The sequence below is a fragment of the Manis pentadactyla genome, chromosome 5 (assembly GCF_030020395.1).
Source record: "Manis pentadactyla isolate mManPen7 chromosome 5, mManPen7.hap1, whole genome shotgun sequence".
NCBI lineage: Eukaryota > Metazoa > Chordata > Mammalia > Pholidota > Manidae > Manis > Manis pentadactyla.
The window spans coordinates 45,455,810-45,599,988 of NC_080023.1; the positions used below are offsets into that span (position 1 = coordinate 45,455,810).

The 144,179-nt window shown below is 38.3% G+C and overlaps 2 protein-coding genes across 2 annotated transcripts; one reads left to right on the forward strand and one right to left on the reverse strand.

The window, feature by feature from the left end:
* Window positions 1-2,984: 2,984 nt before the first annotated feature.
* On the forward strand, window positions 2,985-107,598 carry SPMAP2L (sperm microtubule associated protein 2 like). Its single transcript, XM_057503241.1, is given in 10 exon segments — window positions 2,985-3,449; window positions 7,847-7,873; window positions 9,019-9,050; window positions 55,802-55,816; window positions 63,650-63,715; window positions 68,154-68,282; window positions 70,335-70,472; window positions 84,816-84,837; window positions 97,162-97,251; window positions 107,590-107,598. Coding segments are annotated over 10 exon segments (993 nt in total).
* On the reverse strand, window positions 107,589-108,252 carry LOC130683786 (prefoldin subunit 4). Its single transcript, XM_057502254.1, has one exon. The coding sequence runs from the start codon at window positions 108,250-108,252 to the stop codon at window positions 107,848-107,850; it is 405 nt and encodes a 134-aa protein (XP_057358237.1). The 3' UTR covers window positions 107,589-107,847.
* Window positions 108,253-144,179: the final 35,927 nt, after the last annotated feature.

A 144,179-nucleotide genomic window follows, 5' to 3' on the forward strand; every position in this document is an offset into this window, starting at 1 on the left:
CTTACCACAATCTGGCATCAGGTGTCATTAGCACACTAAGTGTGGATCTGTCTTTTCACTAACTCACTTAGTCAACACCTACTGAACACCAATGATGTGCCAGAACTCTTTCCATTAAAAATGATGGAAACTCAAATCTGTGTGTGTCAGAAAAGGGGCCTTTTTTGGTTCACCATATTGAGAAATCTGGGCATGGGTTAATTCAGGGGTTCAAAGATGACAAGGCTGTCTCTTCATCTCTTGGCTCTGCTAAAGTCTGCTTGGCTTCCTTCTCAGATTTCCCCTGCAAGGGACTGCTAGCTATCAATACCAAGCCTACAACATTCACATATCTCATGATCCCAGAGTAAAATGGACCCTCTCTTTTAAAGCAGCCATCCAGCACTTCTCATAGAGGGTCACTGACAGGCTCTGCTGGGGTCACATATTTATCCCTGAACCAATCAGCCATATTGCCCAAACCTAATGGGGGCAGCAGGATTAACCTCCTCAAGAGGCATGGAATGTGTTCTCCACAGAAAGGAGGAGTCCTATTTTTGGAAGAAAAGGGAAAGGATGCTAGGTAGGCAAACAACCTAAATAATAACTATCTACATTCATTCATTCTGCTCAGTGCTGGGCAAACACCAGCCACCAGAACAGAATGTTCCTGTTGTTAAGAAGCTTACATTCTAACTAGGGAGGCCTATGCAATAATTATAAATTGTGTTGAAGCAAGAATCTGAGATAGCAAATAATGGCAGGAACATTTTTTGAGTTACTGTGGGCTAGAAAGACCTCTTTGAGTGGGTAATATTTAAGCTGAATCCTAAAGGATAGAAAAGAGCTAGTGTGTGAAGAGGGGGAGAAGTGGGCTTTAGGAAGCGGGGTCAGGTATAGGAAGAGGCTGAAATAGGAAAGAGCTTGACATGTTGGAGAAGAATAGGGAAACTGGAATGTAGTCAGTTAGGGAGAAATAGCACATACTGTAGTTGGAGAGAGAAATAAGGACCAGATACCAAGGAAAAGCTTGGCATTTATTCTAAACAGTTTGGAGTGTCATAACTGGAGGTAGGCCAAGTCACACCACCAGTTGGGAGGGCATTGCAAAGTGCAGAGATAATGGTGTCCGGGACTGTCATGGTGACAGGAGATGGAAAGGAAATGATGGATTAAAGACCTATGTGAAGAATGAATAGGAGTTGCTGATATATTGGAATTGTGGAGTGGGGTGAGGGAAAGAGGATCAAGATTGATTCCTAAATTTCTCCCAAGAAAGACATAAGTCAGATTCATGAGGTTGGTGTACAAAATCAAAATGCGAATATATTACTATGATGTGGTCCAGAATTCATTCTATATGATTCTAATCTCTCTTGGTAAACAAACTCCCTGGGAAGCTGGGTCATATCAGAAAGTTGCCTGGTGAATATGGATCTGTTATTGCATAGTGCTATTAGGCCACACGCCATCTCAAGATAACTGGCTGTTCATCCTGAAGAACTGGTTGTACCATTTGCAGTCTGTTAGCTTTGGTCTGTCTCCTTACTATAGTTTTTGAACCAGCATAGCCACTAGGATGTACAGATGTACAGAATGGATTTCTTTCTGTATATCCATTGTGGGCAGAAGCTCCTCTTACCATTGACATTCTTTGGGTATTTGAAGGCATTCCATTTAATGGTGGACTAGACTAGTTGTACTGATTTATGGTCATCCTGCCTCTTTGAATTGAATTTACGTAACTTTTCCCTGATGTTTCATTGAGTTAAAACTCCCCGAGGATAGCTTTATTTCTCCTTTTCCCACAGGTCTGTATCATAAATGTGTCTGAAGGAGCAGATTTCCTGATTTATATATGTCAATCTCTTCTCTTTCCATTCCAGATGACATCCACGATCCAGTTTTTCTCTTTTAAGTTTTCATATCTATGAGACAAAGTATATGCAAGGTGTTCTACAATGTACAAAAAGTGTACTTGGGTTTACCATGTACTTGGACAGATGACTTATTCTTAACGCCTCTATTCCTTAACACTTTATTGAAAAGTAAACATACAGCTGAAACTCTACTACTTCTTTTCTCTATAATACCATAATGGCCATGAAAATTAGCTGAAAGCATTCCTCAGGGATTGAGAAAGGTCCAAGGCCACTTAACCTTTTTTAAATTTCTTGGTACAATGAGAAAAAAAGAGAGGGGGTTGCAAAAGACAGAGTTATACAAATTCTGGTGTATTCTATTCAAACGATATCAGATTTAACCAATTAATGCTATGAATACACACACACAAATACATTGAACTGAAAGTTGTGCTGTTTACAACTACTGGATTTATAAAAATATAGTGCACTTCAGTAGACAGTGTGCCCTGTAATGAGACACAAGTTGTAGATCAATATATTTCTCTTTTAATCCCGTCAGTGTTTCTTTGTGATTGTAGAATTTCATGTGGAGATTGAGTAAAAATTCTCAATTTAAAACTTTTCTTGAATGTTAATCTTGGACCAAGTGATTTCCTGGTGTCACCTCCTCCCACACCCAGTCCTATCCTACCTGTGCATTTACTAGAAGGTGATGCAAACTGTCAGTTGCGGCATCCCCTCCCAGCATGATTAGGGGACAAAGGCCTATGGCAGCCTGTGTCAGAGAACCTCTGAAACCTAACGGAGACTTGGTCTGCTGAGCGGTGCTGTAACTAGAGCGGAAGCTGACAGGTTGGTCCCCGGGATCTCGGCAGGCAAAGAACTCACAGCTGCGGCGGGAGCCCAGGAACTACTGCTCGGGAGACCGGCGCGCTCCGCGGACGCGCCTGCGGCCTTTCCCCGAGGTGGAGGCCCGAGCTGCGCGGCGCGTCTCCTTAGTAACCGGAGAACGTGGGTGGGCGGGGCTCGGGGGCTCCGGGCGGGGGAGCGCTGGGCGGCCGCGGGTGGCCCCCTCTGCCTGCAGTCGCGCAGGAGGCAAACGGCGCCCGAACGGCCAGCGCGGCGGGAGCTTCTCCGCCGATGGAGAACCAGGAGTTTCCGGGCCCTTACGCGCTGTCCGACTGGTGTGACACGGCAGATATAACTGCTCACTACGAAGCCCGCCGGAAGCCCTTGGTACTCAGGCTCTTCGACGTCCTCAAGCCTGAGGAGTGTGAGGAACCCGAGGAGCCGGGGGAGCCGGAGGAGCCAGGCCTGCAAGACGGCGACGAGGAGTCTGAGTCCTGTGAGACACCGGAGCTCCGCAGAGCTTACGAACCCCACGAACCGTATACTCCCGAAGAGTCCGACGAGCCCTCTGTGCCCCAGGGGCCCGACGTGCTCCAGGAGCCCAACGAGCCCCATGCGCCTCCCGAGTCCCACACGCTCCACCAACCCCATAAGGCCCCGGGGCCGCATGTTCCCCGCAAGCCCCACCACAAGCCCCACGAAGCCGAGTTGCTTCGCAGAGCCGCTGTGATGGTCGCCCCATCTCTGGTGACCAGATTCCTGCAATGGATTCCGATGTCTTCCCAGAGCGGTAGGTGGTGGGGCTCCGGAGGCAATGAGCAACCCCATCTAGAAGTGGGAGCATAGTGTGAAGGTCTGCATGCTCATTTGTTTTAAAGGAAGATAACTGTTATTTTCCTTTCACTTTGCAGTCGTCTATCTTTGGACCTCACACACACACACACACAATAGGAAATTGAGACTGGTAATGAGAGAAAATGAATCTCTTTACTCTGTCCTTTTGATCTAATGACCTTCTAGCTCTTCTTAATTCTCTTCTACAGTTAGTTATTGCATTTATCTGGGCTGCCACTTTGAACATTACTAAAGGGAGGGAGCCTTGAAGGGAGGATATTTTTGTCAGTGGCGCATGGTGGCACTCAATAAATAATAGCTTGTACATTATTAAAACTGTAGTAATGGAACACTGATTGAGCAAGAATACAAGGAGTCCATTTACTGAAAGTGTTCACTATATGCTCAGTCCTCACCAGTTCACAGGCTGTAACAGGGCTGATGAGAATTGGGTATAAACATCCTTTGCTCTGACTACAACTCACTTATGACCCCTCATTAATGACCTAACCCAAAACAATCCTTTGTCCGCATTGGGCTTCCAGTCCCTTGGCTGACCACTTTAAATCTCATGCTCTTATGACTCCTTTTTCAGTCTCCATTCTATGGTCTATCATTTCAGTTACATCTTCCATCATCCCATTGGCTTTTTGGCTATCTGCCATACTTCTGGCAAAACCCAAACCCTGGTTAAACCCAGCCACCCACCCTCTGCCTACACCTGGGCAGCTTACTTTTGCTGTACAAAGTCACACAATCATATTAACTTCTTTTATTTAAATTTCATGATCACAAATCTCAGTTGGTCACTTGGCACTGCCTAGAAAGCCCACTTTATTCATCCAGTAAGTTCTCCCAATCTCTGAGAAGAAGTCTAAATGCCTTCTTTATTCTCCTCCAGCCTTCACACCTTTGACACCCAAACAGCTGAGGACTTTACCTCACACATTTTTGAGGCAATTTATTGATTCCACTCTACCAAACTTCTCTAGTTGCTGCCTTTCTCCCACTGCCAACCTTGTCAGCATGCCTGGAGATTTCAATATCCATATGGATGATCCACTAGGCTTCTTACTTTGAGTAATGGGGTCCTTTACCCCATGTTGGGTACCCACTACCCTAGCCTTTGATAATATCAATTGCTGCATCATTTCCAAAATCTCTATTTCAAACACTCTAATCTCTGACCGTGTCCTATCTTTCCAGCTCACTCACTCCTTGCACCTTCCTCTATCAATTCTTCAGCTTCTAAGGGATCTCCACCCAATCAATGCTATTAATCTTTAATTACGTATCACTGCCCTATGTCCTCTGTCTCTCCTTATTTTATGTCCGCGGTCCACTCATAGAATCACTCCCTTGCAAATGTCCTTAACACTCTTGCTTCTCCCTCTATCATTCTTACCTAGTAAAACACAGTATTTGTATGCCCTTGAAAAACAGATGATGACAAGAGAAAAACAACCATGCTGACTGATCTTTAAATTCATGACTTTGAACTTCAAGTGGGCTCTCAGGGCTATTTGGCAATCATATGACATTTCCCCAATCAATTCATTTTCCAATATGGAATCTACCAAACTATCAGCAGCTGTAAGCATACATATATATACCCTATCCTTTCTTCTGTTAATAATGGATGAACTGTCATTGTTCTTATTAAAGGCCATTCTCTCAACCTGAGTGTTGCATACCATCCCATATAACTTTCAAGCTTTCCTCCTAAAATTATTCCCCCTTTCTCCTGCATCATTTTATTCCACTCTCCACTGAGTCATTCACATGAGCACATGAACATGCAGCAATAGGTCCATATCTTAAAAAAAACCACAAACCTTCCTTTAACCCCATGTGCCATAAGTACCACTCCTGTTTCTCTCCTCTTTAGAGAAAAATTCCTCAAAATAGTTGTCTGTAAGTCATCTCCATATCCTATCTACCTGTTTTTTTTGAGAACCCACTTGAGCTTTCATTTTCTCTACTTAGCTGAAGTTGTTCTTGTTGAGGTCACAATGACCTCTGCCTTGCCAGTGTCTTGCCAATGGGTTTCAGCCCCCGTCAAGATCACTGTGGATTCAGTGTGACCAAAGAAATGACAGTAGAACATTTCTTTGGGGTGAAAGGGTTTATTACCCGGCTTGTTCTCCTGGCAGTAGGTCAAGCACTAGGGTCTCTGCCTCCACCCAGAGCACTGGGCCGAGCTCTCTCTATATAGTGTAATAATAGCTTATTGCCTACGGGTGTGGAAGCATAGCCTAGCAACAGGCCAGTTACATCATCAAGTGGTTTAAGTTCAGTGAGGGTCCTGGCCATAGGAACCCCAACTTCCCCACAGCCAGATTCAACAGTTAATTCTTTGTCTTTGTCTTACTCACTTGACACATTCACTCACTCTTTCTTGTAAGTCTTTACTTGACTTCTGGGATACCACTGCCTTCATTGTCATCCTACTGTACTGATTTTTCTTGACTCATTCCCTTTGCTAGATCCTCCCTTTCTTCCCAGCCTCAGGATTAAAGTAATGATGGCTCAGTTCTCTCAGATTCTTTAGAACACTCTTTGTTTCCTGGGTGATATTATCAGTTCCATGGCTTCAATTGTATACTGGTAACTTCTCAAATTATCTCCAGCTTCAAATTCTCCCTTGAGTTCCAGGGTTTTATAACCAATTGTCTATTTAACATCCTTACTTGAATATCTATCGGGCAGGTAAATTTTAGTATGTCCATGCTGAACTCTTACTTCCACATTCAGACTTGCTCTTCCGCCATTGATCCACATTTCAGCGAATGGCATTCATTCATACGGGTGCTCAGGTCAAAAACCTTGGAGTCATTCTTGACACCCGTTTTTCTTTACACCCTGCCTCCAAACCATTAGCAGACTCTAATTTTGAAATATAACATGGCTGTGACCATTTCTTACATCTAAACTTCCATCATCTTTTTAAGCCACTATCATCTCTTGTTTGGTCCTCTGCAGTAGCTTCTGCCTTTTCTCTTGTTTCTACTCTTGCCTGCTCCCTCTCCCCCGCAGTTTATTGTTCATATAGTGGTCACAGGGATCCCTTAGAACACAAATTATATGCAATTCTCCTGCTCACAACCTCTCCAGAAGGGGTTCTTATCCCACGTAGTTTGTAATCTAAATCCTTAGCAGGCCTACCAGGCCCCACATGGTCTGGCTGCTGCCTGCCTTCCCAGCTTCATGTCCTGCCACTCTACCCACTGTCTGTGCTTTTTAGCCACATGGGCTTCCTTGCTCCCACCTCACAATCATTTCTCTTGCTTTTTGCTCTGCCAGCACACTCTACCCTGAAGAATTTGTCACCTCCTTATAAAGTTATTCTAGATCACTCTGTCAAAAAGAACACACTTTGGCCAGCTCATTTTCTTTAAATTATTTATCTGACTATTGTACACATCTGCTTGTTTACAATATATATTAAGTTCTCAGGAAGCAGAACCTTTGTATTCTCCACTGTTTCATCCTCAGTGTCTCAGACAGTGCCTGGAATAAGTCAAGACTTAGCAGTTATTGTTCAATGAAAGATTTCTTCATTCAACCTCTGTACCACCACATTCAGTGGTCCCTTCTCTCTCCTTAGGGTGTTAAGATTAAATAAATTAATACCTGTACACCATTTAGTTTGTGGTACATGATAAGTGCTCAGTAGATATTAGCCCTTAGTAGTAGTAGTATAAGCGTTATCTCATTTGACCTCTTGACAGCATTTAATACAATTGACAACTCCCTTCTTGAAACATATACCTCCTTCTCTTGGCCTCTAGGATGCCACAGTCTCCCAGTTTATCATCTACTTGACTGCTTGCTTTTTTTTGGGGCTTATTTGCTGAACTCTCCTTGTTTTCCAGAACTCTAAAGGGCTTTATTCTGACCCGTTTTCTCTTCACTTATGCTATTCCCCTAGGTGGTAATATCTAATCTTATGGCTTTATATAGCATCTCTATGCTGCTGCCTCCTAAATTTATATATTCTAGTCCTACTCTCTCTCGAGTCCCATACTAATGTATTCGACTGCCCACTGGACATCTCTATTTGGATATCATAGGCATCTCTAATGTAAGGTACTTTGAAGCAGAAGCCTTGATTTTCCTTCCAATCTTGTTCCTTCCTGTCTTGCTTGATGTTTCCAGAAAATAGAATCTAGTATCTCAAACCCAAAAACAAACAAAGAAAAAAAAAACCTATAGGCATACCTCATTTTTAAAAATTGAAGTATAGTTGATATACAATCTTATATTAGTTTCAAGTATACAAGACAGTGATTCAACAGTTAACCCACATTATTAAATCCTCACCCCCACTAGTGCAGTTACTATTTGTCAACATAGAAAGATGTTACAGAATCATTGGCTATATTCTCCATGCTGTGCTACTATCCCTGTGACCAAGTTATATTATGATTGAGAATTTTTGTGCCCCTTCCCCTGACCCTCCATACCCACCTATCCCAAACTCTCCCCCAGGTAACCACCAGTCACTTCTCAGTGTCTATGATTCTACTGCTATTTTGTTCATTCTGTTTTGCTTTGTATTTATATTCCACAAATAAGTGAAATCATGTGGTATTTGTCTCTCTCCACCTGGATTATTTCCCTAAGCATAGTACTCTCTAGATCCATCAATTGTTGCAAATGAGGATTTCTTTTTTTTAATGGCTGAATAATATTCTTTTGTATATATGTACCACAGCTTCTTTACCTTCATCTATTGATGGACATTTAGGTTGCTTCCATATCTTGGCTATTGTAAATAATGTAGCAATAAACATAGGAGTGCATATATCTTTTTGAATCAGGGATTTTGTTCTCTTTGGGTAAATTCCTAGAAGTGAAATTACTGGGTCATATGGTATTTCTATTTTTAGTTTTTGAGGAACATCTGTACTGCTTTCCACAGTGGGTGCACCAACTGACTTTCCCAAAAAGTGTGTAGGAGGGTTCCCATTTCTCCACATCCTCACCCACACTTATATATTATTTCTTTTGGATAGTGGCCATTCTCATTGATGTGAGGTAATATATTATTGTGATTTTGATTTGCATTTTCCTGATGATTAGTGATGTGAAACATCTTTTAATATGCCTGTTGGCCATCTGTATTTCTTTTTTGGAGAAATGTCTATTCATGTCCTCTGTGCATTTTTAAATCAGGTTATTTGTTTTTTTCCTCCTTGGTGTTGAAGTGTATGAGTTCTCTGTGTTTTGGGTGTTAATCCCTTATTGGATAAATCATTTATGAATATATTCTCCCATACTGTAGGTTGCCTTTTTGTGCTGCTGATGGGGTCCTTGCTGTACAGAAGCCTTTTAGTTTTATTTGGTTCCTGGAGATGTGTCCAGGAAAAAATTGTTCATACTTATGTTCAAGAGATTTTTGCCTATGTTTTCTTCTAAGAGTTTTATAGTTTCATGTCTTAACATTCAGGCCTTTGATCCATTTCAAGTTTAATTTTGTGTATGGAAGTTAGGCAGTAATCCAGTTTCATTCTCTTGCATGTAGCTGTCCAGTTTTCCCAACATCAGTTCTTGAAGAGACTGTCTTTGCTCCACTGTATATTCATGGCTTCTTTATCATTTATTATTTGACTGTATATGCATGGATTTATATCTTGGCTCTCTATTCTGTTCCATTGATGTTCTTGTGTCAGTACCATACTGTTTTGATTACTGTAGCATTGTAGTATAGCTTGAAGTCAGGGAGCATAATACTCCCCGAGCTTTGTTGTTCTTTCTCAGGATTGTTTTGGCTGTTTAGGGTCTTTTGTTATTCCATATGAATTTTAGAACTATTTGTTCTATTCTTTGAAAAATGCTGTTGGAATTTTGATTGGGATTATATTGAATCTGTAAATTGCTTTGGGCAGGATGGCCATTTTGACAATATTAATTCTTTGAATCCATGAGCATGGCATAGATTTCCATTTATTGGTGTCTTCTGTAATTTTGCTGTCTTATAGTTTTCAGAGTAAAGGTCTTTTACCTCCTTGGTTAGGTTTGTTCCTATATATTTTATTCTTTTTGATGCAATTATAAATGGAGTTGTTTTCCTGATTTTTCTTTCTGCTAGTTCATCGTTAGTATATAAGAATGCAACATATTTCTGTGTATTAATTTTGTATCCTGCAACTTTTCTGAATCCTGTTATTAGTTTTAATAATCTTTTGATGGAGTCATTAGGGTTTTCTATGTATCTGCAAATAGTGACAGTTTAATTCTTCCTTACCAATTTGGATTCCTTTTATCTCGTTGTTTTGTCTGATTGCCATGACTTGGACTTCAGGTACTATGTTGAATAAAAGTGTTGAGAATAGACATCTTGTATTGTTCTGGTCTTAGAGGAAAAGCTTTAAGCTTTTCATGATTGAGTATGATGTTAGCTTTTGATTTGTCATATATGGCCTTAACTATGTTGAGGTATGTACTTTCTGTGCCCATTTTGTTGAGAGTTTTTATCATGAATGGATGTTGAATTTTGTCAAATCCTTTTTCAGCATCTTTTGAGATGCTCATATGGTTTTTATCCTTCTTTTTGTTAATGTGGTGTGGCACATTGATTTATGAATATTGTACCATCCTTGCATCTCTGGAATAAATCCCACTTGGTCATGATGAATGATCCTTTTGATGTATTTTTAAATTCATTTTGCTGATATTTTGTTAAGTGGTTTTTGCATCTATGTTCACTAGGTATATTGATCTATAATTTTCTTTTTTTGTACTGTCTTTGCCTAGTTTTGGCATGTGAGTGATGCTGTCCTCACAGAATGAGTTTGGAAGTATTCCCTCCTCTTCTACTTTTTGGAATACTTTAAAAAGGATGGATATTAGCTCTTTGAATGTTTGGTAGAATTCAGCTGTGAATCCATCTGGTCCTGGAGTTTTTTTTTGTTGGGAGTTTTTGATTACCAATTCCATTTTGTAACTGGTAATTGATCTGTTCATATTTTCTGCATTTCCTGGGTCAAGCTTGGAGGGCTGTACATTTCTAGGAATTTGTCCATTTCTCTAGGTTGTCCAATTTATTGTCATGTAATTTTTCATAGAATTCTCTAATAATTATTTGTATTTTTGTGGTGTCAGTTGTAACTATTCCTTTTCTGTTTCTGATTTTGTTTATTTGTGTCCTCTCTTTTTTTCTTAGTAAGTCTGGCTAGGGGTTTGTCTATTTTGTTTAACTTCTCAAAGAACCAGCTCCTGGTTTCACTGCTTTTTTTTCTATTGTTTTATTCTTCTCTATATTATTTATTTCTGCTCTGATCTTTATGTTCTTCCTTCTACTAACTTTGGGTTTCATTTGTTCTTTTTCTGGTTTTGTTGCAAGTTTAGACTGTTCATGTAGTATTGTCCTTATTTCTTGATGTAGGCCTGTATTGCTATATACTTCCCTCTTAGAACCACTTTTCTGGCATCCCACATATTCTGAACTCTCATAATTTTGTTTTAATTTGTCTTCATATATTACTTGATTTCTTCTTTGATTTGTTCATTGATCCATTGGTTATTTAGAAGCATGTTTAGTCTCCATGTGTTTGTGAGTTCTTAAATTTTCTTTATGTAATTTATTACTACTTTCATACCATTATGATCTGAAAAGATGCTTGATACAATTTCAATCTTTAAAAAATCTATTGTGTCTCTTTTTTGTGTCCTATAATATGATCTGTTCTGAAGAATGTTCCATGTACACATGAGAAAAATGTGTTTCCTGCTTCTTTTGGATGGAATGGTCTCTATATGTCTGTTGAGTCCATCTGATCTAGTGTGTTGTTCAGGGCCTCTGTTTCCTTATTTTCTTTCTGGTTGTTCTGTCTATTGATGTGAGTGGTGCGTTAAAGTTTCCTACAATGATGTGTTGTAATCTATTTCCCTCTTTTATTCTGTTAGTATTCGTTTTACATATCTAGGTACTCCTGTGTTGTGCATAGATATTTATAATGGTTATGTACTCTTGTTGGACTTATCCCTTTATCATTATGTAATGTGTTTCTTTGTCTCTTGTTATTGTCTTTGTTTTTAAATCTGTTTAGTCTGATATAAGTAGTGCTATTCCTGTTTTTCCCCTCTCTATTGTTTGCATGAAACTACCTCCTTCTATCCCTTCACTTTTAGTCTGTATATGTCTTTGAGTCTTAAATGAGTCTCCTGTAGGCAGCATACAGATGAGTCTTGTTTCTTTATCCATTCTGCCACTCTGTGTCTTTTGATTGGTGCATTCAGCCCATTTACATTTCAGGTAATTATTGATAGGTATGTACTTATTGCCATTTTATTAATTGTTTTCTGGTTGTTTTTGTAGTTCCTCTCTGATCCTTTCTTCCTCTCTTACACTCTTCTCTTGTTATTTGATGGTTTTCTTTAGCATCGGGATTGGATTTCTCCTTTAAAAATTTTTTTTTGTGTATCTGTTATAGGCTTTAGGTTTGTGATCACCATAAGGTTCATTGATAGTTTCCTAAATATATAATAGTCTCTATTAAGTTGATTGTTGCTCTATTTTGAACACAATCTAAAAAACTTTGCTCTTTTTCCTCCTCCACACTTTATGTGTTAGATATCATAATCTGCATTTTTTGTGTATGCCTTGACTGATTTTGTGTTTAGTTGATTTTACTACTTTTGGGTTTTTTTCTTTTTTTTTTTTACTTCATACTTTATTAGGAATTCGTCTACTACATTTACTGTAGGTTTATTTTCACTGATGAAAAATATTTGGGCTTAAGAAATTTCCATCTACAGAAGTTCCTTTAACATATCCTGTAAGTCTAGTTTAGTGGTGGTGAATTCTTTTGACTTTGTTTATCTGGAAAACTGTTAATCTCTCCTTCAATTCTGAATGATAACTTTTCTGGGTAGAGTCATCTTGCTTGAAAGTCCCTCTGTTTCAATATGTATTTCATGCCACTCCCCTCTAGCCTGTAAAGTTTCTGCTGGGAAATCTGCTGATATCCCTGTGGGGTTGCTTTTATAAGTAGTTTTTTTTGCCTTTTTCTAGCTGCTTTCAATATCTCTCTTTAACCTTAATCTTTGCCATTTTAATTATTATATGTCTTGCTGTTGTCTTCCTGGGGTTCCCTTTGTTAGGGATTCTCTGTGCTTCCAGGATCTAGGTGTCTATTTCCTTGCCCAGAATGGAAAAATTTTCAGAAATTATTTCTTCAAAGAGATCTGTTACTCCTTTGTCTTTCTCTTTTCCTTCTGGTACCCCTATTATCCAAATCTTGTTTCATTTGGAGCTATCACACAGCTTTCTTACTATCCTCTTGTTTCTGGAGATTATTTTTTTCTCTCTGTTCCCCAGCTTCATTGTTTCCTTGTTCTCTAATTTCCACTTCATTGATTGTCTGCTCTACTTGCAGTAACCTATTATTCGTTCCCTCCATTGTATTTCTCATTTCGGTTACTGTATTCTTCAGCTCTGACTGGCTCTTTTTCAACTCTTATATCTCTTTATTGAAGTTCTCCCTGAGGTAATCTATTCTTTTCCACAGGTCGGGAGCATATTTACTACTGTTACTTTGAAATCTTTATCAAGAAGTTGGTGGTCTCTGTTTCCTTTAGCCCTCTTTCTGGTGTCTTCTCCTGTAGTTTTTGCCTCCTCATTTTGTTGGGTGTCTGTTTATTCATTTGTATTAGATATATTGGCTATGTCTCCTGATCTAAAGAGTAATGGCTTTATGAAGAAGGTGTCCTGTGGTGCCCAGAAGCTCAAGACTTTGCTCACCTCTGCCTGGTTGCCCTTTGTGGTAGAGCCACTGTTGCTGTTGGTGGGATTTCTACCTATCTACTGTCAGTGGTTGGTCTCTGCAAGCTGAGGCTGTTTGTGAGCCATGCAGAGGTGCTTCTGCTGGGATCATTGTGGGTTGGGGCTACCTTTCTGCCTGTCTTCCAGCAGTGGCTTATCTCAGTCTGTTGTGTCTGGCAGCTGCCTCTGCTGTCCCTTTGTGAGCAGTGCTTCTGCTGGGATCATTGTGGGTGGGGCCACTCTCTGCCTGCCTAGCAGCAATGGCAAAGCTGCCGGGCTGCTGGGGTGGATAGGATGGTTTTCAGGGAGTGCAGTGCGGGGCTAAGCTGCTAATGAGGAGGAAGGAGCTTTTGGAGCTGGCTCCTGCAAGTTCCTCCCCAGTTGGGCTGAGAGAGTGCAAGAAAAGCTGGGAAAGCTTCCCTCTGCCTTCCAGGTAGCATAGTCTGACCACTGCTGAGCCAAGGTGGGGGCACAGGGAAACTCCTCCTGGCTGAGCCACCAGTAAGGGGGATGGAGCATTTGGAGCTGACTCCTGCAAGTACTTGACCAATTAGGGTAAGTGAGGGCTGAAGAAGTCTCATCGACCTGCCCTTTCTCCTCTGGACAGAGCTCCATCAAAACCCCACCCCTCTGGCACCTTTCCTGCTGCTGGTAAATCTTTCAAACTGCTGTTTCTGTGTTGGCTCTCAGCAGGACCAAAAGAACATGTGTGTCCTCTACTAGCAATGGGAGTCTCAGCCTCCCAGATTGCTATGACTCCAAAGCCCAATGAAATGTCAAATTGTCTTCCCAGAGCAGAGGGAAGGGCCAGGTGTGCAGAGGGCCAGGTGTGCAGAATTCCTGCCTGCTTATCCCCTCCCTGCTCCATTCCTCTCCTTCTTGCTTGTGAGCTCAGATTTGGGAGAGGCTTGGGTCCCACTTGATTCTGGCTCTGCCACTTTACCCTTCTCTATGTGGTCTTATCTTCCTTTTCAGGTGTAGATGGTCTGTCCTGCAGTCTTCACTTCATTCTCAGGGTTAGTTATATTTGCTGTATTTGCTTCCTTGGTGTGTATGTGGGAAGAAGTTTCTGCCTTGCCTTCCAACTCCACCATCTTTTTCGTGATCTCTGTGGCATAATTTGTTTTATTGAGCTTTACAGATATCATTTTTTGTAAATTAAAGATTTGTGACAACCCTTCATCCAGCAAATCTATTCGAGTCTCTTTTCCAACAGGATTTGCTCACTTCGTATCTCTCTGTCATATTTTGGTAATTCTTGAAATATTTTATGCTTTTTCATTGTCATTATATTTGTATGGCAATCTGTGATCAATGATCTTTGATTTTACTATTGTAATTGTTTTGGGGTGCAATGAACCACACTCATATAAGATAGTGAACTTAATTGATAAATGTTGTATGTGTTCTGACTGCTCCATCAACCTGCCGTTCCCCATTCTCTGTCTCCTCAGGCCTTCCTATTCCCTGAGATATGACAGTTTTGAAATTAGGTCAATTAATCATCCTACAATGGCCTCTGAAGTGAAGGGAAGAGTTGCTTGTCTCCCACTTTTAATCACAAGCTAGAAATGATCAAGCTTAGTGAGGAAGGCATGTTGAAAACCAAGACAGGCTGAAAGCTAGGCTTCTTGAACCAAATAGTTGGCCAAATTGTGAATGCAAAGGAAAAGTTCTTGAAGGAAATTAAAAGTGCTACTCCACTGAACACATGAATCATAAAGCAAAACAGTTTTATTGCTGTTATGGAGGAAGTTTGAGTAGTCAGGATAGAAGCTCAAACAAAACACAACATTCCCTTAAGTCAAAGCCTAATTCAGAGCAAGGCCCTAAGTCTCTTCAATTCTATGAAAGGTGAGAGAGGTGAGGAAGCTACAGAAGAAAAGTTTGTTGCTGGCAGAGGGGGTGGTTCAGGAAGTTTAAGTAAAGAAGCTATCTCCAGAACATAAAAGGTGAAGCAGCAAGTGCTGATATAGAAGCTGCAGCAAGTTATCCAGAAGATAACTAGCTAAGATAATGAAAGTGGCTACACTAAACAACAGGTTTTTCAGTGTAGATGAAACAGCCTTATTTTGGAAAAAGATGCCATCTAGGACTTTAATAGCTAGAGAGGAGAAAACAATGCCTGGCTTCAAGCTTCAAGGAAACAGCTGACTCTCTTGTTAGGGACTAATGAAGCTGGTGGCTTTAACTTGAAGCCAGTGCTCATTTACAATCCCCCAAATCTTAAGGCCCTTAAGAATTATGCTAAATCTAGTGTGCCTCTGTTATATAAATGGAACAACAAATCCTGGATGACAGCATATCTGTTTACAACATGATTACTGACTATTTTATGCCTACTGTTGAGACTCACTCCTCAGACAAAAAAGGATTCCTTTCAAAATATTCCTGCTCATTGACAATGCACCTGGTCACCCAAAAGCTCTAATGGAGATGGACAATGAAATTAATGCTCTTTTCATGCCTGCTATTGTAATTGTTTTGGGGTGCAATGAACTACACTCATATGAGATAGTGAACTTAATTGATAAATGTTTCATGCTTGCTAATACAACATCCGTTCTTCAGCCCATGCATTAATCAAGGAGTAATTTCAACTTTCAAATCTTGCTTAAGAGATACATTTGTAAACTATATACAGCTACTATGGATAGTGATTCCTCTGCTGAATCTGAGCAAAGTAAATTGAAGATTAACCATTCTAGGTCCCATTAAGAGCATTCATGATTCTTGGGAAGAAGTCAGAATACCAACATTCACAGGAGTTTAGAAGGGGTTGATTCCTACCCTTATGGGTAACTTTTGAGGGGTTCCAGACGTCAGTGGAAGAAGTTATTGCAGATGTGGTGGAAATAGCAATAAAACTAGAATGGAAGTGGAGCCTGAAGATGTGGCTAAATTCCTGCAATCTTGTGATAAAACTTGAATGCTTGAGTAGTTGCTTGCTATGGATTAGCTATTAAAAAAGTGGTTTGTTGAAGTAGAATCTACTGGTGAAGATGCTGTGAAGATTGTTGAAGTAACAGCAAAGGATTTAAAGTATTACATAAACATAGTCGATAAAGCAGCATCAGGGTTTGAGAGGACTGACTTCAATTTTGAAAGTTCTACTGTGGACAAAATGCTGTCAAAGAACATTACATGATACAGAGAAATTTTTCATGCAAGGAAGAGTTAATTGATGTGGCAAACTTTATTGTTGTCTTATTTTAAGAAATTGCTTTAGTCACCCCAACCTTCAGCAACTACCACCCTAATCAGTCAACAGCCATCGACATGCAGGTGAGACTCTCCAACAGCAAAAACATTACTACTTGCTGAAAGCTTAGATGATGCTTAACATTTTTTAGCAATAAAGCATTTTAAAATTAAGATATGTAATTGTTTTTTTTAAACATGATGCTATTGCATACTTAATAGGCTACAGAATAGTGTAAACATAGCTTTTTAAAAATGAATTTTGACAGATACATACACTCACATAATCATTGCTCAAATCAAAGTATCAAACATTCTCACCAATTTTTCCCCCTTCACCTATTCCACCTTTCCCTACATCCCTCCCCTATGGCAACCACCAGTCTTTCTTCTGTGACTATGAGTCTATTTTGGTCGGTTGTTTTGTTTTTTAGACTCCACATATAAGTGAAATCATATGGTATTTATCTTTGGCTTATTTCATTTAGCATAATACCCTCTGGGTCCATCTATATTGTCACACATGGCAAGATTTCATTCTTTTTATGGCTGAGTAATATTCCATTGTGTGTGAGTATGATCTTTACTCATTGACTGATAAATATTTAGGTTGTCACTATCTTGACTATTGTAAATAATGCTGGGATAAACATAGGAGTACATGTATCTTTTCAAATTAGTGATTTTGTTTTCTTTGGGTAAATTGCCAGAAGTGAAATGGCTGAGTCATATGGTATTCCTATTTTTAGTTTTTTGAGAAAACTCCATACTGCTTGCAAACACCAGTTTGAAATCCTACAAGCAGTGTACAAGGATTCCCTTCTCTTCACATACTCACCAACACTTGTTATTTCTTTCTTGTTGATATTAGACATTCTGACTGGTGTGAGATGATATCTCATTCGTGGTTTTGATTTGCATTTCCCTAATGCTTAGTGATGCTGAACATTTTATTATGTGTCTTTTGGCTATCAGTATGTCTTCTTTGAAAAATTCCAATAAGTCTTTATCTTAATTCCCTTAGTGAACCTCAATAAGCATCATGCACTTTATACAAAATTTATGTATAATAGTGTAAATATTAGACAATATGTGGTAAGCATGTCACCATGCCTCTGTTCACGTAATCCAACAAACATTTTCTGAACATCTGCTAAGACACTGTTCTGCGTTGTATGGAGATGTAAAGATGACTGAAACACAGCAGTTTGGTTGTGTGAAAATATTAAAAATTTATGTATAGAATAGGTTCCATCATTCTGTCAACTTAGTAATGTATTATCACCTCATCATCACTATCTCTTTTAATCTTTTTTTTAAGTCCTTATGAGGGTCAGGGGGTAGGCACTGAGCCATAGATGAATAAGATATGTATGACATATATTTTCAGTTTGTTGGTGATCTCTTTGTCTTTATGTTTTTGGTTTTGCCATAAAAACATTTTTATGGTAAAATTTATTGATCATTTCTTTATGGCTTCTTTATTGAATCATGATAGAAAGGGCTTTTTATACTTCTAGGTTATGAAGGAATTCACCCATGTGTTTTCTTTCATTAGTCTCTTTCTTTTAACATTTAAACCTTTGATCCATTTGGATTTATCCTGGTGTATAATCCACCTTAGTGGCTGAATTTGGGTGAAAATGAACATGAAAAATAGGTTTGAAATTAGGGGGGAAAGTCACAAAAGTGCAGACTTCAGGGTATGAGAGGAAGCACAGCTTAAACAGCTGGATTTCGGATGTGATATTTTTGAGCTCTAATTTGCAAAAAAGTCCTAATTTTTTGTTTTTGTTTAACTGGGCAGAAAGGTTGCTATTTTCCTGCCTCTGTCTTCTTGCCCTCAAGCAAGACTCTTTCCCTTGCTTTCCCATCTCTTGCCCAAATGACCCTGAGCTAAGGCAATGGGGAGCACAGTGCAAGAGAGTGGTGACTAGGAGAGGAGCAAGGAACAGTAATAATGGGTCATAGTGCTTAATATGTCCTGTCAAAGAATATCCCAGTGTTTGTTACAGTCATACCCAGTATAGAACTGGACTGCTTTAAGACCAGTCTTCAAAACAACAATGCACCTAAAACAAGCACAAAATTTACTTCAGAATGCTTAAAAAATCAAGTAGGTCTTACTGAAGTATCTTAAAGGGAGTTATACCATATAATGCAAAGAAAAACCTGCTAAAATGTTCTTGAGGCATTCCTCTTCTCAGATCCCTGTTGTCATGATAGCTAAGCCCCACAAATACCTATCCTGTATCTCTCAAGCTCCAGCTTGCCTCTCTCTTACCCTATCCTGATCCCCCTAGATCTGTTCTGAGAGGTGCTGCCTGCCTTTTTTTTTTTGCAGATGTTACAACCAAGATACCGACAAGGACTAGAGACTGAGCAGCTCAAGCATGGGCTCTTAGGAGGCAGGGTGGGAGCAAGGTGGAGAACAGTTATACTTTGGTACTTCAACCTTATCATTTTATGAAATGCTTAACTTCTACTTGCAGTGAGACTCCCAGTGTAGAAATGCCTCACCATCAGGGAACAGCTTTTTAATTGTGCTTTCTCCCAGCAGATGGCAGTGTTCTCTGTCAGATAGCTTGGAACACAGGCGGAATCCTCAAATTTGTTAGCTAGAGATGGCAACATGAACAATGTGGTGTCTGTGCTGCAGAATAAAATACAAACATTTCAAGGGCATACGACAGCCATAGTAGTCTGTTTATCTCTTAAAGGGAGATGCTGTTCATCAGCTTGCTCAAAATCCTTTAGGGTCTTCTTCCTGTTGGCCTTAGAATAAAAGCCAAACTCCCCCAGGGCTCATTGTAATCTGGCATGACCACAAATTCTGCCTCTCCTTTCCCTTGCTCCCTTCCCTCTCCAGCCACCCTGACCAACTGTCTTGGTGTGCCTTTTGCTTTATTCCACTTCAGGGCCTTTTCACTTGCCACTTCCTCTGTCTGAAATGCTCTCCTTCACTTATTCCTCCTGCTCCCCTCAGATCATATATCTGGCATCTTTTGGTCTTTCTTTCCACAGTTAACCATCATTTCCTCTGAAATCCACTTCCCTGACTACATAAACTAGGTGCCCCCTTCCTTCAGCCTTATCAGCCATGTCATGTTAATTTATTTTCTTCCTAGCACTACCCACTGTTTGAAATTATTTACTTGCTTATTGTCGATCTATCCACCTGAAAGGCAAGCTGCATAAGCATAGGACAGGGATTTTATTTTGACTTTTCTCTAGCCTAATATTTAGAATGAATATTTATATGGGCATCCTGAGCATTTTCTAGATTTATTCAATAGTTATTGAGCTCACAGTAGCTTATATTCATTGAGTGTTCCATATATTTAGCATCATCTCATTTTATCTTTTTTTTTTGTGAAAGGGCATCTCATATTTATTGATCAAATGGTTGTTAACAACAATATAATTCTGTATAGGGGACTCAATGCACAATCATTAATCAACCCCAAGCCTAATTCTCAACAGTCTCCAATATTCTGAAGCATAATGAACAAGTTCTTACATGGTGAACAAATTCTTACATAGTGAATGAGTTCTTACATGGTGAACAGTGCAAGGGCAGTCATATCACAGAAACTTTCGGTTTTGATCACGCATCATGAACTATAAACAACCAAGTCAGATATGATTATTCGTTTGATTTTTACACTTGATTTATATGTGAATCCCACATTTCTCCCTTATTATTATTATTATTATTATTATTATTATTTTAAATAAAATACTGAAGTGGTAGGTAGATGCAAGATAAAGGTAGAAAACGTAATTTAGTGCTCTAAGAGGGCAAATGTAGGTGATGAGGTGTGTACCTATAGACTAAGTATTAATCCAAGCTAGACAAGGGCAACAAAACATCCACGGATGCAGAAGATTTCTCTCAAAACAGGGGGGATGAGGTTCTAAGCCTCACCTCTGTTGATCCCCAATTTCTCACCTGACGGCCCCCCTGCGACTGTGCCTGTCTTAGGTTGTTCCTCCCTTGAGGAATCTTACCCGTCTCTGGCTAACCAGTCATCTTCCGGGGCCATACAGGGAAATGTAAAGTTGGTAAGTGAGAGAGAAGCAATATTCTTTGAAAAGGTTAGCTTTTTACTTCTTTGCAGATTTATGCCCTGTGGCTTCTATGCCCAGCATTTGTCTTCAGGTATCTTTACCACTTGGAAGAATTATGATACTCGGTAATTTTCGATATGAGGCACGAATTCTACTAAAGGGTTGTGATTAGGAAGGAAGAAGAAAAGCTATAGAAGTAGCAGGCGGAAGAAACGTGGGAAGATTGATTATTTCTTCGACATATCTTCTTGTAGAGTAACATAAGCATGTATAGGTTTTAACAAACTACTAATTAAATTGTGTACACACATTAACATAATAGGAATACAGCTACATAACAAAAGCAGACCTACAATTACCAGCCATATCCAGTGAAACCAAGAAAACCAGTTAGGTACCCTAGGCATCTGTGAAAACTTATCAATGATATGATGGATATTGTCTAACTGAATTTGAATAGTTTGAGAAAAATCAGACAAATTAAAACAACACATTCCTGGGAACTGTTCACATCCTATATGTTCTTTTAACAGTAGATAGTCTATAGTCACATGATTTTGGAGCACTGCAACTTGCACTTCTCCTAATTCTTGGTTGAGTTCCGACAATATAGATCCAGTCAAATTTGTTGTTTTACTGTATGCACAGGCCAGCTTAGATATCTCCTTCTTCATTCCAATGGCAAGTCCAGGAACCGGTGGGATGAATGTAGCTACAACTGCAGCAGTGCCAGGATCTTTGTTGAAGTTTTTTGATGATCATCTTCTGGAATGACTCTTCCAGAGGACATTGATGTTGGAAGTTTTTCTTCATATCGTATCTTAATTCATTTTCTGTGTAGCCAATTAGGCTTTGATCCTCTGTTAGTCCATTCTTGGGTTCTGTGATTCTGCTGCTGTTTTGTTCTTTCAGTTTTTCCTTTGTTCTTATACTCCACAGATGAGTGAAATCATTTGGTATTTGTCTTTCTCTGCTTGGCTTATTTCACTGAACATAATACCCTTTAGCTCCATCCATGTTGTTGCAAATAGTAGGATTTGTTTTCTTCTTATGGCTGAATAATATTCCATTGTGTATATGTACCACATCTTCTTTATCCATTCATCTACTGATGGACACGTAGGTTGCTTCCAATTCTTGGCTATTGTAAATAGTGCTGCGATAAACATAGGAGTGCATCTGTCTTTTTCAAACTGGAGTGCTGCATTCTTAGGGTAAATTCCTAGAAGTGGAATTCCTGGGTCAAATGTTAAGTCTATTTTGAGCATTTTGAGGAACCTCCATACTGCTTTCCACAATGGTTGAACTAATTTACATTCCCACCAGCAGTGTAGGAGGGTTCCCCTTTCTCCACAACCTCGCCAACATTTGTTGTTGTTTGTCTTTTGGATGGTAGCCATCCTTACTGGTGTGAGGTGATATCTCATTGTGGTTTTAATTTGCATTTCTCTGATAACTAGCGATGTGGAGCATCTTTTCATGTGTCTGTTGGCCATCTGAATTTCTTTTTTGGAGAACTGTCTGTACAGTTCCTCTGCCCATTTTTTAATTGGATTATTTATTTTTTGTTTGTTGAGGTGGGTGAGCTCTTTATATATTTTGGACGTCAAGCCTTTATCGGATCTGTCATTTACAAATATATTCTCCAATACTGCAGGGTACCTTTTTGTTCTATTGATGGTCTCCTTTGCTGTACAGAAGCTTTTCAGCTTAATATAGTCCCACTTGTTCATTTTTGCTTTTGTTTTCCTTGCCCGGGGAGATATGTTCAAGAAGAGGTTACTCATGTTTATGTCTAAGAGATTTTTGCCTATGTGTTTTTCTACGAGTTTTATGGTTTCATGACTTACATTCAGGTCTTTGATCCATTTCGAATTTGCTTTTGTGTATGGGGTTAGACAATGGTCCAGTTTCATTCTCTTACATGTAGCTGTCCAGTTTTGCCAGCACCATCTGTTGAAGAGACTGTCATTTCCCCATTGTATGTCCATGGCTCCTTTATCAAATATTAATTGACCATATATGTTTGGGTTAATGTCTGGAGTCTCTAATGTGTTCCACTGGTCTGTGGCTCTGTTCTTGTGCCAGTACCAAATTGTCTTGATTACTGTGGCTTTGTAGTAGAGCTTGAAGCTGGGGAGTGAGATCCCCCCACTTTATTCTTCTTTCTCAGGATTGCTTTGGTTATTTGGGGTCTTTGGTGTTTCCATATGAATTTTTGAACTATTTGTTCCAGTTCATTGAAGAATGTTGCTGGTAATTTGATAGGGATTGCATCAAATCTGTATATTGCCTTGGGCAGGATGGCCATTTTGACTATATTAATTCTTCCTGGCCAAAAGCATGGGATGGGTTTCCATTTGTTAGTGTCTCCTTTAATTTCTCTTAAGAGTGTCTTGTAGTTTTCAGGGTATAGGTCTTTCACTTCTTTGGTTAGGTTTATTCCTAGGTATTTTATTCTTTTTGATGCTCTTGTGAATGGAATTGTCTTCCTGATTTCTCTTTCTATTGGTTGATTGTTAGTGTATAGGAAAGCCACAGATTTCTGTGTGTTAATTTTGTATTCTGCAACTTTGCTGAATTCTGATAGTAGCTCTAGTAGTTTAGGAGTGGAGTCTTTAGGGTTTTTTATGTACAATATCATGTCATCTGCAAATAGTGACAGTTTGACTTCTTCTTTACCAATCTGGATTCCTTGTATTTCTTTGTTTTGTCTAATTGCCATGGCTAGGACCTCCAGTACTATGTTGAATAACAGTGGAGAGAGTGGGCATCCCTGTCTTGTTCCCGATCGCAGAGGAAAAGCTTTCAGCTTCTGACTTTCAGTATGATGTTGGCTGTGGGTTTATCATATATGGCCTTTATTATGTTGAGGTACTTGCCCTCTATACCCATTTTGCTGAGAGTTTTTATCATGAATGGATGTTGAATTTTGTCGAATGCTTTTTCAGCATCTATGGAGATGATCATGTGGTTTTTGTCCTTTTTGTTGATGTGGTGGATAATGTTGATGGATTTTCGAGTGTTGTACCATCCTTATATCCCTGGGATGAATCCCACTTGGTCATGGTATATGATCCTTTTGATATATTTTTTGAATTCGGTTTGCTAATATTTTATTGAGTATTTTTGCATCTACATTTATCAGGGATATTGGTCTGTAATTTTCTTTTTTGGTGGGGTCTTTGCCTGGTTTTGATATTAGGGTGATGTTGGCTTCATAGAATGAGTTTGGGAGTATTCCCTCCTCTTCTATTTTTTGGAAAACTTTAAGGAGAATGGGTATTACGTCTTCTCTGTGTGTCTGATAAAATTCCGAGGTAAATCCGTCCGGCCCGGGGGTTTTGTTCTTGGGTATTTTTTTGATTACCGTTTCAATTTCTTTGCTCGTAATTGGTTTGTTTAACTTTTGTGTTTCTTCCTTGGTCAGTCTTGGAAGGTTGTATTTTTCTAGGAAGTTGTCCATTTCTTCTAGGTTTTCCAGCTTGTTATCATATAGGTTTTTATAGTAGTCTTTAATAATTCTTTGTATTTCTGTGGCGTCTGTCGTGATTTTTCCATTTTCATTTCTGATTCTGCTGATGTGTGTTGATTCTATTTTTCTCTTAAGAAGTTTGGCTAGAGGCTTATCTATTTTGTTTATTTTCTCAAAGAACCAGCTCTTGGTGTCATTGATTTTTTCTATTGTATTATTCTTCTCAATTTTGTTTGTTTATTCTCTGATCTTTATTATGTCCCTCCTTCTGCTGACTTTAGGCCTCATTTGTTCTTCTTTTTCCAGTTTCGATAATTGTGATGTTAGACTATTAATTCGGGATTGTTCTTCCTTCTTTAAGTGTGCCTGGATTGCTATATACTTTCCTCTTACGACTGCTTTCACTGCGTCCCACAGAAGTTGGGGCTTTGTGTTGTTGTTGTCATTTGTTTCCATATATTCCTTGATCTCTATTTTGATTTGTTCATTGATCCATTGATTATTTAGGAGCATGTTGTTAAGCCTCCATGTGTTTGTGAGCCTTTCTGTTTTCTTTGTAGAATTTATTTCTAGCTTTGTACCTTTGTGTTCTGAGAAGTTCATTGGTAGAATTTCAATCTTTTGGAATTTACTGAGACTCTTTTTGTGACCTAGTATTTGGTCTATTCTGGAGAATCTTCCATGTGCACTTGAGAAGAATGTATATCCTGTTGCTTTTGGATGTAGAGTTCTATAGATGTCTATTAGGTCCATCTTTTCTAGTGTATTGTTCAGTGCCTCCGTGTCCTTACTTATTTTCTGTCCAGTGGATCTATCCTTTGGGGTGAGTGGCGTGTTGAAGTCTCCTAAAATGAATGCATTGCATTCTATTTCCCCCTTTAGTTCTGTTAGTATTTGTTTCACGTATGCTGGGGCTCCTGTGTTGGGTGCATATATATTTAGAATGGTTATATCCTCTTGTAGGACTGATCCCTTTATCACTATGTAATGTCCTTCTTTATCTCTTGTTACTTTCTTTGTTTTGAAGTCTATTTTGTCTGATACTAGTACTGCAACCCCTGCTTTCTTCTCTCTGTTGTTTGCCTGAAATATGTTTTTCCATCCCTTGACTTTTAGTCTGTGCATGTCTTTAGGTTTGAGGTGAGTTTCTTGTAAGCAGCATATAGATGGGTCTTGCTTTTTTATCCATTCTGTTATTCTGTGTCTTTTGATTGGTGTATTCAGTCCATTTACATTTAGGGTGACTATTGAAAGATATGTACTTTTTGCCATTGCAGGCTTTAGATTCTTGGTTACCAAAGGTTCAAGGTTAGCTTCTTTAGTGTTTTACTGCCTAACTTAGCTCGCTTATTGAGCTGTTATATACACTGTCTGGAGATTCTTTTCTTCTCTCCCTTCTTATTCCTCCTCCTCCATTGTTTATATGTTGGTTGTTTTATTCTGTGCTCTTTCGTGTTTCCTTTAACTGCTTTTCGTGGGTAGTTGATTTTATTTTTTGCCTTTAGTTAGTATTTGGTTGGTGTGCTTTCTTTGCTGTGATTTTATTTTGTCTGGTGAGATCTGTTTAGTCTTAGGAGTGCTCCCTTCTAGAATAGTCCTTCTAGAACACCCTGTAGAGGTGTTTGTGGGAGGGAAATTCCCTCAACTTTTGCATGTCTGGGAATTGTTTAATCCCTCCTTCATATTTAAATGATAGTCATGCTGGATACAGTATCCTTGGTTCAATGCCCTTCTGTTTCATTGCATTAAATATATCATGCCATTCTCTTCTGGCCTGTAAGGTTTCTGTTGAGAAGTCTGATGATAGCCTGATGGGTTTTCTTTATAGGTGACCTTTTCCTCTCTAGCTGCCTTTAAAACTCTGTCCTTGTCCTTGATCTTTGCCATTTTAATTATTATGTGTCTTGGTGTTGTCCTCCTTGGGTCCTTTCTGTTGGGAGTTCTGTGTATTTCCATGGTCTGTTTGATTTCCTCCCCCAGTTTGGGTAAGTTTTCAGGAATTATTTCTTCAAAGACACTTTCTATCCCTTTTTCTCTCTCTTCTTCTTCTGGTACCCCTATAATACGAATATTGTTCCTTTTGGATTGGTCACACAGTTCTCTTAATATTGTTTCATTCCTGGAGATCCTTTTATCTCTCTCTGTGTCAGCTTCTATGTTTTCCTGTTCTCTTTTTTGTATTCCATCAATGGCCTCTTGCATCTTATCCATTCTGCTTATAAATCCTTCCAGAGTTTGTTTCACTTCTGTAATTGCCTTCCGGACATCTGTAATCTCCCTCTGGACATCTGTAATCTCCCTCTGGACTTCATCCCTTAGCTCTTGTATATTTCTGTGCATCTCCGTCAGCATGTTTATGATTTTTATTTTGAATTCTTTTTCAGGAAGACTGGTTAGGTCTGTCTCCTTCTCAGGTGTTGTCTCTGTAATCTTTGTCTGCCTCAAATTTTGCCTTTTCATGGAGCTAGAGATAGTTTGCGGAGCTGGCACGAGTGACGGCTGGGAGAATGTCCCTTATTGGTCTGTGACTTTCCTCTCCTGGGAGAACAGCGACCTCTAATGACTTGTGCTGGGCAGCTGCGCGCAGATGGGGCTTCTGATTCTTGCCCGGTGGCTATGGAGTTTATCTCTGCTGTTGCTGTGGGTGTGGCCTGCCTCGGGCAGCTGCTCTGATATGGTGGAGCCGTGTTGGAGGGGCAACGGCCAGGAGGCTGTTTATCTCTGTGAGGGGCCTCTGAGCTGCTCTGCTATCCAGGGGTTTAGGGTGCCCGGAGTTCCCTGCTGCTGAACTAAGTGTCCCAGGATGCTTCTGTCCAGCTGTGGGGTCCCTGTCCCTTTAAGAATTCCAAAAAGCACTCGCTTTTCTTTGTTCCTGGGGTGCTGGCTGCAGGGACCTGCTCACAGGTCTTACTGTCCTGTTTCCCTAGTATCCAGGACCCCACGCATGCACTGTGTTTGCACTCTGGTGCGAATGGCTAGGGCTGGCTATTTAGTGGTCCTGGGCTCCCTCTCCCTCCCTGCTCTGACTCCTCTCCTCCCGCCCGGAGCTGGGGTGTGGGGCGCTCGGGTCCCGCTGGCTGGGGCTTGTATCTTACCCCTTTCGTGAGGTGCTGGGTTCTCGCAGGTGTGGATGTGGTCTGGATGTTGTCCTGTGTCTTCTGGTGTCTCTTTTAGGAAGATTTGTCTTTGTTGTATTTTCAAAAATATATGTGGTTTTTGGAGGAGATTTCCGCTGCTCTACTCATGCTGTCATCTTGGCTCCACCTCTGTCTTTTTGTCTTTAAAGCAACCCTTTGTAGTAAGTAATTCATGTCCCCATGCCTCAGATAAGAAAACTGAGGCACATAGGAGTTAAGCAACTTGCCAAAGGCCGTACACACACAGTAACAGAGCACAGATTGAACCTAGGTAGTCAGATCACAACCTTGCTCCCCTTCATTGCCATGCTGTTCTACCTGTGCTAAGTGTTATGGGGTATTGGAGAAGGGAAAGTGAGGTAATGAAGGGAATGAGCTCAGTGCAGTGTTTGGCAAATTGTAAGTGCTCAAATAATATCATAGTATTTAGTAAATAGTACCTAGTATTCCTATTAGAGTTGGGGAAATAAAACATCTATTCAGCTATGTACACTATTTGTTTTGAGGAATATACAATAAAGCAGAGTCTTTCCTCAAAAGTTTACAAGCTAAGGGAAATAATAATAATGTAGACATAAATATAACAAAATCTATATTCAGAGTCCATATGAGCTCAGCCCAACCATAACCAGACACTTTACATATAATTATCCATTATCTCTCATTCTTGAGTTGCCCTGCAAAGTATTTTTGTCCCCAGTTTACAAATGAGGAATCTGAGACTTAGCACTTTATCTGAGGGCTTGTAGTGGTGGGACCACCATTCAAAGGCATATCAATTTTATCTAAAGCTTGTGAAATGTTACAATGACTTGATAAGTGGTTCACTGGGAGAAAAGAACAGAGAAGAGGAGAGAGTAGTACTGATGTTACTCTCTACAGAAAAAGGAGCGGGACATATTTTAAGGGGGGGTAGTTATACTACAATTGTGCTCCTGGAAGATCTGCCAATAAGGATGGGTTGGATGTGTGAAATCCTCCCCCCAGGCACAAAGATGTGAGTGCTTGAACACTGCTGTGCCTAGGAGTCATCATATCTCCAGCCACATGCTGGGGATCTCAGGTTGAGTGCACTTAGTAGAAGAGGAAGTTTGATACTATTTGCAAGAGCATTGAGCTAGGAGGCAGGAGACTTGGATTTGCTTTTGGTTTTGTTATAGCTGCATGTCTGTTTCCTTTCTAGCAAAATGGGGTGGGTAGACTAGCCACTTTTATAAACACTTAAAAATACTAAGTGTCTGGGATTCAAGATGGCGGCATGAGAGGTGAGATTGAGAATTCCTCCCCAAACCACAGATAGTATGAAAATGTAGTTAATTGATACAAATAACCCTAAAACAACAAGAAGAAAGAAGGCTGAACCAGACTGCACACAGACCTCACAAGCAGAGCAGACCTCACGAAACAGGGTAATGTACAAATGCCTTAATCAGGCAGGACCCAAGTCCTTCCCCAACCCCAGCTCACCAGCGGGAGGAAAAGAAATGGAGTGGGGGAGGGGATGGAATCCTGGGATTGCTGAACACCCAGCCCTGGAGGTCTGCTTTGGGAGCAGAGACCTACACTGTGTGGTGCTCTGAACGTTGGGGAGCTCAGACAGGTGGAGTGCTTGAGAGACAGATTCCGGCCATTTATGGAGGTGGGGATCCACACCCAGCCGCTATGGAAGAAGGGAAAGGCAGGTGATCTGAGAGGCATCGTAGTAGCAAGAAGGCTGCTGAAGGAGAGGGGTTGGCATGGAGCTTGCTGAGTGAGGGAGGAGAGAGCTGGACAAGGTTGTCTGGGTGTGCTCTGCCCAGCAGGTTGGGAACTTTTGAGGAGCTTCAGGTGCCCCATCCCCCTGGCTGCCTACTCAGCTCTGAGGCCCCCCACTGTGACAGCCTGCTGTGCCTTCCTCCTAGCCTGCCAACACTGGTTCACAAACCTGCAGTCACTGTGTGAGCATCAGGCCAGCCAGAGGGAGGCCCCACCTACAACAGCTAGAGACGCAAAGCACAGAGGTTTACACCTGTGTGTGTGGCCCACTGGCTCTGACACTAGAGACAGGCACTGCAGATGGGAATCAGGAAACATCTCTTTCCTCACCTCAGGCACCAGCTCTGCTCCCCTATGATCCCAAACCTCACTCAAGGGGCTGAGCAGCTCCAGAGACTGGAGCTTCTGGGCACTAGTGGGCACCACACTGAAATATGAAATGTCAAAAGAACATGGTTCAGACTAAAATCTCATCAACCCTGGAAAAAGAGTCAAATGAAACTGAACTCACCAATCTCCCTGAAAGACAGTTCAAAATAAAAATCATAAACATGCTTGTGGAGGTACAGAAAAATATTCAAGAACTCAGGAACACATTTAAGTCAGAGATTTAATCATTAAGAAATTCCATATCTGAACTGAAACATACAATGGAGGGATTTAAAATCAGATTAGACATAATAGAAGAGACAGTAAATGGAATAGAAATTAGAGAAGAGGAATACAAAGAAGCTGAGGCACAGAGAGAAAAAGAATCTCTAAGAATGAAAGAATACTGAGAGAATTGTGTGATGAATCCAAATGGAACAATATTCATATTCTAGGGGTATCAGAAGAAGAAGAGAGAGAAAAAGTGATAGAAAGTGCCTTTAAGGAGGTAATTGCTGAAAACTTCTCCAATCTGGGGAGGGAGATAGACTCTCAAGCCATTGAGGTGCACACATCTCCCAGCACAAGGGACCCAAGGAAGACAACATCAAGACATATAATAATTAAAATGGCAAAGATCAAGGATAAAGACAGACTTTTAAAAGCAGCTAGACACAGAAAAAAGATCACATATAAAGGAAAACCGATCAGTCTATCATCATATTTTTCAAAGAAATCTTATAGGCCAGAAGGGAGTGGCAAGATATATTTAATGCAATGAAACAGAAGGGCCTTGAACCAAGAATACTATACTTGGCAAGGTTATCATTTAAATTTGAAGGAGGGATTAAAGAATTTTCAGAGAAGAAAAAGTTGAGAGAACTTACCTCCCACAAACCACCTCTACAGTGCATTTTGGAGGGACTCCTATAGATGGAAGTGTTCCTAAGGCTAAATAGATGTCACCCAAGGGATAGACAAAGAGCACAGAATATGATTCATAACATACAAAGAATGGAGGAGGAAGAAAAAGGAGGGAAAAAAACCCAGAGAGAACCTTTAGGTTGTGTTTGTAATAGCACACAAAGTGAGTTAAATTAGACTGTTAGATAGTAAGGGAATTACCCTTCAGCCTTTGGTAACCACGAATCTAAAGCCTGCAATGGCAATAAGTACATACCTATTGATAATCACCCTAAATGTAAATGGTCTGAAAGCACCAATCAAAAGACACAGAGTCACTGAATGGATTAAAAAACAAAACCCATCTGTATGCTGCCTACAAGAGACTCACTTCAAAGCCAAAGACATACCCAGACTGAAAGTAAAGGGATGGAAAAAGATATTTCATGCAACTAACAGGGAGAAAAAAGCAGGAGTTGCAGTACTTGTCAGACAAAATAGACTTCAAAACAAAGAAAGTCATAAGAGATAAAGAAGGACATTGCAAGTCCAACAAGAGGATATAAGTATTATAACAATCTATGCACCCAACACAGAATCACCTACATATGTAAACAAATACTAACAGAATTAAAGGGGGAAATAGAATGCACTGCATTCATTTCAGGAGACTTCAACACACCACTCACTCCAAAGGACAGATCAACCAGACAGAAAATAAGTAAAGAAAAGACAGAGGCACTGAACAATGTATTAGAACAGATGGACCTAACGGACATCTACAGAACACTCCATCCAAAAGCAACAGCATACACATTCTTCTCAAGTGCACATGGAGCATTTCCAAGAATAGATCATATACTAGGCCACAAAAAGAACCTCAGTAAATTCAAAAAGATTTAAATTGTACCAACCAGCTTCTCAGATCACAAAGGTATGAAACTAGAAATAAATTACACAAAGAAAATGAAAAAGCCCACAAAAACATGGAGGCTTAATTACATGCTCCTAAATAATCAATGAATCTATGACTAAATTAAAACAGAGATCAGGCAATATATGGAGACAAATTACAACAATGATTCAACAATCCAAATCTGTAGGATGCAGCAAAGGCATGGTAAGAGGAAAATATATTGCAATACAGGCCTACCTCAGGAAAGAACAATCCCAAATGAACAGTCTAAACTCACAATTAATGACACTTGAAAAAGAAGAACAAATGAGGCCCAAAGTCAATAGAAGGAGAGACATAATAAAGATTAAAGCAGAAATAAATGAAATTAAGAAGAATAAAACAATAGAAAGAATTAATGAAAGCAGAAGCTGGCTCTTTGAGAAAATAAACAAAATAGATAAACCCCTAGCCAGACTTATCAAGAAAAAAAGAGAGTCTACACACATAAACATAATGAGAAATGAGAAAGGATGCATGACTACAGACACCACAGAAATACGAAGAATTATGAGAGAATACTATGAAAAATTATGTTAACAAACTGGATAACCTAGAAGAAATGGACAACTTTATAGAAAAATACAACCTTCCAAGGCTGACTCAGAAAGAAACAGAAAATCTGAATAGACCAATTAGCAAAGAAATTGAACTGGTATTCAGAAAACTATCTAAGAACAAAACCCCTCAACTGGATGGTTTCACTGATGAATTTTATCAAACATTTAGTGAAGACCTAATACTCATCCTCCTTAAAGTTTTTCAAAAAGTAGAGGAGGAGCGAATACTCCCAAAGTCATTCTACAAGGCCAACATCACTCTAATACCAAAACCAGGCTAAGACACCACATAAAAAAGAAAATTACAGACCAATGTCCCTGATGAACATAGATACAAAAATACTCAACAAAATATTAGCAAACTGAGTTCAAAAATACATCAAAAAGATCATCCATCATGATCACATAGGATTCATCTGAGGGATGCAAAGATGGTACAACATTAGAAAATCCATCAACATCATCCACTACATCAACAAAAAGAAGGACAAAAACCTCATGATCATCTCCATAGATGCTGAAAAAGCATTTGAAAAAAGACAACATCCAGGAGGATCCAAGATGGTGGCATGAGTAGGACACCAGAAATCTCCTCCCAAAACCGTAAATATTTCTGAAAATACAGCAAATACAACTACACGTAAAAGAGAGACTAGAGGATACAGTACAATAGCTAGGCTACATCTATATCTGCGAGAACTGAGCATCTCATGAAGGGGGTAAGAAACAAGCCATGGCTCGGCAGGACCCGAGCACTCCCCCCACCCCAGCACACCAGCGGGAGGAGAGGAGTCTGAGTGGGGAGGGAGTGGAAGCACAGGACTCCTAAATACCCAGCCCTAGTAATCTGCACTGGGAGTGCAGACACACATTGCATGGTGTGCTGGATATTAGGGAAGCAGAAAAGTAAAATCTGCGAGTGGGTTCCCACAGTTGGATCCCCTGGGACAAAAGAAAAGCAAGTACTTTTTGAAAGTCTTAAAGGGACAGGGGCTTCACAGCTGGATAGAATCATCCTGGCACACTCAGCCCAGCAGGCTGGGAATTCTGAGGAGCTTTGGGTGCCCCAGTCCCCTGGGTGGCAATGCAACCCTGAAGCCACTTACGGTGATAAACAGCCTACCATTCATTCCCCCTCTGGCGCGGCCCTGCCACAGTGACTGAGCAGCCTGAGAGCAGATGTGCCCACAGCAGCCACACAGTCTCCTCCTAGCATGCTGCCACCCAGTCCAGGCCCAGGGGCCACTGCTGGCAAGTGGCTACCTGGCGCAGGCAGAGGAAGCCGAGACATGGCATGGAGGGGCACTGTTCTTGCAGGAGAGCACACCCAGTGCAACTGCCACTCCCCACAGGGTTCTGGGCTACCCCAAGTGTTGCTCCCAGTGAGCGGGTAACCAACACAGGCAGTGGGGAGGGGCAGGGTGACAAGCAAGCAGAAGGGGACTTTGTTCTCTCAGCTGACACATGCGCCACCTGCCTATGACTACCTCTATTGCCATGAAAATGTAGAAGAATTTGGTCCAGTATAGAATCACCCAGGCAACCCTTGAGAGAGGGCTGGGGAGACAGATAGAACCAATCTTCCTGGAAAAGAATTCAAATAAAAGGTCATAGCCATGCTGACGGACCAGCAGAGAAATATGCAAGAGCTAAATGATCAAGTTAGGAGGGAGAATATAGAAATAAAACAATCTCTGGAAGGGCTAAAGGGCAGACTAGATGAGGTGCAAGAGAGCATTAATGGAATAGAAATCAGAGAACAGGAATACAGAGAAGCTGAGTCAGAGAGAGATAAAAGGATCTCCAGGAATGAAAGAATATTAAGAGAAAACTGTGTGACAAATCCAAACGGAATAATATTCACATTATAGGGGTACCAGAAGAAGAAGAGAAAGAAAAAGATATAGAAAGTGTCTTTGAAGAAATAATTGCTGAGAACTTCCCCAAACTGGGGGAGAAAATAGTTGCTCAGACTACGGAAGCACACAGAACTCCTGAGAGATGGGCCCCAAAGAGGACAACACCAAGACACATAATAATTAAAATGGCAAAGATCAAGGACAAGGACAGAGTATTAAAGGCAGCCAGAGAGAGAAAAAAGGTCACCTACAAAGGAAAACCCATCAGGCTATCACCAGACTTCCCAACAGAAACCTTACAGGCCAGAAGAGAATGGCATGATATATTTAATGCAATGAAACAGAAGGACCTTGAATCAAGAATACTGTATCCAGCATGATTATCATTTAAATATGAAGGAGGGATTAAACAATTCCCAGACAAGCAAAAGTTAGGGAATTTGCCTCCCAAAAACCACCTATACAGGATAGTTTAAAGGAACTGCTCTAGATGGAAGCACTCCTAAGGCTAAATAGATGTCACCAGAGAAAATAAAATCACCCCAAAGAAATCAGTCCAATCAAATACTAACTTAAGACAAAAAATAAAATCAACTATTCACAAAAGCAGTCAAAGGAAACAAAAAGGAGTACATTATAAAACACCTAACATATAAAGAATAGAGAAGGAGAAATAAGGGAGAGAAATAAAGAATCATCAGACTGTATTTATAATAGCTTAATAAGTGAGTTAATTTACACAGTCAGATAGTAAAGAGGCTACCCTTGAACCCTTGGTAACCACAAATCTAAAGCCTGCAATGGCGATAAGTACATATCTTTCAATAATCACCCTAAATGTAAATGGACTGAATGCACCAATCAAAAGACACAGAGTAATAGAATGGATAAAAAAGCAAAACCCATCTATATGCTGCTTACAAGAGACTAACCTCAAACCCAAAGACATGCACAGATTAAAAGTCAAGGGATGAAAAAAGATATTTCATGCAAACAACAGGGAGAAAAAAGCAGGTGTTGCAGTACTAGTATCAGACAAACTAGACTTCAAAACAAAGAAAGTAACAAGAGATAAAGAAGGACATTACATAACGATAAAGGGGTTCGTCAAATGAGAGGATATAACCATTATAAATATATATGCACCCAATACAGGAGCACCAACATATGTAAAACAAATACTAACAGAATTAAAGGAGGAAATAGAATGCAATGCGTTCATTCTAGGAGCCTTCAACACACCACTCACTACAAAGGACAGATCCACCAGACAGAAAATAAGTAAGGACACAGAGGCACTGAACAACACACTAGAACAGATGGACCTAACAGACATCTACAGAACTCTACACCCCAAAGCAGCAGAATACACATTCTTCTCAAGTGCACATGGAACATTTCCAAGAATAGATCATATACTAGGCCACAAAAAGAACCTCAGTAAATTCAGAAAGATTGAAATTCTACCAACGAACTTCTCAGACCACAAAGGAATAACACTGGAAATAAATTGTACAAAGAAAACAAAAAGGCTCACAAACACATGGAGGCTTAACAACATACTCCTAAATAATCAATGGAACAATGACCAAATTAAAATAGAGATCAAGCAATATATGGAAACAAACGACAACTATAACACAAAGCCCAACTTCTGTGGGATGCAGCGAAAGCAGTTTTAAGAGGAAAGTATATAGCAATCCAGGCCTATTTAAAGAAGGAAGAACAATCTAAAATGAATAATCTAAAATCACAATTATTCAATTGGAAAAAAGAATAAATGAGGCCCAAAAGCAGCAAAAGGAGGGACATAAAAAAGATCAGAGAAGAAATAAATAAATTTGAGAAGAATAAAACAATAGAAAAAATCAATGAAACCAAGAGCTGGTTCTTTGTGAAAATAAACAAAATAGATGAGCCCCTAGCCAGACTTATTAAGAGAAAAAGAGAATCTAAACACATCAACAGAATCAGAAATGAGAAAGGAAAAATCACAACAGACACCACAGAAATTCATAGAATTATTAGAGAATACTATGAGACTCTATATGCTAACAAGCTGGAAAACTAGAAGAAATGGACAACTTCCTAGAAAAATACAACCTTCCAAGACTGACCAAGGAAGAAACAGAAAATCTAAACAGACCAATGATCAACAATGAAATTGAATCAGTAATCAAAAAACTACCCAAGAACAAAATCCCGGACCAGATGGATTCACAGCTGAATTTTATCAGACATATAGAGAAGACATAATACCCTTTCTCCTTAAAGATTTCCAAAAAATGGAAGAGGAGGGAATACTTCCAAACTCGTTCTATGAAGCCAGCATCACTCTAATACCAAAACCAGGCAATGACCCCACCAAAAAAGAAAATTACAGATCAATATCCCTGATGAACATAGATGAAAAACACTCAACAAAATATTAGCAAACCGAACTCAAACACACATCATGAGGATCATACACCATGCTCAAATGGGATTCATCTCAGAGATGCAAGGATGATTCAACATTCAAAAATCCATCAACATCATCCACATCAACAAAAAGGACAAAAAGCACATGATCATCTCCATAGATGCTGAAAAAGAATTCAACAGAATTCAACATCCGTTCATGATAAAAATTCTCAACAAAATGGGTATAGAAGGCAAGTACCTCAACATAATAAAGGCCATATGTGACAAACTCACAGCCAACATCATACTTAACAGCAAGAAGCTGAAAGCTTTTTCCCCTAAGATCGGGAACAAGACAAAGATGCCCACTGTACTCGCTTTTATTCAACATAGTCCTGGAGGTCTTAGCCATGGCAATCAGACAACACAAAGAAAAACAAGGCACCCAGATTGGTAAAGAAGAAGTCAAACTGTCGCTATTTGCAGATGACATGGTATTGTACATAAAAAAACCATAAAGAATTGACTCCAAAACTACTAGAACAAATATCTGAATTCAGCAAAGTTGCAGGATACAAAATTAATACACAGAAATCTGTTGCTTTCCTATACACTAATGATGAACCAGCAGAAAGAGAAAGGAAAACAATTCCATTCACAATTGCATCCAAAAGAATAAAATACCTAGGAATAAACCTAACCAAGGAAGTGAAAGACCTATATCCTGAAAACTACAAGAAACTCTCAAGAAAAATTAAAGAGGACAATAACAAATGGAAACTCATCCCATGCTCTTGGTTAGGAAGAATTAGTATTGTCAAAATGGCCATCCTGTCTAAAGCAATGTACAGATTCAGGGCAATCCTTATCAAAATACCAACAGCATTCTTCAACGAACTGGATCAAATAGTTAAAAAATTTATATGGAACCACAAAAGACTCCAAATAGCCAAAGCAGTTCTGAGAAGGAAGAATATAGATGGGGGTATCTCGCTTCCAAACTTCAAGCTCTACCACAAAGCCACAGTTATTAAGACAATTTGCTACTGGCACAAGAAGAGACTCATAGACCAGTGGAACAGAATAGAGACTCCAGATATTAATCCAAACATATATGGTCAATTAATATATGATAAAGGAGCCATGGACATACAATGAGGAAATGACAACCTCTTCAACAGCTGGTATTGGCAAAACTGGACAGCTACATGTAAGAGAATGGAACTGGATTATTATCTAACCCCATACACAAAAGTAAACTCAAAATCGTTCAAAGACCTGAATGTAAGTCATGAAACTATAAAACTCTTAGAAAAAAACATAGGTAAAAATCTCTTGGAAGTAAACACGAGCAACTTCTTCATGAACATATGTCCCTGGGCAAGGGAAGTAAAATATGAACAAGTAAAATGAATAAGTGGGGCTATATCAAGCTGAAAAGCTGCTGTACATCAAAGGACAGCACCAAAAGAACAAAAAGGCATCCTACAGTATGGGAGAATATATTCATAAATAACATGTCCGATAAAGGGTTAACATCCACAATACAGAAAGAGCTCACACACCTCAACAAACAAAAAGCAAATAATCCAATTAAAAAATGGGCAGAAGAGCTGAAAAGACAGTTCTCGAAGAAGAAAATCAAACGGCCAACAGACACATGAAAAGATGCTCCACATCGCTAGTCATCAGAGAAATGCAAATTAAAACCACAATGAGATATCACCTCACACCTGTAAGGATCGCTGCCATCCAAAAGACAAACAACAACAAATGTTGGTGAGGTTGTGAAGAAAGGGGAACCCTCCTACACAGCTGGTGGGAATGTAAATTAGTTCAACCATTGTGGAAAGCAGTATGGAGGTTCCTCAAAATCTAAAAATAGGAATACCATTTGACCCAGTAATTACACTCCTAGGAATTTACTCTAAGAATGCAGCATCCCAGTTTGAAAAAGACAGATGCACCCTTATGTTTATCACAGCACTATTTACAATAGCCAAGAAATGGAAGCAACCAAAGTATCCATCAGGAGATGAATGGATAAAGAAGATGTGGTACATATGCACAATGGAATATTATTCAGCCATAAGAAGAAAATAATTCCTACCATTTACAACAACATGGATGGAATTAGAGGGTATTATGCTCATTGAAATAAGCCAGGCAGAGAAACACAAGTACCAAATGATTTCACTCATCTGTGGAGTATAAGAACCAAGAGAAAAACTGAAGGAACAACACAGCAGCAGACTCACAGAACCCAAGAATGGACTAACAGTTAACAAAGAGAAAGGGACTGGGGAGGATGAGTGGGAAGGGGGGATAAGTGGTGGGACAAAATAAAGGGGACATTATGATTAGCATGTATAATGTGTGTGTGTGTGTGGCACAGGGAGGGCTGTACAACACAGAGAACACAAGTAGTGATTCTACAGCATCTTACTGTGCTGATGGACAGTGACTGTAATGGGGTATGTGGGGGGACTTGGTGATGGGGGGGATTCTAGTAAGCATAATGTTCCTCAAGTACTTGTAGATTAATGATATAAAAAAAATCAACATCCATTCATGATAAAAACTCAACAAAATTGGTACAGAAGGCAACTACCTCAACATAATAAAGGCCATATATGACAAACCCACAGCCAAAATTATATTTAACAGTGAGAAGCTGAAAGCTATGCATTTAAAATTGGTAACAAGGCAAGGATGCCCACATTCCCCACTTTTATTCAACATAGTTTTGGAGGTCCTAGCCATGGCAATCAGACAACACAAATAAATAAAAGGCATCCAGATAGGCAAAGAAGAAGTCAAATTGTCCCTGTTTGCAGATGGCATGATATTTTTTTTTTATTTTTTTTTATTGAAGGGTAGTTGACAACAGCATTGCATTACATTAGTTTCAGGTGTACAACACAGCGACTCAACATTTATATACATGATATTTCTAGGTACCAGGTATCACCATACCAAGTTGTTACAATATTTTGACTATATTCCTTATGCTATACATTACATCCCGGTTACTTATTTATTTTACAATTGGAAGTGTGTTTATATATATATATATATATATATAGTGAGGGCATCTCTCATATTTATTGATCAAATAGTTGTTAACCACAACAAATCTCTGTATAGGGGGGTCAATACTCAATGCACAATCATTAATCCACCCCAAGCCCAATTTTCGTCAGTCTCCAATCTTCTGATGCATAACGAACAAATTCTTACATGGAGTACAAATTCTTACATAGTGAATAAGTTACATGGTGAACAGTGCAAGGGCAGTCATCACAGAAGCTTTCGGTTTTGTTAATGCATTATGAACTATACAGTCAGTTCAAATATGAATATTCATTTGATTTTTAAACCTGATTTATATGTGGATACCACATTTCTCTATTATTATTATTTTTAATAAAATGCTGAAGTGGTAGGTAGATACGAGATAAAGGTAGAAAACAGAGTTTAGTGTTGTAAGAGAGCAAATGTAGATGATCAGGTGTGTGCCTGTAGACTATGTGTTGATCCGCGCTAGACGAGGGCAATAAACATCCATGTATGCAGAAGATTTCTCTCAGAACATGAGGGGGGAGGTTCTAAGCCTCACCTCTGCTGCTCCCCATTTTCTCAGCAGATGGCCCCCTGCGACTGTGCCTGTCTTAGGTTGTTCCTCCCTTGAGGAATCTTACCCGTCTCTGGCTAACCAGTCATCTTCCGGGGCCATACAGGGAAATGTGAAGTTGGTAAGTGAGAGAGAAGCCTTATCGTTTGAAAAGGTTAGCTTTTTACTTCTTTGCATATTTATGCCCTGTGGCTTATATGCCCAGCATTTGTCTTGAGGTGTCTTTACCACTTGGAAGAATTATGATACTCAGTAAATTCGACCTGTGGCACGAGTTCTATTTAAAGGTTGTGATTAGGTAGGAAGAAGAAAAGCTACAGAAGTAGCAGGCAGAAGAAAACCTGGGAAGATTGATTATTTCTTTGACATATCTTCTTGTAGAGTAACTTCAGCATGGATAGGTTTTAAACGACTAATTAAATTGTGCACACACATTAACATAATAGGAATATAGTTACCTAACCAAAGCATACCTGTAATTACCAGCCATCTCCAGTGAAACCAAGAAAACCAGTTAGGCACCTTAGGCATTTGTGAAAACTTATCTATGATATGGTGGATATTGTCCGACTGAACTTAAACAGTCTGAGAGAATTCAGATAAACTAGAACACCCCATTCCTGGGGACTGTTCATATCCCATATGTTCTTTTAACGATAAATAGTCTGTGGTTGTAAGATTTTGGAGTGCTACAATTTGCACTTCTCCTAATTCTTGGTTGAGTTCCAACAGTATAGATCCAGTCCAATTTTTGTTTTACTGCATGCACAGGCCAGCTTAGATATCTCCTTCATCTTTCCCATGGCAAGTCCAGGAACTGGTGGGATGAGTGCATCTACACCTGTGACAGTGCGTGGATCTTTGTTGAAGTTTTTTTTTTTTTTTTTTCCTTTTTTTTCTGATCATCTTCTGTCATGAGTCTTCCCGAGAGTGCTGATGTTGGAAGTTCTTTTTCATATCATATCTTAGTTCATTTTCGGGGTAGCCAAATTAGGCTTTGATCCTCTGTATAAACACAAACAGACCCTTTGCCTACACTTTTATATGCCCTTTATATCATTGTGTAGAACTCATTAGAGGTCACCACATAGGAACTGCATTTTTTTTTTAATCATTAATCTACACTTACATGACGAATACTTTGTTTACTAGGCTCTCCCCTATACCAGGTCCCCCCTATATACTCCTTTACAGTCACTGTCCATCAGCGTAGCAAACTGTTGTAGAAACACTACTTGTCTTCTCTGTGTTGTACAGCCCTCCCCTTTCTCCCACCCCGCTATGGATGCTAATCTTAATACCCCTCTTTTTCTGCCCCCCCTTATCCCTCCCTACCCACCCATCCTCCCCAGTCCCTTTCCCTTTGGTACCTGTTAGTCCATTCTTGAGTTCTGTGATTCTGCTGCTGTTTTGTTCCTTCAGTTTTTCCTTTGTTCTTATATTCCACAGATGAGTGAAATCATTTGGTATTTCTCTTTCTCTGCTTGGCTTGTTTCACTGAGCAAAATACCCTCCAGCTCCATCCATGTTGCTGCAAATGGTTGGATTTGCCCTTTTCTTATGGCTGAGTTGTATTCCATTGTGTATATGTACCACATCTTCTTTATCCATTCATCTATCGATGGACATTTAGGTTGCTTCCAATTCTTGGCTATTGTAAATAGTGCTGCGATAAACATAGGGGTACATTGGTCTTTCTCATACTTGATTGCTGCATTCTTAGGGTAAATTCCTAGGAGTGCAATTCCTGGGTCAAATGGTATGTCTGTTTTGAGCATTTTGATGTACCTCCATACTGCTTTCCACAATGGTTGAACAAGTTTACATTCCCACCAGCAGTGTAGGAGGGTTCCCCTTTCTCCACAGCCTCGCCAACATTTGTTGTTGTTTGTCTTTTGGATGGCAGCCATCCTTACTGGTGTGAGGGGATACCTCATTGTAGTTTTAATTTGCATTTCTCTGATAATTAGCGATATGGAGCATCTTTTCATGTGTCTGTTGGCCATCTGTATTTCTTTTTTGGAGAACCGTCTGTTCAGTTCCTTTGCCCATTTTTTAATTGGGTTATTTGTTTTTTGTTTGTTGAGGCATGTGAGCTCTTTATATATTCTGGACGTCAAGCCTTTATCGGATGTGTCATTTTCAAAGATATTCTCCCATACTGTAGGGTTCCTTTTTGTTCTATTGATGGTGTCTTTTGCTGTACAGAAGCTTTTCAGCTTAATATAGTCCCACTTGTTCATTTTTGCTGTTGTTTTCCTTGCCCGGGGAGATATGTTCAAGAAGAGGTCACTCATGTTTATGTCTAAGAGGTTTGTGCCTATGTTTTCTTCCAAGAGTTTAATGGTTTCATGACTTACATTCAGGTCTTTGATCCATTTTGAGTTTACTTTTGTATATGGGGTTAGACGATGGTCCAGTTTCATTCTCCTACATGTAGCTGTCCAGTTTTGCCAGCACCATCTGTTGAAGAGACTGTCATTTCGCCATTGTATGTCCATGGCTCCTTTATCAAATATTAATTGACCATATATGTCTGAGTTAATGTCTGGATTGTCTAGTCTGTTCCATTGGTCTGTGGCTCTGTTCTTGTGCCAGTACCAAATTGTCTTGATTACTATGGCTTTATAATAGAGCTTGAAGTTGGGGAGTGAGATCCCCCCTACTTTATTCTTCTTTCTCAGGATTGCTTTGGCTATTCGGGGTCTTTGGTGGTTCCATATGAATTTTTGAATTATTTGTTCCAGTTCATTGAAGAATGTTGCTGGTAGTTTCATAGGGATTGCATCAAATCTGTATATTGCTTTGGGCAGGATGGCCATTTTGACGATATTAATTCTTCCTAGCCATGAGCATGGGATGCGTTTCCATCTGTTAGTGTCCCCTTTAATTTCTTTTAAGAGTGACTTGTAGTTTTCAGAATATAAGTCTTTCACTTCTTTGGTTAGGTTTATTCCTAGGTATTTTATTTTTTTTGATGCAATTGTGAATGGAGTTGTTTTCCTGATTTCTCTTTCTGTTGGTTCATTGTTGGTATATAGGAAAGCCACAGATTTCTGTGTGTTGATTTTGTATCCTGCAACTTTGCTGTATTCCGATATCAGTTCTAGTAGTTCTGGGGTGGAGTCTTTAGGGTTTTTTATGTACAGTATCATGTCATCTGCAAATAGTGACAGTTTGACTTCTTCTTTGCCAATCTGGATTCCTTGTATTTTTTTGTTTTGTCTGATTGCCGTGGCTAGGACCTCTAGTACAATGTTAAATAACAGTGGGGAGAGTGGGCATCCCTGTCTGGTTCCCGATCTCAGCGGAAATGCTTTCAGCTTCTCGCTATTCAATATAATGTTGGCTGTGGGTTTTTCATAGATGGCCTTTATTATGTTGAGGTACTTGCCCTCTATTCCCATTTTGCTGAGAGTTTTTATCATGAATGGATGTTGAACTTTGTCAAATGCTTTTTCAGCATCTATGGAGATGATCATGTGGTTTTTGTCTTTCTTTTTGTTGATGTGGTGGATGATATTGATGGACTTTCGAATGTTGTGCCATCCTTGCATCCCTGGGATGAATCCCACTTGGTCATGGTGTACGATGGTTTTGATGTATTTTTGAATTCGGTTTGCTAAAATTTTGTTGAGTATTTTTGCGTCTACGTTCATCAGGGATATTGGTCTGTAGTTTTCTTTTTTGGTGGTGTCTTTGCCTGGTTTTGGTATTAGGGTGATGTTAGCTTCATAGAATGAGTTTGGGAGTATCCCCTCCTCTTCTATTTCTTGGAAAACTCTAAGGAGAATGGGTATTATGTCTTCCCTGTATGTCTGATAAAATTCCGAGGTAAATCCATCTGGCCCGGGGGTTTTGTTCTTTGGTAGTTTTTTGATTACCGCTTCAATTTCGTTGCTGGTAATTGGTCTGTTTAGATTTTCTGTTTCTTTTTGGGTCAGTCTTGGAAGGTTGTATTTTTCTAGGAAGTTGTCCATTTCTCCTAGGTTTCCCAGCTTGTTAGCATATAGGTTTTCATAGTAGTCTCTAATAATTCTTTGTATTTCTGCGGGATCTGGGGATCTGTTGTGATTTTTCCTTTCTCATTTCTGATACTGTTGATTTGTGTTGACTCTCTTTTCCTCTTAATAAGTCTGGCTAGAGGCTTATCTATTTTGTTTATTTTCTCGAAGAACCAGCTCTTGGTTTCATTGATTTTTGCTATTGTTTTATTCTTCTCAATTTTATTTATTTCTTCTCTGATCTTTATTATGTCCCTCCTTCTGCTGACCTTAGGCCTCATTTGTTCTTCTTTTTCCAATTTTGATAGTTGTGACATTAGACCGTTCATTTGGGATTGCTCTTCCTTTTTTAAATATGCTTGGAGTGCTATATACTTTCCTCTTAAGACTGCTTTTGCTGCGTCCCACAGAAGTTGGGGCTTAGTGTTGTTGTTGTCATTTGTTTCCATATATTGCTGGATCTCCATTTTGATTTGGTCATTGATCCATTGATTATTTAGGAGCGTGTTGTTTAGCCTCCATGTGTTTGTGAGCCTTTTTGCTTTCTTTGAACTGTTTATTTCTAGTTTAATGCCTTTGTGGTCTGAAAAGTTGGTTGGTAGGATTTCAATCTTTTGGAATTTACTGAGGCTCTTTTTGTGTCCTAGTATGTGGTCTATTCTGGAGAATGTTCCATGTGCACTTGAGAAGAACGTGTATCCTGTTGCTTTTGGATGTAGAGTTCTGTAGATGTCTATTAGGTCCATCTGTTCTAGTGTGTTGTTCAGTGCCTCTGTGTCCTTACTTATTTTCTGTCTGGTGGATCTGTCCTTTGGAGTGAGTGGTGTGTTGAAGTCTCCTAGAATGAATGCATTGCATTCTATTTCCTCCTTTAGTTCTGTTAATATTTGTTTCAGGTATGTTGGTGCTCCTGTATTGGGTGCATATATATTTATAATGGTTATATCCTCTTGATGGACTGAGCCCTTTATCATTATGTAATGTCCTTCTTTGTCTTTTGTTACTTTCTTTATTTTGAAGTCTGTTTTGTCTGATACCAGAATTGCAACACCTGCTTTCTTCTCTCTGTTGTTTGCTTGAAATATCTTTTTCCATCCCTTGAGTTTAAGTCTGTGCGCGTCTTTGGGTTTGAGGTGAGTCTCTTGTAAGCAGCATATGGATGGATCTTGCTTTTTTATCCATTCTATTACTCTGTGTCTTTTGATTGGTGCATTCAGTCCATTTACATTTAGGGTGATTATTGAAAGGTATGAATTTATTGCCATTGCAGGCTTTAAGTTTGTGGTTACCAAAGGTTTAGGGTTAGCTTCTTTACTGTCTTACTGTCTAACTTAACTCGCTTGTTGAGCTATTATAAACACAATCTGATGATTCTTTATTTCTCTCCCTTCTTATTCCTCCTCCTCCCTTCTTCATATGTTGGGTGTTTTGTTGTGTGCTCTTTTTAGGAGTGCTCCCATCTAGAGCAGTCCCTGTAGGATGCCCTGTAGAGGTGGTTTGTGGGAGGCAAATTCCCTCAACTTTTGCTTGTCTGGGAATTGTTTAATCCCTCCTTCATATTTAAATGATATTCGTGCTGGATACAGTAGTCTTGGTTCGAGGCCCTTCTGTTTCATTGCATTAAGTATATCATGCCATTCTCTTCTGGCCTGTAGGGTTTCTGTTGAGAAGTCTGATGATAGCCTGATGGGTTTTCCTTTGTAGGTAACCTTTTTTTTCTCTCTGGCTGCTTGTAATACTTTGTCCTTGTCTTTGATCTTTGCCATTTTAATTATTATGTGTCTTGGTGTTGCCCTCCTTGGATCCCTTGTCATGGGAGTTCTGTGTACCTCTGTCGTCTGAGAGGCCATTTCTTCCCCTAGTTTGGGGAAATTTTCAGCAATTATTTCTTCAAAGACATTTTCTATCCCCTTTTCTCTCTCTACTTTTTCTGGAATACCTATGATTCTTATATTATTCCTTTTAGATTGATCACTCAGCTCTCTTAAAATTCTTTCATTCCTGGAGATCCTTTTATCTCTCTCTGCATCAGCTTCTCTGCATTCCTGTTCTCTGTTTTCTAGTCCATTAATGGTCTCTTGCATCTCGTCCATTCTGTTTTGAAGTCCTTCCAGAGCTTGTTTTATTTCTGAATTCTCCTTCCTTAGTTCTTGCATATTTCTCTGCAAGTCCATCAGCATGGTTATGACTTTTGTTTTGAATTCTTTTTCAGGTAGACTGGCTAAATCTATCTCCCCAGATTCCTTCTCAGGGGAAGATGTTGCAGATGCCGAAGCTGTCTGGGTTAGTCTTGTCTGGATCATATTTTTTTGCCTTTTCATGTTGACAGGTGCTATTGACTGTCAGCTGGGAGGGCCAAAATTTTCACTTGCTACTGGCCTTTCTTTACTGGGACAACTGCGACCCCTAGTGGCTTGTGTTGGGTAATTGCGTGTAGACTGGGTCTTTGTGTCTTGCCTGGCCGGGAGGGAGAAATTTCCCTTTCTGTGGGCGGAATTTGTCTCAGGCTGCTTCTCTGCTTTCGCAGCGCCCGGTGGGGTAATGGATGGGGGAGCTGCTTGACTGTTTGCCTCCGTGAGGGGTCTCAGAGCTGTTGCCCAGGGGGTTAGTGCACCCGGTTTTCCCTGTAATTTCCAGCTGCTGTACTGTGACCTGGGTTGTTTCCGTCAAGCTTTTAAGTCCCTGTCCCTTTAAGACTTTCAAAAAGCCCCCGCTTTTCTTTGTCACAGGGGCATCAGCTTCAGCACCCACTCAGAGGTCTTATTCCCTGTTCCCCCAGTATCCAGGGCCCCCTGGGCATGTACTGTGTCTGCGCTCTGGCCCGGATGGCTGGGGCTGGGTGTTCGGCAGTCCTGGGCTCCGTCTCCCTCCCGCTCTGCCTATTGTTCTCCCGCCGGGAGCTGGGGGGAGGGGCGCTCGGGTCCCGCCGGGCCGGGGCTTGTATCTTACCCCTTTCACCAGTCGCTGGGTTCTCGCTGGTGTAGCTGCAGTCTGGCCACTGTCCTGCGTCTTCTGGTCTCTCTTTTAGGGCTAGTTGTGTTTGTTGTATTTTCAAAAGTATATATGTTTTTGGGAGGAGATTCCCACTGTCCTACTCACGCCGCCATGTTGGCTCCGCCTCCCAGATGGCATGATATTGTACATAAAAAGCATAAGGAATCCACTCCCAAACTACTAGATCTAATATCTGAATTCAGCAAACTTGTGGGATCCCCCAAAATTAATATACAGAAATCTGTTGCATTCCTATACACTAATGATGAAGTGGCAAAAAGTGAAAACAGGAAAACAGTTACATTTACAATTGTATCAAAAAGAATAATCCCTAGTTAATCCCTAGGCATAAACCTAACCAAGGAAGTGAAAGACCTATACCCTGAAAACTACAGGACACTCTTAAGAGAAATTAAAGAAAACACAAATAAATGGAAATTTATCCCATGCTCTTGGGTAGGAAGAATTAATATTGTCAAAATGGCCATCCTGCCTAAATCAATCTACAGATTCAATACAATCCCTATCAAAATATCTACAGCATTCTTCAATGATCTAGAGCAAATAGTTCTAAAATTCATATGGAATATCAAAATACCCCGAATAGTCAAAGTGATCCTGAGAAGGAAGAATAAGGCAGGTGGAATTTCACTCCCTGACTTCAAGCTCTACTAGAAAGCCACAGTAATTAAGACAACTTGGTACTGGCACAAGAACATATCCATAGACCAGTGGAACAGAATAGAGAGCCTAGATATAAACCCAAGTATATATGGTCAATTAATATAAGATAAAGGAGCCATGGATATACAATGGAGAAATGACAGCCTCTTCAACAGCTGCTGTTGGCAAAACTGGACAGCTACATATAAGAGAATGAAACAGGATTATTGTCTAACCCCATACACAAAAGTAAACTCAAAATGGACCAAAGACCTGAATGTAAGTCATGAAACCATAAAACTCTTAGACAAAAATACAGGCAAAAATCTTATGGACATAAACATGAGCAACTTCTTTATGAACATATCTTCCCAGGCAAGGGAAACAAAAGCAAAAATGAACAAGTGGGAGTATATCAAACTAAAAAGCTTCTGTACAGCAAAGGACACCATCAGTAGAACAAAAAGACATTGTACAGTGTGGGAGAATATATTCATAAATGACATATCTGATAATGGTTGACATCCAAATTATATAAAGAGCTCACTCACTTCAGCAAACAAAAAGCCAATAATCCAACTAAGAAATGGGCAGAGGAGCTGAACCGATACTTCTCCAAAGAAGAAATTCAGATGATGCTCCACGTTGCTAATCATCACAGAAATGCAAATTAAAACCACAATGAGATATCACCTCACACCAGTTAGGATGGTCACCATCCAAAAGACAAACAATAACAAATGTTGGCAAGGATGTGGAGAAAGGGGAACCCTCCTACACTGCTGGTGGGAATGTAAATTAGTTCCACCATTGTAGAAAGCAGTATGGAGGTTCCTCAAAAAAATAAAAATAGAAATACCATTTGACCCATGAATTCCACTCCTAGGAATTTACCCTAATAATGCAACAGCCCAGTTTGGAAAAGACATATGTACTCCTGTGTTTATCGCAGCACTATTTATAATAACCAAGAAATGGAAGCAACCTAAGTGTCCATCAGTAGATGAATGGATAAAGAAGATGTGGTACATATACACAATGGAATTTTATTCAGCCATAAGAAGAAAACAATTCCTACCATTTGCAACAACGTGAATGGAGCTAGAGCATATTATGCTCAGTGAAATAAGCCAGGCATAGAAAGACAAGTACCAAATAATTTCACTCATCTGTGGAGTATAACAACAAAGAAAAAACTGAAGGAACAAAACCTCAGCAGACTCACAGAACCCAATAATGGACTAACAGTTACCAAGGGGAAAGGGACTGGGGAAGATAGGTGGGAATGAGGGATAAGGGGGAAATGTGGCATTACGATTAGCACACATAATGTAGGAGGCGGACACGGGAAAGGCAGTATATACAGAGAATACAAGTAATGATTCTATGGCATCTTACTACGCTGATGGACAGTGACTGTAATGGGGTATGTGGGGGAGACTTGATAATAGGGGAAGTCTAGTAACCATAATGTTGTTCAAGTAATTGTACATTAATGATACCAAAAAATAATACTAAGTGTCTGTATTTCAGTAAAGCTGCTTAATTTGATAAAACAGGATGGTGTCAGTCAGATTACTGTATTTTCTTGAATATAAGGAAATTAAAAAAAATTCTGGCCTATTTGCATAGGTAAACTTTCAGCTCTTAAGACAGAATTGACAAATGTGTATTTATAATTGTTTATTTATACATACAATATTTTAAAAACATTAAATTATATAATTTAGGAAGTGATTTTTATTTCCAATGTCATATTTCATGAAAAAAGCTTTAATTTTTCACATGCATATTCAACATCATTAGAGTCACCTTTTGAGTAATTTAACCTACTTTTTCAGGGAATATAGTTTTTATTTGTAAGTTAACATAGAAAATTTTAGAAGAGTTTTATTATAGAAACTTTCAGACACACATAAAATAGAGAATGTTATAGTGAACTCCATCACCAAGTTTCAATAATTAATAGTTTGCTTGTGTCATCTAGGCATTCTTCCACCCCCTCCCACCCACCACATACACATTTTTTGGGGGATCCTATAAGACAAATTATTTTAAAATAGCAGACACCATGTCACCTCACCCATCAATACTCCAGTATGTTTTTCTAATTGCTAAAGGCTTTTTACGAAACCATGATAAGCATGTTGTTGTTATAATGAGCAAAATTTATGATTATTCTTTAACACTATCTAATACCCACTAAATATTAAAGCTTTCCTAATTATCTCAAAATGTACTTTTATGGTTGATTCCTTTAGTTAGGTAGCAAACAAGGTCCACCCATTGCATTTGAGAATTATGTCTTTTCTCTGTTATCTGTCACTAACCCTTATCATCTTTTCTTTTTGCTATCATTAATGTACAATTACATGAACAACATTATGGTTACTAGACTCCCCCTATTATCAAGTCCCCACCACATACCCCATTACATTCACTGTCCATCAGTGTAGTAAGATGCTATAGAGTCACTACTTGTCTTCTCTGTGTTATTCTGCCTTCCCCGTGTCCCACCCGCTACATTATACATGCTAATTGTAATGACCCTCTTTCTGCCTTATCCCTCCCTTCCCACCCATCCTCCCCAATCCCTTTCCCTTTGGTAACTGTTAGTGCATTCTTGGGTTCTGTGAGTTTGCTGATATTTTGTTCCTTCAGTTTTTTCTTTGTTGTTATACTCCACAGATGAGTGAAATAATTTGATACTTGTCTTTCTCCGCCTGGCTTATTTCACTGAACATAATACCCTCTAGCTCCATCCATGTTGTTGCAAATGGTAGGATTTGTTTTCTTCTTATGGCTGAATAATATTCCATTGTGTATATGTACCACATCTTCTTTATTCATTTATCTACTGATGGACACTTAGGTTGCTTCCATTTCTTGGGTATTGTAAATAGTGCTGTAGTAAACATAGGGGTGCATACATCTTTTTGGAACTGAGCTCCTGCATTCTTAGGATAACTTTCTAGGAGTGGAATTCCTGGGTCAAATGGTATTTCTATTTTTAATTTTTTGAGGAACCTCCATACGGCTTTCCACAATGGTTGAACTAGTTTACATTCCCACCAGCAGTGTGGGAGGGTTCCCCTTTCTCCACATCCTTTCCAACATTTGTTGTTTGTCTTTTGGATGTTGGCCATCCTAACTGGTGTGAGGTGATATCTCATTGTGGTTTTAATTTGCATTTCTCTGATTATTAACGATGTGGAGCATCTTTTCATGTGCCTGTTGACCATCTGAATTTCTTCTTTGGAGAAGTGTCTGTTCAGCTCCTCTGCCCATTTTTTAATTGGCTTATTTGCTTTTTGTTTGTTGAGGTGCATGAGCTCTTTGTAAAATTTGGATGTCAATCCCTTATTGGATATGTCATTTATGAATATATTCTCCCACACTGTACAATGTCTTTTTGTTCTACTGACGGTGTCCTTTGCTGTACAGAAGCTTTTTAATTTGATATACTCCCACTTGTTCATTTTTGCTTTTGTTTCCCTTGCCCGGGGAGATATGTTCATCAAGAAGTTGCTCATATTTATGTTCAAGAGATTTTTGTCTGTATTTTTGTCTAAGAGTTTTATGGTTTCATGACTTACATTCAGGTCTTTGGTCCATTTTGAGTTTACTTTTGTGTATGGGGCTAGACAATAATCCTGTTTCATTCTCTTACATGTAGCTGTCCAGTTTTGCCAACAGCAGCTGTTGAAGAGGCTGTCATTTCCCCATTTTATATCCATGGCTCCTTTATTGTATATTAATTGACCATATATGCTTGGGTTTATATCTAGGCTCTCTATTCTGTTCCACTGGTGTATGTGTTTGTTCTTGTGCCAGTACCAAATTGTCCCTTATCATCTTTTTAAAACACCATTTATTTGTTAGAAAAATCAAATAATATATCCCATATTATGAATTTGATTTGTTCTTTGTGATGCCTTTAATTTGCTTATGTAGCTCCCCTATTTCTTGCAAACCATGCATATTAAGAAGTTGCTTAGATTCAGAATAAATTGTTTTGGGCAAGAAGTTTTCATAGGTTGTGCTAATGTACTTCTTGCATAATGCTTTGAGGCACACAGTTTGTGCCTCTCCATTTTGTTGTGGTTTTCAAGTTGATGAGTGGGTTTGGGTGAGGTCAGCTGATCTGTCCATTGTAAAGCTCCCATCCATCTGAGAACCAATGGTGTTAGCAAGCAGTCTCGTTCACTGGCTTCATTCCGTTATTTTATTAAGGGTACAATAGGGCCTCTTTTGGATCTATGTTTGATGCTATCACTGAAAATTATGTTGTAAGCCATCAGAACCTATTCATGTAATGTAATAGTAAGAAATTTTTTTTTCATTCATGCTGTAAGTGTACTTTTATCTCCATAATACGGTTACTAGACTCTGTGTTTTGTATTTCTACTTTGTTTTTTAAAATGATGTTTAAATTTTGTTTTTAACATCATCCTTATATGACAGAGCCACATACAACACTTAGGATTGTAAGATCATGTTCTCAAGAATAATTACTGAATCTGTTTTCCATTTCTTCACCTCTCCCCTCTTTTTATTTTATTTTATTAAACATTTTAATTGAAATACAGTTTATATACACTGTTACATTAGTTTTAGATGAACAACTTAGTAATTCATCAGTTAAATACATTATGAAATGCTAATTATGATAAGTGTGGTTATCATCTTTCACCAGAGATTTTACAATATGAGCTATATTCCCTATGTTATACTTCCATCCCTGTGACTAAGTTGTCTTATAATTTGAAGTTTATCCCCTTCACCTTTTTCATATACTCCCCCACCCTCCCACCTCCCTTGGTAACCAGCCATCCATTCTCTGTTTGAGTCTATTTCTATTTTGTTGTTTTTTTGTTTTGTTTTTCAGATTCCACATATGAGTGAAGCCATATGGTATTTGTCTTCCTCTGACTTGCTTATTTGACTTAGCATAACACCCTCTAGGTCCATCCATATTGTTGCAAATGGCAAGATTTCTTTCTTTTTTATGGCTGAATAATATTACATTGTATATATGTACTATGTCTTCTTTATCCATTCATCTATTGATGGATACTTTGGTTGCTTCCATATCTTGGCTACTGTAAATAATGCTGCAGTAAACATAGAGGTGCATATATCTTCTCAAATTAATGATTTTGTTTTCTTTGGGTGGTTTCCCAGAAGTGGAATTGTTGGATCATTCTCCCCTCTTTGTAAATACTAATTTTTGTAGGGAAGGCTCTATACTTTCTCCATTCTATCATCAATTGAAGTTGTTTCAGGATGATACATTTTCTTTGATTAGTTCTTTGTTCGGGAAATAAAGTAGTTGAGTAAGTATCATATGAGATGAGTTCTTGCAAAAACTTATGTATAATGTAATATCCTATTCACTAAGGAATAAATTTTGGGAAAATACCTTGCCTCATATTCAGTTATATATAGTACTTTACTGGAAGCTTTTTGTCTTAATTTAACTTGGTTTCATGAAATATATGTATAAAGAGTAAAAAGTTTGAAGAAGGATGAAAAATAGGATTCTCTTCACTTTTCATTATTAAGTCTAATTTATTTTGTGTCTGTATAACACCAGTGAGACCTCACAAGAGAAATTTCTTTCAGATTTCAATATTAGGAAAAATTGGTGTTTTTTGCTTTCAATAATAGAATGCTTAGATACAACTGTACTAGGCTTTATTATACATTCTTCTTTGGTTTCAGTTTTCTTTTCCCATCTCCCTCCACTATCTACCTGTCTCCTCGAATTTTCATCTTAAAACAGATAATGTCCTACTATAGTATGTTTATTTAAACAACCTTAAGTCCTTATAGAGATATCCCTTTTAGAGATAGGGATAAATATATAAATAAAGAAACCAATGCAAATACATGTTAGTACATATTCACAATTAGGTTCTCATTTCTGTAAGATTAATTTTGATAGTTGGAACCCTTAAAAGTAAATTATTTAAACTTATGGATTAAGCTTGACAGTTATTTGAATTTTTTATTCATTCAGAGAAATTTGAGCAAAATCTTAATTAAAAAATTTTGAGGATTAATAATAGCTACCATTTTTTATGCCTTTACTATGTTTTAGAAACTATGCAAAGTGCTTTACCTGTATTACCTTATTTTACTTTCACACAACAGTCTTTTGAGGTAAAAACCCACTTCACACAGGAGAAAACTAAAGTACAGAGAGCGTAAGTACACTTGTCCAAAATCAGAGGTTAGTTTTGTTTCCAATCAGTCTAATTGCAGAGCCAGGAGTCTTACTCAACAATACTGCAGTAGTCCCTAAACTTGTCTGCTTCAAAAAATATCCATGCCTGTGTCCTACCCCTGGAGACTGTTTCTTTAATTGGTCTGGGATGTGTCTTGGGAGGTGCAATTTTAGAGATCCCTTGGTGATTCTAATGTGCTGATAAGTTTAGAAACCACTGTAATACTACTTTGCTTGGGATATTTGCTACCAATGCCACCCGAGAGTTATTCCATCCTCCAGTTGGTGAGATAACATAAAAAATGTGTTTCCTGAAATAAAAAGTAAAAGCTCTAATTGTGGGAGAAATTACAGCTTGAAAGGGTAATAGGAAAGAATTTTTTCATCTATATTACCAGTATTTGTAGTTTCTTTTTTTTAGGATTAAGTCAGTAAAAATACTGACTGTGTATATAAAGCTGGACACCAAGCTCAGTAATACATAAAAAGTCCACAGAACAAGTGCTGCATCGTTCATGGGTAACAGAATGACTGGGCATCAGGGCATTTTTGTAGCTTACTCTCCTCTTTTCCTAAGTTCTGAGTCAGTTTAGCCTTAAAAAGTAGTGAAATAGAAAATAGCTGAATACAAAAATTCTGTTTCCTTTTTTTTTTTAAGTCATAGCCTATCTCCTAGTAGGCTGTAAATGCCTTGAAAGGAGAAACCTTACTCCTTTTTGTTCTCTCAGCACTGGTACCATGCTGCACATAGAAGCTCAGTCAGTATTTGATTGCTATGTCCCGACAGTGCTCCTACACTGATACACTAAAGTTGTAACAAACAGTTCTAATTACCATTCATCTGTATCTGCATCTACTGCGTGCAAGGTGCTTCACATACATGTCACTAGTCTTTACACAGACCTACCTATTATCCTCTCATCTGAGAAGGGAAACTGAGTCTCAGAGATGTTAAGTGATTTGTCTAAGATTGTAAAAGCTGGTAAGTAACAAAACTGAGGTTAGAGCTATGTCTGTTTGATGCCAGAGTGTCCCTACTCTCCTTTTCCCAAAACACTCCAAAGGGTAGAAAATGTTATTTCAGAACTCTTAGATGTGTTTAAAGACTTCCCAGAAGAAACTGTGGAACAGTCTGTCATTATGAGGCCTATTGTAATAGACCTTTGGATAACTTGGCTTGTAGATATCCTACATTTTCCCACATTAAAAACAAAACAAAACAAAACTCCTAAACATGATCTTATTTTGCTTAGCCATTATTCTGTTTTGGACATTTCAGGTGTATCCTGTTTTCCACTATTAAAGATTCTGCAGTGAACACTTTTGTGCATAAATCTTTGTCCATACTTGGAATTATTTCTTAGAGTACCTTTTAGGCATAGAATTGGATTAAAGGATCTAAGCATTGTACAACACAGAGAAGACAAGTAGTGATTCTATAGCATCTTACTACGCTGATGGACAGTGACTGTAATGGGGTATGTGGTGGGGACTTGATGATGGGGGAAGTCTAGTAATCATAATGTTGCTCATGTAATTGTAGATTTATGATACCAAAAAAAAAAGAATCTAAGCATTGCTAACTCATGACACAGAATTATTTTTCATAAAGTGTACTGATGTAAATTTCCACCAGCAGTACACAGGAGTCTTATCTCATCTTGCCCTTCCAGTATCATTATACTCTGCAAAAAATTTTTGCTAATTTGATAGTTTAAAAAAATCTTATATTTACATTTTGATTACAAGCAAGTTCGAACTTTTTCTTATGTTTATTAATCCTTTATATATCTTCATATATATGAATTCAGTTCCTATCCTTTATTCATTTAACTTTTGACATCTACCTTAGTGTTTTTTTTATTCATCTACACTTGTATACTCTTCAAATATTAAAACTATTAAGCCTCTATCTTATTTTTTGCCAAATATTTCTTGATTTTTATTTCCTCTTCAAGTTTTAATTTTGACACACAAAAGTTTTAAATTTTAAATATTTAATCTGTGATTTTCTTCTATATCTTTTGTCACCTTTAGCTCAGATAAGGTCCAGTAATGAAGTAGAGATTCTCTTATATTTGCACTAATTCAGTTCTTTAAAAAATATGCAACTACTTGATTTACCTGTGGTCTATTTTGGTACATGGTGTGACATTTAATTTGGCCATTGCCCTACATATTTTTCCTAGCTCCTTTCTCTATTAATTTATGATGCTATCTTTATCGTATCTTTGCTTCTAAATGAATCTAATTTTGCTTTTATCTTTTTTTTTGCAGATCCTGGTCCCTGGAGCTTTGTAAGGAAATGGTAAGATTTCAGTTAATAGTATTGTTCTCCCAGAGCTTAACTGTTGAGCCAAGGCTAGCTGGATGGGGCAGACTCAATCTGGGTTATTTGAAGTAAAAGCCTTTCTCTTGGGGTTTCAATAAGGTTCCTGTGCTTTCCTTTTGTCATAAGGCCCTTTTCTAATGACAATTCCTGTGAGAAAAGGAAAGAGGAGAGCTAACTTGATTAAGAAATGAAGTAGAGAAAAAGATTGAGATGTAGGAGAATTCTCCTTATACTCACTCAGTGTTTTACTTGTTTGCTAAATACTAGGTGCATTACATACTAGGCCTGAATCTTTAAGAGATCTGGGATTCTGCCATGACAATCTCATGTCATAGATTTTGCTCTAGGTCAGTGTATCCCAATTTCTCCTTGCTTCTAATTCAAGTACAGTAGCTAATGAAATTTCAAGAAACTGCCTTCTATGAAAAGAAATGTGTGTGTGTGAGCATACAATATACAAAGTAGATATCTCTTGAAAATATGTGCTTATTCTTGGTTTGGCTAAGATGTAGCTAGAAGTAACAGAATAGAATCTTACAGAGAAATACCAAGAGATCATATCTATTGTTCATATGTATATGAGAAGTAAATGATACCAGATTTTATTTTTATCTACTCTTTTCATAAGTGGGTTAAAACTGCTCATGTTTATTGCTATTGTTTAACATCTATATCTATTATTATTTAGAGTTATTTTACATTTTCTATTTACTACGCTTTCTAGTTTTTTTTCTTTAACTCCTTTTAGTATTTACTGGTACCTTATATTTATGTAATCCTTTGCAGTTAAATTTTTTTTCCTCCCATGAGTCTTGAGAAGTCAGTAGAGCAGATAAAATCAACTAGATTTTACTGAGAGAAAGTGAAATTCAGAGAAATTGTTACTTTCCTAAGACGCAATGGTGGCTAAGTAAAAGAGCTGGTAGAACTAACATACTTAGTGTCACTGAATGCCCACTTAGAACATCCCACTTAGATTGAAGAATATCACTTCAAACACATGTATGCCAAATGAGCAAACTCTCCTGTAGCTAAATAAACAGTGAAACAGTTTATACCCGATAAGTTTTTACACTTAAAAAATAGACTGTGGATCATCATGGGAAGATGGTGGCATGAGTAGTTCAGAGGAAATCTCCTCCCCAAAACATATATATTTATGAAAATACAATAAATACAACTATTCCTAAAAGAGACACCAGCAGATGCAGTACAACAGCCAGGATACATCTACATCTGTGAGAACTCAACATCACACAAAGGGGATAAGATACAACCCGCGGCCAGGTGGGACCCAAATGCTGCCCCACCCCAGAACCTGGCGGGAAGAAAGGAGTCAGAACGGGGAGGGAGTGAAAGCCCAGGATTGCTAAACAACCAGCTCTAGAAATCTGCACCTGGAGCGCAGAAAAAAGGTGCACAGGGTGCTGGATATTAGAGAAATGGAAAAGCAAAACCTGTGGGCAGGTCCCCGCAACCGGTGCCCCCGAGACAAAAGAAAAGCGAGTGCTTTCTGCAAGTCTTAAAGAGACAGGGACCCCATAGCTGGATGAAGTCATCTCGGCAAACTTAGCCAGCAGCTGGGAATTCTGGGGAACCTTAGGCGCCCTAAACCCCAGGGAGGCAGCACAGCTCTGAAGACCCTCATGGCACTAAGCAGCCTTCCAGTCTATCCTCCAACTGGCGCGGACCCCGACACACTGGCCCAGTAGTGGGAGAGTGGTAGCGCGTGCCAGGGGCGGCTGCGCCGGCACCAGAGGAAACCAGGGGAGGCTTGTGCGAGCCCGCAGCGGCAGCAACCAAACAGCCCTGGTACGGCTCACGCGCACCGGAGGCAGTGGAGCCAGAGGAGCCCAGTAGAGGCCCACACGGGAGAGCCCTATGCACACCTGCAGCAGAGCCAGAGGGAGCAGGTGCGCTTCTAGCAGCCGACCAGAATCCCAGCCCAATACACAGCTGCCCGGGCCAGACCTAAAGGCTGCTGCTGGCACACAGCTGCCCAGCAGGGGCACCGCCATCATGGAGAAGCACACCTAGTGTGCCTGCCACTCCCTGCAGAGCTCCACACTGCTCTGATGGAGACCACGCCCACATCTGCTTAGGGGACTGACTGGGTGGCTGCTTCAGGAGTGTATCGGTAACTGACACAGGCAGTGGAGAAGGGTAAGGCATCCAGCAAGCAGGAAAGGACTTTATTCTCCCAGCTGATACACCCGCAACCTGCCTACAGCCACCACTATCACCATAAAAAGGCAAAAAAGTTTAGTCCAGTCAAAGATAGTTCAGACAACACCTGAGAGAGGATCTGCAGACACAGAACTAACCAGTCTCCCTGGAAAAGAATTCAAAATAAAAATCATAAACATGCTGACAGAGCTGCAGAGAAATATGCAAGAGCTAAGGGATGAAGTCCAGAGGGAGATTACAGACATCCGGAGGGAGATTACAAAAGTGAAACAAACTCTGGAAGGATTTATAAGCAGAATGGATAAAATGCAAGAGGCCATTGATGGAATAGAAACCAGAGAAGAGGAATGCACAGAAGCTGATGCAGAGAGAGATAAAAGGATCTCCAGGAATGAAACAATATTAAGAGAACTGTGTGACCAATCCAAAAGGAACAATATCCGCATTAAAGGGGTACCAGAAGAAGAAGAGAGAGAAAAAGGGAAAGAAAGTGTTTTTGAAGAAATAATTGCTGAGAACTTCCCCAAACAGGTGAGGAAATAGTGGCTCAGACTACGGAGGCACACAGAACTCCCAAGAGATGGGACCCAAAGAGGATAACACCAAGACACGTAATAATAAAAATGGCAAAGATCAAGGACAAGGACAGAGTCCTAAAGGCAGCCAGAGAGAGAAAAAAGGTCACCTACAAAGGAAAACCCATCAGGCTATCATTAGACTTCTCAACAGAAACCTTACAGGCCAGAAGAGAATGGCATGATATATTTGATGCAATGAAACAGAAGGGCCTTGAACCAAGGATACTGTATCCAGCACGATTATCATTTCAATATGAAGGAGGGATTAAACAATTCCCAGACAAGCAAAAGTTGAGGGAATTTGCCTCCCACAAACCATCTCTACAGGGTATCTTAGAGGGACTGCTCTAGATGGGAGCACTCCTAAAAGGAGCACAGAACAAAAGACCCAAAAATGAAGAATGGAGGAGGAATTAGAAGGGAGAGAAATAATCATCAGACTGTGTTTATAATAGCTCAATAAGCGAGTTAAGTTAGACAGTAAGGTAGTAAACAAGCTAACCTTGAACCTTTGGTGACCATGAATCTAAAGCCTGCAATGGCAATAAGTACATATCTTTCAATAATCACCCTAAATGTAAATGGACTGAATGCACCAATCAAAAGACACAGAGTAATAGAATGGATAAAGAAGCAAGACCCATCTATATGCTGCTTACAAGAGACTCACCTCAAACCCAAAGACATGTACAGATTAAAAGTCAAGGGATGGAAAAGATATTTCATGCAAACAACAGAGAGAAAAAAGCAGCTGTTGCAGTACTAGTATCAGACAAAATAGACTTCAAAATAAAGAAAGTAACAAAAGATAAAGAAGGACATTACATAATGATAAAGGGCTCAGTCCAACAAGAGGATATAACCATTATAAATATATATGTGCCCAATACAGGAGCACCAATATATGTGAAACAAATACTAACAGAATTAAAGGAGGAAATAGAATACAATGCATTCATTTTGGGAGACTTTAACACACCACTCACTCCAAGGGACAGATCCACCAGGCAGAAAATAAGTAAGGACACAGAGGTACTGAACAACACACTAGAAAAGATGGACCTAATAGACATCTACAGAACTCTACATCCAAAAGCAACAGGATACACATTCTTCTTAAGTGCACATGGAACATTCTTCAGAATAGACCACATACTAGGCCACAAAAAGAGCCTCAGTAAATTCCAAAAGATTGAAATCCTACTAACCAACTTTTCAGACCACAAAGGTATAAAACTAGAGATAAATTGTACAAAGAAAGCAGTAAGGCTCACAAACACATGGAGGCTTAACAACATGCTCCTAAATAATCAATGGATCAACGACCAAATTAAAATGGAGATCCAGCAATATATGGAAACAAATAACAACAACAGAAAGCCCCAACTACTGTGGGATACAGCAAAAGCAGTCTTAAGAGGAAAGTATATAGCAATCCAGGCATATGTAAAGAAGGAAGAACAATCCCAAATGAATGGTCTAATGTCACAATTATCAAAATTGGGAAAAGAAGAACAAATGAGTCCTAAGGTCAGCAGAAGGAGGGACATAATAAAGATCAGGCAAGAAATAAATAAAATTGAGAAGAATAAAACAATAGCATAAATCAATGAAACCAAGAGCTGGATCTTCGAGAAAATAAGCAAAATAGATAAGCCTCTAGCCAGACTTATTAAGAGGAAAAGAGAGTCAACACCCATCAACAGAATCAGAAACGAGAAAGGAAAAATCACGACGGACCCCACAGAAATACAAAGAATAATTAGAGAGTACTATGAAAACCTATATGCTAACAAGCTGGGAAACCTAGGAGAAATGGACAACTTCCTAGAAAAATACAACCTTCCAAGACTGACCCAGAAAGAAACAGAAAATCTAAACAGACCAATTACCAGTAACGAAATTGAAGCGGTAATCAAAAAACTACCAAAGAACAAAACCCCCGGGCCAGATGGATTTACCTCGGAATTTTATCAGACATACAGAGAAGACATAATACCCATTCTCCTTAAAGTTTTCCAAGAAATAGAAGAGGAGGGAATACTCCCAAACTCATTCTATGAAGCCAACATCACCCTAATACCAAAACCAGGCAAAGACCCCACCAAAATAAGAAAACTACAGACCAATATCCCTAATGAACGTAGATGCAAAAATACTCAATAAAATATTAGCAAACCGATTTCAAAATACATCAAAAGGATCATACACCATGACCAAGTGGGACTCATCCCAGGGATGCAAGGATGGTACAACATTCGAAAATCCATCAACATCATCCACCACATCAACAAAAAGAAAGACAAAAACCACATGATTATCTCCATAGATGCTGAAAAAGCATTCAACAAAATTCAACATCCATTCACGATAAAAACTCTCGACAAAATGGGTATAGAGGGCAAGTACCTCAACATAATAAAGGCCATATATGATAAACCCACAGCCAACATCATACTGAAAGTCAGAAGCTGAAAGCTTTTCCTCTGCGATCGGGAACAAGACAGGGATGCCCACTCTCTCCACTGTTATTCAACATAGTACTGGAGGTCCTAGCCATGGCAATTAGACAAAACAAAGAAATACAAGGAATCCAGATTGGTAAAGAAGAAGTCAAACTGTCACTATTTGCAGATGACATGATATTGTACATAAAAAACCCTAAAGACTCCACTCCTAAACTACTAGAGCTACTATCAGAATTCAGCAAAGTTGCAGAATACAAAATTAACACACAGAAATCTGTGGCTTTCCTATACACTAACAATAAACTAATAGAAAGAGAAATCAGGAAAACAATTCCATTCACAATAGCATCAAAAAGAATAAAATACCTAGGAATATACCTAACCAAGGAAGTGAAAGACCTATACCCTGAAAACTATAAGACACTCTTAAGAGAAACTGAAGAGGTCACTAACAAATGGAAACTCATCCCATGCTCCTGGCTAGGAAGAATTAATATAGTCAAAATGGCCATCCTGCCCAAAGCAATATATATATATACAGATTCGATGCAATCCCTATCAAATTACCAACAGCATTCTTCAATGAACTGGAACAAATAGTTCAAAAATTCATATGGAAATACCAAAGACCCTGAATAGGTAAAGCAATCCTGAGAAGGAAGATTAAAGTGAGGGGAATCTCACTCCCCAATTTCAAGCTCTACTACAAAGCCAAAGCCAAAGTAATCAAGACAATTTGATACTGGCACAAGAATAGAGCCACAGACGAATGGAACAGAATAGAGACTCCAAACATTAACCCAAACATATATGGTCAACTAATATTCAATAAAGGGGCCATGGACATACAATGGGGAAATGACAGTCTCTTCAACAGATGGTGCTGGCAAAACTGGACAGCTACATGTAAGAGAATGAAACTGGATCACTGTCTAACCCCATACACAAAAGTAAATTTGAAATGGATCAAAGACTTGAATGTAAGTCATGAAACCATAAAACTCTTAGAAAGAAACATAGGCAAAAATCTCTTAGACATAAACATGAGTGACCTCTTCTTGAATATATCTCCCCGGGCAAGGGAAACAAAAGCAAAAATGTACAAATGGGACTATATCAAGCTGAAAAGCTTCTGTACAGCAAAGGACACCATCAATAGAACAAAAAGGTCTCCTACAGTATGGGAGAATATATTCATAAATGACAGATCAGATAAAGGGTTGACATCCAAAATACATAAAGAGCTCACACACCTCAACAAACAAAAAGCAAATAATCCAATTAAAAAATGGGCAAAGGAGCTGAATAGACAGTTCTCTAAAGAAGAAATTCAGATGGGCAACAGACACATGAAAAGATGCTCCACATCGCTTGTCATCAGAGAAATGCAAAGTAAAACCACAATGATATAACATCTCACACCAGTAAGGATGGCTACCATCCAAAAGACAAACAACAACAAATGTTGGTGAGGTTGTGGAGAAAGGGGAACCCTCCTACACTGCTGGTGGGAATGTAAATTAGTTCAACCATTGTGGAAAGCAGTATGGAGGTTCCTCAAAATGCTCAAAATAGAAATACCATTTTACCCGGGAATTCCACTTCTGGGAATTTACCCTAAGAATGCAGCACTCCAGTTTGAAAAAGACAAATGCACCCCTATGTTTATCGCTGCACTATTTACAATAGCCAAGATATGGAAGCAACCTAAATGTCCATCAGTAGATGAATGGATAAAGAAGATGTGGTACATATACACAATGGAATATTACTCAGCTATAAGAAAAAAACAGATCCTACCGTTTGCAACAACATGGATGGAGCTAGAGGGTATTATGCTCAGTGAAATAAGCCAGGCAGAGAAAGACAAGTACCAAATGATTTCACTCATATGTAGAGTATAAGAACCAAGGAAAACTGAAGGAACAAAGCAGCAGTGGAATCACAGAACCCAGGAATGGACTAACAGTTACCAAAGGGAAAGGGACTGGGGAGGATGGGTGGGAAGGGAGGGATAAGGGTGGGGAAAAAGAGGGCATTACAATTAGCATGTATAGTGCGTAGGGGGCACGGGGAGGGCTGTGCAACACAGAGAAGGCTTGTAGTAATTTTACAGCATCTTACTATGCAGATGGACAGTGACTGTGAAAGGGTATGTGAGGGGGACTTGGTGAAGGGGGGAGCCTAGTAAACATAATGTTCTTCATGTAATTGTAGATTAATGATACCAAAAAAAATAGACTGTGAACAGAATGTTTCAATAAATCATTGCTTTTGCTATTTTCTTTTTGCCTTTGTTTGACTGGTTAATTTGGTTTGATTCTGAGGAGATTGTGCTTTCCCTATTGTCTGTCCCTTTCCCCATCCTTGTTGAACATATGTGCTGTGCCTAATTGTTATGAAAGAAGATATTTTCTGTATACAAGCAAAATTGTTAAATGTAATAGAGCATTTTGACTGAGAGAAGTATTTGTATTATTCCATCAATTCAGACCTGAAGTCATTTCCATAACTGTTGCTAGGGAAACCATATCTATTAAGCATTCTCTCTGAATTAATTTGCTGGTATTTGTTAGTTTTTTTTCTAGGAAGAGAATCCAAGATCTTTCTAAGCCTAAAAAACAATGGGGAGCTCCGGATAGGTAAGGTAATATTATATAGTCTTGTTTGTGATGATTGTGTTCCTTTTATTAAATAGACCTGCCCACTATTACATTACCTGCCCAATAATCCTGCATCCCAGGTCTATTCACCTCTCTGTTCAACTGCATCCACTGAATCAACTTTGTCCCCTCAGCTGAGTCAACACAGGAAGGCTAACCCTAGGTAGGCAGTTCTTAAATTTGTACATTGGAATCATATGGGGACCTTTAAAACTGATGAATGCCTTGGTTCCATCCCTAGAAATCCTCATGTACTTGGTCTGGGGTTTGGGAGTGTTAATAGTACCCCAGATGGTTCTAAAAGGCAGACAGACTTGGAAGTCATGTTGAAACTCTTATGTCCATCCTCCAGGTACAACCTTGCTGCTTCTAACATCTGGTCCTGCTGACTAAGCCACTGCCTAGAGAATCTCTAGCAGGCTAGGCCAGCAGTTCTTCCACTCTTGGCCCCAGGACTTCCCTTTTCTTCTTTGGCTCCTGAGGAAAGCCTCAATTTTTTCCTTTTTTTCTGATCTATTGCTTTTTTTATTAATAGGCTTTATTTTTTAAAAGTTTCAGGTTTACAGTAAAACTAAGCAGAAATATGGAGAGAGTCTTATATTACCACTCACTCCCCTAATTCCCTCTATTATTAATATTTGCATTAGTGTGGTACATTTGTTAAAATTAATGAAGAAATACTGATACATTATTAACTAAAATCTCTAGTTTATAATAGGGTTCACTTCTATGGGTTTTGACAAAGTCATAGTGTTATGTATCCACCATTACAATATGCTGAATAGTTTCTCTGCCATAAAGATTACCTGTGCTCTATCTATTCATGTCTTTCCCTTTGTACCCTCTTTCCAAATCCATGGAAACCACTGATCTTTTTACTGTATCTATAGTTTTACCTTTTCCAGAATGTTATATGGTTGAAATTGTACAATACATAATCTTTTCAGACGGTTTCTTTCACTTAACAATATGCATTTAAGCTTCCTCCATGCTTTTTATTGCTTGATAGCTCATTTCTTTTTAGCCTGATTAATATTCTATTGTCTGGTCATACTACAGTCTTTCCATTCACATACTGAAGGGCACATTGGTTGCTTCCCAATTTTGGGCAATTATGAATAAAGCTATGAATAAAGCTGCTATAAGCATTCACGTCCAGCTTTTTGTATAGATAAAAGTTTACAACTCATTTGGGTAAATACCAAGGAATACAGTTACTGGATCATATGAGAAGAATATGTTTAGCTCTGTAAAAAACTGCTAAACTGTCTTCCAAAGTGCCTGTGCTAATCCCACCAGCAATGAATGATAGTTCCTGTCATTCCATATCCTCACTAGCATGTGCTAAACACCAGCATTTGGTGTTTTGTCTTTTAGTTATTCTAATAGGAATGTAGTGGTATCTTACTGTTTTACTTTGTAGTTCTCCAATGCTATGATATCCAGCATATTTTATCTGCTTACTTGCTGTCTGTATATATCTTCTTTTGTCCACTTTTTAATTGGCTTTTCTTATTGTTGAATTTTAAGAGGTTGCTTATATATTTTGAATACCAGTCCTTTATCAGATGATATAGACTGACATTTAGTCCCCCCAAAATGCATATCTTGAAATCTAATCCCCAATATGATGGTATTTGGAGGTAGAGTCTTTGGAAGGTGCTTAAGTCATGAGGGTAGAGCACTCATGAGTGGGATTAGTGCCCTTATAAAGGAGATGTCACAGAGCCCCCCACCCCTTCTGCAATGTGAGAACACAACAAGAAGACACGTGCTGTGAACCAGGAAGCAGGTTCTCACCAGACAACAAATCTGCTGACACTTTGACCTTGGGGTAAGCAGCCTTTAGAACTGTGAGAAATAAATTTCTGTTGTAAGCTACCCCATCTATGGTATTGTTATAGCAGCCTGCATGTACTAAGATATCAGATATGTATGTTTTGCAAATATTCTCTTCTATTCCGTGGCTTGTCTTTTCATTCTCTTAGCAGTGTCTTTTGCAGAGCAAAAGTTTTTAATTTTAATTTTAATGAGTTCCAGTCAATTTTTTCATTCATGGATCATGATTTTGGTGTCTTATATTTAAAAATTCATTGCTAAATCCAAGATCACTTAGATTTTCTTTTATGTTACCTTCTAGAACTTTCACAGTTTTGCATTTACATTTATACCTGGATACATTTCAAGTTAATTTTTGTGAAAGGTGTAAAGGCTGTCTCTAGATTCATTTTTTTTGCATGTGAATGTTCACTTTTTCTAGAACCATTTGTTGAAAAGACTATTCTTTCTCTGTTGGATTTCCTTACTCCTTTGTAAAACATCAATTGATGTTTGTGTGGATCTATTTCTAGGGTCTGTATCCTGTCCCATTGATCTATATGTCTATGCTTTCACCAATACCACTCTGTCTGGATTACTGTAGCTTTATAATAAGTCTTCCAGTCAGGTTGTGTCGATTCTCTGATTTTGTTCTTCTTCAATATTGTGTTGACTATTCTGGGTCTTTTGATGTTCCATATAAACTTGAGAATCAGTTTGTCAATATCCACAAAGTAACTTGACGGGATTTTGATCGGGATTGCATTGGCTCTATAAAACAACTGACATCTTGATGATATTGAGTCTTCCTATCTATGAAAATAGACTGTCTCTCCATTCATTTAGTTTTTCTTTGATTTCTTTCATCAGAGTTTTTTAGTTTTATTCATATAGATTTTGTACACATGTTGGTACATATATACCTCTGTATTAAATTTTTTGGTGCTAATGTAAATGGTGTTACACTTTTATTTTCAGATTCCAATTGTTTATGCTGGTGTATAAGAAATCAGAATTTGGATATTAACATTGTATCTTGCAAATTTGCTAAAAACTGAATTTTTAAAAGGCTTGTTTTCAAACATTTAAATATATGCTTTAAGTTATTTTTCATGGCTGGATACATATACATATACATGGATGAGAGTATATGTATACAATAATAAGATATGTGTTAATTAATATTGCTTGAACTGTCAATAATCTTAGAACACTCCCCTCTACCCCATTTGAAGCCAGTTGAAAATCTGAAGAATTGCTAAATGCAAGGTCATCAAACCATGATTGGGCACTTATTGTGTACAGCACTAAACTATGTAAGGGGGAAATCCCCAAAAGATTAAGGTATAATTCCTCCCCTGGAAGGCCATAATAGGCTGGAGAAGTAGGTGCTCTTTATCAAAATTGTGGAGGGCCTTGTAAGCCACAGTAAGGAGTTGGAACTTTATTTTAAAAACCAATGGAAACCTTTGAAGTGTCTTACACAAGGCGGTGACTAGATCAGACTGGTGTTTAGAGAGATCACTCTGGCAATGGCGTGGAGAAAGGAGTGGGGAGAATGGGAACTGGACAACAGAAGTACCAACAGGAATGAGGAGAAATGGACAGATTTGAACCATACTTAGGAAATGGGATCAACAAAATATAGAAGGTGGGGATATTAATTAATATTTAACTGATTAATTTAATATTTTAATAGTGACTGGACGAAGCTTAGAGAAAGAAACATGATATATGAAAGTATAGACAAAGTAAAAAATAATCCCTGGGGCCTTTTAAAGGGATAAGCTCAGTTAGCTGGCAAATTTAGATATGAGCAAAATCAGGTTACATTTTTCTGACTCCTTGGCTGGGCCTTCAAGGCCTCCTTCCTTCCCCACCCATTCCAGCAGTGCTACTTAATTACTTCCTGACATGGCTTTATACTCCTGCCCAAACATGCCTTGTCCAACACTTGTTTATTTCCATTTCTTATGGATACCTCAACAAGGAATGTGCCTCATTTCTGGCAGTCTTTTATTTTCTTCCATGAAGCTGTTTCAGGTGAATTCTGGCCTGATTCTCCTTTTCTCCCCCCAACCCCCCCACCCCCACCCAACAGTCATGCATATTTCAGGGACTGTTGATACTAAAAGATCTGATGTCTGTAAAGACAGTCCAATACCTGGCCCATAGAAAGTATTCCACAAATTGAGGCTATTAATATTACCCTGATATTATTTTATTTTCTGACCACCTGGAACAGGGCTTCATCCACAGTAGGGAGCACAATGTAGATAGGTGGCATGCCCATTTTGTGTTGGCCTGATTATAAGTGACAATGTTAATTACATGAGGGAAGAAACAGAACTCTTTTTAATAGGTCCACTTTTGGCCACCATGTTTTAAGATAGTAGGTAAGACAATCTTGTTTTATTCTTATTTTAACTTCCATAAGTAGTTTATCTGTTTCTCATGCCTGGAAACTTTAAAATTCTGTAATTGAGATAGTTCTGGAAGTTAAGTAAAATCAGTTTTTACTTTTTAGAAGCTGACAACAGCTAGTCTAAGATGTCCATTAGTGAATTCCTTACCATTTTATTTTTCTGCTTTTTAACAGAAAACTGATTTGGGGGAATCAAGATCCTATATACCCAGTTTCTCAGAGTGCTTTGTAGGCCCAGCTTACTAAAAGACTAGAGAACCTTGCCCAGCCCAGGGAAGTTTCCCACCAATATGTACCTAACAAGTTAGTGCTTGTGTGTTACCAGTTTACTTTATCAGAATTCTCTAGGGAAAATGAACACAGAACCCGGCCCTTTTATCTAAAAGCCATAAATTGTCCAATATATAATAAAAAGTTTTTGAGAATTAGAGATTCTATATCTCTTTCCATTCTGATGCTACAGTAAAGCTTTTCCAGAGCAAGATCTAGTGTTCAGCTATTGCAGACTTGTATTATATATTACTATGTTTTGATTTATCAGGATTTTAAAAAATAAGGTAAAGGTATTATGCAAGGTTTTATACCATATATAACAATGTTGTGGATGAACTTATTTGTGCATGAAACTTTTCATGAATTTTATATAACATCCATAGGCTTGATTACCTTGAGTTAATTACTGCATCTAATGGTAAGAATGTTATTAAGGTTTTTGATGCCTACTGTCAAGTTGCTTTTAGTGCATATTCGTTGAATGCTAGGCTTTCTGCTGGTTGGCTTTTTGAGGAAAATCTCTGGTGGGAGGGGATGGGTGCAAGTAAAAGGTGAATATGCTATTATTTATCTGAAGTTTGGTTTCCAAGATAATTGAGGTGGCCATTTCTACAACTTTAGAAACAAGAAAAAGGTGAATATGCTATTATTTATCTGAACTTTGGTTTCCAAGATAATTGAGGTGGCCATTTCTACAACTTTAGCAAAAAGTCAGAAAGCTTTTTCTGAAGGAGTCAAATGGTACAGTTGGCCATGAAGTTGCAATTACCAAACTCTGCTACTGTAGCAGGAAAGCAGCCATAGACATTATGTAAACTGAACATGTCGGGGTTCCAATAAAACTTTAGAATTTTTGCATCTATGCTCATGAGAGATAATTGGTCTGTAATTTTCTGGTAATATCTTTGTTTGTAGTAATGTCTGTTTCTTGTAATGTGCTTATGGTAATGCTGTCCTCATAAAAGCAGTTGGAAAGTGTATAGAATTGGCATTTATTTCTTCTTAATATATTTGATACAATTCACGAATGAAGTCATCTGAAACAGTAGTTTTTTCTTGGGAAGGCTTTTAATTTAAGTTTAATTTGTTTAATAGATACAGGGCTCTTAGGAATTTGTCAAATTAACACTTGTTTGGTGCAGCATAGCACCGCAGTTCAACAACAGACCACAACAGAAATTGAAATAGAGAAGTTTATTATTCACTGGTCATAGAGTTGCTGGCATACCTTGAGGGGCCACACAGGGAGGTCAAGGCTAAGTGCAGATAGAAGGACTTGGACACATGCCTTTACTAGGGTCCACAAGTGGAGTGTTCTGGGATTCCCAAGCTAAGGCCCATTTGGTCAATTCAAACCAATCAAGCAGTTTTGGTAAGCTCCTTTGAGTCCTAAGGGGAAGACACTAGGAGTTAGGAGAGACTGTTGATCATAAGGGTTGTTGGGGAAGTCATATCAGGAACATACATTTACTTGTGACTTTGCAAGCTACTATCTAGCTGTGTCCTTGCATGCGGTGCTGGTGTCAGTTTGTCCCTGCAGGCCACATGGCCAAACAAAATGAATGCCAAAGCAGCAATACCATGGAGTAGCTTAGCTAAACTCTTAAGGAGGGCTAGTCAGATTATTTCTTCCTGAATAAACATTGATAGTATGTGCCTTTCAGAGAATTCATCCACTTCATCTAAGTTTTAAAATTTGTTGGTATTAAGTTGTTCATATATTTTCATATTTTCCTTTTAACATCTATCCAATCTCTAGTGATTATCTATTAGAGGCTAAGAAAGTATTTGGCTTTAAAAGCAACAAATTTTCTCTTTTCATCAGTGTATTTTTAAAATCTATTTAGAAGAGACTATTTATTACAAAAGACTATCTGTTTTGAAATAGGATATTAGAATCCATCTGGAAACTTGATGGCAATAAACATTTCTAATTTTTCCCCATGTGGAAAGTAGCTCAACAATAAAGGGGTAAACTATCACACCTACTCCCCTAGTACTGTAGGTCAATGTTGGAAATTACTGTGGTATTTTGAATTCTTGCTTGTATCACTGAATTATTTTCTCTTCTACAACTTGCAGGTCTCAATATTACTATAGCTGTGGTAGAGAGTCTGTAATCTGGGAGATCTCTTTTCCAGCACTGCTTAGCCAACCCTCCAAAAGGATCCAGATGCTGGCACAGCCCAACAGATTCAAGAAAGAGTATCTAATAAACAAGTAGAATACCTTGAGAATCTCCATAAATTCTAATCTAATTGGTTAAATGTCACAATACTGTTCTTATTTTAGTGTATGCAATTTCATAAACTGAAAGTCCAGTTGTGTTTCAAAAGATCAGCATAAAATATAAAATACAGCAATTATAGGTAATCAGAAGGTCATCATCAATAATTACATTTGACTCAAATTGTGGTGAAGCTAAAATTCACGCAAAACTTATTGTTGTCAATTAAAAGGAAATTTGCAAATGAAACACTACAGGTTTTTGCAGTTTGTAGAATATGATGGTCTCTTATACCTCTGGGACTTTTCAGATACTCTTCCTTTTGTTTTGAATGCTGAATTTCTCCTTGTTTTTAAAAGACAGTTTAGGTGAAACCTTCTACATGGGAGCTAAGATCGTGATGGTTTTTGGAAAAATGTTAGGTTGTTGCATTAATGGAATATGTACTGTTTACAATTACAGGGGAATCTCAATGTTACTATATATTATTCCAGTCAGAACACATTAGGACACTTATGGATGTTATACCTCACAAAACTGAAATTTGAGACTATTAAGAAGGAGGTAAATGAGATGTTGAGGCTTCTAGAAACTATATTATAAGATGTTGATTCACAAGCTCCTTGGGAGCTTCCCGGATATAATCTGAATCTGGCCCCCATACTCAAAGGGCAGAGAGATACTGAAGAAAGAGGCCACTCCAGATTGGTAGGTGGCAGGTTTAAGAAGCAAGGAAACTTACATTATGAAGCTTATCTTGGGCTGTTGCAAACAAGTAGAGCTCCATACTGCCCACCAAATCTTAAAAGTTTATACAGAAGCCTTAACTGGGTTCAGTCATGTATACTGTCCAGATGGTCTCAACACAACATCACTATCTCAAGGCTATGTCCTTGAGGAGACCTCTGGGAGCAGGGAAGGCAAATGGAATCCACATTTCAAGGATAGGGGAGGGAGTGATGAGGCTCTGATTGCTGGGGTTCAGTTCATGGGGTCCACTGGCAGTCACATATTCTCAAGGACCTTCCCCAACATATGAAAAATAGTTAAGAGGAATGACATATTTAGATTAGAGACCAAGGAAACAGTGATAAGAGTGTTCAAATGTTTAAAGGGCCATCATCTGAAGGGGAAAGAGGAGGTGGCAGTAAAATTACTTCATATTGATCCTAGAACTAGATGTAGAACAAGGAATTTATGGAGCAGCAAATGTCAGCTAAGTATAGGAAAATCTTTCTGACTAGCTATCTAGTAATGGAATTGTTTATCTGGAAAAGTCAACTGCCATCTCCATCCCAATCCCTGATGTTCAAGCACAGGCTGGAATAATGAGTTTGCATGGACTTTATAAAAAATTTCTGCATTCAAAGTAAGGTTGAGTTGGATTTGCTTTTGGGCTTTTTCTGTCATAGAATTCAGCAAAAGAGACCCAAATTCTCCCACAAAATGTCTTCATTTGCTTATTTACCTGTTTGTTCAACAAAATGATTTAGTTTAAATATCATATAAATTTACTAGTTATATATCTACATTTGTAAACCAAAGGAATACTTCATCTGTCACCACATTTTGAGAGACCTGAGTTTGATGTTTTTTGTTAATGAAACTCCCTTGAGTGCTATAACTTGCACTCAACTAAAATATAACTATTTTAAAAAAATTGTTTCCCTAACTTCCTAAGAATGCTTTTCTGTTACTCAACAGAAATTTAACCTTTGTTCATTGGCTTGAGATATTTATTATGGACATCACCTATTATACTTTAATATAGAAAAAGTCTAAGGAGCTGTTTAAGTATGAAGCACAGTTTTTCCTCAGGCTAAATGGTCTGACTTCTGTGCTTTTTGATTATGAGATATTTGCTTCTCATAGTTTTCCTGTCATTTCTTTATTTGTCAGGGGAATAGTTTCTAACCAGCCTCTCTTTTGATTTTCCATGCACTGGAAACAGATAACCAACCTTGTTAGAATTGCATGAAAGGGAAAAGCAAATTTTTAGTGAAGACACATGGGATTCTCCAATAATTGTACTACCTGAACTTGGATTTTGTGACATGTGTTTTAGCTGATTTATTCAAAGGGCTTAGCAGTAGATTTGAGCAGTCGAAAGAATTAGCAACCTTAAAGATAAGTCAGTTGAGGTGATCAAGTCTGAAGAACAGAAAGAAAAAAGAATGAAATAAAATCAATAAAACTGCATAGGTCTGTGGGACATCATTAAAAGAATCAACATGTCCAGAATGGGGATCCCATAAAGAGAGAAGAGAGAGAAGGTGGCAGAAGGAATTTGAAGAAGTAATGGCCCTATACTTCCCAAACTAGATGAAAAACATTAATCTGCAAATCCAAGAAACTCAACAAACTCCAAGTATGATAAATTCAAAGAGATCCACACATTGACACATCATAATCAAACTCTCCACAGCCAAAGACAATGGGAGAATGTTGAAAGCAGCAAGAGAGGACTGAGTTATCATATACAAAGGACCTGCAGTAAGATTAACAGGTGATTTCTCATCAGAAACTGTAGTGGCCAGAAGGCAGTGGCATGACATAGTTAAGGCAGTGAAAGAAAAAATCTTATCAGCCACGAATACTCTCTCTAAAAAAAACATGGAATAGAGGAACAAAAAATAGTAGAGGAATATAAAAAAATAGCAAAATGGAAGACATAAATCCTGTTATCAGTAATTATATCAAAGGTAAATGAATTGACTATTCCAATCAAAAGGCAGTGATTGACAGAATGGATTATAAAAAACATGCACTCCAGCATGAAGAAGATAAGTAATGACGAGCATATTACTAGACTGATAGACAGTGACTGCAATGGGGGGTGAGGGTGGACTTGACAATATGGGTGAATATTGAAACGACAATGTTGTTCATGTGAAACCTTAATAAGATTGTATATCAATGATACTTTAATTTTTTAAAATGTACTCAATGTGCTGCCTATAAGATACATATTTTAGTTTCAGAGAAACAGGTAGGCTGAAAGTAAGGGTATGGAAAGAGGTATACTCTGAGAACCAACAAATAAAGAACTAGAGTGGCTACAATGATATCAGACTATATAGACTTCAGGACAAACATTATTATTAGAGACAAAGAGAGACATTATATAATAATAAAGTGGTCTATCCATGAGGGAAATGTAATAATTATAAACATATATGTACCTAACAAGAGAACCCCCAAATATATAAAGCAAAACCTGATAGAACTGAAGAGATAAATAGACAATTCAGCAATAATAGTTGGATCTTTAAATACCTCACTTTCAACACTGGAAGAATGATAAGCATAAGATCAACAAGGAAATAATGCTTTAAATCAACTATAGCTAACAGACACTTATAGAACCCCCCACAAGAGCATAACACATTTAAGTGTACATAAACATTGTCTAGAAAGATCACATATTAGGTCATAAAACAAGTGACAATGAATTTAAAAGAATTAAATTCATATAAACCCAGTTCTCTGACCACAGTAGAATGAAGTCAGAATCCAACAGCAGAGGGAAACTTGGAAAATTTAAAAAATATATGAAATTACACTCCTGAGCAAAAAAAATGGGCCAAAGAAGAAATTAAAAATGAAAACACAACATACTAAAATTTATGAGATGCATCTAAAGTAGTGCTTACTGGGAAATTTTAGCTGTAAATGCTTAAATTAAAAAAAAGATCTCAAATTATAACCTAATCTTCCATCTTAGGAAATTACAAGTAGTAAAGCAAAGTAATTCAGAATAAGAAGAAGGAAGGAAATAATAAAGATGAGAGTAGAAATAAATGAAAGAGAAACTAGAAAAACAGAAAATCAACAAAACCAAAAGTTAGTTTTTTTGAAAAGATAAAAAAAACCAAGCCTTTGGTTAGACTGGCCAAGAGAAAGAGAGGAGATTCAAATGACTAAAATCAGGAAGGAAAGAAAGGATCTTTCTAAGAGGTCATTTACAAAAGAAGGGTCATTATACTGACCTTATACAAGTAAAAAGGATTATAAGGAATTATTATGACCATTTACAAGGCCAACAAATTAAATAATCTAGGTGAAATGGACAAATTCCTAGAAAGACAAATTCCTGAAATTGACTCAGAAAAGAAAATCTCAACAGACTTATAATAAAATAAAATAACTGAATTAATACTTTAAAAAGGCTTCCCACAAACAGTTCAGGACCAGTTGTATTCATTGATGAATTCTATAATATATTTAGAGAAGAACTAACACCAAAAAAGTAGCTTCAGGCGCTTCCAAAAAATTAGGTCATTTCCCAACTCATTCCATGAAGTCTGTATTACCCTGATACCAAAGCCAGAAAGGTCATTATAAAAGAAGGAAACAACAAACAGTATGTTTTATTGAATATACATATAACAATCCATACCAAAATACTACCAAACCAAATCCAAATATATGTGCAACAATCCATACCAAGATAACTACCAAGCTAAATCTAACAACATATAAAAATACTTATACACCATGACCAATTTGGGTTTATCCCAGAAATGGCAGAATATGTTGGATTTAAAATGTTAAAATCAATGTAATAAACCAAAATAATATAATTTTTTTACAAACCACATAATCATCTCAGTAGACTCAGAAAAATAATTTGGCACAATTCAACATATTCTCATGATAAAAATGCTAAACAAAGTAGGTATAGAAGAAACTTACTAACTTGATAAATAGCATCTGTAACAAAACCACAGCTAGCATCACAATTAATGGTGAAAGACTGCTTTCCTCCTAAGATCAGGAATAAGAAAAGTATGTCAGCTCTCACCACTTCTGTTCAACATCACACTGAAGATTCTAGTCATGTCATTAGGCAAGGAAAATAAATAAAAAGTATTTATGTTGGAAAGGAAGAAGTAAAACTCTGTCATAGACGACATAGTCTTTTACATAGAAAATATTAATGAATCTACATAAAAGCTATTAGAGCTAATAACTGAGTTCAGGAAGGCACAGAATCCAATATCAATATACAAAAACAATTGCTTATCTATCCATTAGCAATGAGCAATATGAAAATGAAATTGAGAAAACAATTCCATTTGTAGTAGCAAATGGAAGACAATAATACATGCAATGGAATATTACTCAGACTTTACGAAAGGAAGCTCCCCACTGTTGCCAATTTTATTCAACATAGTATTGGAAGTCCCAGCCATAGCAGTTATCCTAGAAAAAGACATAAAATGCACCCAAATTGGAAATGAAGATGTAAAACTGACAGTATTTGCAGATGACATGATAATTTTAAGAAAACTCTAAAAACTTCACTGAAAAGCTGTTAGAAATAATAAATGAACTCAGTTACAAAATTAATGTACAGAAATCTGTTGCATTTCTGTTCACTAATAAAAAACCAGTAGAAAGAGAAATTAAGAAAACAACCTCATTTACAATTGCATCAAAAAGAATAAAGTAACCATGAATAAATCTGACCAAGGAGGAAAAAGACTTTTACTGTGAAAACCATGAGACATTGATGAAAGAAATTGAAGCCAATACAAATAAATGTAATGATATATCATGCTTATGGATTGGAAGAATTAATGTTGTTAAAATGTCTGTACTACCGAAAGTAATCCAGATTCATGCAATCCCTGTCAAAATACCAATGGCATTTTTCATGAAACTAGACCAAATAATCCTAAAATTTGTATAGAACTACAAAAGTCTTGAGAAAGAAGAGCAAAGCTGGAGGTATCATGCTCCTTGATTTCAAACTATACCACAAGCTATAGTTATCAAAACAATATGATACTGGCACAAAAACAGACATAGATCAATGGAACAGAATAGAGAACACCAAAATAGACCCATTTTTATATGGTCAATTAACCTATGTCAAAACAGTTAAGAATATACACTGGGGTCCATCAGTAGATGAATGGATAAAGATGATATGGTACATATACACAATGGAGTATTATTCGCCATAAGAAGAAAACAGATCCTACCATTTGCAACAACATGGATGGAGCTAGAGGGTATTATGCTCAGTGAAATAAGCCAGACAGAGAAAGACAAGTACCAAATGATTTCACTTATTTGTGGAGCATAAGAACAAAACAAAAACTGAAGGAACAAAACAAGAGCAGATTCACAGAACCCAAGAATGGACTTAGAGTTGCCAAAGGAAAAGGGACTGGAGGGGGTGTGGGTGGGAAGAGAGGGAGAAGGGAAATAAGGGGCATTACGATTAGCACACATAATGTAGTGGGGTGGGGGCATGGGGAAGGCAGTATAGCACAGAGAAGAAAAGTAGTGATTCTATAGCATCTTACTACGCTGATGGACAGTGACTGTTGTGGGTACTTGATAATGGGGGGAATCTAGTAACCATAATGTTGCTCGTGTAATTGGAATATTAATGACACCAAAATTAAATAAAGAAAGAGAAAGAAAAAGAATATACACTGGGGAAAAGACAGTCTCTTCCATAAATGATGTTAGGAAAATTGGAGAGTTACATGCAAAAGAATGAAACTGGACTGCTTTTTGACAGCATATACAAAAATAAACTCAAAGTGAATTAAAGACTTAATGTAAGACCTGAACCATAAAATTCCTAGAAGAAAACATAGGCACTAAACTCTTTCACTTCAATCTTAGCAATATTTTTTGGATATATCTCCTTAGTCAAGGGCAACAAAAGCAAAAATACACATATGGGACTATGTCAAACTAAAAAGCTTTTGTGCAGCAAATGAACCAATCAACAAATGAAAAGGCAGATTACTGAATAGGAGAAGATATTTACAAACAGTATATCTGAAAAGGGGTTGATATCCAAAAAATATAAAGAACTCATACAACTCAATAACAAAAAACAAACTACTGATTAAATAATGCGCAGAGGACCTGAACAGAAAATTTTCAAAAGATGACATACAGATGGCTAACAGACACATGAAAAGATGTTCAGTATCAATAATCAACAGGGAAATGCAAATCAAAACCACACTGTAATACCACTTCACACCTGTTAGAATGGCTTTTATTAAAAGAATAAATAGCAATTGGTGAGAATGTGGAGTGAAAGGAAACTCATACACCATTGGTGGGAATGTAAATTGATGCAGACACTATGGAAAAGAGTACACAGTTACTGAAAAAATTAAAAATAGAACTACCATATGACCCAGCAATTCCATTTCTAGGTATTTATCCAAAGAAAAGGAAAATTCTAATTGGAAAGGTATGTAACCTTATGTTCATTGCAGCTTTATTACTATAGCCAAGATAGGGAAACAACCTAAGTGTCCATCAATAGATAAATAAAGATATGGTATATGTGTGTGTGTACATACGCACACACACACACACACACACAATGGAATATCACTTAGACACAAAAAAGAATGAAATCTTGCCACTTACGACAACGTAGATGGACCTAGAGGGTATTATGCTAACTGAAATAAGACAAAGACAAATGCCATATGAGTTCACTTATATGTGAGACCTAAAAAATAAATGAACAAACAAAACAAAAACACTCATAGATACAGAGAACAAACTGGTGATTGCCAGAGGCGAGGGTGGTGGGGGTTGAGCAAAATAGATGAAGGTGATTAAGAGATACAAAAATAAAATTTACTTGTAAAATAAATAAGTCACAGGGATGTAATGTTTATCATAAGGAATATAGTCAATAATATTATAATAACTTTGTATGGTGACATATGATAACTAGACCTATCATAGTGATTATTTCATGATATGTAAAAATATTGAATCACTATCTTGTACACTGGACACTGATATAATACTGTATGTAAATTATAATTCAATTAAACTAAATAAGTGGAACTCAAAGTTCTTTTAAAGTAGAGGTTACTGGCTACATTGATTCTTAATAATGTGTGTTTGATTTTATTAGTGAAAATTAGAAACACTCCTTTGAATGTATTTTTATAAAGTTTGTTTTTTCCATGTCGTTAAAACCTCTGGAAAATACAATATAGGAGTAAAGTTTTTTTAAAAAGGAAGGAAATTCTGACACATAATATAACATGGATGAACTCTGAGGACATTATGAATGAATAAATTGAATAAGCCAGTCACAAAAAGACAAATCCTGTAAGACTCCACTTATATGCAGTACCAACTGTAGTCATTTCATAAAGATAGAAAGTAGAATGGTGATTGTCAGGTACCAGAGGCGTGGGGTGAATAAGGAGTTGTTTAATGGGTATAGAGTTTTGCAAGGTGAAAAAAGTTCTGGAATTTGGTTGTACAATAATGTAGATGCACTTAACACTACTGTACTGTACACTTAAAAATGATAAAATTTATGTTATATGTATTTTACTGCAATTAAAAATAATAAAAATAAGGGCAGAGCCAAGATGGTGGCATGAGTAGAGCAGCAGAAATCTCCTCCCAAAACCATATATATTTTTGAAAATACAACAAATACAACTATCCCTAAAAGCGAGACCAGAAGATACAGGGCAACAGCCAGGCTACATCTACACCTGCAAGAACCCAGTGACTCGCAAAGGGTGTAAGATACAAGCTGCGGCCCGGTGGGACCTGAGCACCCCTTACCCCAACTCGCGGCAGGAGGAGAAGAGTTGGAGTGGGGAGGGAGAGGGAGCCCAGGACTGCTAAATACCCAGCCCTAGCCATCCATACCAGAGTGCAGACACACAGTGCGTGGGATGCTGAATACTAGGAAAACGGGACAGTAAAACCTGCGAGCAGGTCCCTGCAGCTGGCACCCCTGGGACATAGAAAAGTGAGTGCTTTTTTTTTTTTTTTTTTAATTGAAGGGTAGTTGACACAGAGTATTACCTTAGTTTCAGGTGTACAACACAGTGATTCAACATTTATATACATGATAATTCTAGGTACCAGCTATCACCATACCAAGTTGTTAAAGTATTTTGACTATATTCCTTATGCTATACATTACATCCCGGTTATTTATTTATTTTACAATTGGAAGTGTGTTTATATATATATATATATATATATTTGTGTGTGTGTGTGTGTGCGGGCATCTCTCATATTTATTGATCAAATAGTTGTTAACAACAATAAAATTCTGTATAGGGGAGTCAATGCTCAATGCACAATCATTAATCCACCCCAAGCCTATTTTTCGTCAGTCTCCAATCTTTTGAAGCTTAACGAACAAGTTCATACATGGAGTACAAATTCTTACATAGTGAATAAGTTACATGGTGAACATTACAGGGGCAGTCATCACAGAAGCTTTCGGTTTTGCTCATGCATTATGAACTATAAACAGTTCAAATATGAATATTCATTTGATTTTTATACCTGATTTATATGTGGATACCACATTTCTCTCTTTATTATTATTATTTTTAATAAAATGCTTAAGTGGTAGGTAGATACAAGATAAAGGTAGAAAACATAGTTTAGTATTGTAAGAGAGCAAATGTAGATGATCAGGTGTGTGCCTGTAGACTATGTGTTAATCCGAGCTAGACAAGGGCAATAAACATCGGTGTATGCAGAAGATTTCTCTCAGAACATGAGGGGGTGAGGTTCTAAGCCTCACCTCTGCTGATCCCCATTTTCTCACCTGACGGCCCCCTGCGACTGTGCCTGTCTTAGGTTGTTCCTCCCTTGAGGAATCTTACCCGTCTCTGGCTAACCAGTCATCTTCCGGGGCCATACAGGGAAATGTTAAGTTGGTAAGTCAGAGAGAAGCCTTATTGTTTGAAAAGGTTAGCTTTTTACTTCTTTGCATATTTATGCCCTGTGGCTTCTATGCCTGGCATTTGTCTTGAGGTGTCTTTACCACTTGGAAGAATTATGATACTCAGTAAATTCGACATGTGGCACGAGTTCTATTTAAAGGTTGTAATTAGGTAGGAAGAAGAAAAGCTATAGAAGTAGCAGGCAGAAGAAAACCTGGGAAGATTGATTATTTCTTTGACATATCTTCTTGTAGAGTAACTTCAGCATGGATAGGTTTTAAACTACTAATTAAATTGTGCGCACACATTAACATAATAGGAATATAGTTACCTAACCAAAGCATACCTGTAATTACCAGCCATCTCCAGTGAAACCAAGAAAACCAGTTAGGCACCTTAGGCATTTGTGAAAACTTATCTATGATATGGTGGATATTGTCCAACTGAACTTGAACAGTCTGAGAGAAATCAGACAAATTAACCCATTCCTGGGGAATGTTCACATCCCTTATGTTCTTTTAACAGTAAATAGTCTGTGGTTGTAAGATTTTGGAGTGCTACAATTTGCACTTCTCCTAATTCTTGGTTGAGTTCCAACAGTATAGATCCAGTCAAATTTGTTGTTTTACTGTGTGCACAGGCCAGCTTAGATATCTCCTTCATCCTTCCCATGGCAAGTCCAGGAACTGGTGGGATGAGTGCATCTACACCTGTGGCAGTGCGTGGATCTTTGTTGGGGTTTTTTTTTTTTTTTTGCTTATCATCTTCTGTCATGAGTCTTCCCGAGAGTGCTGATGTTGGAAGTAAGTGAGTGCTTTTTAAAAGACTTAAAGGGACAGGGACCTCACAGCTGGACAGAAGCATCCTGGGACACTTAGCCCAGCAGCTGGGAATCCTGGGGAACTCCAGGTGCCCTAACCCCCTGGGCGGCAGCGCAGCTTGGAGACCCCTCACAGAGATAAACAGCCTCCCGCCCGTTTTCCCTCTGATGCCGCCGCTCTGCCTTAGTGGAGCAGCAGCCTGAGGCTGGCCACGCCCACAGCAACTGCGGAGCTTAACTCCACATAGCCGGGCAAGAATCAGAGACTCTGTCTGCGCACAGCTGCCAAGCACAAGCCACTAGGGGTCACCATTCTCCCAGAAGAGGAAGGCCAAAAACCAGCAAGAAGGGACGTTCTCCAGCCAACACTTGCGCCAGCTCCGCACAAGTACCTCTATCGCCATGAAAAGGCAGAAGAATTTGATACAGACCAGACTAACACAGACATCCTCCCCTGAGAAGGAATCTGGGGATATAGACCTAACGAATCTCCCTGAAAAATAATTCAAAATAAAGGTCATAACCATGCAGACAGAGCTGCAGAGAAATATGCAAGAGCTAAGGGATGACATCCGGAAGGATATTACAGAAATGAAACAATTTCTGGAAGGATTTATAAGCAGAATGGATAAGACACAAGAGGCCACTGATGGAATAGAAACCAGAGAACAGGAACGCATAGAAGCTGACGCAGACACAGATAAAAGGATCTTCAGGAACGAAAGAATATTAACAGAACTGTGTGAACAATCCAAAAGGAACAATATCCACATTCTAGGGGTACCAGAAGAAGAAGAGAGAGAAAAGGGGATAGAAAGTGTCTTAGAAGAAATAATTGCTGAAAACTTCCCCAAACTGTGGGAGGAAATAATCGTTCAGACCAAAGAAGTATACAGAACTCCCAACAGAAGGGACCCAAGGAGGACAACACCAAGACACATAATAATTAAAATGGCAAAGATGAAGGACAAGGACAGAGTTTCAAAGGCAGCTAGAGAGAGGAAAAAGGTCACCTACAAAGGAAAACCCATCAGGCTATCATCAGACTTCTCAGCAGAAACCTTACAGGCCAGAAGAGAATGCCATGATATATTTAATGCAATGAAACAGAAGGGACTTGAACCAAGAATATTGTATCCAGCACGATTATCATTTAAATATGAAGGAGGGATTAAACTATTCCCAGACAAGCAAAAGTTGAGGGAATTTGCCTCCCATGAACCACCTCTACAGGGCATTTTAGAGGGACTGTTCTAGATGAGAGCAATCCTAAGACTAAATGGATGTCACCAGAGAAAATAAAATCACAGCAAAGAAAGCAGACCAACCAAATACTAACTAAAGGCAAAAAATAAAATCAACTACCCACAAAAGCAGTTAAAGGAAACACAAGAGAGCACAGAATAAAACAACAACATACAAATAATGGAGGAGGAGGAATAAGAAAGGAGAGAAATAATCACCCGTGTTTATAATAGCTCAATAAGCGAGTTAAATTAGACAGTAAGATAGTAAAAAAGCCAACCTTGAACCTTTGGTAACCACGAATCCAAAGCCTGCAATGGCAATAAGTACATATCTTTCAATAATCACCCTAAATGTAAATGGACTGAATGCGCCAGTCAAAAGACAGAGTAATAGAATGGATAAAAAAGCAAGACCCATCTATATGCTGCTTTCAAGAAACTCACCTCAAACCCAAAGACATGCACACACTAACAGTCAAGGGATGGAAAAATATTTTTCATGCAAGCAACAGGGGAAAAAAGCAGGTGTTGCAGTACTAGTATCAGACAAACTAGACTTCAAAACAAAGAAAGTAAGAAGAGATACACAAGGACATTACATGATAAAGGGGTTCATCAAATGAGAGGATATAACCATTATAAATATATATGCACCCAACACAGGAGCACCAGCATATGTGAAACAAGTACTTACAGAACTAAAGGAGGAAATAGAATGCAGTGAATTCATTTTAGGAGACTTCAACACACCACTCACTCCAAAGGGTAGATCAAACAGACAAAAAATAAGTAAGGACACAGAGGCACTGAACAATACACTAGAACAGATGGTCTTGACAGACATCTACAGAGCTCTACCCCCAAAAGCAACAGGATACACATTCTTCTTAAGTGCACATGGAACATTCTCCAGATAGACCACATACTAGGCTACAAAAAGAGCCTCAGTAAATTAAAAAAGATTGAAATTCTACCAACCAAGTTTTCAGACCACAAAGGAATAAAACTAGAAATAAATTGTACAAAGAAAGCAAAAAGGCCCACAAACACATGGAGGCTTAACAACATGCTCCTAAATAATCAATGGATCAATGACCAAATTAAAATAGAGATCAAGCAATATATGGAATCAAATGACAACAATAGCACAAAGCCCCAACATCTGTGGGACACAGCGAAGGCAGTTCTAAGAGGAAAGTATATAGCAATCCAGGCATATTTAAAGAAGGAAGAACAACCCCAAATGAATAGTCTAATGTCACAATTACCAAAATTGGAAAAAGATTAACAAATGAGGCCTAAAGTCAGAAGAAGGAGGGGCATAATAAAGATAAGAGAAGAAAGAAATAAAGTTGAGAAGAATAAAACAATAGGAAAAAATCAATGAAACCAAGAGCTGGTTCTTTGAGAAAATAAGCAAAATAGATAAGCCTCTAGCCCGACTTATTAAGAGAAAAAGAGAATCTACACACATAAACAGAATCAGAAACGAGAAAGGAAAAATCACAACGAACCCCATAGAAATACAAAGAATTATTAGAGACTTCTATGATAACTTATATGCTAACAAGCTGGAAAACCTAGAAGAAACAGACAATTTCTTAGAAAAATACAACCTTCCAAGGCTGGCCAAGGAAGAAACGGAAAATCTAAACAGACCAATTACCAGCAAACAAATTGAAGCAGTAATAAAAAACTACTCAAGAACAAAACCCCCAGGCCAGATGGATTTATCTAGGAATTTATCAGACATACAGAGAAGACATAATACCCATTCTCCTTAAAGGTTTTCAAAAAATAGAAGAGGAGGGAATATTCCCAAACTCATTCTATGAAGCCAACATTACCCTAATACCAAAACTAGGCAAAGACCCCACCAAAAAAGAAAATTACAGACCAATATCCCTGATGAACGTAGATGCAAAAATACTCAACAAAATATTAGCAAAACGAATTCAAAAATACTTCAAAAGGATCATACACCATAATCAAGTGGGATTCATCCCAGTGATGCAAGGATGATACAACATCCAAAAATCCATCAACATCATCCACCACACAACAAAAAGGACAAAAACCACATGATCATCTCCATAGATGCTGATAAAGCATTTGACAGAATTCAACATCCATTCATGATAAAAACTCTCAACAAAATCGGTATACAGGGGAACTACCTCCACATAATAAAGACCATATATGATAAGCCCACAGCCAACATCATACTGAGCAGTGAGAAGCTGAAAGCTTTTCCTCTGAGATCAGGAACAAGACAGGGAAGCCCACTCTCCCTACTGTTATTCAACATAGTACTGGAGATCCTCGCCATGGCAATTAGACAAAACAAAGAAATACAAGGAATCCAGATTGGTAAAGAAGAAGTTAAACTGTCACTATTTGCAGATGACATGATACTGTACATAAAAAACCTAAAGACTCCAGTCCAAAACTACTAGAACTGATACTGGAATACAGCAAAATTGCAGGATACAAAATTAACACAGAGAAATCTGTGGCTTTCCTGAACACAAACAATGAACTAATAGAAAGAGAAATCAGGAAAACAATTCCATTCACAATAGCATCAAAAAGAATAAAACACCTAGGAATAAACCTAACCAAAGAAGTGAAAGACCTATACCCCAAAAACTACAAGACACTCTAAGAGAAATTAAAGAGGACACTAGCAAATGGAAACTCATCCCATGCTCTTGGCTAGGAAGAATTAATATAGTCAAAATGGCCATCCTGCCCAAAACAATATACAGATTTGATGCAATCCCTATCAAATTACCAACAACATTCTTCAACGAACTGGAACAAATAGTTCAAAAATTCATATGGAAACACCAAAGACCCCAAATAGCCAAAGCAATCCTGTGAAGGAAGAATAAAGTCAGGGGGGGATCTCACTCCACAACTTTAAGTTCTACTACAAAGCCACAGTAATCAAGAAAATTTGGTACTGGCACAAGAACAGAGCCACAGACCAGTAGAACAGAATAGAGACTCCAGACATTAACCCAAACATATATGGCCAATTAATATACAATAAAGGAGCCATGGACATACAATGGGGAAATGACAGTCTCTTCAACAGATGGTGCTGGCAAAACTGGACAGCTACATGTAAGAGAATGAAACTGGATCACTGTCTAACCCCATACACAAAAGTAAATTCGAAATGGATCAAAGACCTGAATGTAAGTCATGAAACCATAAAACTCTTAGAAAAACACATAGGCAAAAATCTCATGGACATAAACATGAGTGACTTCTTCATGAACCTATCTCCCCGGGCAAGGGAAACAAAAGCAAAAATGTACAAGTGGGACTATATCAAGCTGAAAAGCTTCTGTACAGCAAAGGACACCATCAATAGAACAAAAAGGTCTCCTACAGTATGGGAGAATATATTCATAAATGACAGATCTGATAAAGGGCTGACATCCAAAATATATAAAGAGATCATGCACCTCAACAAACAAAAAGCAAATAATCCAATTAAAAATGGGCAGAGGAGCTGAACAGACAGTTCTCCAAAGAAGAAATTCAGATGGCCAACAGACACATGAAAAGATGCTCCACATAGCTTGTCATCAGAGAAATGCAAATTAAAACCACAATGAGATATCACCTCACACCAGTAAGGATCGCCACCATCCAAAAGACAAACAACAACAAATGTTGGCGAGGTTGTGGAGAAAGGGGAACCCTCCTACTCCACTGGTGGGAATGTAAATTAGTTCAACTATTCTGGAAAGCTGTATGGAGATTCCTCAAAATGCTCAAAATAGAAATACCATTTGACCCAGGAATTCCACTTCTAGGGAATTACCATAAGAATGCAGCAGCCCAGTTTGAAAAAGACATATGCACTCCTATGTTTATCACAGCACTATTTACAATAGCCAAGAAATGGAAGCAACCTAAGTGTCCATCAGTAGATGAATGGATAAAGAAGATGTGGTACATATACACAATGGAATATTATTCAGCCATAAGAAGAAAACAAATCCTACCATTTGCAACAACATGAATGGAGCTAGAGGGTATTATGCTCAGTGAAATAAGCCCAGTTTGTATTCCATCAATGGCCTCTTGCACCTCATCCAGTCTGCTCTTAAGTCCTTCCAGAGATTATTTCATTTATCTATTCTCCCTCTGTATTTGCTCCTTCAGCTCTTGCATATTTCTCTGTAGATCCATCAGCATGGTTATGACTTTTATTTTGAATTCTTTTTTGGGGAGATTGGTTAGGTCTATCACCCCAAACCTCTCTCTGGGGTTGTCTGGACTATTTTGGACTGGACTAAATTCTTCTGCCTTTTCATGGTGATAGAGGTAGCTGTAGGCACATATTGCATGTGTCACCTCAAAGAACAAAGTCCTTTCCTGCTTGCTGGTCACCTTGCCCTGTTCTGCTACCTGTGTTTGTTATCCACTCTCCTGAAGTAGCCGCTGGGTTTATCCCCTAAGCTGCTGTGGGCGGGGTCTCCATCAGAGTAGCTCAGAGTCCTGCGGGGAGTGGCAGGCATGCCGGGTGCACTCTCCTGTGAAAGCAGCACCCCTGCCCGGCAGCTGTGTGCCAGCAGTGACCTTTGGGTCTGGCCCAGGTGGCTGTACGCTGGGCTGAGATTCTGGGTGGCTTCTGGGGACACAGCTGCTCCTAGGCTGCTCCTCCACTGCTGCCACTGGCTCCCATGGGCTGCTCCTGGGCCCCTCTGATTCTGCCACCACTGGCGTGTGCAGGCCACACTCAGACTCCTATGGCGCTGCTGCTACCGGCACGCATGGGCCACTCCCAGGCCACTCGGTCGCTGCCACCATGGGCTCGTGCAGGCTGCTCCTGGTCCCCGGTGGCACCACTGCTATGGGCTTGTGCTGTCTGCTCTGTCGCTGATGCCGCCAGCTCATGCGGGCCACTCCCCTGCCACTTGGCCAGTGCTGCCGCAGGCTCGTGGAGGCTGCTCCTGGTCCCCTGTGACACTGCCACCCCTGGCACATGCTGCCACTCTCCCACTACTGGGCTGGTGTGTCGGGGTCCATACCAGTTGGGGGAATGACTGTCAGGCTGCCTATCACTGTGAGGGGCTTCAGTGCTGCGCTGCCACCCAGGTGGTTAGGTCGCCTAGAGTTCCCCGGGATTCCCAGCCTGCTGGGCTCAATGCGCTGGGATGACTTCATCCAGCTGTGGGGTCCCTGTCCCTTTAAGACTTGCAAAAAGCACTCGCTTTTCTTTTGTCTCAGGCGCTGGTTGCAGAGACCTGCTCGAAGGTTTTGCTTTTCCATTTCTCTAATATCCAGCACCCTGTGCACCGTGTGTCTGTGCTCCCGGTGTGGATTTCTAGAGCTGGTTGTTTAGCAGTCCTGGGCTTTCACTCCCTCCCCATTCCAACTCCTTTCTTTCCACTGGGGTCTGCTGTAGCAGGGTGTTTAGATCCCTCTGGGCCGTGGCTTCTATCTTATACCCTTCGTGTGATGTTGAGTTCTTGCAGATGTAGATGTAGCCTGGCTGTTGTACTGTATCCACTGGTGTCCCCTTTAGGAATAGTTGTATTTGTTGTATTTTCAAAAATAAATATGTTTTAGGGAGGAGATTTCTGCTGAACTACTCATGCCACTATCTTGGCTCCCCTCCTCCTGATCCATTGTTTTTTTAGGAGAATGTTGTTAAGTCTCCATGTGTTCGTGGGGTTTTTTGTTTTCTTTGCATTCTTTATCTCTAGTTTCATACCTTTGTGGCCTGAGAAGCTGGTTGGCACAATTGCAGTCTTTTTTAATTTACTGAGGCTTGTTTTGTGGCCTAGTATATGATCTATTCTTGAAAATGTTCCATGTGCACTTGAGAGGTATGCGTATCCTTGTGCATTTATGTGGAGTATTCTGTAGATGTCTGTTAGGTCCATCTGTTCTGATGTGTTGTTCAGTGCCTCTGTTTCCTTACTTATTTTCTCTCTGGTTTATGTGTCTTTTGGTGTGAGTGATGTGTCAAAGTTGCCTAGAATGAATGCATTGCATTCTATTTCCCCCTTTAATGCTGTTAGTATTTGTTTCACATACTTAGGTGTTCCTGTATTGGGTGCATAGATATTTATGCTTATGTCCTCTTGTTGGGCTGACCCCTTTATCATTATGTAATGTCCTTCTTTCTCTCTTTTTACTTTCTTTATTTTGAAATCAGTTTTGTCTGATATCAGTACTAGTACTCCTGCTTTTTTCTCCTTATTGTTTTCCTGAAATATCTCTTTCCATCCCTTCACTTTTAGTCTGTGGGTGTCTTTGGGTTTGAAGCGAGTGTCTTGTAGACAGCATATAGATGGGTCTTGTTTTTTTTATCTGTTCTGTAACTCTGTGCCTTTTGATTGGTATATTCAGTCCATTCACATTCAGGGCAATTATTGATAGATATCTACTTATTGCCATTGTAGGCTTTAGATTTGTGGTTACCAAAGGTTCAAGGACAGCTTCCTTGCTACTAACAGCCCATCTTAACTTGCTTATTACACTACTTCAAACACAGTCTAAAGGTTTTTTTTTTCTCTCCCCTTCTTCTTCCTTCTCCACTCTTTATGTATTAGGAGTCATATTATGTACTCTTTGTGTATCCCTTGACTAACTTTCTGAGTAGTTGATTTAATTTTGTATTTGACTAGTAATTATGTACTTCCTTTACTGTGGTTTTATTTTCTCTGTGAGAGCTATTTAGCCTTAGGAGCACTTCCATCTAGAACAGGTCCTTTAAGATACACTGTAGAGATACTTTGTTGGTGGTGAACTCCCTCAGCTTTTGCTTACCTGGAAACTGTTTAATCCCTCCTTCAAATTTAAGTGATAATTTTGCTGGGTTGAGTATCCTTGGTTGGAGGCCCTTCTGTTTCACTGTATTAAATATATCATGGCACTCCCTTCTGGCCTGTAAGGTTTCTGCTGAGAAGTCTGATAGCCTGATAGGGTTTCCTTTATAAGGGATCTTTTTTCTGTCTCTGGCTGCTTTCAGTATTCCGTCCTTGTCCTTGATCTTTGCCATTTTATTTATTATGTCTTGGTGTTATCTTCCTAGCTTTCTTGTATTGGAAGATCTATGTACCTCCATGACCTGAGTGACTATTTCCTTCCCCAGATTGGGGAAGTTTCCAACAGTTATTTCCTCAAAGAGACTTTCTATCCCTTTTTCTCTCTCTTCTTCTGGAACCCATATAATGCAAATATTGTTCTGTTTGGATTGGTTACAGAGCTCTCGTATTATTCTTTCATTCTTAGAGATCTTTTTCTCTCTCTGGGCCTCAGCTTCTTTATATTCCTGTTCTCTAATTTCTATTTCATTTACCATCTCCTTTACCTCATCTAATCTAGTTTTAAATCCCTCCATTATATTTCATTTCATATGGTGTATTTTTCAAAATTTCTGTCTCTTTATTGAAGACCTCCTTGAGATGTTGAATATTTTTCTGTTGCTCCATGAGCATGTTTATGACTTTCATTTTGAAATCTTTATCAAGAAGATTGGTGACTTTAGTTTCACTAAGCCCATTCTGGTGTTTTTTCTTTTAATTTTGTTTGGACCAAATTCCTTTGCTGTTTCATATTTTTTAGTGTTTCCTATGAAATAATAACTCTGTGTACGTAGTGCCCATTAGTGCCCAGAAGCTCAATTTCCTGTTTGGGAGCCCTAGCTATTGGTGAGCAGTGGGCTTAGTGCCTTTCTGTCTTGCTTGTCAAGTGAGCTATATGGGCCATAATAGATTTGCTTCCATATCTTGTCTATTGTAAAAAGTGCTGTGATAAACATTGGGATGCATCTGTCTTTTTGAATCTGAGAACTTGTCTTCTTTGGGTAAATTCCAAGGAGTGGGATTCCCGGGTCAAATGGTATTTCTATTTTTAGTTTTTTGAGGAACCTCCATATTGCTTTCAACAATGGTTGAACTAGCTTTCCTTCCCACCAGCAGTGTAGGAGGGTTCCCGTTTCTCTGCATCCTCACTAGCATTTGTTGTTCTTAGTCTTTTCTATGCTGGCCATCCTTACTGGTATGAGGCGTTATCTCATTGTGCTTTTAATTTGCATTTCCCTGATGATTAGTGATGTGGAGCATCTTTTCATGTGTCTGTTGGCCATCTGAATTTCTTCTTTGGAGAAGTATCTGTTCATATCCCCTGCCCTTTTTTTAATCAAGTTATTTCCTTTTTGGATGTTGAGGTGTGTAAGTTCTTTATATATTTTGGATGTTAAGCCCTTGTCGGATATGTCACTTACAGATATATTCTCCTATAATGGTAGGATGCCTTTTTGTTCTATTGATGGTGTTCTTTGCCGTACAGAAACCTTTTAGTTTGATGTAGTACCATGAGTTCATTTTTGCATTTGTTTCCCTTGCTCGAGGAGATGTGTTCAGGAAGAAGTTACTCATGCTTATATTCAGGAGATGTTTGCCTATGTTGTCTTCTAAGAGTTTTATGGTTTCATGACTTACATTCAAGTCGTTAATCCATTTCGAGTTTACTTTTGTGTATGGGGTTAAACAATAATCCAGGTTCATTCTCTTACATGTAGCTCTCCAGTTTTGCCAACACCAGCTGTTGAAGAGGCTGTCATTTCCCCATTGTATGCCCATGGCTCCTTTATTGTATATTAATTGACCATATATGGTTGGGTTTATATCTGGGCTCCCTAGTTTGTTCCATTGGTCTATGGGTCTGTTCTTATGCCAGTACCAAATTGTCTTGATTACTGTGGCTTTGTAGTAGTGCTTGAATTTGGGGGGCATAATCCCCCCAGCTTTAGTCTTCCTTCTCAGAATTGCTTTGGCTCTTTCAGGTCTTTTGTGGTTCCATATGAATTTTAGAATGATTTTCTCTAGTTCATTGAAGAATGCTGTTGATATTTTGATAGGAATTGCATTGAACCTGTAGATTGCTTAAGGCTGGATGGCCATTTTGACAATATTAATTCTTCCTATCCATGAGCATGGGATATGTTTCCATTTATTGGTATCTTCTTTAATTTCTCTCATGAGTGTCTTGCAGTTTTCAGAGTATAGATCTTACACATCCTTGGTTAGGTTTATTCCTAGATATTTTATTCTTTTTGATGCAATTGTGAATGGAATTGTTTACCTGATGTCTCTCTCTGCTAGTTCATTGTTAGTGTATAGGAATGCCACAGATTTCTGTGTATTAATTTTGTATCCTGCAACTTTTCTGAATTCAGATATTAGATCTAGTAGTTTTGTAGTGGATTCTTTATGTTTTTTTTTATGTATATATCATGTCATCTGCAAATAATGACAGTTTGACTTCTTCCTTGCCAATCTGGATGCCTTTTATTTCTTTGTGTTGTCTGATTGCCATGGCTAGGACCTCCAGTACTATGGAGTAGAATAAAAGTGGGGAGAGTGGGTATCCTTGTCTTGTTCCCGATCTTAAAGGAAAAGCTTTCAGCTTCTCGCTGTTAAGTATAATGTTGGCTGTGGGTTTGTCAAGTATGGCCTTTATTATGTTGAGGTATTTGCACTCTATACCCATTTTGTTGAGAGTTTCTATCATGAATGGATGTTGAATTTTGTCAAATGTTTTTTCAGCATCTTTGGAGATGATCATGTGGTTTTTGTCCTTTTTGTTTATGTGGTGGATGATGTTGATGGATTTTCGAATGTTGTACCATCCTTACATCCCTGGGATGAATCCCACTTGATCATGATGTATGATCTTTTTGATGTATTTTTGAATTCGGTTTGCCAATATTTTGTTGAATATTTTTGCATCTATGTTTATCAGGTATATTGGTCTCTAATTTTCTTTTTTTGCAGTGTCTTGGCCTTGTTTTGGTATTAGAGTGATGCTGGCCTCATTGAGTGAGTTTGGAAGTATCCCCTCTTCTACTCTTTGGAAAACTTTAAGGAGGATGAGTATTAGGTGTTCACTAAATGTTTGATAAAATTCAGCGCTGAAGCTGTCTGGTCCAGGGATTTTATTCTTAGGTAGTTTTTTGATTACCAATTCAATTTTGTGGCTGGTATTTGGTGTATTCAGATTTTCTGTTTCTTTCTTGGTCAGCCTCGGAAGGTTGTATTTTTCTAAGAAGTTGTCCATTTCTTCTAAGTTATCCAGCTTGTTACCATATATTTTTTCATAGTATTCTCTAATAATTCTTTGTATTTCTATGGTGTCCATAGTGATTTTCCTTTCTCATTTCTGATTCTGTTTATGTGTGCAGACTTTCTTTTTTTCTTGATAAGTCTGGCTAGGGGTTTATCTATTTTGTTAATTTTCTTGAAGAACCAGTTCTTGCTTTCATTGATTCTTTCTATTGTTTTATTCTTCTCAATTTCAATTATTTCTGCTCTAATCTTTATTGTGTCCCTCCTTCTACTGACTTTGGGTCTCATTTGTTTTTCTTTTTCTAGTTTCATTAATTGTGAGTTTAGACAGCTTATATGGGATTGTTCTTCTTTCCTGAGGTAGGCCTGTATTGCAATATACTTTCCTCTTAGCATGACCTTTGCTGTGTCCCACAGGTTTTGCAGTGTTGAATTATTGTTTTCATTTGTCTCCATATATTGCTTGATCTCTGTTTTTATTTGGTCATAGATCCATTGGTTATTTAGGAGCATGTTGTTAAGCCTCCATGTGTTTGTTGGATTTTTCGTTTTCTTTGCATAATTTATTTCTAGTTTTATACCTTTGTGGTCTGAGAAACTGGTTAGTACTATTTCAATCTTTTTGAATTTACTGAGGCTCTTTTTGTGGCCTAGTATATGATCTATTCTTGAAAATATTATATGTGCACTTAAGAAGAATGTGTATTCTGCTGCTTTGGGGTGTAGAGTTCTGTAGATGTCTGTTAGGTCCATCTGTTCTAATGTGTTTTTCAGTGCCTCTGTGTCCTTACTTATTTTCTGTCTGGATCTGTCCTTCAGAGTGTGTGAAGTTTTGAAGTCTCCTAGAATGCACTGTAATGAATGCATTGCATTCTATTTCCCCTTTTAATTCAGTTAATATTTGTTTCACATAAGTAGGTGCTCCTGTGTTGGGTGCATAGATATTTATAATGGTTATATCTTCTTGTTGGATTGACCCCTTTTTCATTATGTAATGTCCTTCTTTGTCTCTTGTGACTTTCTTTGTTTTGAAGTCTATTTGATCTGATAGAAATACTGCAATTCCTCCTTTTTCTCTCTATTAATTGCATGCAATATCTTTTTCCATCCCTTCATTTTTAGTCTGTGTATGTCTTTGGGTTTAAAGTGAGTCTCTTGCAGGCAGCATATAGCTGGGTCTTGTTTTTTGTCCATTCAGTGACTCTATGTCTTTTGTTTGGTGCATTCAGACCATTTACATTTAGGGTGATTATTGATACATATGTACTTATTGCCATTGCAGACTTTAGATTTGTGGTTACCAAAGGTTCAAGGTTAACTTCCTTACTATCTAACAGTCTAACTTAACTCACTTAATATGCTATTACAAACACAATATAAAGGTTCTTTTCTTTTTCTCCTCCTTTTACTTCCTCCTCCATTATTCATATATTAGGTATCATATTCTGTACTCTGTCTATCCCTTGATTGACTTTGGGGATAGTTAATTTAATTTTGCATTTGCCTAGTAATTTGCTATTCTACTTTCTTAATGTGTTTTTATTACTTCTGGTGACAGCTATTAAACCTTAGGAACACTTCCATCTATAGTAGTCCCTCCAAAATACACTGTAGGTATGGTTTGTGCAAGGTAAATGCTGTCAGCTTTTGCTTATCTGGAAATTGTTTGATCCCTCCTTTAAATTTAAATGATAATTTTGCCAGATAAAGTAATCTTGTTTCAAGGCCCTTCTGCTTCATTGCACTAAATACATCATGCCACTCCCTTCTGGCGTGTAAGGTTTCTGCTGAGAAGTCTGATGATAGACTGATGGGCTTTCCTTTGTATTGATCTTATTTCTCTCTTTGGCTTCTTTTAGTAGTCTGTCCTTATCCTTGATCTTTGCCATTTTAATTACTATATGTCTTGGTGTTGTCTTCCTTGGGTCCCTTGTGTTGGGAGATCTGTGGATCTCCATGGCCTGAGAGACTATCTCCTTCCCTTGATTGGGGAAATTTTCAGCAGTTACCTCCTCAAAGGCACTTTCTATCCCTTTCTCTCTCTCTTCTTCTTCTTCTGGTACCCCTGTAATGTGAATATTGTTCCGTTTGGATTGGTCACACAGTTCTCTCAATATTCTTTCATTCTTAGAGATCCTTTTTTCTCTCTGTGCCTCAGCTTCTTTGTATCCTCTTCTCTAGTTTCTGTTTCTAGTTTCTAGTTTCTATTTACCTTCTCCTCCACTGTATCTAACCTGCTTTTAATACCCTACATTGTGCTCTTCAATGCTTGAATCTCTGACCAGAATTCATTCCTGTGTTCTTGAATATCTTTCCATACCTCCATAAGCATGTTAATGATTTTTATTTTGAACTCCCTTTTAGGAAGAGTCATGAGGTTCATGTCATCTTTCTCAGGAGTTGTATTCATAATTTTACTTTGCACCAGGTTCCTTTGGCATTTTATATTTGTATATGGTGCCCTCTAGTGTCCAGAAGCTCTACTCTCTGGATCTGCTCTGCCCTGAAGCAATGTCAGGGGTCACAGGAGAGTGGTGCTGGTGACTGGGGGGAGGGAAGAGTTGTTTCCTGCTTCCTGGCTGCCCTGCCTATCTCCACTGCCTGAATCAGTGGGCTGAGCACACTGGTATAAGCTTCTATGCTTTGCATCCGTAGTTACAAAAGACAGATCTTGCCTCTGGCTGGCCTAATGCTAGGGTAGTGTTGGTTGGTTTGTGAGCCATGTCAGGCTGGCCGGGAGAAAGGTGCAGTAGGCTGCGTATCATGGAGGGGGTCCTTGGAGCTGTGTGGCTCCAACCAAGGAGCTGGCCCACCTGGAAATTGTGAAAGCTCCCAACCTGCCGGGCAGGCTGTATCCAGACAATTTTGTCTACCTGTCCTTTCTCCTGAGCAGTAAGCTCTGTGCAACCCTTGCCCCTTTAGTAGACCTCTTGCTAAGGCCTTCCTTGTTAGGAAGTCTCTCAGACTGCCACTTTTCTTTTGTCCCAGAGCATCCAGATATGGATTCCTGCTTTCCACAAGCAGCTGGAATCTCAGTCTCTCCAGGAATTCTGCCTCTCTTAGCTTTCCAATCCCCTAATCACAAGAGTATCATGAAAGCACCATGAAATCTAGGTTTGTGCTCCCAGAGCAGATCTCTGGAGTCAGGTATTCACCAGTCCCAGGCCTCCTCCACTCCCTTCCCGTTCCGTTTCTCTTCCTCCCCCCAGTGAACTGGGGTGGGGGAAGGGCTTGGGTCCTGCCTGGCTACAGCTTTGGTACATTACCCTGTTCCTAGAGGTCTCTTTTCTCCAGGTTTATGCAGTCTGGTGCAGTCCTCTTTCCTGTTGCTCTTTAAGTTTTAATTATATTTTCCTATTATATGTGGTTGTAGGAGGAAGCCTCTGTCTCACCTCTCACACCACCATCTTTAATCTTCTCCTCTCCTTCGGCCATCAGCTGTTTGAGTGAGCAAGGATAATACTCTCTGGAGCTGCCATGGGCCTGCAGCAATGGCAGGGGTCTCAGGAAAGTGGAAACGGCACCTGCCAGCAGGAAACAGTTCAGCTGGGAGTGTTTCCTGGCTTCTGGCACCTGCCTCCAATGCCAGATCCCGGTGGCTGAGCATGCAGCGAGGTGCCTCTATGCTTTCCCCTGTAGCTGCCATGGAGGGACCACCCTCCAGCATGTGTGACATAATGGCAGTGCAGCCAGTGAGTGGGAACAGCACCTGCCAAGAGGATGAACCAGCAGGCTGCATACAACAGTGGGGGCCTTGGGGCTGTGTTGCCAGACAGGGGGATGGAGTGTCTGAAACTTCTTAGAGTTCCCAACCTGCTGGGGTGAGCAGGCTGCAAAGGTTTTGTCCACCTGTCTTTTCTCCTGAGCAGAGAGTGCTCTATAATCTTTCCTCCTTTAGCACCCCTCTCACTGCTGGTAAATCCTTCAAACTGCCTGCCTTTCTTTTGTCCCTTAGGCCAATTATGCATACCTGTTCTCCACAAGTGGCTGGAATCTCAGTCTCCAAATATTCCACCTGTCTTTGCTTTTTAAACCCCACTAACTTCCAGATCACCATGTAATAATGTAGGTTCATGGTCCTGGAGCAGATCTCCAGGGCAGGGTGTTCAGCTGTCCTGGGCTTCTACTCCCTTCCTGCTCCATTTCTCTTCTTCACCCCCTGTGGGCTCAGGCACAGGGAGGGCTTGGGTCCCACCAGATTGCAGCTTTGCTACTTTACCCTTTTCTGTGAGGTCTTCTCTTTTCCCTAAATGTAGGCAGTCTGTTCTATAGTCTTCAGGTTGCTTTTCGGCATTAGTTTGTATTTTCTGTATTTTGTTTTATTTGATTTTGGGAGGTTGCTGCTTCACTTCTCACACTGCCATCTTTTTTCATCCTCAGGAAGTGTTTTTTTTAAATTGCAAGTCTCAACCCACTGTTGAAACATGAAATCAGTTTCAGATTTTTAAAATAAAGTCAAATGAAATTTAAAAAATCAGAATACATTACCCGGAGCAAGCAGTGTTTTGTGATGTTTTGTTACAGATATACACAGATTTACAAATACTGTATCATAATGTCGAGTGTATGTCTTACTGGGGACAACAGTAAAAATTTTTTGGGAAACACTAATCTTATAGAAAGAGCACTGATTATGGGAAAGAGATGTTTCTAAGATGGAAACAATATATGTAATTGGATATTGATTGTAGCAATAACTCATTGGGTATTGGTTATAGCAGTGAAAAATGCAGTTATTTTCTTCCAGTAATGATAATATTTCATGTTTCATTTGCACATAGGCCCTTCAGTGATTACTTAACAAGAGATTCTCTTCAAATCTCTGATCTTCTCCCCGGATATTACAACTCTCAATAGCCAAAGGCATAAATCCAAACTATATTCCTCCAAAAAATGTAAGTAGATCCATGTGGAAGAAACAGTTTTTGATTGATTCAGTAACTTGTAACTTGTTTGTAACTGTAATATTCCCACCTCTTATTTCTAGGTGTGTATTTTCCTTTTCTTCCTATTTATTTTCCCCTGTCACCAAATGAACTTTTCTGGCTACTTCCTCTATGCCTAATGTATCATCCAGGATTTCATCAGAGAAGCAGAACAATTGTTTGTGATACAGAATTAGACCTTAAGCAGTTGTGAAGACTGATGGAAGAGTCTTTGGAAGGCTATTATTGCAGTTGGAACTTGGGGTCGGGTTATAGATCTAGAAGCAATGAGAGATAGTAGGAACGGGTCAGCAGTTTCCTGAAAGGAAAGTTTCTACTTCAGGGGAGCCTGGTACAGATTCTTCTGGCAAGGGGAATCTGACTTCCTCAGTAGGGATGAAAGGGCCGATTCTTTTAGTAAGACTCAGCAGTATTAAAGGGTTTAATCTCCAGCTTCATTGGAATCTGCCCACATTATCCCCATTCCAATTTTCAGGGTCCCATTCTTTCCCAATCATTGCCCTAACTTTAACACAGGAGGCCATACACGTTTGAGAATTCAATTTGCACTACAGCTCACCCATTCATATATTTAGATTTTCAGAATTTTCAGCCCTGTGACAATAGAAGGTAAGGGTTTCTTTTGGGGAAGTCACAAAAACTTTCTGGTCCCTTACCCAGATCTCAAGCTGGGAATTTAAAGGCCTGAACAGAACATTTCTTTCCACAGTTTCCCTAGTGGTCTTAGAAGCAAGCAACCAACCCCACCGTGCTGCTTTATTTCACTAAAATGTTCTCTGGCAGGAGCTGTATGGTTGCCAAAAGTCTTACTTTCCGTTTTGTCACTGCCAGCATGCCATGTACTAGCAATGTCATTTTTTTTTTTAACCACTGACAACAGGGTCATTAATAACTTTAAATATAGTCAGCTTAGAAAACAAATTCCAGATAATCTAGAACCAATAGACAACCCGTCCTTAAATTTGGCTATCTGTTTCATACCAAAGCACTCCCAATTTAGTGGGGTAAAACAAGCATTTTCTTATGCTCAAGGATTTTAGGAGTTGGAAATTCTGACAGGGCAAATAAGTTTTGTTTATCTCTATTACTTGATGTCTGGGGCCTCAGCTAGGATATCGTTAATGGCTTAGGTGTCTGAAATGGTAGGGTACATAAGGTTCCTTCACAATTGTCTTACTCAGTTAGAGCTGGCATAAAAAAATACCATAGACTGGGTGGCTTAAACAACAGACATTTATTTTTCACAGTTCTGGAGGCTGAGAATTTCAGATCAAGATGCCTGCTGATTCTCTTCCTGATGAAGGTCCTTTTACCAGTTTGCAGACAGCCACCTTTGTGCTGTGTGCTCGTGGGTCCTCTTTTTCGTGTGTGCACAGAGAGAATTCTAATCTTTCTTCCTCTTCTTAAAAGGGCACTGTCCCTTTATGGGGGTTCCATTCTTATGACCACATCTACACCTAATTACGTCCCAAAGGCCCCATTTCCTAATACTATCATATTGTGGGTGAGGATTTCAACATGAATTTTGGAGGGGACATAAACATTCAGTCCTTAGCAATACCTATGCATGGTGCCCAGTCTGGGATGACTTGAATATTAGACTTAGTTTGGAATATCCACGGGAGCACTTTTGTATGGATTCTCTGTGACTTAGCCCTCTTTTAGGATGGCAGTCATTTTCTGAAAAGGAATATCCTACAATGGAATGTTCCAACGGTGAGCATTCCAAAAGAACCAGAAGTAAACTATGTTTTTTAATGATTTGGCCTAGGAAGTCATATAATGTTGTTGCAATCATACTCTGTTGATTGATGCAGTACAAGTCTGGCCATGCTCAAGGAGGCAGGGACACAAATCCCACTTCTCAGTGAGAGATGTGGCAAAGAATTTATAGCTACTTAAGAAAAAAAAAAAATTGCCACACCCAGTGATGTGAGTCTTTTGGTAGACTTGAGCATGATTTTTTTATGCAGAAAAGACTGTTCAGAGGTATGTTCTTGATTTAAATAATTAATAGTAAACTTAAAAATTTCAAATTATAAATATTTTTCAACTTTTAAATTTAGCATGCAAGTTTTATTCCATTTATAATTCTAGCAGATTTTTAAAATTAAAGTACCATTGATATACAATCTTATGAAGGTTTCACATGAGCAACATTGTGGTTTCAACATTCACCCATATTATCAAATCCTCACCCCCTGCGCCCAATTGCAGATAGATAGTCCCTGTAAGATGCTACAGAGTCATTACTTGTCTTCTCCATGTTGTACTGCCTTCCCCATGACCTACCTATACTGTGACTTACCTATCTGTTAGTCTGCTGAATTCTAGCAGTTTTTAACAATAACTTTTAGGAGTCCTGTTTGGTTTGGTTTTCAAATAATTAAAACTATATTTATTAATATATTAAGGTTGATTTCTTTTTTTATTGAAGTGTCATTGATATACAATCTTATATTGGTTTTAAGTATACAACACAGTGGTTCAAAAGTTACCCATATTATTAAATCCTCGCTCCCACTAGTACAGTTACTATCTGTCAACATAGGAAGATGTTACACAATCACTGACTATATTCTCCATGCTGTACTATGATTCCTGTGACCAACTTATATTGTAACTGAGAATTTTTGTGTCACTTTATTCCCCTCCCCCTCCCCCATGGTAACCACCAATCCATTCTCGGTGTCTATGAGTCTTCTGCTATTTTGTTCATTTTATTTTGCTTTGTTTCTATATTCTACAAATAAGAAAAATCATATGGTCTTTGTCTTTCTCCACCTGACTTATTTCAAATAGCATAATACCCTTTAGTTTCATCCATGTTTTTGCATATGGCAGGATTTCTTTCTTTTTTACATCCATTGTATATATGTACCTCATCTTCTTTATCCATTCATCTGTTGATGGGCACTTTTATTGCTTCCATAACTTGGCTATTATAAATAATCTTTTCAAATAAGAGATTTTGTTTTCTTTGGGTAAGTTCCTAGAAGTAGAATTACTGGGTCATATGGTATTTCTATTTTTAGTTTTTTGAAGAACTGCCATGCTGCTTTCCACAGTGACTGCACGTATTGACATTCCCACCAACAGTGTAGGAGGGTTCCCTTTCCTTCATATCCTTGCCAACACTTGTTATTTCTTGTCTTTTGGATAGTGGCCATCCTATCTGGTGTGAGGTGATATCTCATTGTAGTTTTGATATGCATTTCCCTGATAATTAGAGATATGGATTATCTTTTCATGTGCCTGTTAGACATTTGTATTTCTTCTTGGGAAAAATGCCTGATCAGGTCTTCCACCCATTTTTTTAAGTGGGTTATGTTTTTTGGGTGTTAAGGTATATGAGTTCTTTATATATTTGGATGTTAATCTCTTATCAGGTAAATCATTTATGTATATATCCTATCATACTGTAGGTTGCCTTTTTGTTCTGCTCATGGTATCCTTTGCTGTACAGAAGCTTTTTAGTTTGATATAATTCCACTCGTTCATTTTTATTTTGTTTCCCTTGCTGAAGGAGATGTATCCAGGAAAAAGTTACTCATGCTTATGTTCAAGAGATTTTTGCCTATGTTTTTTAATGAGTTTTATAGTTTCATGTCTTACATTCAGGTCTTTGATCCATTTTGAATTTACTTTTGTTTATGGGGTTAGATAGTAATCAAGTTTCATTCTCTTGCATGTAGCTATCCAGGTTTGCCAAGAGCAATTATTGAAGAGGCTGTCATTTTCCCATTATGTATTCATGGCTCCTTTATCATATATTAATTGACCATACATGCATGGGTTACATCCAGGCTCTCTATTTGGTTCCATTGATTTATGGGTCTGTTCTTGTGCCAGTACCAAACTCTTTTGATTACTGTAGCTTTGTATTAGAGCTTGAAGTCAGGAAGCATAATACCCATGGCTTTGTTTTTTCTTTCTCAGAATTGCTTTGGATATTCTGGGTCTTTCATGGTTCCATACGAGTTTGAGGATTATTTGTTCTAGTTCATTGAAAAATGTCATTGGTATTTTGATAGGGATTGCATCGAATTTGTAAATTGCTTTAGGCAGGATGGCCATTTTAACAATATTAATTCTTCCTATCCATGAGCATGGGATAAATTTCCATTTATTGGTGTCTCCTTTAATTTCTCTCATCAGTGTCTTAATAGTTTTCAGAGTATAGATATTTCACCTCCTTGCTTAGGTTTATTCCTAGGTATTTTATTCTCTCTGATGCAATTGTAAATGAGCTTGAAAAATATATATACTTTTTATTTTAATATAATTTCAAATTTGCTGAAAGCTGTAAAAATTAACAGTTTGCTCCATCTGCTGTATCATTCTTTCCCTTTCATGTGGTATATGTATATTTAATTTCTTTCCTGATTGATTTTTGAGAGTAAGTTACAGACATCATCCATCCTTTTCTCCTAAGTATGTCAGAGTGAGTGTCTAAGAACAAGAACCTCATCTTCTGTAATCACAGAACTATTATCCAAATCAGAAATTTTAACATTGGTATAATACTGTATCTGCTCCATGGTCCATGCCAAATTTCATCAATTCTTGCATATACTTATTGTTAACACAAGGTGTTAAATTCTATGACTTTGATTCTCTTAGCTTTTTGCAGTTAATTCTAAATCTTCCCAGTGCTTAAAAATAATACATGTCCACAGAGGAAGCTAAGTTACTATCTCAGGTACCTGAGGTTACTTGCCACCAGAGCATTTGGATGGACAAACTGTATGAAGTTTTTTGACTTCTGTAAATGTCATAAAGTCTTTTTATAGTATCTTTGTCAGAGACTACAAAACTTAAAAAGGTGTTGGTTTCATAGCTCACTTAGTCCATATCCATCATCCTCTATTTACTCACAAGTGTCTGTAGCTCCTACTCAAACTAATCAATCTGTTCGAATTTTTAAAATCTTTGACTCTTGAGAGGTTTTGACTTCTAAGTTTTGTACTATATATCTAGCAGATACCTTTGAGTATTATCCTCTTGTACTCTGTATATCTCACATGCCTTTGTCTGACTTGCTGTCCTAATTTGTGAGATCATTCTACCAACATGCCCCTTCCCCATCATTCTCAATCACTAATTATTTTCTGAGAATAAAAATTTTAGAAGTAAAATTACTGGATCAAGGCTATGAACATTTTTTAGGTGATTCAGATATAACCCCAAAATGCGTTCCAACAAAAGTGATTTTGATTTACATATTCATGTGTACTTTTGAGCTGAATTTTTCACTGTACCCTTGCAAACATTAGATATTATTTTTTAAGAAATATTAATTTCATAATAAAATATCAGTATAAATACTTTCATTTCTCTGATTATTAGAAATTCAAATAGTTCCCCACATTTTTTTACTACTTTATTTTTCTTTTGTAAATATGCCTTTTCATGGCTTTATTTTTCTACTGGTCTGTACTTTTCTTGATTCATACAGTTCTTTACTTATTAAAAATTTTCTTCATTTTTTATATATGTTGTAAATATTTTTCCCAGCTTGCAATTTGGAATTTTTTAGTTATAACTTACATAAAATGCATAGATCTTAAATCTATAGTTTAATAATCTTTTAAGAAGTGTATATGCCCATTCACTAACCACCCCAATCAAGATACAAAACATTATTCTAAAAAGTTTCTTCAAGTATTTTTCTTTCATTCAATTTATACTTTACTCCCTGCCTTAGAGTCAACCACTTTCAGGTTCCTATCATTATAGATTAGGTTTGCCTATTCTTGAACTTGATATAAATGGAATCATACAATATGTACTCTTTCATGCCTGCCTTCTTTTGCTCAACACTGTGTTTTTGAGATTTATCAATGTTATTGAGTGTATCACTAGATCATTCCTTTTTATTGATAAGTATTCCACTGTATAAACATATCACAGCTTGTTTTTTCATTCACCTTTGATGGACATTTGGGGTGTTCATTGCTATGAACATTCATATACAGATACTTTTTAGGCATGTTTTCATTTCTTTTGGGTAAATATCTAAGAGTGCAATAGATGGGTCATAGGGAGAACTGCTAAAGTATTTCCCAAAGTGAGTGTACCATTTTTACTCTCAACATCAATATATGAGTAATCTGGATGCTTCACAGACTTTCTGACATTTGGCATTGTCAGTTTTCAAAATTTAAGCCACTTTTAGTGAATGTGTAGTGGTATCTCATTGTGGTTCTAATTTACATTTCCAGAATGACTACTGATATTGAACGCTTGTCATGTGTGCTTGTTGGCATTTATATGTCTTCTGTAATCTGGTTAGAAGATTTTTGTTTAAATTCTTTAGGGCCTTTTATATATATAATCATGTTATATGTCAATAAAGAGGGTTTTTTTTTGTCTTATCAAGTTTTAACCCACTTAAAAAATGGGTTATTTTCTTCTAATCATTGATTTGCAGAAGTTTAGTCTGAATTCACATCCTTTGTCAGGAATATGTATTTGCACATATGTTCTCCCAGTATATACTTTGCTTATTGATTTTATTAGTGGTATCTTTTGAGAAAAAATGTTCAGTTTATCAATTTTTTTCTTCCATGGAAAGACATTTTTCAAAAATTTAGAAATTCTCTTTTGGTGCTTTGGTATCCTAAGAAATCTTTGTCTACCTCCGGGTTGCAAAAATATTCTGTATTCCCCTCTGGGACCTTTAAATTTTCACTTTTTTACTTATACATATGATCCCCTTTGAATTAGATTTCTATTAGATGTGAGGTAGAGATTGAGGTTTATTTTTTTCTTCATAGATATCCAGTTTTTCTGGTACCATTTGATGAAAGACTTTTTCTTTATTGAATTACCTTGGGTCTACTTCTGGACTCTTAATTCTATTGTAATTCTTTACTTATCTGTTCTTATGTCAACACTGTACTGTTTTGATTACTATGGTTTTATAATGTCTTGAAATAAGGTAGTGTAAGTCCTTCAATTTTGTTCTTTTTCAATTTAGTTTTGGCTCTTCTAGTATTTTCCATTTTCACATAAATTTTAGGATCAGCTTGTCAATTTCCACAAAAATGCCCTTTGGGATTTTGATTAGGATTGCATTAAATATATAGAACAGTTTAAGGAGAATTGATATCTTACTAATAGTAAGTCTTCTAATCCATGATCCTTTTATATCTCTCCTATTTAGATCATCATTTATTTTCTCAGAATGTTTTGTAGTTTTCAATGTAGTGTTCTTCCACATCTTTGTTAATTTTTTTCCTAGTGTTTTATGTTTTCAGTATTATCAATGAATAGTATTTTTATTTCATTTTCTAAATGTTTTTAATATACTAACCTTACATCTTATTAGATTTCCAAGTTCATTTAATTAGTTTTCATAGTCTATTAATTTTTTTGTAGATTCCTTTGGTTTTTCTACATTCACAATCATATTACCCATGAATAAGGTTTCTCTTTTCAGTCTTTATTCCTTTTATTTATTTTTTCTTGACTTATTGTATTGACTAGGAGTCCAGTTCATTGTACACAGAAGTGAGTGAATGTGGGAAGGGAGTATGGAAATTCTTGTCTTGACCTTACTGGGAAAATATTCAATATTTTACCAGTAAACATTATGTTAAGTGCAGGTTTTGTAGATGCCCCTTGTCAGGTTGAGGAAGTTCTATTCTTTTTGGTTTGCCCAAAGTTTTTTTTTAAAACCACATGTCTAAAAACATGAATGTTGAATTTCCTCAAATATTTTTTCTAAATCTAAGAAGACCAAATTGATTATTTTCCCCTTTATTTTGTTAGCGCTTCTATATATATTTGAGTTTTTATTTATAGGAATTTTATCAAATAATTTTCTAGATCTATTGAAATCTCTGTATGATTTTCTCCTTTATTTTGCTAATGTAATAAAGTACATTTATTGACTTAAAAATATGAAACCAACCTTCCCTTCCTGGGGAAACCTCACGTAGACATTACAAGTTTGATTTCCAGATATTTTAGTGAGGAATTTTGCATCTATGTTCCATAATGGAAAGTGGTCTGTAATTTAAAAAATATATCTATGTTGAGTTTTGGAATTGCATTACTTCAGAAGTATTTCCTATTTTTTAATTCTCTGTAGGTTTGTATAAGATTTATATTTCTTTTACTTAGATGTTTGATAAAAACCTACCATTGATACAATCTGAGCTTAGTGTTTTCCTTACGAGGAGATTTTTTATTAATCAGTTCCTTTCATGGCACAAAGGAATTAATTCCTTTCATGAGTGTAGGGCAAATCAGATATTCTATTACTACTTGTGTCTGTGGTATTTTGGGCATTTTAAAGGAATGTGACCATTTGCCTATGTTGTATTTATTTACATAAGATTTTTCATAATAGTATATTATTTTATTTTTTATTTTTTTAATAAGGTATCATTGATACACAATCTTATGCTTAGGTTTCACATGAGCAACATTGTGGTTACTACATTCCCCCCAATTATCAAGTCCCCACCCACCACATAACCCATTACAGTCACTGTCCATCAGCATAGTAAGATGATATAGAGTCACTACTTGTCTTCTCTGTGCTATACTTCCTACCCAGTGCTCCCCCATATTATGTGTGCTAATCATAATGCCCCTTAATCCCCTTATCCCTTCCTTCACACCAACCCTCCCCAGTGCCTTTCCCTTTGGTAACTGTTAGTCCATTCTTGGGTTCTGTGAGTCTGCTCTTGTTTTGTTCCTTCAGATTTTTCTTTGTTGTTTTACTCCACAGATGAGTGAAATCACTTGGTACTTGTTGTTCCTGCCGGGCTTATTTCACTGAGCAAATACCGTCTAGCTCCATCCATGTTGTTGCAAATGGTAGGATTTGTTTTCTTCTTATGGCTGAATAATATTCCATTGTGTATATGTACCACATCTTCTTTATCCATTCATCTACTGATGGACACTTAGGTTGTTTCCATTTCTTGGCTATTGTAAATAGTGCTGCAATAAACATAGGGGTGCATATGTCTTTTTCAAACTGGGCTGCTGCATTCTTATGATAAAGTCCTAGGAGTGGAATTCCTGGGTCAAATGGTATTTGTATTTTTAGTTTTTTGAGAAATCTCTGTACTGCTTTCCACAATGGTTGAACTAATTTACATTCCCCCCAGCGTATAGGAGGGTTCCACTTTCTCCACATTCTCACCAGCATTTGTTGTTGCTTGTTGTTTGGATGTTGGCCATCCTAACAGGTGTGAGGTGATATCTCATGGTGGTTTTAATTTGCACTTCTCTGATGATTAGCAGTGTTGAGCATCTTTTCATGTGCCTATTGGTTATCTGAATTTATTCTTTGGTGAAGTGTCTGTTCATATCCTCTGCCCATTATTTAATCGGGTTATTTGCTTTTTGGGTGTTGAGGCATAAGAGGTCCTTATACATTTTGGATATCAATCCCTTATCATATATGTCATTTATGAATATATTCTCCCATACTGTAGGATCCTTTTTGTTCTAGTGATGGTGTCCTTTGCTGTACAGAAGCTTTTAGTTTGATGTAGTCCCACTTGTTCACTTTTGCTTTTGTTTCCCTTGCCCAAGGAAATATGTTCATGAAAAAGTTGCTCATGTTTATATTCAAGGCAGTTTTGCCTATGTTTTCTTCTATGAGTTTTATGGTTTCATGACTTACATTCAGGTCTTTGATCCATTTCAATTTTACTTTTGTGTATGGAGTTAAACAGTAATCCAGTTTCATTCTCTTACATGTAGCTGTCCAGTTTTGCCAACACTAGCTATTGAAGCAGCTGTGATTTTTCCCATTGTATGTCCATGGCTGCTTTATCATATATTAATTGACTATATATACTTGGTTTTATATCTGGGCTCTCTAGTCTGTTCCATTGCTCTATGGGTCTGTTCTTGTGCCAGTACCAAATTGTCCTAATTACTGTGACTTTGTAGTAGAGCTTGAAGTTGGGGAGCCTAATCCCTCCACTTTATTCTTTCTTCTCAGGATAGCTTTGTCTGTTCGGGGTCTTTTGTGGTTCCATAAGTATTTTAGAACTATTTGCTCTAGCTCATTAAATAATGCTGTTGGTATTTTCATAGGGATTGCATTGAATCTGTAGATTGATTTAGGCTGGATGGCCATTTTGACAATATTAATTTTTCCTACCCAAGAGCATTGGTTGTATTTCCATTTATTAGTGTCCTCTTTAATTTCTCTCAAGAGTTTCTTGTATAGGGTATAGGTCTTTCACTTCCTTGGTTAGTTTTTTTCCTAGGTATTTTATTCTTTTTTTTTTTTTTTTTTTTTTTTTTTTAAAGATTGCTTAACTGGTTTTAATAACATGACATAAAGCCCCTACAACTGATATAGTCATTATGCAAAATACATAGATGAATACTGTCTTCTTTCAAAAATATAAAATAAATAAGCAAGACATGTGAAAATAGGCAAATTTCCATTAAATAAATGAGAATTTTAAAAAAGAAAGTTTTGCTTTCCATTTCATTTGAAGGGAAATTATCATTTTAAACAATATTCAAGTTTATTAAACAAATTTAAAAAGTATTATAAAATGTTTAACTTTCATCAGCTTCAAGGTTTATGTTGCTCCCAAATTTTGCATATAACTGAACTTTCAAATCTGCTAACACCCGCTGAATTGACTCCACTCTGGATTCTAAGGCATCAATCTCTTCTTGCAAGTTTTTCTTGGCTTCTTCTAACATTTCTTGCGTTTCTTCTTGAGAATGGCTAATAAAAACATCACCAATTTGATAAGGTATCATTAAGCAGTCGTCTTCTGCAAGCATGAGGTCCTCACAGGCATCTTCTAAATTTTGGAGTTGTTTCTTTTTTACATCTATTTCTTCCTTTAGCTCTGTGATTCTGCTTGTATTCCGTGCAAATTTGTTTATCTTTTGTTGATCTTCAAAAGTAACATTAACATCTTCTGCAGCCACCTTCTTCATGGTGGCCGCCATCTTGGGCTATTTTATTCTTTTTAATGCAATTGTGAATGGAATTGTTTTCCTGATTTCTCTTTCTGCTAGTTCATGATTAGTATATAGGAATGCAAGAGATTCCTGTGTATTAATTTTGTATCCTGAAACTTTGCTGAATTCAGATATTAGATCTAGTAGTTTTGGAGTGGATTCTTTAGAGTTTTTTATGTACCATATCATGTCATCTGCCAACAGTGACAGTTTAACTTCTTCCTTACCAATCTGGATACCTTTTAATTCTTTGTGCTGTCTGATTGCCATGGTTAGGACCTCTAGAACTATGTTGAATAGAAGTGGGGAGAGTTGGCATCCTTGTCTTGTTCATGATCTTAGATGAAAAGCTTTCAGTTTTTCACTGTTAAGTATGATGTTGGCTGTGGATTTGTTGTATATGGACTTTGTTATGTTGAGGTACTTGCCCTTTTTGAAGTCTATTTTATCTGATACAAGTATTGCAACTCGTGCTTGTTTCTCCCTGTTGTTTGCATGAAATATCTTTGTCCATCCCTTCACTTTTAGTCTGTGTATGTCTTTGCTTTTGAAGTGTGTCTGTTGTAGGCACCATAGATGTGTTTTGCTTTTTATCCATTCTGTAATTCTATGCCTTTTGGTTGGTGCATTCAATCCATTTACATTTAGGGTTATTATTGATAGATATGTACTTATTTCCATTGCAGGCTTTGGTTTTGTGGTTACCAAAGGTTCAAGGGCAACTTCTTTACTATCTAGCAGTCTAACTTAACTCACTCATTACTATTATAAACACAATCTGAAGATTATTTTTTCTCCTTCCTTCTTTATCTTCCTCATCCACTCTTTATGTTTGGTGTCATATTTTGTACTCTTTGTGTAACCCTTGACTGACTTTGTGGGTGGCTGATTTAATTTTGCATTTGGTTAATAATTAATTGGGCTACTTCCTTAGTGTGGTTTTATTTTCTCTGTAACAGCTATTTAATCTTAGGAGCACTTCCATCTAGAGTAGTCCCTTTAAAATACAGTGTAGTGATGGTTTGTGGAAGGTAAATTCCCTCAACTTTTGCTTATCTGGGAATTGTTTAATCCCCCCTTCAAATTTAAATGATAATCTTGCCACATAGAGTATTCTTGGTTTGAAGTCCTTCTGTTTCACTACATTGAATATATCATGCCACTCTCTTCTTTCCTATAAGGTTTCTGCTGAGAAGTCTGATGATAGCCTGATGGGTTTTCCTTTGTAGGTGATCTTTTTCCTGTCTCTGGATGCTTTTAATACTCTGTCCTTGTCCTTGATCTTTGCCACTTTAATTATTATATGTCTTGGTGTTGTCTTCCTTGGATTTCTTGTGTTGGGAGATCTGTAGACTTTCATGGCCTAAGAGACTATTTCCTTCCTGAGATTGGGGTAGTTTTCAGCAATTATTTCTTCAAGGACACTTTTTATCCCATCTTCCATCTCTTCTTCTCATAGCTCTATAATGTGAATATTGTTTCATTTGGATTGGTCACAGTTTTCTTAATATTCTTTCATTATAAGAGATCCTTTTTTCTCTCTCTGCCTCAGCTTCTTTGTATTCCTGTTTTCTAATTTCTATTCCATTTACTGTATCCTCTACCTCATCTAATCTGCTTTTAAATCCCTCCATTGTATGTTTCATTTCAGCTACTGTATTTTTTAAGGTGTCTGTCTCCCTCCTGAATTCGTCTCCTAGCTCTTGAATATTTTTCCATAGCTCCATTAGCATGCTTATGACTATTATTTTGAGTTCTTTGTCAGGAAGATTGGTGATTTCAATCTCACTGAGACCTCTTTCTGGTGTTTGTGGTTTTTTGGATTGAACAAGGTTTTTCTGCATTTTCATAATCTTATTGGTTAGTGATAAAAATTAGGTTTGTGTAAGCAGCACCCTCTAGTGCCCAGAAGCCCTGCTCTTTGAGTTGCCCAGTACCTGAGCAATGGTGGTGGTTGCAGTTGAATGGCACCAGTGTCTGCCAGGAGGACAAAGCCCTTTCCAACTTCCCTGCCGCAGAACCTGTCTCTGCTGCCAGGGCCAGTGAGTCATGCACAGGGAGCATCCTCTGTGTTAATCCCCTAAACTTGCACAGGCATTGCTTTTGTTTCCCTTGCCTGGGGAGATATGTTCATGAAAAAGTTGCACATGTTTATGTCTAAGATTTTTGCCTATATTTTTTTCTAAGAGTTTTATGGTTTCATGATTTATATTCAGGTCTTTGATCCATTTTGAGTTTACTTTTGTGTATAGGGTTAGAGAATAATCATTCTCTTACATGTAGCTGTCCAGTTTTGCCAACACCAGCTTTTGAACAGGCTGTCATTTCCCCATTGTATATCCATGGCTCCATATCTTACAGTAATTGACCATATATGCTTGGATTTATATCTGGGCATTCTAGTCTGTTCCATTGGTCTATGGGTCTGTTCTTGTGCCAATACCAAATTGTCTTGATTACTGTGGCTTTGTAGTAGAGCTTGAAGTCAGGGAGCATAATTCCCCCTGCTTTATTCTTCCCTCTCAGTATTGCTTTGTCTATTCAGGGTCTTTTGTGGTTCCATATGAATTTTAGAACCATTTGCTCTAGTTCACTGAAGAATGCTATTGGTATTTTGATAGGGATTGCATTAAATCTGTAGATTGCTTTAAGTAGGATGGCCATTTTGACAACATTAATTCTTACTATCCATGAGCACAGGATGTGTTTCCATTTATTGGTATCTTCTTTAATTTTTCTCATGAGTGTCTTGTAGTTTTCAGAGTATAGATCTTTCACTTCCTTGCTTAGGTTTATTCCTAGATATTTTATTCGTTTTGATGCAACTGTGAATGGAACTGTGAATGGAATTGTTTTCCTGATTTCTCTTTTTGCTACTTCATCATTAGTGTATAGGAATGCAACAGATTTCTATGTATTAATTTTGTATCCTGAAACTTTAGTGAATTCAGATATTCTAGTAGTTTTGGAGTGGATTGTTTAGGGTTTGTTATGTACAATATCATGTCATCTGCAAACAGGGACAGTTTAACTTGTCCTTACTAATCTGGGTGCCTTTTATTTCTTTGTGTTGTCTGATTGCATTCGCTAGGACCTCTAGAGCTATGTTGAAAAAAGTGGGGTGAGGGGGCATCCTTGTCTTGTTCCCGATCTTAAGGGAAAAGCTTTCAGCTTCTCGCTGTTAAGTATAATGCTGACTGTGGGTTTGTCAAATATGGCCTTTATTATGTTGAGATACTTGCCTTCTGTACCCATTTTGTTAAGAGCTTTTATCATGAATGGATGTTGAATTTTGTCAAATGCTTTTTCAGCATCTATTGGGATGATCATGTGGTTTTTGTCCTACATTTTGTTGATGTGGTGGATGATGTTGATGGATTTTTGAATATTGTACCATCCTTGCATCCCTGGGATGAATCCCACTTTATCATGATGGATTATCTTTTTGATGTATTTTTGAATTTGTTTTTGCTAATATTTTTTTAGTATTTATGCATCTATGTTCATCAGGGATATTGGTCTGTAATTTTCTTTTTTTGTGATGTCTTTGCCTGGTTTTGATATTAGAGTGATGTTGGCCTTGTAGAATGATTTTAGGCATATTCCTCCTCTTCTACTTTTTGGAAAACTTTAAGGAGGATGGGTATTTTGTCTTCACTAAATTTTTGATGAATTTCAGCCGTGAAACCATCTAGACCAGGATTTTTGTTCTTAGGTAGTTTTTTGATTACCATTTCAATTTCTTTGGTGGTAATTAGTCTCTTCAGATTTTCTGTTTGTTCCTGGGTCAGCCTTGGAAGGTTGTGTTTTTCTAGAAAGTTCTCCAGTTCTTCTAGGTTATTCAATTTGTGACCGTATAATTTTTCATAGTATTCTCTCATAATTCTTTGTATTTCTGTGGTATCTGTCATGATTTTTCCTTTCTCATTTCTGATTCTGTTAATGTGTGTAGACTCTCTTTTTTCTTGATAAGTCTGGTTAGGGGTTTATCTGTTTTGTTAATTTTCTTGAAGTACCATCTCCTGCTTTCATTGATTCTATTGTTTCATTCTTCTCAATTCTATTTATTTCTGCTTTAATCTTTATTATATCCCTCCTTCTACTGACTTTCAGCCTTATTTGTTCTTCCTTTTCTATTTCATTAATTGTGAGTTGAGACTCTTCATTTGGGGTTGTTGTTCTTTCCTGAGGTAGACCTGTATTGCAACATATTTCCCTCTTAGCACAGCCTTTGCTGAGTCCCCCAGATTTTTGCGGTGTTGAATTGCTGTCATTTGTCTCCATATATTGCTTGATCTCTGTTTTTATTTGGATATTGGTCCATTAATTATTTAGGAGCATGTTATTAAGCCTTCATGTGTTTGTGGGATTTTTCATTTTCTTTGAGTAAGTTATTTCTAGTTTCATATCTTTGTGATCTGAGAAGCCAGTTGGTAGAATTTCAATCTTTTTGAATTTACTGAGGTTCTTTTTGTGGTTCATTTTCTATTCTTGAAAATGTTCTATGTGCACTTGGGGAGAATGTGTATCCTGTTGCTTTTGGATGGAATGTTCTGTAGATGTCTGTTAGGTCCATCTGTTCTAATACATTGTTCAGTGCCTCTGTCTCTTTCTTTATTTTCTATCCTTTGGAGTGAATGGTGTGGTAAACTTTCCTAAAATGAATGCATTGCATTCTATTTCCCCCTTTAATTCTGTTAGGATTTGTTTCACATATGTAAGTGATCCTGTGTTGGGAGCATAGATATTTGTAATAGTTATATCCTATTATGAACTGACCCCTTTATCATTATGTAATATCCTTCTTTGTCTCTTGTTACTTTCTTTATTTTGAAGTCTATTTTCTGTGATACAAGTACTCAACTCCTGCTTTTTTCTCCCTATTAGTTGCATGAAATATCTTTTTTCATCCCTTTACTTTCAGTCTGTGTATGTCTTTGGGTTTGAAGTGAGTCTTGTATGCAGCATATAGATGGGTCCTGTTTTTTTTATCCATTCAGTGACTCTATGTGTTTTGATTGGAGCATTCAGACCATGTACATTTAGGGTCATTATCGCTAAGTATGTACTTATTGCCATTGCAGGCTTTAGATTCGTGGTTACTAAAGGTTCATGGGTAATTCCTTTACTATCTAACAGTCTAATTTAACTCACTTCATATGCTATTACAAACACAATTTATAGATTCTATTTTTCCCTCATTTTCCTTCCTTCTCCATTCTTTGTATGTTTTGAATCATTTTCTGTATTCTTTGTCTATCCCTTGGGTAACATCTATTTAGCCTTAGGAACACTTCCATCTATAGTAGTCCCTCCAAAATGCACTGTAGAGGTAGGTGGTTTGTGGGAGGTAAATTCTCTCAGCTTTTGCTTATCTGAAAACTGTTTAATCCCTCCTTCAAATTTAAATGATAATCTTGCCAGATAAAGTAATCTTGGTTCAAGGCCCTTCTGCTTCATTGCATTAAATACATCATGCCACTCCCTTCTGGCCTGTAAAGTTTTTGTTGAGAAATATGATAATAGCCTGATGGGTTTTCCTTTGTATGTGATTTTTTTTTCTCACTAACTGCTTTTAAAAGTCTGTCTTTATCCTTGATCTTTGTCATTTTAATGATTATATGTCTTGATGTTGTCTTCCTTGGGTCCCTAGTGTTGGGAGATCTGTGCACCTCCATGGCATAAGAGACTGTCTCCTTCCCCAGATTGGAGAAGTTTTCAGCAATTACCTCCTCAGTGACACTTTTTATCCCCTTTTCTCTCCTCTTCTTCTTCTGGTACCCCTGTAATGCAAATATTGTTCTGTTTGGATCGGTCACACAGTCCTCTCAATATTCTTTCATTCTTAGAGATTCTTTTTTCTCTCCATGCCTCAGCTTCTTTGTATTCCTCTTCTCTAATTTCTATTCTATTTACCGTCTCTTCTACTACATCTAATCTGCTTTTAAATCCCTCCATTTTATGTTGCATTTCAGATATGAAATTTCTTAATGATTGAATCTCTGACTTAAATTCATTCCTGAGTTCTTTAATATTTTTCTGTACCTCCATAAGCATGTTTATGATTTTTATTTTGAACTCTCAGGATGATGGGTGAGTTCAGTTTCATTTGGTGCTTTTTCTGGGGTTTGTGAGATTTTGGTCTGAACCATGTTCTTTTGATGTTTCATATTTCTATGTGGTGCCCTGTAGTGCCCAGAAGCTCCAGTCTCTGGAGCTGTTCAGCCCCTAGAGTGATGTCAAGGGTTGTAGGGGAGCAGAGCTGGTGCCTGAGGGGAGGAAAGAGCTGTTTCCTGATTCCCATCTGCTGTGCCTGTCTCCCGTGTCAGAGCCAGTGGACTGAATACACATGTGCAAGCCTCTGTGCTTTGCTTCTCTAGCTGTTGTAGGTGGGGCCTCCCTCTGACTGGCCTGATGCCTACACAGTGACTGCCAGTTTGTGAGCCATTGCCATCAGGCCAGGAGGAAGTCTCGGCAGGCTGCTTATCATAGTGGAGGGCCTTGGAACTGAGTAGCCAGCTAAGGGGATGGAGCTCCTGAGGCTCCTTAAAGTTCCCAATCTGCTGGGCAGAGAGTGTCCAGACAACCTTGTCCCCCTATCCCTTCTCCCGCCCAGCAAGCTCCGTGCAAACCCTGTCCCTTCAGCACCCCTCTTGCTGCTAGGAAGCCTCTCAGACTGCCTGCCTTTCCCTTGTCCCAGAGTGGCCGGGTGTGGATCCCATCCTCTGCAATAGCTGGAATGTGTCTCTCAAGCACTCCACCTGTCTCAGCTTCCCATCCTCCAGAGCACCACACAAAGTAGGTTTCTGCTTGCAAAGCAGATCTCCAGGGATAGGTGTTCAGCAGTTCCACGCTTTCAACCCCTGCCCGCTCTGTTTCTCTTCCTCCTGCCAGTGAGCTGGGGTGGGCGAAGGGCCTGGGTCCCTTCGGATCAAGGTTTTATTATGTTTCCCTGTTTTGTGAGGTCTGCTCTGTTCATGAGGTCTGTACACAGTTGGTGCAGCCTTCTTTACTGTTGCTGTTTTAGGGTTAGTTGTATTAACTATATTTTCACACTATCTGTGGTTTTGGGAAGAGTTCTCTCTCACCTCTCACACCACTATCTTGAATCCCTCACTGATTTTTTCCTATTGTTTTATTTTTCTCAATTTTATTTATTTCTTCTCTGATCTTTATTATGTCCCTCCTTCTGCTGAATTTGGGCCTCATTTGTTCTTCTTTTTCCAGTTTTAATAATTGTGACTTTAGACTATTCATTTGGGATTCTTCTTCCTTCTTTAAATAGGTCTGGACTGCTATATACTTTCCTCTTAGAACTGCCTTCGCTGCATCCCACAGAAGTTAGGGCTTTGTGCTGTTGTTGTCATTTGTTTCCATATATTGCTTGATGTCTGTTTTAATTCTTTCATTGATTCATTGATTATTTAGGAGCATGTTGTTAAGCCTCCATGTGTTTGTGAGCCTTTTTGTTTTCTTTGTACAATTTATTTCTAGTTTTATACCTTTGTGATATGAGAAGTTAGTTGGTGGAATTTCAATCTTTTTGAATTTACTGAGGCTCTTTTTGTGGTCTAGTATGTGGTCTATTCTTGATAATGTTCCATGTGCACTGAGAAGAATGTGTATCCTGCTGCTTTTGGTGTAGAGTTCTGTAGATATCTGTCAGGACCATCTGTTCTACTGTGTTGTTCAGGGCCTCTGTGTCCTTACTTATTTTTTGTCTGTTTGATCTGTCCTTTGGAGTGAGTGGTGTGTTGAAGTCTCCTAAAATGAATGCATTGTGTTCTATTTCCTCCTTTAGTTCTGTTATTATTTGTTTCACATATGTCAGTGCTTCTGTGTTGAGTGCATATATATTTATAATGCTTATATCCTCTTGTTTGACTGCCCCCTTTATCATTATGCAATGTCCTTCTTTATCTCTTCTTTGTTTTGAAGTTTATTTTGTCTGATACAAGTACTGCAATACCTGCTTTTTTCTCCCTATTGTTTCCATGAAATATCTTTTTCCATCCCTTCACTTTTAGTCTATGTATGTCTTTGAGTTTGAAGTGAGTCTCTTGTAAGCAGCATATAGATGGGTCCTTGCTTTTTTATCCATTCCATTACTCTGTGTCCTTTGATTGGTGCATTCAGTCCATTTACATTTAAGGTAATTGTCAATAGACATGTACTTACTGACAGTGCAATATTTAGATTCGTGGTTACCAAAGTTTCAAGGGTAGCTTCTTTACTATCTAACTGTCTAACTTTAGCTCACTTATTACACTATTATAAACACAGTCTGATGGTTCTTTATTTCTCTTCCTTCTTATTCTTCCTCTTCCACTCTTTATATGTTAGGTGTTTTATTCTGTACTGTTTTGTGTTTCCTTTGACTGCTTTTGTGGATAGTTGATTTTATTTTTTGTCTTTAGTTAGTATTTGGTCAGTCTGTTTTCTTTGCTGTGATTTTATTTTCTATGGTAACATCTATTTGGCCTTCAGAGCACTTCCATCTAGAGCAGTCCCTTTAAAATACCCTGTAGAGGTGCTTTTTAGGAGCCAAATTCCCTCAACTTCTGTTTATCTGAAAATTGTTTAATCCCTCCTTCAAATTTAAATGATAATCTTGCTGGATACAGTATTCTTGTTGTGAGGTCCATCTATCTCACCTTTGTTCATTCACATTAAATATATCATGCCATTCTCTTCCGGCCTGTAAAGTTTCTGTTGAGAAATTTTTTGATAGCCTGATGGGTTTTCCTTTGTAGGTGATCTTTTTTCTCTCTCTGGCTGCCTTTAATACCCTGTCCTTGTCTTTGATCTTTGCCATTTTAATTATTGTATGTCTTGGTGTTGTCCTCCTTGGGTCCCTCATGTTGGAAGATCTGTGGGATTTCATGGTCTGAGAGACTATTTCCTTCCTGAGTTTGGGGTAGTTTTCAGCAATTATTTCTTCAAAGACAGTTTATATCCCTTTTTCTCTCTTCTTCTTCTGGTACCCCTATAATGTGAATATTGTTCCATTTGGAAAGGTTACACAGAAAGTGCTTGGCCTTTCTTTTGATACTTTGACTCTAAGGTGCTACCATGGGCCACTGTGCTTTCTCCCTTCTTCCAAGTTCAGACACCTACCTTGTTTTCCTCTACTAATTGACCAGGAATGGGTGAGAAATAACTGCTTTCCTTCTTTCAAGAGTCATTCTTTCCATTCTTTCATTGCTAGAGATCCTTTTATCTGTCTCTGCTTCAGCTTCTCTGTATTTCTGTTCTCTGATTTCTATTCCATTAACAGTGTCTTGCACCTCATCTCATCTGCTCTTAAGTCCTTATATTGATTGTTTCATTTCTGTCATCTCCCTCCAGACTTCATCCCTTAGCTCTTGCATATTTCTCTACAGGTCTATCAGTATAGTTATAACTTTTATTTTGAATTATTTATCAGGGAGATTGGTTATCTATATCTCACCAGGCCCTCTCTTTGGGGTTGTTTGAATGATTTTTGACTGAACCAGATTCTTCTGCCTTTTCTTGGTGATAGAAGTGATTGCTGGCAGGCGGTGCGTGTGTCAGCTGGTAGAACAAAGTCCCTTCCTGCTTGCTGGTTGTCTTTCCCTTCTCCACTGCCTGTGCTGATTACCCACACACAGGGAGCAGTCTCTTGGTTAATCCCTGAGCTGTTATGGGCACGGCAACCCTTGGGATAGCCTAGGGCACTGTGGGGGGGTTGCAGACATGCCAGGTGTGTTCTCCTGCAAGAATGGTGCCCCTTTGTGCCTCCTGGACCTTGCTCTGGCTTCCTCTGCCTGTTCTAGCAGCTGAGTGTTGGTGGCACCCTCTGGGTCTGTCCCGGTTAGCTGCACGCTGGGTGAAGACTCTGTGTGGTTGCTAATATCCAGTACACCATGCAATGTGTGTCTGTGCTCATGGTGCTGATTACTAGGGATGGTTATTTAGCAGTCCTGTGCTACCACTCCCTCTGCACTCTGAACCCTTTCCTCCTGCTAGTGAGCTGGGGTGGGGTAGCGCTTTGGTCCCATCTGGTCATGGTTTTGTATCTTATCCTTTTCATGAGATGTTGAGTTCTCACAGATGTAGATGTAGCCTTGCTGTTGTACTGTATTTTCTGGTCTCTCTTTTATGAATAGTTGTATTTGCTATATTTTCAAAAATATGTATGGTTTTGGGAGGAGATTTCCACTGCCCTACTCACACCTCCATTCCGTGGGTTTTTAATTCAGATATTGTGTTTATCAGTTCTCATACTTCCTTTTTTTAAGCATAGTTTTTACAGTTTCTGTTATTCTCTTGGAACTTTTGATCTTTTCAGCCATTATACCCATCTTCAGACCCCATTAAAGTTCCACAAATTTTCCAATAATGTCCTTTATAGAGGAATAATCCAGTACAAAATCATGTGTTGCATTGTCATGTATCTTTTGTATTATTCAGTCTGGAATAGTTCCTGTGTCTTTTCTTGAGTTTCTTGACCTTGACACTTTTGAAGATTACAAGCAGTCCATGAATTTCATAGAATAGCAGACCAATTAGATTTGTCAAAGTTTCTTATGATTAGGGTCAGTTTATGAATCTTTGGCATATATATGCATACATATACACACTTAAATCTCTATTTCCATATCTATTTATATTGAAAAACCATGATTTATCACCAATACCTTCAATTCTGATCCAACACTACAGGATTTATTCCTTCTTTCCCTTTCCATATTTTTAATGCTATTCTCTCAAAGTTAAAAACCTGGCTACTATTACTCTTAACACACACACACACACACACACACACACTTTGTGTATAATCATTCTCCACTCCTGCCCATTTATTCTTCCATGTGAGCTCTTACTCTGTGCATTGGGTCTCTTGCCCTCTCAGGCTCTTGCAATCCATATGAAGATGCCCCTTTGCAAGTGAACTCCCTTCTTACCCTGCTTGGACTCTGATATCTCATATTGAATCTGTGATATCTCAAGCCCTCTCACTTGGTTGACCTTTTTGTTGATACTTTGGCCCTAAGGTGCTGCCATGGGCCACTGTGCCTTCTCCCTTCCACCAAGCTCAGACACCTACCTTGTTTTCCTCTCCTAATTGACCAGGAATGGATGAGAAAGAACTGCTTTTCTTCTTTCAAGAGTCATCTTCTCTGGCTTCTGCCTCCAGTGCCTTTTGATTGCTCTCCAGTGCCTTCAAAGAGTTTTTTTTTAATGTTTTGTTCAGTCTGTAACTGTTATCAGCAAGAGGATTAGTTCAAAACAAGCTGTTACTGAAAATATAATCTAGTATAGAGGCCTCTAATTTCCTTTTAATTTTGTTTTTGTTACTTTGAGGTTATTTAAAGTGTTAAAATTTTATGTGTGGTAAAATTTACTAGTCTTTTTCCTTGGAGGTTTCTACCATTGCTTTATCTCAGAAAACCTTTACCCCCAAAAATCAGAAATCACCTTCAGTGGTGTGCTTGTACTGGCTCACAAAAGCTCATGGTGCCTGTATCTTCCTAACTTTACATTTAGTGACATCACTTGGGTAGTTTGAAATTGGCCATGGTGGGAATTTTTGCACCATAGGAATTAGCAAGCACTACTAATCCATCTTTTTTCTCTGAGGAGCTAGCTGTGTTAAACATTTATCAGCATGCTGGTCACCTCTATTTTCTTGTAATATTTTTGTGATTTCTTTTTATTTTTAGGATAGTTAATTCCTCAGTCCATTTGATTTATATATTTATATAAAATTAAGGTAAGAATCCTCCTCCCTCCTATTGCTCCAGCTTTATTTATTCACTGCCACAGTTTTTATATACCACAGTGTTATTTATACTAAGGCAACAATTAAAAATAATGTGACCTTGGTATAGATAAAGGTTCCCTGAACCCTTTTAAGTAATTGAGTTCAAAATCATGCATGAGTGAAAGGTTCATTCAATGTTCAAGAAAGACCAATGGGATTTTAAGGAACAGAGTATGAAAAGTTTTTTGACATAGTTTCAGATCAATTGCAACTAATATTTAAGAAACTACTACTTGTCGTTTTATTGTAGTATCAAAGAAGAATATCCACAGTTATCTGAAAGGCTGTTAAAGTCCACTTATCTTTTCTAACCACTGAGTGAGACTAGACTTTCTTCACATACTTCAACCAAAAAAACAGTATCCTCTTAAGCTACATATTAAAGAGATTTGCAGAAATGGAAAACATACCAGTCCTTCCAAGAAGGAACTAGCAGTTACCAGAGGGAAGAGGCTGGGGAGGGCGGATAGGGAGGGAGGTGAAGGAGATTAAAGGGCATTATGATTAAGACACATAATGTATGTGGTTCACATGGAAGACAGTATAGCACAGAGAAGACTAGTGACTCTATAGCATTTTACTGTGCTGATGGACAGGACTGCAATAGAATATTGGGGGTGACTTGATAATATGGGTGAATGTTGTAATCACAATGTTGCTCATGTGAAACCTTCATAAGATTGTGATGCCGGAGTTCTTGTTTGTGGAGTCGAAGAATGAACTTAGCAAACACCCAAGGTAGGAGAGCCAGGGAGAGGCTTTTATTGAGAGATACAGTGAGAGGACAGGGCTCTTGGCTTACTCCAGGAGGGGACCAGGGTGGTGCATTGTCTAGGGGATTTATAGGCAGTTGAGGATTTTGGAGAACTGATAAAGGGCTTAGGGTGTGGACTTATTAAAAGTGATCTTAGGATGTTTGTCCTTGATGAGACATTAAGTCCCTTTTAGCATGCTAAAATGAATCTTACACATGATTACAAATGATTAGTGTAATAAAAACATGGGCTACTTTCCTTTATCTGGGGAGTATCAACTGATCTCACTGAAGAATGATTCTAGAGCTTAATGTTTAACACAGAGTTTTGGTAGGGGGTTTCCTTGCATGTAGTTACATTGCTCTGACTGTAAATATCCTGTGTTGCTTTTCCTGGAGGCCCTCACCCTATTCTGTCTAAGCCCATGAACCCTGTCTCAATTTGTATATCAATGATACCTTTAAAAAAAACATGCCAGTCTTGTCACAATTTTGTTCTTGTTTTGTGAAATATAGTTATTTGTCATAAAAATCTTTATATTAACATGTAATGGGTTTATTTTTTTAAAGATGAAATAAGAAATTTTCTTAAATGTCTCAGTCTTTGGGAACCCTCCGCTACTTTTAAGAGTGTAAAGGAGCTCTGGACCAAAACAATTGTGAATCACAGTACTAGATTATATTTCTGAATTCCTCTATTTGTTTATATTGGTCTATTCTTGTACAAGCATCATTTTGCTTAAATCATTGTATTTCAAAACTTTATTTTAGAATGAGGGTAAGGTATGTGTACCGGTGTTTCTCTTCTTTTGTTTATTACGTTTTATTGTCTTCTCAGCTTCCTGCGTCCCTGCTTCAGACCTTTTCATACATGTCTGACAGGTTTATCTCTATCTCTGATCATGCTTCCTCTCCACTGAAAAGATTTGGTGTTTCTTTGTTGACTATGAAAAATGCCGCTGCCCCACTTCTAATCTAGTTTCAGGTGCATTTACAAGTCTGATCTCCCTGTGTAGCCAGAGGCACTCTGTTCTGTGTTCTCTTGCCTCCATGTGCAGATTCTCCCTTCTATCTTCTTCCCTCTCTGAGCCCAGCCTCCAGCTCTGCCTCTGCTGAATGCATCCATGTGAGACCAGCAGAAGAGCTGCCCAGCTAGCCCACAGAATTGTCAGGTTACTGTTTTAAACTAAGTTTTGGGTTGGTTTGTTATTCAGCATTAGTTAACTGAAACAGATAATAAGCTGGTGGAGCAACAGACTGAAGCCATTGCCAGACAGGGAAGGAGGCAAGGGGTTCTGACTGCAGCTAGCTAATAGGTTTGTGAGCATGTCCTTGATTTTGGTCTGTTAAATGAGCAGGCAAACACTTCTCCCTCAATTAAGTGTTTTAAGTCCCTTTATCAACTTACCTGAACCAGCTCACAGCAAACCTGAACTTAAGTGATCCATGGTTGGCCAGTAAGAATCTGCATGAATTGAGGCAGAGGAGTGTGTTGATCGCTGACCAGGCCAACCCTCCTCCTTTACCTAACTTGCATCTCCTCCCTCCAAAGGGTTCTCTTCCTAAGGATCTATATGAGGAGGGCCTGGCCCATGGCCAGCCTTGGCAGCAGAGACATAACACAAGCAGTAAGGAGAGGGAGCCTGAAGACACATGTTCTTTCATAGTTCGTGTTGATTTTTCTTTTCCATCAGGGAGGGGCTGCCAGATGGGAAACTTCCCCACACCTAGCAGCATGCATCTACCTGCCAGCCTGCTTTCTGTTGCCAAGGTGTAGTCTGCTAGAACTTCCAGGATGTTGGGCATCCTGGGCTGGATTGCAAGACAGAGCAGGCATAAGACTGCAGACAGAGAAAGGTAGCTCTGGGGTGGGATAGCAGAAATAAGCAGTTAGTCTTCAGTGTGAAGTGGGAAGTGAGTCTCCCTGGGATACCAGGGATGCAATGGTGGTAGGCAAGTGCTCTGTGAAAAAGGTGAGCGTGATGTATATACTACATTTTCTTTATCCATTTATCTGTTAATGGACATTTAAATTGTTTCCACATTTTGACTGTATGGATCCCAAAAGCACAGGCAGTAAAACCACAAATGAACAAGTGGAACTACATCAAGCTTAAAAGCTTCTGTACAGCGAAGGAGGTAATCAGCAAAGTGAAAAGACAGTCTACAGAACAGGTGAAAATATTTGCAAACCATGTATCTGATAAGAGCTTAATCTCCAAAATGTATTAAGAACTCCTACAACTCCACATTTAAAAAAAACTAGTCTACATAGGTATGACACACACAGAGTGGCTCTTATAGGGTAGTCTGCAAGGCTGACTGGAGGAACATACCAGCTGTACTAGTGCACACTGCAGAACCACAGCTAAGGCTGGCTGGATGGGATTTTGTAGCATCTACATATACCCAAATGAATACAAGAAGTTGACTGAGATATGGCTGTTTGAAAGCCTCTCATTGGGCCTTCCTTCAGCTGGGAAGTTGTGAATCCCCCATGGGAAACTACTGACTACAGCCTCAGCCTTGCCTGAAATCTACCAAAATAACTTGTCAAGGAAAGTCATTGCCCAAGAGTCAGACTGATTCTTGCACAGCCAGGATGAAACCTCAGTTAGTTGCTGTTATCCAGCTCCTTGGAAGCTTTTGATGTCGAAAAAAGAAAACTCTCAGATGTTAGTTAGCTAGACTTGTGATGATTTTGCAATATATAAAAATACCGAACCATTATGTCATACACTTGAAACCAGTAGAATGATGCACATCATTATACTTCAATTAAAAAAAAAACTCAAGCTTTACATTCCAAAAGAGCTTTTTTCTATTACAAGATAAAGTGAGTTGCAGCTTAAAGAGAACAAAACAAACTTCTAGTGTTTTTAAGGTACATGAAATACAAAGGGGCAGGTTGAGGTGCATTTAGCTGTGGAAATGCATTGTGAGCAAATTTGATTTTTGTGAATTTAGGGTTTTAGGGATAAAACATTTTTCCTCTCTCCTGTTAGGTTAGTGTCTGGGGGCTATGAATTAACCTGATGAAAGAAAGATTAAAAGGAGAAAAAGGTTTATATGCATACCTGTGGAAGCCAACAAAAGCAGTAGCTAGCTCTTTAAATGGTTAAAGTTAGAGGGTCATAAATCTAACTTAGTAGGACCAGAGAGGGAGGGGAAAGGCTCTAAGGGAAGACAAATAGATTTCTTTAGGAAAGACAAATGATTTTAGGAGAATAAATGGGAGCTAAGAAAGTCTGTGATAATGTTTGTTTATGCAGGTGCCATGGTCTGTCTTCTTCAGAGCCGTGAAACTCCCCCAGATGGGAATTTAGGGCAGCCTCATTTCCCAGAAGTTGCTGCGTTTAGTCAGATAAGGGAAGCTCTGAGAAGACTTTTTTTCTGCATCTGTTGAATGTCCAATTTTTTTTGCTTAAAATAATCTTCATGACAACTCTGGGTCCCCACAATAGTAGTATGATGCAGGAATATACAGAAATACTGCCTTGCTGTCTAAGGACAGCTTGTGGCCTGTTACCTGTTGCTGCCAATGACTGGCAGTGCCCCTTTAACCAGCAAACTGTGATCCTCTGCATTCTCAGTCAGGACTGATTACTTGCAGACATCTAAATTCTCTAAGTGATTTTAGCCTTTGTTATACTGTTATTCTAACTTTTATGGTAATTTAAAAGATTTTATAAATCCTATACAAATATTATTTGAGTGCTGTTATGACCAAAACTAGGGCTTTGAAAATGCAGTCATAAATCAAAAAGTTCAGAATGAAAGTTAGCTATGATAAAATTGTATGAAGAAGGCCAATCAACTAAGTTAGTACTATGCTATTCATTTAGGAGACAGCTCTATGGGAAAAATTTTAAATGATGCTTAAAATTAAAAGTAGCATGAGTAAAAAGTGCTCCAATGGTTATAGATTTTTGTACTTCAGGAATGCATCCCTCATAACCCTTTATTCCTGTGGGCAGATGGGTCTTGACTTGGGGGAGCTCTCCCAAACTTGCTCATTGAGTAAAACATGACCCTCTGTATAAGAGGACAGACAAAAGCTACACACCATTTAGTTTACAAGTAAAAGAATCAAATTGCAATTCAATGGCAATTGTTTATGTAGAAGAGCTAGAACTTGGAAAAGCATCTCAAACCTGTAGGACAATACATCCTGCAAAATCATGACAACACTGAGGTGATTCTTCCTTAAAAATTATGGCAAGATTAGAGATGATAAGTATGTGGACTCTGCTTGTAGATGGAAATAGATTTGTGAAATACTGTTGGTTGAAAGCAATTAAAATTCAAAATAGTTAAAGCTATGGAAAATATATATATTCATCTTCTGATAAAGATGGGGACTTAATTTAAATCTACGTAAATGGTGCTTATGTTCATTGGATACTCATTTTCTCCAGAGTGTGAAAAATACAGTTGGGAGTGGTTGGTTGCCAGGTTTGGGAGGGCTAGGAAGGGAAAGATGAATAGGTGGAGCACAGAGGATTTTTAGGATAGTGGTGGATATATGTCATTATACATTTGCAAAGCCCAAAGACACAAAGAGTGAACCCTAATTGTGAGCCCTAATGAAATCTATGGATTTTAGTTAATAATAATGTATCAAATTGGCTCCTTGGTTATAACAATTGATTAACAAGTATAACAAAAACACTAATGCAAGATATCAGTAATAGGGGAAACTGGGTGCTGGTGGTGGTGAGAAGGTAATGGGAACTCTCTGTTCTTTCCACTTGTTTTTTCTCAGAACTTAAAACTGGCACACACACCCAAAAGTCTACTAAAGGAAAAAAGTATGTTAGTGGAAGAGGAAATTGCTGCATGATACATTCTTGGGGAAATCTTGACTCCGCCAATCCAAATCAGGCTAAAACATGCTTTCAATTCTGTGTTTACTTTACATACAGGTGTACTGTTTGTTCTGCCAGGGCATAAAGATTAAGAACTAAGATAGATAAATTCTAATCCAATTAGAGCAATTGAATATCTTGCACCCATTTTCAAAATAAGCTTTCTCATTTGGTTGACTCTCATGGATATTAAATCAGTCTACTCAGGAGTAAATCTCACCCTTAATAGGAAAAATTCCAAATATCCCTCAGTCAATTTAGCCAGTAAATGCTGTATCTTAGCAATTCTCACTACAAGAACCACCACATCAACAAACATACATGAAGGTGTTTAGCAAAGTACTTTATTGTTAATATCTTGTTGATCAGCATTCACATATCACACTTCAGAACACACAGCTTTTGCTGAGGCAGAGAACCAGGTCTTTACCTTCTTTTCTGTGATGGAAGTTTGATAATCTAGGAGAATTCAAACTCTCCACAATCACACCCCAATCTTCTCCGGCCCTGGGGCCACTTACATCCTTCTCCCTCATGCCACTCATCACCTATCTGCCTTGAATCATGGGTGTGAACTCAGGTCTATGAAAAACATGCCTTAATTCTCTACAACGCAGCTTGCTTTCTGACCTCAAGCCTTATTCCACCGAGGTGGTGGAAAAACAGTCTCACAGCTTTCTGGGGTTCCAGGAGCCTCCTGAGTGTCAAGATGTTGAGTGGTGGGGCTTGGGGGTGAGGTGGGGCAGGTGGGGAAGATCTTCTGGGCCTTGGTCCACCCAGGTTACTGCTAAGACATGTTACCCCTCCCCGTATGTTCCCAGCAGACTCCCCAGCTTTCCACTGCTTTTCTGCCATGACTGGCATGTGGGAGTCTTCAGCAGGGCTGCCTGTGATCCTGTCTGCCTAGACACAGCCATCTCTGTGAGTTTCTCTCCTTAGCAGCAACTATGTTGCAAAGCCAGGCACAGATGTCCTGGAATCCAGGACCTATCATTGTTCTCTATAAAAAACTCCAGTCTGGGGATGACACAGATTCTTTCTTTAATCTCCTCCACAATGTTCCACACCCAGGGTTTCCCTAAGGGCTTAAGCTTTTGGAACAAGGAACAAACTTACTTTCAAACTACAGTATATCTGTTTTCTCCCTAACTGCATTCCTCCCCCAAGGCAGTGACACCAAGGTCTGCTGGGATGGAAGGGAGAGAAAGAGGCTCAATGGAGACAAAAAGGAAGAGACTCACATTTCAAAATATTTTTGGCCATATATTTTATATATATATATATATGAAGGTCTTATCAGTGGTAGTATATTTGAAGCTGACCGATAGCATGAGTTGTCTTCTCATGGCCTCCATAGTACCTGTGAAGTGAGAAGGCCTGACCATCTCTGGTTGTTCTTTCTTGAGCCTTGGCCAGCTTTGAGGAAAGCTCTGAAGCTATCCTGTGAGGTCAAAATGGTCACATCCCTCCCTGTTGCTAAATCATTCCCTTCTCAGTGGTTGCCAAATATTGCATTTTTTGGTCACCTTTGGAGACATCAGATACTTCTGAACACAGTTCACAGTCCATCAGACTGGATGGAATTTTAAAACTGTTTTTCATCAAATGGCAAGGTTTTGGTCCAAATTGTTAAAGAGGGTGGTGAATATAAATCATCATATTACAAAGGTGTGGGGAAGGGGAAGGGGTAGAAACCTTTATACACTGAATCTCCAACCCCCAAATGCTACACTACTCATCTGAATTCTCACAGCCATTAGTCCTGCAGGCTGAGGCACCAAATGCACACATGCATCTGGTAATGCTCTTACCTTAGCAGTCGCTCTGCTGAGCACAAACCCTGAAAAAGTGAGACATGGGACAGCTAAGTTTTGATGGAAGCAGGTGGAGGTTGAGAAAGGAAAACGCCATAGTCCCCCATGGGAACTGGAATCAGAAATGGAATATGAAAGGGTCTCAGAAACCAGTACACAAGTTTTTTATTTCGTCCAGGAAAGGCAGTCCCAACTTCTGTGGAAAGGGGAATGCGTGAGCCTATCAAGTTTCTTTTTTGTGAGTTCTCTGTTGAGAGCTCTTCTCATTCTTCACTCAACTCAGTAGGGAGCCCGAGGCTGGATATTTAGCTCCCCCACAGTTCTGCTCTGTGGGCTGGCATCTCAGGGCCCCAGCTCAGGAGCTCACTGCTGGGAGTGCCATTTGATGAGGGAGAACAAGCTCTTTGCTGTAACTGTCCTGTCTTTCTTAAGAAGTAGAGCCAAAATGCTGAGGCTGGGTGCTGAGCAGTCACCTAGTGAGGGCAGTCACCAGGCCTCATTTCATCCCCTCTCTCCTGTGCCCTGTCTACCACCTCGGAGCCCACTCAATCAGTGTTTACTGCACTAAGATGAAATGTATTTAGCGCACATTTGTGAAATTTGGGTGTACCTTACCAAGCTTTTTAATATCCCTAAATAAGTCTCAGGATCTAAAAAAGATAATTTTATTAATTGACCCAGAAGATTCTAATTCTCCTCCTTGGCTTTCTTTATTGCTCTCCATGCCCCCAAGCATTAAGGGTGCATAGTGCAAACAAGTAGAAAGTAAAGGAAAAGCCTCCTTCTTATTGTCACACCAGACACTCATGTGCTTTTATGGAATAAATATTTTGTACCAGGACTGGACAGCATAGCAGATTCCTTATAAGAGAAGATGAAAGGAATGACAGGATTGGCCAGGGCAGGAATACCAAAAGTTCTCTCTTTCCTCCAGCCAGCTGGTTAGCTCCTCGGAGAAAACAACCCATCTGTCTAAGATTTGTGTTAGACTTGACCCTGCTGTGGCTTTTCCCCCAAACACTATAGAGCAAGGTCTTTGATTATTATCCTTGTTTGGATTGAGTTAAATCCATAAACAGGACCTTTTAGGCTGCTGCTATTGTTTTGGAACTTTCTTGACTTTGGAGATGACCTTTGACTTATTTATTAATTGCAGAAACCTAAACTCTTGGTAGCATTTTCACTTATTAACACCCACAACTCCCAGTTGTTGGTGCGAGTGGCATAACCTAAGTGAAATGGAATTGAACTATCTAAACCTGCAAAAGATTCCAAATGGTTTGTTAGACTCTGTGGAATATGTACGGTAACCCTGTTTTCTGAGCCCTAAATGGGACTTGTTCAGACCATAAGAAAGATTTGAAATCAAGATTGTCCTGGGAGCAAGTCACATGGCCACATTATGTGTATTGCATATTAGGTAACTAAACTATTTTCCTAACCTTGTTTTGCTTAGACAACATTATAACTACTTGTATTCTGTAACCTTATACCAGTTTAAAAGTAGTGCAAGCAGTTGTGGGTAAAAGGAAAAAGGGGAGAAGCTTGTTCAGATGTTCTGAATGAGTGCTTCAGAGATACTACAGATCTAAAATTAGTTGTATATAGTTTATTATTTCTATTGTATACAATATATATTACTATATAACATATTAATATATCATATATATTATAGGAAATCCCTCCAGTACATAATACAACTGGTGCTGTGATGGTTCAGGGAATACCATTTGGTTAACTCTAGTTGCTGAATTCCAGCCGCCTTCACCTTAAAGGCAAGAGTACTTTGCTGGTAGGCCTTTGGGTTACTATTCACCCTCATTTTGCCTTTGCAAAAAGTTGTTTTATGAGTTATCTATTGCTTAATGTAACAAACTACACTAAAACTCAGTAACTTAAAATAATAAGTGTTTATTATCTCAGTTTCTGTGGGTCTGGAATCTGGGTGCTGCTTACATGGGTGCTTTAGCTCCTTGCTGGCTGTTGGCCTGAGGCTTCCCTCAGTTCTTTGGCATATGGGCCTCTCTATGGCCTCTCACAACGTGGCAATAGCCTCTCTCAGAGTAAATAAGAGAGTGAGCAGAAAAGAGCAAGACAGAAGTCAGAGTAATCTAATCTTAGAAGTGATAGTCCACTTTTGTCATAGGGTCTAGCTCACAGTCAAGGGGAGGGGATTCCCTGAAAGCATGAGTATGAGGTGATAGGAATATTAGAGCCATCTTAGATGCTGCCTGCCACAGCTAAAGAGAGACAAGTGACCATTTTATTTCAAAGTTCTCAAAATTATTGTGACTTGGATATAATACCAAATATATAAGCAATCAAAGAAAAAATATGTAAATTGACTTCATCAGGATTAAAGACTTTTATGCATCAAAAGATACTATCAAGAACCCATAGAATGGGAGAAAAAATTACAAACCATATTTGTATTGGGTCAAGTATCCAGAATATAAATATAATAAAGAGCTCTTATAATTCAACAATAAAAAGACAACCTGATTTAAAAATAGACATTTCTCTAAAGAAGATATATAAGTGGTCAATAAGTATATGAAAAGATGTTCAACATCATCAGTCATTAGGAAAATGCAAATCAGAGCCACAGTGAATACTGTTCCATATACACTATATTTTTAAAAAAATAGAAAATAACAAGTTTTGACAAGGATATGGAAAAATTGGAATCCTCATACACTGCTGGTTTAAAATGGTGCAGCAACTGTGGAAACAGTTGGCAGTTCCTCAAAAAGTTAAATACAGCATTACCACATGATCCAGCAATGCCAGTCCTAAGTGTATGCCCGAGAAAACTGAAACTATACATTCTCAAAAAAACTTGTATGTGAATATACATAGCCACATTGTTCATAATAGCCAAAAAGTGAAAAGAATGCAGATGTCCATCAATTAATGAATGGAAAACAAATTGTGGTATATCCGTACAATGGAATGTTATTCAGGCATAAAAAGGAGGGAAGAACTGATATATGCTACGACATGGATGAATTTTGAAAACATTATGCTAAGGTAAACAAGCCTGACACAAAAAGTCACATATTGTATGATTTCATTTATATGAAATGTCCAGAATAGGTAAATCCATAAAGATAGAAAAGGGACTAATGTTTGCCAGGGGCTTGAAGGAAGGGAACATAGGACTGACTGACTGCTAGTACATATGGAGACTCTTTGGGGTGATGGGTATGTCCTGAAATTATATATTGGTGCTGGTTGTACAACTCTGAATACACTAAAAACTACTGAATCATGTACTTTAAATGATGAGTTTTTGTATGTGAATTGTATCTCAATAAGAAATCTTTTTCTAGGTTGTTATTGACATTCAGCAACAAGTACTTATTGAATGTTAGGTAGCCTGCTGAATACCCTGCTGGGTCTACGTTCTAGAACCAAAATGAGTGATTTTCAACTTCAACTGCATGTCAGAATCATGTGGGAGCTTTTAAAAGTCCTGATGCCCAGGCCATACCCTAGACCAGTTAAATCAGAATGCCTGGGTGGGATCCAGGCCTCAGTTGTTTTTACAGCTCCACACGTAATTCTAATGAGCAGCCAAGGTTCATTCAGAACCATCAGCCTAGAGCATCATGACTCCTTCACAAATTGGATTCACTCAAAAAGAAACCACTCTCATGCCCTGTCTAGTTTCTTACCATTCACAGTAATCAGCAAAGAAAGCTGTATGCCCTCAAGGATAGGCTTCTCTTCCAGGTCAAGATGGCTTGTTAATTTCACCTAATTCACTGCTATTTTCCTTTCTGTGGGTGACTCAGAATGTTCAATACTTTAAAGAGAGCGTATTTTATGCTTAACAGATTTTTCTCATTTTGGATTAATTTGCTGTGATTCAACGGTGAGTAGAGAGTCATTTGGTCCACTTTGGAACAAAAGTTGGGTTCTGTCCACATGGGGTGGCATTTTTGCCCTGAAAAATCTGGATTTTATAGTTTGTGAAGTTCTGAGCAAAGAAATAAGATATAAAGAGCTAGAAAAGTGAGAACTTTCACACTGGGCCTATGCTTTCTTTTTTGTATTTATTGTTTAAATGTAATACTGGGGTTTACTTAATTATGCTTAATCTTGGCCTTTCAAAGTCTTAGCCTTTGGTGTTGTAAATCCTCCATTGTTAGCAGATCACCATGTTGGTTTGGCACCACATTCACTCTGTTTGGCAAATCTATCTGGGCTCGTGCTTCAAACCACAGTGGTCTTAATTAAATTCACCAGCCAAAATACTAAATTTTTTTTTCATTCATCTCCAGAAGCTGGAGACAATTTGTGAAAAATATAAAAATGGGTGAAAAATAGAAATTAGAAGATTTAAAACAGCTATAAAGAAAAGATCAGCTACCCTGACTTTAGGCTACAGGAGGACCAACAGCTTGTGCTGTTTTTTTTTAATATCATTAATGTACAATTACTTGAACAACATTGTGGTTACTAGACTCCCCCCACTATGAAGTCCCCTCCACATACCCCAATTCAGTCACTGTCCATCAGCGTAGTTCAGATGCTATAGAATCATTACTTGTCTTCTCTGTATATGCTGCCTTCCCCATGTCCCCACCCCCCTACATTATGTGTGCTAATTGTAATGCCCCGTTTTCCCCCTTATCCCTCCCTTCCCACCCATCCTCCCCAGTCCCTTTCCTTTTGGTAACTGTTAGTCCATTCTTGGGTTCTGTGGGTCTGCTGATGTTTTGTTCCTTCAGTTTTTTCTTTGTTGTTATACTCCACAAATGAGTGAAATCATTTAATACTTGTCTTTCTCCTCCTGGCTTATTTCACTGAGCATAATACCCTCTAGCTCCATCCATGTTGTTGCAAATGGTAGGATTTGTTTTCTTGTTATGGTTGAATAATATTCCATTGTGTATATATACCACAATCTTCTTTATCCATTCATCTACTGATGGACACTTAGGTTGCTTCCATTTCTTGGCTATTGTAAACAGTGCTGTGATAAACATAGGAGTGCATATGTGTTTTTCAAACTAGGCTGCTACATTCTTAAGGTAAATTCCTAAGAGTGGAATTCCTGGGTCAAATGGTATTTATATTTTGAGTTTTTTGAGGAATCTCCATACTGCTTTCCACAATGGATGAACTAGTTTACATTCCCACCAGCAGTGTAGGAGGGTTTCCCTTTCTCCACATCCTTGCCAACATTTGTTGTTGTTTGTCTTTTGGATGTTGGCCATCCTAACTGGTGTGAGGTGATACCTCATTGTGGTTTTAATTTCCATTTCCCTGATGATTAGCGATGTGGAGCATCTTTTCATGTGTCTGTTGGCCATCTGAATTTCTTCTTTGGAGAAGTGTCTGTTCAGATCCTCTGCCCACTTTTTTATTGGATTATTTGCTTTTCATTTGTTGAGGTGTATGAGCTCTTTATATATTTTGGATGTCAACCCTTTATTGGATCTGTCATTTATGTATATATTCTCCCATACTGTAGGATGTTTTTCTGTTCTACTGATGGTATCCTTTGCTGTACAGAAGCTTTTTAGTTTGATATAGTCCCACTTGTTCATTTTTGCTTTTGTTTCCCTTACCCAGGGAGATATGTTCATGAAGAAGTCACTCATGTTTACATCCAAGAGATTTTTGCCTACTTTTTTTTCTAAGAGTTTTATGATTTCATGACTTACATTCAGGTCTTTGGTCCATTTTGAGTTTACTTCTGTGTATGAGGTTAGACAATAATCCAGGTTCATTCTCTTACATGTAGCTGTCCAGTTTTGCCAACACCAGCTGTTGAAGAGGCTGCCATTTCCCCACTGTATGTACATGGCTCCTCTATCATATATTAATTGACCATAAATGCTTGGGTTTATATCAAGGCTCTCTAGTCTGTTGCACTGAACTATGGATCTATTCTTGTGCCAGTACCAAATTGTCTTGATTACTGTAGCTTTGTAGTAGAGCTTGAAATCAGGGAACGTAATTCCCCTTGCTTTGTTCTTCCTTCTCAGGATTGCTTTTGCTATTCGGGGTCTTTTGTGGTTCCATATGAATTTTAGAACTATTTGCTCTAGTTCATTGAAGAATGCTGTAGGTATTTTGATAAGGATTGCATTGAATCTGTAGATTGCTTTAGGCAGGATGGCCATTTTGTCAATGTTAATTCTTCCTACCAAGGAGCATGGAATGAATTTCCATTTATTACTGTCCACTTTAATTTCTTTGAAGAGTGTCCATAGTTTTCAGGGTATATGTCTTTCACTTCCTTGGTTAGGTTTATTCCTAGGTGTTTTATTCTTTTTGATGCAATTGGGAATGGAATTGTTTTCCTGATTTCTCTTTCCGCTAGTTCATCATTAGTATATAGGAATGCTACAGATTTCTATGTATTAATTTTGTATCCTGTAACTTTGCTGAATTCAGATATTAGATCTAGTAGTTTTGGAGTGGATTCTTTAGGGATTTTTATGTACAATATCATGTCATCTGCAAACAGGCACAGTTTGACTTCTTCCTTGCCAATCTGGATGCCTTTTATTTCTTTGTGTTGTCTGATTGCCGTGGCTAGGACTCCAGAACTATGTTGAATAAAAGTGGGGAGAGTGGGCATCCTTGTCTTGTTCCCAATCTTAAAGGAAAGGTTTTCACCTTCTCGCTGTTAAGTATAATGTTAACTGTGGGTTTGTCAAGTATGGCTTTTATTATGTTGAGGTATTTGCCCTCTATGCCCATTTTGTTGAGAGTTTTTATGATGCATGGATGTTGAATTTTGTCAAATGCTTTTTCAGCATCTATGGAGATGATCATGTGGTTTTTGTCCTACTTTTTGTTGATGTGGTAGATGATGTTGATGGATTTTCGAATGTTGTACCATCCTTGCATTCCTGGGATGAATCCCACTTGATCATGATGGATTATCTTTTTGATGTATTTTTGAATTTGGTTTGCTAATATTTTGTTGAGTATTTTTGCATCTAATTTCATCAGGGATATTGGTCTGTAATTTTCTTTTTTTGTGGTATTCTTGCCTGGTTTTGGTATTAGAGTGATGTTGGCCTCGTAGAATGAGTTTGGGCATATTCTCTCCTCTTCTGCTTTTTGGAAACTTTAAGGAGGATGGGTATTAGGTCTTCACTAAATGTTTGATAAAATTCAGCAGTGAACCCATCTGATCTAGGAGTTTTGTTCTTGGGTAGTTTTTTGATTACCAATTCAATTTCTTGCTGGTAATTTGTCTATTCAGTTTTTCTGTTTCTTCCTGGGTCAACTTTGGAAGATTGTGTTTTTCCAGAAAGTTGTCCATTTTTTCTAGGTTATCCAGTTTGTTACCATATAATTTTTCATAGTATTCTCTCATAATTCTTTGTATTTATGTAGTGTCCATGGTGATTTTTCCTTTCTCATTTCTGATTCTGTTTATGTGTGTAGACACTTTTTTTCTTGATTAGTCTGGCTAGAGCTTTATCTATTTTGTTTATTTTCTTGAAGAATCAGCTCTTGCTTTCATTGATTCTTTGTATTGTTTTATTCTTCTCAGTTTTATTTCTTTCTGCTTTAATCTTTATTATGTCCCTCCTTCTACTGACTTTGGGCCTAATTTATTCTTCCTTTTCTAGTTTCATTAATTGTGATTTAGGCTGTTCATTTGGGATTGTTCTTCTTTCCTGAGGTATGCCTCTATTGCAATATATTTCCCTCTTAGCATGGCCTTTGCTGCATCCCACAGATTTTGTGTTGTTGTATTATTGTTGTCATTTGTCTCCATATATTGCTTGACCTCTGTTTTTATTTGGTCATAGATCCATTGATTATTTAGGAGCATGTAATTAAGCCTCTATGTGTTTGTGGGCTTTTTCATTTTCTTTGTGTAATTTATTTCAGTTTCATACCTTTGTGGTCTGAGAAACTGGTTGGTACAATTTCAATCTTTTTGAATTTACTGAGGCTCTTTTTTTGGCCTAGTATATGATCTATTCTTGAAAATGTTCCATGTGCCCTTGAGGAGAATGAATATCCTGTTACTCTTGGATAGAATGTTCTATAGATGTCTGTTAGGTCCATCTGTTCCAATACATTGTTCAGTGCCTCTGTCTCTTTACTTATTTTCTGTCTGGTTGATCTGTCCTTTGGAGTGAGTGGTGTGTTGAAGTCTCCTAAAATGAATACATTGCATTCTATTTTCCCCTTTAATTCTGTTAGTGTTTGTTTCACATATATAGGTGATCCTGTGTTGGGTGCATAGATATTTATAATACTTATATCCTCTTATTGGACTGACCCCTTTATCATTATGTAATGTCCTTCTTGTGACTTTCTTTGTTTTGAAGTCTATTTTGTCTGATACAAGTACTGCAACTCCTGCTTTTTTCTCTCTGTTAGTTGCATGAAATATCTTTTTCCATCCCCTTACTTTCAGTCTGTGTATGTCTTTGAGTTTGAAGTGAGTCTCTTGTAGGCAGCATATAGACAGGTTTTGTTTTTCAATCCATTCAGTGACTCTGTGTCTTTTGATTGGTGCTTTCAGACCATTTACATTTATGGTGGTTATTGACAGGTATGTACTTACTGCCACTGCAGGCTTTAGATTCGTGGTTACCAAAGGTTCAAGGGTAATTCCCTTACTATCTAACAGTCTAATTTGACTAACTTTGTGTGCTATTACAAACACAATCTAAAGGGTTTTTTGCTACTTTTTCTTCCTTCTCCGTTCTTTGTATGTTATGAATTATATTCTATGCTTTTTGTCTATCTCTTAGGTGACATTTATTTAGCCTTAGAAATACTTCCATCTATAGGAGTCCCTCCAAAATGCACTGTAGAGGTGGTTTGTGGGAGGTAAATTCTCTTAAATTTTTCTTCTCTGAAAATTGTTTAATCCGTCCTTCAAATTTAAATGATAACCTTGCTGAGTATAGTATTCTTGGTTCAAGACCCTTCTGCTTCATTGCATTAAATATATCATGCCACTCCCTTCTGGCCTGTAAGGTTTCTGTTGAGCAGTCTGATGATAACCTGATGGGTTTTCCTTTGTATGTGATCTTTTTTCTCTCTCTAGCTGCTTTTAAAAGTCTGTCTTTATCCTTGATCTTTGCCATTTTAATTATTATATGTCTTTATGTTGTCCTTCTTGGGTCCCTTGTGTTGGGATACCTGTGCACCTCCATGGCCGGAGAGACTATCTCCTTGCCCAGATTGAGGAAGTTTTCAGCAACTATCTCCTCATTGACACTTTCTATCCCTTTCTCTCTCTCTTCTTCTTCTGGTACCCCTATAATACAAATATTGTTCCGTTTGGATTGGTTGCACAGTTCTCTCAATAGTCTTTCATTCTTAGAGATTCTTTTTTCTTTTTGTGCCTCAGCTTCTTTGTATTCGTCTTCTCTAATTTATATTCTATTTACTGTCTCTTCTACTACATTTTATCTGCTTTTAAATCCCTCCATTGTGTGTTTCATTTCAGGTATGGCATTTCTTAATGATTGAATCTCTCACTTAAATTCATTCCTGAGTTCTTGAATATTTTTCTGTACATCCATAAGCATGTTTATGATTTTTTTTTGTAGATAATTATTTTTTATTGAAGGGTAGTTGACACACAGTATTACATTACATTAGTTTCAGGTGTACAACCTAGTGATTCAACATTTATATACGTGATAATTCTAGGTACCAGCTATCACCATACCAAGTTGTTACAATATTTTGACTATATTCCTTATGCTATACATTACATCCCAGTTACTTATTTAGTTTACCATTGGAAGTGTGTACTTTTTTTTTTGTTTGTTTGTGAGGGCATCTCTCATATTTATTGATCAAATGGTTGTTAACAACAATAAAATTCTGTATAGGGGAGTCAATGCTCAATGCACAATCATTAATCCACCCCAAGCCTAATTTTCGTCAGTATCCAATCTTCTGAAACATAACAAACAAGTTCTTACATGGAGAACAAATTCTTACATAGTAAATAAGTTACATGGTGAACAGTACAAGGGCAGTCATCACAGAAACTTTCAGTTTTGCTCATGCATTATGAACTATAAACAGTTCAAATATGAATACTCATTTGATTTTTATACTTGATTTATATGTGGATACCACATTTCTACCTTTATTATTATTATTTTTAATAAAATGCTGAAGTGGTAAGTAGATACAAGATAAAGGTAGAAAACATAGTTTAGTGTTGTAAGAGAGCAAATGTAGATGATCAGGTGTGTGCCTGTAGACTATGTGTTAATCCAAGCTAGACAAGGGCAATAAAACATCCACGTATGCAGAAGGTTTCTCTCAGAACAGGGGGGATGAGGTTCTAAGCCTCACCACTGTTGATCCCCAATTTCTCACCTGATGACCCCCCTGCGACTGTGCCTGTCTTAGGTTGTTCCTCCCTTGAGGAATCTTACCCGTCTCTGGCTAACCAGTCATCTTCCGGGGCCATATAGGGAAATGTAAAGTTGGTAAGTGAGAGAGAAGCCTTATTGTTTGAAATGGTTAGCTTTTTATTTCTTTGCATATTTATGCCCTGTGGCTTCTATGCCCAGCATTTGTCTTGAGGTATCTTTACCACTTGGAATAATTATGATACTCGGTAAATTTGATATGAGGCACGAATTCTATTTAAGGGTTGTAATTAGGAAGGAAGAAGAAAAGCTATAGAAGTAGCAGGCGGAAGAAAACATGGGAAGATTGATTATTTCTTTGACATATGTTCTTGTAGAGTAACTTCAGCATGTATAGGTTTTAAACTACTAATTAAATTGCGCACACACATTAACATAATAGGAGTATAGTTACATAACCAAAGCATACCTGTAATTACCAGCCATCTCCAGTGAAACCAAGAAAACCAGTTAGGCACCTTAGGCATTTGTGAAAACTTATCTATGATATGGTGCATATTGTCCAACTGAACTTCAACAGTCTGAGAGAAATCAGACAAATTAAAACAACCCATTCCTGGGGAATGTTCACATCCCTTATGTTCTTTTAACAGTAAATAGTCTGTAGTTGAAAGATTTTGGAGAGCTACAATTTGCACTTCTCCTAATTCTTGGTTGAGTTCCAACAGTATAGATCCAGTCAAATTTGTTGTTTTACTGTATGCACAGGCCAGCTTAGATATCTCCTTCATCATTCCCATGGCAAGTCCAGGAACTGGTGGGATGAGTTCATCTACAGCTGTAGCAGTGCGTGAATCTTTGTTGGGGTTTTTTGATGATTATCTTCTGGCATGAGTCTTCCTGAGAGTGCTGATGTTGGAAGTTCTTTTTCATATCATATCTTAGTTCATTTTCGGGGTAGCCCAATTAGGCTTTGATCCTCTGTATAAACACAAACAGACCCTTTGCCTACACTTTTATATGCCCTTTATACCCTTGTGTAGAACTCATTGGAGGTTACCACACAGGAACTGCCTTTTTTTTTTTTGTATCACTAATCTACACTTACATAACGAATATTATGTTTACTAGGCTCTCCCCTATACCAGGTCCCCCCTATAAACCCCTTTACAGTCACTGTCCATCAGCATAGCAAAATGTTGTAGACTCACTACTTGCCTTCTCTGTGTTGTACAGCCCTCCCTTTTCTCCTACCCCCGCATGCATGCTAATCTTAATACCCCCCCTACTTCTCCCCGCCCTTATCCCTCCCTATCCACCCATCCTCCCCAGTCCCTTTCCCTTTTGTACCTGTTAGTCCATTCTTGAGTTCTGTGATTCTGCTGCTGTTTTGTTCCTTCAGTTTTTCCTTTGTTCTTATATTCCACAGATTAGTGAAATCATTTGGTATTTCTCTTTCTCCGCTTGGCTTGTTTCACTGAGCATAATACCCTCCAGCTCCATCCATGTTGCTGCAAATGGTAGGATTTGCCCTTTTCTTATGGCTGAGTAGTATTCCATTGTGTATATGTACCACATCTTCTTTATCCATTCATCTATCGATGGACATTTAGGTTGCTTCCAATTCTTGGCTATTGTAAATAGTGCTGCGATAAACATAGGGGTGCACTGATCTTTCTCATACTTGATTGATGCATTCTTAGGGTAAATTCCTAGGAGTACAATTCCTGGGTCAAATAGTAAGTCTGTTTTGAGCATTTTGATGTACCTCCATACTGCTTTCCACAATGGTTGAACTAACTTACATTCCCACCAGCAGTGTAGGAGGGTTCCCCTTTCTCCACAGCCTCGCCAACATTTGTTGTTGTTTGTCTTTTGGATGGCAGCCATCCTTACTGGTGTGAGGTGATACCTCATTGTAGTTTTAATTTGCATTTCTCTGATAATTAGCGATGTGGAGCATCTTTTCATGTGTCTGTTGGCCATCTGTATTTCTTTTTTGGAGAACTGTCTGTTCAGTTCCTCTTCCCATTTATTAATTGGGTTATTTGTTTTTTGTTTGTTGAGGTGTGTGAGCTCTTTATATATTCTGGACATCAAGCCTTTATCGGATGTGTCATTTTCAAATATATTCTCCCATACTGTAGGGTTCCTTTTTGTTCTATTGATGGTGTCTTTTGCTGTACAGAAGCTTTTCAGCTTAATATAGCCCCACTTGTTCATTTTTGCTGTTGTTTTCCTTGCCCTGGGAGATATGTTCAAGAAGAGGTCACTCATGTTTATGTCTAAGAGGTTTTTGCCTATGTTTTCTTCCAAGAGTTTAATGGTTTCATGACTTACATTCAGGTCATTGATCCATTTTGAGTTTACTTTTGTATATGAGGTTAGACAATGGTCCAGTTTCATTCTCCTACATGTAGCTGTCCAGTTTTGCCAGCACCATCTGTTGAAGAGATTATCATTTCGCCATTGTATGTCCATGGCTCCTTTATCAAATATTAATTGACCATATATGTCTGGGTTAATGTCTGGATTCTCTAGTCTGTTCCATTGGTCTGTGGCTCTGCTCTTGTGCCAGTACCAAATTGTCTTGATTACTATGGCTTTATAGTAGAGCTTGAAGTTGGGAAGTGAGATCCCCCCTACTTTATTCTTCTTTCTCAGGATTGCTTTGGCTATTCGGGGTCTTTGGTGTTTCCATATGAATTTTTGAATTATTTGTTCCAGTTCATTGAAGAATGTTGCTGGAAGTTTCATATGGATTGCATCAAATCTGTATATTGCTTTGGGCAGGATGGCCATTTGACAGTATTAATTCTTCCTAGCCACGAGCATGGGATGAGTTTCCATCTGTTAGTGTCTCCTTTAATTTCTCTTAAGAGTGACTTGTAGTTTTCAGAGTATAAGTCTTTCACTTCTTTGGTTAGTTTTATTCCTAGGTATTTTATTTTTTTTGATGCAATTGTGAATAGAGTTGTTTTCCTGATTTCTCTTTCTGTTGGTTCATTGCTAGTGTATAGGAAAGCCACAGATTTCTGTGTGTTGATTTTGTGTCCTGCAACTTTGCTGTATTCCGATATCAGTTCTAGTAGTTTTGGGGTGGAGTCTTTAGGGTTTTTTATGTACAGTATCATGTCATCTGCAAATAGTGACAGTTTAACTTCTTCTTTACCAATCTGGATTCCTTGTATTTCTTTGTTTTGTCTGATTGCCGTGGCTAGGACCTCCAGTACTATGTTAAATAACAGTGGAGAGAGTGGGCATCCCTGTCTAATTCCCCATCTCAGAGGAAATGCTTTCAGCTTCTCGCTATTCAATATAATGTTGGCTGTGGGTTTATCATAGATGGCCTTTATTATGTTGAGGTACTTGCCCTCTATTCCCATTTTGCTGAGAGTTTTTATCATGAATGGATGTTGAACTTTGTCAAATGCTTTTTCAGCATCTATGGAGATGATCATATGGTTTTTGTCTTTCTTTTTGTTGATGTGGTGGATGATGTTGATGGACTTTCGAATGTTGTACCATCCTTGCATCCCTGGGATGAATCCCACTTGGTCATGGTGTATGATCCTTTTGATGTATTTTTGAATTCGGTTTGCTAATATTTTGTTGAGTATTTTTGCATCTATGTTCATCAGGGATATTGGTCTGTAGTTTTCTTTTTTGGTGGGGTATTTGCCTGGTTTTGGTATTAGGGTGATGTTAGCTTCATAGAATGAGTTTGGGAGTGTCCCCTCCTCCTCTATTTTTTGGAAAACTCTAAGGAGAATGGGTATTATGTCTTCCCTGTATGTCTGATAAAATTCCGAGGTAAATCCATCTGGCCCGGGGGTTTTGTTCTTTGGTAGTTTTTTGATTACCACTTCAATTTCGTTGCTGGTAATTGGTCTGTTTAGATTTTCTGTTTCTTTCTGGGTCAGTCTTGGAAGGTTGTATTTTTCTAGGAATTTGTCCATTTCTCCTAGGTTTCCCAGCTTGTTAGCATATAGGTTTTCATAGTATTCTCTAATAATTCTTTGTATTTCTGTGGGGTCCGTCGTGATTTTTCCTTTCTCATTTCTGATACTGTTGATTTGTGTTGACTCTCTTTTCTTCTTAATAAGTCTGGCTAGAGGCTTATCTATTTTGTTTATTTTCTCGAAGATCCAGCTCTTGGTTACATTGATTTTTTCTATTGTTTTATTCTTCTCAATTTTATTTATTTCTTCTCTGATCTTTATTATGTCCCTCCTTCTGCTGACCTTAGGCCTCATTTGTTCTTCTTTTTCCAATTTCGATAATTGTGACATTAGACCATTCATTTGGGCTTGTTCTTCCTTTTTTAAATATACTTGGATTGCTATATACTTTCCTCTTAAGACTGCTTTTGCTGTGTCCCACAGAAGTTGGGGCTTAGTGTTGTTGTTGTCATTTGTTTCCATATATTGCTGGATCTCCATTTTGATTTGGTCATTGATCCATTGATTATTTAGGAACGTGTTGTTTAGCCTCCATGTGTTTGTGAGCCTCTTTGCTTTCTTGGTACAGTTTATTTCTAGTTTTGTGCCTTTGTGGTCTGAGAAGTTGTTTGGTAGGATTTCAATCTTTTGGAATTTTCTGAGGCTCTTTTTGTGGCCTAGTATGTTGTCTATTCTGGAGAATGTTCCATGTGCAGTTGAGAAGAATGTATATCCTGTTGCTTTTGTTGTAGAGTTCTATAGATGTCTATTAGGTCCATCTGCTCTACTGTGTTTTTCAGTGCTTCCGTGTCCTTACTTATTTTCTGCCCGGTGGATCTGTCCTTTGGGGTGAGTGGTGTGTTGAAGTCTCCTAGAATGAATGCATTGCAGTCTATTTCCCCCTTTAGTTCTGTTAGTATTTGTTTCACATATGCTGGTGCTCCTGTGTTGGGTGCATATATATTTAGAATGGTTATATCCTCTTGTTGGACTGAGCCCTTTATCATTATGTAGTGTCCTTCTTTATCTCTTGTTACTTTCTTTGTTTTGAAGTCTATTTTGTCTGATATTAGTACTGCAACCCCTGCTTTCTTCTCGCTGTTGTTTGCTTGAAATATGTTTTTCCATCCTTTGACTTTTAGTCTGTACATGTCTTTGGATTTGAGGTGAGTTTCTTGTAAGCAGCATATAGATGGGTCTTGCTTTTTTATCCATTCTATTACTCTGTGTCTTTTGATTGGTGCATTCTGCCCATTAACATTTAGGGTGACTATTGATAGATATATACTTATTGTCATTGCAGGCTTTAAATTCGTGGTTACCAAAGGTTCAAGGTTAGCCTCTTTAGTATCTTACTGCCTAACTTAGCTCGCTTATTGAGCTGTTATATACACTGTCTGGAGATTCTTTTCTTCTCTCCCTTCTTATTCCTCCTCCTCGATTCTTCATATGTTGGGTGTTTTGGGCTGTGCTCTTTCTACGAGTGCTCCCATCTAGAGCAGTCCCTGTAAGATGTCCTGTAGAGGTGGTTTGTGGGAAGCAAATTCTCTCAGCTTTTGTTTGTCTGGGAATTGTTTAATCCCACCATCATATTTGAGTGATAGTCGTGCTGGATACAGTATCCTTGGTTCAAGGCCCTTCTGTTTCATTGTATTAAATATATCATGCCATTCTCTTCTGGCCTGTAGCGTTTCTGTCGAGAATTCTGATGTTAGCCTGACGGGTTTTCCTTTATAGGTGACCTTTTTCTCTCTAGCTGCCTTTAAAACTCTTTCCTTGTCCTTGATATTTGCCATTGTAATTATGATGTGTCTTGGTGTTGTCCTCCTTGGATCCTTTCTGTTGGGGGTTCTGTGTATTTCCGTGTTCTGTTCGATTACTTCCTCCCCCAGTGTGGGGAAGTTTTCAGCAATTATTTCTTCTAAGATACTTTCCATCTCTTTTCCTCTCTCTTCTTCTTCTGGGACCCCTTTAATACGGATATTGTTCCTTTTGGATTGGTCACACAGTTCTCTTAATATTGTTTCATTCCTGGAGATCCTTTTGTCTCTCTCTATGTCAGCTTCTATGTGTTCCTGTTCTCTGGTTTCAATTCCATCAATGGCCTCTTGCATCCTATCCATTCTGCTTATAAACCCTTCCAGAGTTTTTTTCATTTCTGTAATCTCCTTTCTGGCATCTGTGATCTCCCTCCGGACTTCGTCCCATATCTCTTGCGTATTTCTCTGCATCTCTGTCAGCATGTTTATGATTCTTATTTTGAATTCTTTGTCAGTAAGACTGGTTAGGTCTGTCTCCTTCTCTGGTGTTGTCTCTGTGATCTTTGTCTGCCTGTAGCTCTTACTTTTCATGGTGATAGGAATAGCTTGCAGAGCTGGGACGAGTGACGGCTGGAAGAACTTCCCTTCTTGTTGGT

Bases quoted from the DNA above. Each gene is read 5' to 3' on its own strand.
- LOC130683786 (XM_057502254.1), bottom strand. From the start codon at position 108,252: ATGGCGGCCACCATGAAGAAGGTGGCTGCAGAAGATGTTAATGTTACT.